Raw genomic sequence first — 144,179 nt, 5'->3', positions numbered from 1 at the left:
TACTAGGACTTGGAAAAGAGAAGCAGCAGATAGGAACAATTCTGCTGTGGCTCACGCAGCTGCTGGTGTTTCAACTTGGCATACACCCTGATGGGGACCGCTGCATCCACCTCAAGCAGTCTCTAGCATGTAATGGACATATGGTAATTGCTATTGAATGAAAAGTAACCTTGGACTACAGGCATATGAAAGACACCTTTAAAAAAAAAAAAAAGAATCCTTGACAAAACCCCCTGTGTCAGGGCCAACAGCTCAAAAAATTAACAACTAATCACTCCTTTCAGTGTGTCCTCCATCTAATTGCTTCCATGATGAGGTGAGGGTTTTTCTTTTCCTTTCAGAAATGAGCATTATGAAAGATTTCTTTTTAATTTAAAATGAAAAATTCCTCCACTCCCAGGTGACCTATCCAAGAGAAATAATAATAAGCACTCGATTGCTCAGAGAGCATCAGCTCTCACACATATTACAAGGCTGAGCGTTCATGCTCTCTTACACCCTCCCACCCTGCTTCCTTCCCACAGCGTGTCCTATCTCCAGATCCTAACTTGGCTCGGCCCAAGATGTTATTTGTTAAAATTAACTTTCAGATCAGGCTGGAGTCAGTGTACTTGGCAATGAGGAGAAGAACCAAGTCTGCAAGGGAGGGAACAGCTTCAGGAGGCAGAGAGGGAAGCTGCAGCCCCAGCAGGGGTATTCAAGGAGGGGAGTGGGCCACAGCAGTGCTACAGCAGGGCACAGCAGCAAAGCCAGTTTGTCACAGCTGCCTTCAGCACCATGCTGCCCAAGTCCCTTCGTGTGGACTAGGGAAAGGCTTTCCCTTTTATCTGCTCCCAGACCCTGAGCTGCAGTCAGGCAGAGCTGCATCCCAGATTCTGCCTTGGTGGGGGCACCCCAGTGTGACCATTTCTGTGATATACTTTATTCTAGCAGAAGTCTTCTGAAGTTCAGTCGTGGCAATGCTGAACAGCCATGCATTGCAAAATGAATGGAGTCACGCTGAAGGAAGACTGATAGACTATGGTAATAATGCAAGACCTTTTTTTTCCCCACATAAACCAAATTTCCCATGCATTTATGGAAGATTAATTTAGATTTAGAGATGGTTTGAGTGAGGTACTGGAAAAAAGACTCTAAATGCAAGGCTGGTTTCTACCTGACCTTAACTACTACATTAGCTACCATTGCTCCAGTACATTTATATATGGAAATATACACGCACTTCAGCTTAATTACCTAAGGACTCTACAAAACAAAGACTTTTAAATGTTTTAATGGCAAATTTAGTCTTTCCAAGAGCTATACAACACTGTATCATCCATTGACTAATTAACAATGTATTTGAGCAAAAAAACCCCAAACTAACTCTCAGCTACATGGACACAGTCCTGTTTGCCTTAAGTAGGTGATGCATGTAAACAAGTGCACATACAGAATAAAGTAGTAATTTGAGTTTGTTGGATTTTGTTATTCCTTTGAGACTGGTTGTTATAAGTTTAACATTAGATTTATTTTTAAGTTTATCCTCAAACTCTCTTGTAAGAAAGAAGGGGCTATAAGGGGGAAAAAAGAATCCTAAAGGAGAAAGCTTTCTGACTCCTGTGACACAAAAGGACTTGATGGCTTCTATATTTCTGAATGGGAGGTCCAGCAGACACTTCAGCTGGGACTCAAATCTCCTCTCTCTTGCTCCCCTAACTTTCCTTTGCACTCATCTACTAAAGACATCACGGACTCTCTCCTCCTCTGTTGTAGCTTGCAGAGATTGCCTTAGCTAGGATATGGCTGGTGAGGTGCACCTGGGTGATTTCAGTTGCTGGCAAGGCAGTTTGCAGGGTATCAGGCTGGCACGGCAGCCCAAGTGGGACCACAGAGTAATGTGGAATAAAAGCAGGGCTGAGAAGGGCTGCTTCGGCTCAGCAGGGTGCTGGGCATCTAGGAAGAGCACTTACACAAAAGCCAAGGGCCTGGGAAGTCTTTCATCTTTCCAAAATCAAACCCTTTTTACACAGACTCATGACAGCTGGTTATGATGAACAAATTAAAACTTATTTCAAAGTTACTCTTGGGCACAATTGTCAGGCTTTCATTCAGGAAACTCTCTAAGCAAGCTCTTAACTTTAAGCAGGTGCTTAAATCCCACTGAACACAGTAGGATTTATACACCTCTTTTAGTGCTTCCCTGGGCAGGGATGGCCCTCAGCAAGTGGTATGACACATTCCAGGAGTCCCAAAGTCCAGATGGCTTTATCTCATCCACGTTTAGCTGCCAGTGCCCAGCCAGCACTGGGATCGCATCACCACTAACTAGATTCTTATTTTAGTGCACATCCTGCTGTACTGCAGACCTGCTGCAGCACACAAATCTGAGCATGAGAGCCACCTAAGAAGGTTCACAGTCACATACTGTCACTGTGGATAGCAATGCTATTCTTTCAGGCCACAAACAGCAAATTAGAGCCATTCTTTGAAGTTCCAAGTGGGGCTTTTTTTCATTTTGGTTCTTCTGAAGGCCCTCATTGCTGTCCTGGCACACCAGACGCCCCAGCATCCAGAAGTCCTCTCCTACCACAGAAGTGGAGTGTGGAAAGGGTGCACATTTGTGGTAATCACCTTTTTTCAAGGCACAGGTGAGCCTGATCAGCAGCAAAATTAGCATACGGAGAACAGCTATTCTCACCCTAGAGCAGCAAACTGCAGAGCTGGTGGGAGGAGAAGGGAAAGAAAAAGGGGAGGCTGGTGATACCAGAAGCATTAACACTGACCCAGGCAAGACACAAAGTTGAAAAGTAGTAACAATTTTCAATGTAAACCCCTCCATGTTTCATAAACTTCCAGTCATTCTTGGTACGCAACTGGACAGCAAAGCCAAAGTTTTCATTTCTCTTCCTCTGCCAGAAAGAGGAGAATGGAAAAGGAAACAAAGGGTCACCACTAAGCTGTCTAAGGTTTTTCCTTTTGATACTGTGACTTGCTGTGGTTATTTTTTATTATTTATTTTCACTAATATAAAATATCTCCAGGAAAGCATTTGCTTTGGTTAAAACCAAAATTAACCTGATCTACTACTGAGGGAAAAAAACACAAGTGGCTTTAAGGAAGACAACACCTGTATCGGTGTGCTTATATATAAAAGAGGGCATGTGTGAGTCAAAAATGCACTGACAAACTAGCATAGGTCAGAAGGTTTGTTGGGGCAAAAATGAAAGCCAAAGGATTTTTATCAATCTTTCAGCCCATTCTTTATTAGACCTTAATGAACCAATGGGTCAAAGCAAAGGAGGGAAAAAGTGGTTCATCTAGAGAACTACCCTACCCTTTTCAGTTGACTGAAGTATCTCTTAAGCAGGAGCTAAGGTTTAAACCAACACCTGCCTCATGTAACACATAAAGACAGAAATTATTTCTTCAGAAAAAAGTATTTGTAGGACGACTTTTTCCTGAAAAAAAAAGTATTTCTAAAAGAAAATATTGCTGATACTCATAAAGTAAGTCACTGATCATGCTTGAATGAGGACAACCAGGCAAATCTGTTTTCTGCTTGAAGACCACCCTTACACATATTGTCAATTTTAGAGAACTCAGTGCTCAACCAGCTCTTGAGTTGGTTGACATTGGTGGATTCAAATGATGACACAGCTGTGTTGACCATTAGACCTGTGAGTAGTAATTGAACCATTTAACTAGATTAGCTGGAAGTTTGGATTTGACCTTTTTTGTCCCCATGGATTTTGGCTAGAAAGCTGATCACTCCCTAAGATCTCACTCTTATGCATGACTAAAGAGACAAATTCAGTTACAGCAATGCAACCTCAGTAGCATCAGGAAAGGTGAAAGGCTTTATCCCTGTGACAGAGGCTGGCATTTGAGCCACAGTGGTCAACACAACAGATTGAGCCCTGGTAATACTCAGCAACAGAGTCTGGCCCCTAAACTAGCATGTAACCCCCCTGCAAGAGCTGTATTGCAGAGAACATAATGAAAGAAATGGTGAAGATGAGCATCATGCCTTGAAGACATAAATGATCACTTGAAGGAAACTCAAACACAAAAACCCCATCCCTGTTTTCCACAGCATACTTGCCCTGCTGGAACCAAGCCAGCACAGAGTGCAGCCACACCCCTCTGTCCCAGCGCAGGCCCAGGAGAAGGAAACATGACTCAGAGCCAGAGTTTTCTCCCCTGCTCACTCCTGGCTGCAGGGGAAGTCGACTTCTCCTGTGCCTCAGTCATGGCTGGGGACAAGGAATGCCTCCCCAGCTCTTGTCCCTCTACAGGGTTTTGTGCAGCTCAGGGGCATCTTGAAGACATTTATCTGATTCTTACCTTAAATACAGACCATGGATCCAGGAAGCTCCTGTTATGGCCCTACAAAAATAAAGACAGATTTATTGTTTCATTGGTCTATGCCACATCAGAAGACAATCTTACATCCTAAAGATGAAATAGTAGATTTTAACTGAAGTATAGCAATCACCAATGAACAAAGTCCAATTCTCAGTATTTGTGTATTAAATAACATATAATACCTCAAATTAGCTTACAATCACAAACCTGCTGATTTGGGTACTGTTAGTCATGGCTGGTTCTGTAACATTACTAAAGGAACTCTGTTACCTGAAAAGCATTTTGATCTCCATCACATTCATCATTTAGCCAAGGAGAGCAGTGATCTCTCTGCCACCCTGAATAACTATGCAGTTTTCATGACAGGATGCATCCAGGAAATACCAAGTTGCCATACAATATCTGGCCTTATTACAATAATAATTATTTGTCTCTACTGCTTAAACCACTGTTGCATGAGAAAGTTAATTTTTCCAAGGCACTGGGTGGGATACCCTTCCTGGAAAACATGCTCTCAACAGGAAAGCCAAACACAGTGCTAGAGAGTTATCTTAAGTAGATTTAAATAATTAAATCCAAAATTCTCTAACCACTTGCTGTTTCAAATTTATTTCTTTAATAACAAGCTTGTTTCAGCAGCACACTGGATTAGGGCTTCATTTATTCAAAATTTAAGGTCTGTCCCACTCTGAGTGTTATTTTAAGTATTTAGGAGAATTTTTGTGCCTGTGAAAATGAAGAGATTGTTGCATTATAAATTTATTTCCTCTGCTATTGCACAGGCCATGCACTGCAGCTGTGAAAGCGCTGTAAGGGCCCCAGCAGTGTCCTTAAGTTCAACCTAGATGGGCAAGCCTTTTTATTCGCACAAAGCAGAGATGGCCTTTGCTTAGGTCTTCAGCTACAAGTGCTTCCTAACAGTGATGCTGACACAGCTTGGTCACAGCAAGGAAGAGGGGACATTTAATGGTGGCAATGGCTGTCCACTGGGGAAGCAGCCTCAACAGCCATTTTCAGGCAGGACTTCCAAGAGGGGCAGAGCCCCATGCCAGCAGCACTGCACAGAGTGGCGTCAGCAGGTCCTCCAGCAGGTGCTACCCTGTAAGGAACGGCTCAGCAGCCCTTGCCATCCACATGAGCGATTTCACAAACAAGCAAGTTTCTCATACGTTCCTCGTCACCTCCAGGCATTCATATTCTTTTAAGTACAGAAACATTAATTAGATTTTGACCACAGACCCCGGATTTGACTTACCCTGACAGGGTTTCCATTAGTGTAATCTGTAGGGGAATTCACTGTTTTAACATCTGTGCGCCTAAGGCCTATCTCACATTTACTGCTGTAGTCTGAAAAGCCTCTCTTGTACGGCTGTGTGTTTCTTCATGCTTCCAATTTCACAAAAGTCATTTCAGCACCAAACGGTAATTAGCAAAGGGATGGGCCTCGGCTGACATGAATGCAATTTATTGTTTTCCACAAGGCCCTGAACTGAGCAAACAAAGAACACAGTCTTGCTGTCTGGCATTTTATTAACTTGCATTGTGCAGCGTACCTTACTGAAGGGAGATCCCTGAGTAAATGCAGCAGCCAGTATGCAGTAACACGCATGCTTTTGAAGAATATTAATTTCAGTTCAATTAGGCAAGTTTTGTGGGACCTCAGCCTCTAAAATAGGACAGCCACTTTTATAATTATCTCCTGTATTAACTTTATCACCACCCGACTTTTTACATAAATGCAACCTTTCATCTTTAAAATGCCAACACTTCTTCAATTTTGGCAACCGTACAGCATTGCTAATTATTTGCTCATTATGTGTGGTTAACTGATGAATCATTAATAAATGAATGAATGGCTAATATATTTTTATGGTAATTGGAGATATAACTGATTGCAGACTTCCTTTGCTTCTCAAAACTGCCCTGAATGAGCAGTAGCTGCTTAATTGTTTACAGATGATATTTATGCCATTGACAAGCTCTTCCCATCGCTGTGGTTTATCAGAGGTGAGCACTCTCTGTGCCTACCGCCGTGGGCATGGAGGGGTGATGCTCTCCCTTCCCTGCAGCATCACAGCACACAGCCACACGCATGCATTTGGGATGGGCTTCCCACCAGCTCCCTGCTATGGCTGGGAGCAGGAGTACTGGAACCATCACTTTTATTGTTGGCATTCACAAGTAAGACCATAGCACGACATGGAAATGATACCTTTTTGCAAGTGTTCTCCTGCAGCCTGGGTGTCTGCAGCGAGTACCACAGACAGGGCAGAGAAACCAGGCTCCAGTGACATTTTGTTTTAACTCCATACTGTGCATTGCAGTAAATGGCTTATCTAACCTCTCGCTGCCAGTCTGCAGTTAATGAATTCAGAGATAATTGCTGGGTTGATTTCCTTATTTTTTTTTCCTTTTTCTTAATAACCTATCTTTCCATAAATCATTCTTAGGGTATACACATCCAAAACACAGCAGTTAAATCTGCTTGACAATTCAAATCAAAAAGGAAAGATAGTGAGATGGCCAAACAAGGCTCCTTTAGCTATGTACACACGTCGTGAAGATCAAGTTAAAAATGCAAAGGAGATTACCAATTCTTAATTATAATTATTTAACCAGGTGGGTAGTTTCTCTAATGAACATTTCTATGAAAACAGAATAACTAATGATGGTCTTAAAGAAGTCTCTGTCTTCCCATGTACTAATGATCACATTTATAAATATGCAGGAAGGCCCCCATGTACATTACTAATGATAAGTAATTAAGCACCAGGCGTCAAAAGCTATAGAAAAGGGTCAGGGCAACGCAAGAGAAAATTAAAAATGCAATAAAATAAGTTGTGGAGAAAGATTAGATTTCTAGCTTCTGCAGGCCTGCCTATAAAGAAAGCTTTTCCCCCCTTCAGTATAAACCAGGGCTACTGTGGGATATCAAAACAAAATCTTCTAAGCACTTTCATTAGATTTTACTCGCCTCTGTGCTTGTGCTCATATTAAAAACAAGTGAGCCACCAGCCATTTAAAACAGATGCTATATTCAGTAAAGCTCCACTTTCAATGTTTATGAGAAATCACTGTGGCTGAGATTATGACTATCACCAACCTTCTCAGAAGCATTTCAAAACTTGTGATGAAAGAAAACAGGGCTGTATTAAAATCAAAACCTGAATTTGCTACCATGTTTTCAATCCAGAGGCCTGCACATGAAATTTGTGCAAATGTGATTTGATCCCTGGTAGGATCCCTGCCAAGGAGACTCAGACCCAAGACACACAGAAGCCACTGAACCCACACCACACAAACGTTAAAGGTAGTTTCCAAATGAAAAAGAAACATCATTGTCTCTCTAAATGTAAAGCCATTAAATTAAGGTAACACCAACACACTTACCTGGGAGCTCTGAGGCCTCTGTGCTCCAGCTGCCCTCCCTCAGGCACCTTAGCTCCACAGATCCTCACCACAGCCAATCTCCCCACACCAAAACCCACTTTCCAGCTGCTGCAGTTCAGGGCTCAAAAATAAGACAGCCTGGGTCTGAACATAATAACGTGCCATCATTATTTATCACTGAAAGCACAATTAAACTTGTTTCTAAAACAGTAAAGAGTGGAGGGACAGAGAGATGGAGTGAGGAGGCCACAGACCAGCACCACCATTTGCCATGCCCCTCACAAAATGGCACCTGTGTACCTGAGGCAGCTCTGCTGTGCCACAGGGCCACAGCGTCCCGCAACACTCCGCCATGGGCAGCGACTTCACCAGATTGACCTCAAATTTAACCAATGGGTTACATTAGAACACACACAGCCCTTGCATTTAGAGATTGTGCACACCGTGGCATTAACTGTAAATAATGCTGGGGCATTTCTGCTAGTGCCTCTCCACATTTCTAGCTTTCTAGGACTTCTTTTTGAAAATAATCTCAATATTTGGCTTCCAAACTGACCTTTCCTTGCCTCACACTGGGTATTCCAGTACTGCCCATAGCCCAGCTGCAGCTCCAGCTCTCACACGAAGTTGCCCTCACCAGGCTGTGCAATGCACATGGACAAGTCAGCTTGGTTTTCACCTTATGGGCTATGCAGGACAGCCTGCTTGAGCAGGGGGTTCGAACCAGGTGATCTTAAGGTCCTTTCCAACCCTATTGAGTGATTCTATGATCTCTGAAAGAGATATCCTCCAGGAGTTCACCATCTCCTTATTCTCTTTGGGAGACAAGCATGAGGGCCAGCCTGCACCACCACAGCGCTGCTGCCACAGCTGGGGTGCTCACGGTGAGAGGATGAGTGTCTGCATTACTGCCTGAAAACAGAAGAGGGGCAGGAAAAGCTGGCATTGAATCACAGTTATCTTCAATTAAAGAAATGTTTATCTTTGAAAACACTTCTCTGTTACTGACAAGCTCAGAAAACCACCACTCCAAGCCTGTCACTAAAACCAAATGTTACATGGGAAATATTTGCCAGGATTTAAAATTAGACCTACACATTACTTACAGATGTTTCAATGAAAAACACTCAAAACTCAACCACATCGAGTAATAAACCCCACAATAGTGTATTTTTTTATACGTCGAGTTAATTTTTATTATATAAGTAGCCATACGAAGAAGCCATTGCATACTGCTTAAATTAAATGTGGAGGAATGAAATCAGCAGTATCACTTTACAGCATATGGTCCAGCAAATCAAATTATAAAGCTTTCCACATCTCATTAACTGCAATAAGTACAGTGAGATTTCTAATAAGTCACTTCTTTTTCATGTGAGAGGTGAGCAGTGACTTATTGTAAGTGTTCTCACAGGATGACCCTTGCGCTGAAATTAAGAGCTAATCTAAAATGGGAAAGGTCATTTGGTCAAGTCTGATCACAACATTTCCTCGTTATTGTTTTAGTTGGCATTGGAGCATATGCTTTCCTGGTGCACCAGCTGAAAAATGCCTTTGATAATTCCACTGACAGAGAGTAACCCACACACTGCATTTAATGAGTTTGGGCTGGATTAGCTGACAATAAAGAATACAGTATAAATGCTTTTATAGAATGATTTTTTCAGCAGGAAAACTTCATACAAGCACACTTTAACTAATTTGTTTGCATTCACCACCAAGATGTCAGTCCAAGTACTGCTTTGGTGAAAACCCCAGGCTCCCACTTAGACAGCAGCCCCCAGAATCTCAGCCTGCCCTTGGAGGGAACCTGCTCCCTGCCCACCTGTAGCTGCAGCTCCGCTTGCAGCAGGCATGCCAACAGAGAACCGCATTCAAACGCTCACTTCCTCCACAGAAAATCAACTCACTGTACAATAGATCATCACGTGGTTTTGCTTTATGTGGATTCCTTATTTAGTGGCAGATCTGGTCCAGGAACTGAGGCGTTCCTGGCTCCCTGTCCCAGGCTCAAATCTCTAACTCGAGTCCAATCTCTCTTCTGCCATCAGCCTGAAATTGTTTGCTATAGGATACACTGACCATAAAAATACAGCATCTTGCACAATGAGAGAAACATCTCAAGACAGTGGAAAAGAGAAAGCTCAGCCAGGCCAGCTGAAACACTTGGGAGGAAAATCAACAGGCTGTTTTTAGCAATTACCAAGTTGTTGGCTGATCTGACGGAGCTGGGCAGGAAATTCCATAGTTTTGGAAACCATTGACAAAAATGTTCTGGCACTTTATTCTCCATTTTGTACTTGAAGAAAACGCACTGTGCCCAAAGTGCTCAATGTGCAAAGAAAAATGGGAGAAAGCTTTGCAAACAAATATGGAGGTGCATCTTCCATGGTAGGAGACTCATTCAAAACCTTCTGATGCACCACTCTAACGACTGGGCAGGAGTGGGAATGATCGCATTCCTGCCAGGATGCTTCACTTGCTTATTAACTTTGTGGAAAATTCTGAAGGACTGTAAACCAGCCCTCAAAGGATGGATTTCCTATTTGGTCTAAAAACACTGCCTCACTTTTGTGCGGCCACTACTGAGAACTCTGAAACCAAGCTACTGTTTAGATTAATTTAATTCCCCCATAATGTTCATTAAATACTAAGTTGTTATTTTAGGGCACCTTGAGATGAGTTTGCTAGAGCTGATCTTTGAGAAAACAGTGCTTGTGTGAAAACCCCAGCATGTAGGGGATGCTCATGTCATTTCTTTCCAGCTAATTTGAGCATCCAGCGTCAAACCCATTCAGAAGTCCTGATGTCCTCAGGCCTGTGAGTGGGGACCAGCAGGTCACTGCATCCACCCCAGGCTCCAGGAGGGGGACACAAGCTCAGAGCACCTCCATCAGACGCCAGGCAGCCGTGGGCTTTGCCCTGAGCAGAGGCTAAGCCAGGGATCAGTGGCAGTGAGAAGAACAGGAGAGGGAGGATGTGCGCCATAAGGCTGCCCAGTCCCACGGCTCCACAGTGGGCACCAGCTCCACTGCCAGCTTGTGCTTCTCACATCCCCTCTGGGAACAGCCATGCCTACCCTCACCCTGCTTTCCAAAACATTCAGTGGGTTGGGGTGGCTTTATTAAGTCGTATCTGAGAACTGAGGGTGGGTAAACCGTAAGACCACAAGTTGGAGCAGTGACACACAGACTGCAGAGTGCCTGAAATAACAAGCTCCTTTCTGGCAAACATGGGCAGATTTCACATCTCACTAGAATTAACTTTTGACCTCCAGACCTCAGAGAGTCAGGGCCTCAAAAAAAAATGCAGCTTGGCACTAAATAGCTGCAGTTTTCATGTGCACAAAATTGGGTAATGCAAAAGTTTAAATTAATTTAGGCCAGAACAATGTACTTGAAAACAACCTGAGTTGTTCTGACGCAGTGAGTTAAGCTGAATGCAACAAAAAACACTGTCCCAAATAAAAGCTCTGCCTCTTCATTTGTGCAATGATTACATTGTCCACAGCACAGTCCTCCAGCACCCCCACTTACACAACACTGCTCTTAGCTGAAGAACAACTGCAGAAGGAGGACAGTATATGATGGCACAGTTGCAGGGCCTCCAGTGAAAAAGTATCTCATATAAGAAGGCATTTGTCCCTCTTCAGTGAATTCTTGTCATGCTGTTGATTGCACCTAGTTACTCCATTTATCTAACCACATATATATATTGACATTCTGGGTGTATAGGGGAAAAAAGTGGGAAAAGCCAAAGTGATGATATACTTGAACACAGCACCCTGCATCTGCTCCAGAGGGATTCATTTCCAAAACACAGGGAGCCTTTAGTGAACTTGTAGCTCCTACTTTGAGACCTTGGCCAGGCTGGTCTGTGTGAAGGTTCAGGGCATATGGCGTGGGCGTTAAGGCACCATCCAGGCTCACCAGAGCCACGATGAGCAAAGCTATCGCTTTCCAAACACCAAATGTAGGCAATTGCTATTAGCATTTCCATGCATGTTTTACTTTAAACAGTTGCTGGTTGCTCATCCTTCCCGATGCTGAAAATTACCTACATACCTAAATGCATACACTTGTTATGTGCCTGCATATATTTATTTTAAAATAGCTTATGCATTTATAACACAGGGACACAAAAGTTCTCCTATGCTTGTTCCTAGAGGGGTAATAACACAGAAATATTGAAGATGATTCAACAGTGGACGGCTCAGCAGATGTCTCCAGCATGGTGCAAGACATTAACGTCTGCTGACTCATCATCGGAGTTAATTCCTGCCTGGCTCATGTTCCCGTCATCTCAGCAGCAATTTAGTACTTGGTGAATTTTCTCTCATCAGGAGTAAATGTTATCACAGACTTGTGATTACGTGCTATTTGAAACTGGTAGAGCTAAAGCCATGTGTGATAATAAAATGTAATTGTTTACCTTTGAAGTTGATATCTACGGCCCTTGCTGCACTCTGCAGGAAATTGGGCCAGTTCAGGACTGCTCGGGCAAACGGGCTGTGCCTGACACCCCTCGCCAAAGCGTGAAAATGAGGTGGGTGCACGTGCAGCAGTTGAAACAAGCTAGCGGCACTTTTATAGACTTGTTTTCCCCTACCGTGTGAAGCTGAACACAATAAAACATTCAGTAAGGAAAAAGCTGCCCTTTATTTAATGCAATGACATTGCTAGTGTGGAGTAATGGAATTTTCTGCTGGTGGAAGGATGAGCGACGGAATACCATCTACATACCCATAAGATACCCGAGCATAGATGCAACTGTCACAGTCATGATGGAAGGTATGGGAGTGTGTCAGTGCAGGGGTGCTCAATGCCTTGAGCCCTGCCCTCAGCCAGCAGCACTGCCACCTTTGCAGGGCCCTCCCACAGTCTGTAAGTGGTACCCAAACACTTGAGGCTGTGGTTTCCTATGTGCACAACCACCATGTCCTGGGACACAGAGCAACCATCCTCACCTCTGCATACAGGCCAGGTCACCTCAGCATCCCAGCTTATGAATGCCCTGCAGTAGACAGCTTTTTTGGTACTCTAAGGGCAGTTCTTCCTCCAGCAGGCAGAAGCTGGGGTGCCATTTCACACTGACCTTAGGAAGCAAAGCCATCGGTGCCCAAACCTGGCTCTCCATCAACTGGCCTGGCCACAGGCAGCTGCAGCTTCCCTGATCTAAGAAAGAGGGAAAGGTGTAAATCAGAAATACCAGTTGAAGGGATTTAGTGTTTGTAACATGTGCTATTAACATGCTGTTAGCTTTCACAACCCATTTTCAGAGGATTATAACTATTCCTAACACAAATGGCCAGGGAGATGAGACATCTCAACGTTTTTGCCTGCTTTTCCTTATTCCGCCTTATCCTCCCAAACAATCCACATTGGAATTCATAAATAAAGACATATGCACATTTGGAGCACGTTCAGATCAATTATCCCACATCTTTTTCTGGAGCTAGGAAGAAGGTATATTGCCTAAATGCTAATGCCTATGGATCTTTAATGTGATGCTCAAGAGATAATTACTTCTCATGAACCGGAATGAGTCTGGCCAAAGAGGTTGAACACATCCAAGGTTTAGCTGATTTCAGTGCAGCTAATTCTGGTTGAGGTTTTTTTCTCCCCTGCTGGACACACTGCCAGATGTAATAGAAATAAGCCCCACTGAAACTGGCTGAGGATACGTATCATATTCTGATTGGTAACAGATTTGCAGATTATTGGAGGGGGGAGGAGATTTTACTGAAAAACAAAAGTCAGTTAAAACACCATTATGGCTGAGGCATAATCCCCCCATGAAACAAGAGCCTTTCCTACAAGGGATCCTCAGATGGTAACGTACCTCCTGCCCTGGCACAGGATCCCAGGAGGAAGCAAGAGGAAAGCATTTGCTGTAACCCTGCCCATGGCTGAAAACTCTGGCGCCAATGGGACTTCTGGAAAAAGAAGAAAAGATTAGGTTTGGATTCAACTGAAACCTAGGAGCGTCGGACCTGAGGCAGTATGCTTTGGGGTAACCTACAGGGAAAGGCAAGGTTCAAAGCCACAGTGAAGAAAAGCTGCCTCTATTACTTTACAGAGGGAGAAGCATCTTAGCCTCTTGTGCCAAGGCACAGGAAGGGAATATTCCTGGCCTGCAAAGCGACGCTGAGCCCAGCTGCCACAACCACAGCGAGTTCATTCCTGCAGCCTGCTGTGTAGCTCCTCACCATGAGGCTACCTTCCAGGGAGCTGCCCAAAACAGGGCTAGGAAGTGAGGAAAGGAGATCCCGCGCGGCCCAGCTCTGCCCTGGCTACTCCATCCTGCTGCACATGAGTCATGGATGGAGCCGGAAAGGAAATAAATGCAAACACATGGCAGTCAGAATGGCTTGCACAGAAAAGAAAACATTGGGCTGGAGCTGCTGTAGGAGTGCAGCAGAGTCAGTCCCACGTGGGATGGGCACCTCTCAGCACACAGCTCTGTGCAGCCCTCTGTGATGACACAGGGATGTATGAACATTTCCTCACTTGAAAAAGGTGTTTGCCAAGGTCAGGCTAAATACCCTGTTTCTTCATAGGTGGGTTTTAAATGTTCAATTTACATTGTTCTGTTTGACATGAGAAAGGATGGAAAAGGGAAAAAAGTGCAGTAAAGCAAAGGGAAATGACAGCAACCCTGGATACAACAGGAGTGGAGGGAGTGAGAGGGAAAAATCTAGCTGGAAAGAATACATCTGTCTACTTCTAGTATTAAGTGCAAATATACACTTAAACATAGAGTCTACAAATTCAAATCTGGAAACTGCATATATTTATCCCATGACACTTTTATTTCCCTTCCTCATACAAGGGCTGTTAAAGGGTTTTTAATTGCACTACCATAATCTCACCTTTCCATAGCACCTCCCTGCAAAGGAAGGTGGTAGCTGAGGGAGTAATTGTGGTGTAGCAGATCCCTGCTGCAGGACCTCCATTTCCTTTGCTTTGCAAGAAGGCTTTCAGCTGGGCCTGGTCTTGCTTCTCCTCAAGAAGTACCCCTGAAGCTGCTTTTGCTGAGCTTTCTGCTCTGATAGGAGTGTAAAAACACCCTTAGACCATCCCTATAATTGTTATTTTGGTGGTCTGACAGCATCTTCTCCACAAACTAAATGGAAAAGACAACCATATATTCAATAAGAGCTCTCAACATTTAATGGGACAATGGAAAGGATAAAATTACTCTCCTGGCAGACTTTCCCTACTCCCCCCAGAATGATGTGACTTCTTACAGACCATGCTGGTGCTGCAGCTTCCTAAAAGTCATAATGATTTTTCTCTAAGCACGGTCAACGTAATGATTTTTACCAGACTCCTCAGTCTGGACCTTGCGATGTGCTCTTGGGCCTTATTCCTTTTACTGTCTGGGAAGACCTTTCCATAAACAAAGAAGAGGTTCTTTTTTAACAACACAACGTGTCTCCAAAGTCAAAGAAAATAGTCAAGATTAGAGATACTTACAGAGCAGGGCCACAGCTTTTTAAATACCTGGGTGATAAAATACTTCAACCCATAATATTAGCACTTCAAAATGAAGAGGAATTCAGTAGTTCCCACAAATACTTTTCATATGTATAGCATGGATCTCAGGTTCTTATTTTATGATGAATATACACATTTCAGGTGTAAAGTTGTAACAGTACCACGGTGTGTTTTGTTAGCATGAAGTAAGATGCTCTCCTCAGCTTTTGCATACACATTCAGCCACGATTTTAAGCATTCAATTCTATACGTATGAGTCCTTAAAATTCCCTGCAATATAATTATACTGATGGGAATGCAGGAAGATAATTGCTTTTAAAGAAAAGTTTCTCTTTTGTTTCACATTCATCTTGCTTCCATAAATAGGAGACCTTGAACAGCAGCAATATGCATCCATGTGTCTCTAGCTATTTGTTTACAAAGCCAGACCTTGACAAATGTAATTTGCTCAATAAAATTAAAAAGGATGCACAATAATTCATTTAGACAAAAAGGCTTGAAAAGGAATGTCACCAGGAGCGTGCCTCATCACAGGAAGTGATCAGCTGATTCCTGAAGAACTGGCAGGTGCTCTCCTTTTGGAACGCAGCAGTGAGGTAGTCCTTCAGAGAGGAAAAAAGTGAGCTAGGAATCGGAGCAATTCTTTATTCAGGCAATAATTATACAAATTAGATCCATGAAAGCCAGAGAATGACTGTGCCTTGAACCCTGTCTGTGTGCATAGAACAATGGAGAAATTAATAATTAAATCTATTACATATGCTCATAACTCAGCACAAAAGATACTTCACTAGCTCAAACAATTCCGCATTTTCATTTGAATAAAGCTTTCACACATTTTTTTCTCATTATATATGTATTATATTTTAAATTTAACAGCTTATTTTGTTGCCTTTATGTCTTGAATTAATAAGGCCACACTTTAATGCACTAATGTTGAATTGCATTAGCATGCTTTACAATCATTACTTAGGGAGGGGAAAAAAGATCCCTGCTTTCCCAGTGGTGAAATCAATTTGCCCATAACTTCCTGTCTCTCACAGCATAGCCTGAAACTTTGTGCTGCTTTTCTTACCCAAAGACTTGTTTATATGTTCTGGCTGCAGACGGGGCAGGATCTGAAGGTTACACTTTTCTGTTCAGTTTGCACAAACAGCTCAAGAACAGACTGAAATCTTTTCAGCCAGTTAAACCAATTAGCAGCCAGATACACTGGCCTAATGCTATTTCCCTTGCAAGGGATAATTTAGCCTCGGAAACACAGATGGCTCAGTGAGTTCTGACCCAGAACTATTTCCCTTTGGCCAGGCAGGGGGATGCAGACACCCACAGGGCTGGAGAGGGGCCATGAAGGAGGGCAGGGGCTGCAGAAGCAGCCCACTCCACCCCTTCTCAGCTGGGAAGAAGGACCAGCTGTGGCATCCGAACGGCTGTGGCATCCAAACGATGAGAGTGGAGGGAAATGGAGACGGGGGAGGAAAACCATCGAGAGAGCTCAGATGTGAAGTTTCTCCCAAACCCTGCTTCCTAGACGGAGGCTGACTCCAGGCCCTTGCAGCCTGCAGCCCACGCAGGCCCTCCGAAGGCTGCCAAGTCAAATAACGCTAATTGCATTACAGATTGTGAGCAGAATTCGCTGTTCTTTTCAACTAAGCCCAAGATTTTCCACTTCCATTTTGTTTGGGGAATTCAAGTGGTGTGCATACTCCTACCACCAGCTGGGACACAGAGTGAGAAAACGGGTGGCAGACCAAAAGCAGCCCTGTAAACCTGAGAAAACAGAGAGGGGAACTAAAGGCACACCCTGGAGACTGACAGCAGTGGAAGTGCCTGCCTTGGTGGAGGCTTGCTGTCCCTTGCACAGTGCAACATCACAGGGGTGTCTGGACCCTGGCCCTGTGTGTGCTAAGGCTGCTCCCTGGGTACCACCAGGGCAAACACCCCATCTCAGGAGGCACAACCATGGCTAGCAGTGCTTCCTGTATGATTTTCAACTGTCCTGAGCATCATGGCATAGAACCCAAGCACCATTCCCCAATGACTTTTAGAGACAATTGAAAAAGGATTAAAACTTCAGTAGGAAAACCAGATGCCCTTATTTAACTTAGCAACTTTACACCATCCTATTATTTCCTCAGAAATCTATGATACAGAAATGCATGCGTGCGTCCTTGTCTCTTTTTGCTTAGTTGCATATGTCACATTCAAAATCCCTAATGCTACCCAGTCTTGAAGTTCTTGGCAATTATGAGGATGGCTCCTGTTATCTGGCAGCTCCAAGGAAAAATGAACTCCAGTTTCTGCAGCAAATAGGAATTCTGACAAACCCTCCTCCAGGAAGCCTTTAGTCCTCGTGAAAACCTCTTCAGGATTGCTAACCTCACTTCATCCACCGCAGTGTAACACACATTTCGCACTGCAGTATCCCTTTCACTCGTGTTTCAGCTGAACAGAGATGTTAATACTGTTGTGCTTATTTAAGCAGAAGGGTTATCACTGTTCTTCCATCATACAATATAATATAGCTTCAAGGTGCAATAGGAAGCCAAGAAATATGCCAAAAAGGTTGGGGAAAATAAACAATGTCAATTTTCTCCTTTAAGTATCATGATGACAAATTTAATGTGTGGCTGGTGAGATAAAATGCAGCACTTTAAATACCTAAACTAATCGATGGAGAGAACCGAGCGGGCAATCCATTTTCTGAGAAGGGCAACCTTTTAAGCTTAATTCTTCATTCATATAAATACAATGCAAGGATCGTCATGTAACTTAAAGCAGCCCTTCATGGTATTGTAATAATTAGGCTCGATTTAGCACTAGAATTAGCCACCAAAAAAGACACTTTACTTGGAATAAGGGGTCAAAGGAAAACAGCGGCCGTGTTTATCCCAGCGGGAGATCCCGCCCGTCCCTTGTTGCGAGCGCTCAGAACCGAGCAGCATCTCTGCTGCTCCCCAACCCGCCCGGTGGAGGTACCGGTAACAGGGGGAGGGGGGGGGGGGATGGCGGGGGACTGCGGGGCCCGGCGGGGAGGGGCTTGGAGGGGAGAGGCGGGGCCAGACGACGGCCCCGCGGTGCCGCTCCTTGTGCGCCATCTAGTGGCGGCTCTGGGGCTCCGCAGCGACGTGGCCCCTAACCCAGGGAGGTGATTCCTGAAACAGGAACGTGATTCCTGTCCCCGCAGCGGTTTGTGCCTCTTTCGCTGTACAGGAGCCTCTAAAGCGAATGAAACGATTCAGATGAGGCACTGCCCGCTCTCGGAAGCCAAGGGCAGAGGGCAGCATCACGGGGCGAAGGCAGCGAGTCTGTGGCCGCCGAGCTTGCCGCCTCGGCGCTGCCTCTCCGCAGCTGTCTAGAGCCTGTCAGACTGAACTTAGCAGTTAATGGTTTATCTGTCCCCAGGCTCAGCGCTGAATGCCATCAGATTAAAAGACCAGGCCCTCTGGCAACAGCTAGATCGATATAAAGCACAAATGATCTCTCTGATTAACTGTAACTGTACAATTGCCACCTCCTAAAAATGGACGCACACACACACAGGGTATCTGCAGCCTCCCTCCCTGCACACCACAGAGCATGGCACTGCCCCTGGAACCGGGCAGCCATACATAGGTCTCTGCAGAACGGGGGCTTGGTGAGGAGCAGACCCCCAGCACCACGTGCCCAAGGCTCCCTGGCAGCACAGGACCAGTTATTTGTCGGTCGAATCACTCCATACATTAGCACCAACAAAAAAGCCTTCCTGCGTGCCCTTGAGGAGGCCACTGGATCTTGCCATGCCTCATTTTTTCCCGTTAGAAAATAGAGCTAAGTACTTATTGTAACTGCATAACAGCACCATGAATATCCAGTGCTGTTTCCATTATCCTCATCGCTGACTATTCCTCCTTTTCTAACACATTACCTGATTTCTGCCCCCTGATGGGCTCACCTTCTACTCTATCACCCTTCAAGGACTGCTCAGAGAATAAACAGAATGTCTGTGATTAAACAAAGAAAGAAGGGTTTTGCAATCCTTTCCCTCCCATCACTGCCACCAGCATCACCATCTGCTGAGGTCCAGCACCCAAACAGGGACAAACACAAACTATCCGCACAATCCTGGGACAGACAGAGCCCCTGTGGTATTCATACACGCTGAATTTCACCAGGAGGAAAAGGATTAGCAGCACTGCTGGTCAAAGCAAAGGAGATAGCACCAGTTCAAAGCAGCTTTCCCGTGGCCACACAGGAAATCTGCAGTGAGATGGAGGGTATGACCAGAGGCTTGTGACCATGGCTCAGTCTGGGAGGAAGGGCTTCTGAGATATGAATATAGAGTGCGCTTAATGTCTTTCTCTGCCATAACCTAGCTGCAGTGCAGTTGCAATTGGCATAAGGGTGAATTAAAAGTGAATCTTCTCTCAGCATCTGCATTGGAGTTCTTTGCTTTTGACTCTGTTTCTCACAGAAACAGAGCATCACTGAAATCTAGTGAACTTAACTCTAAAAAGAAAACAAATTCTTCTATCTATTGCTAGAAACCACCACAAAACAGGTCTTTTGCTTTCCATGACAGTCACCTGCAGCACGCAGCCATGGAGGCTGTCTCGGGTGCAATCGGAATTGAATGTGAATCAGAAAACCGATTTCACTGGTTTTCCAAAGATAAATGAACTAGAACAGATGAGCCCTGCCTGAGGAGACCAAGAAATAAGAGCAAGCACAGGAGACATGCAAGAGCTCTGACAAGGAGGCCAAAGGTGGGGGGGGATTGCTCAGAAGTGGGGACAGTGGCAGCGTGCTCCTGGTAAAGCACACAGATGTCACATGCCCTGCACAGGAAGATCCTTGTATACCCATAGAAGTGGAAAAGCTTCTTCTGAAGGGGAAGGAAACAAAGATATATAGAAACACTCGGGTTCGTATAAAGTTTTATGAGGAGAGTTAGAGTGCACTCAGCCTGTAAAACAGCCTAACAGTAGAGGCAGGCCCCCGTGATGCACTGCCTGGGCAAAGGTACCTCGTGGTGGTGTGTAATCAGGATATGCTGCAAGTCTTGTGAGAAAGATACTGCTGTCAACAGGTGATTGAGGAGTCTTTCACAGAAGGAGCAAATGACAGACCTCACCAGGGATGAGCAAAGGGAAAGGCAGAGATGGCCATTTGCCTTGACATGTTTCTTCCACACAAGCCGAACTAATTGCACCTGTCAAAAAGGAAAAGCAACACATGGCTTTTGTTCCCTCCGATAACGATCAGATAGGGCTCTTCCTGTCTTCTCCAGCAGCCCTTCCTCCAGCATAGCATGCAGAGGAGGAAGAAAATACAGCTTTGAAGGTCAGGTAATGGCCTAATTAAAGCAGAATTCCAACTCCAACGCTGCAGACCTGCCCTTTAAAAGCGCAATGCTGGGTCAGGCTGTCAGTTGTGGTTTAGTGCACAGGTGCTGTTAGCACACCCCTAGTAATATGCTTAACGTGGGTCATTTGACATGCAGGCTCCTCAATAATAGCAGCAAGTACGAAGAGATGCATGTTAATCCTAAAGCAAGTTTCTGTCCTGTGAAGGGCACCTACCGCCAGCCCCGCTGTAGATGGGGAGAGCTTTCAGAAGCCAAGAGAGCAAGTCTTCCCTTCAAACTCCAGATCACACAGTGGATGTTCAGGGAGGGGGAGGACAGTACAATGGCCTCTGCAACCATGGCTGGGCACAGTTTAAATGTGTTTCTTGCCCAGAGTCCCAGAAAGGTCCTGTGGGCATTGCTCTCTGAAGCAGATGTGATGCCCTCAAGCTTGCTCAGGCAAATTTATGGGCCAGCAGTGTTTCTTTTGAGTGCAGGGGAAGGTAATATTCCTTTTGACAGCATTACTGCGTGGCAAGGGCACAGGTGCTCTTGAGCATGTTTTTAGTTAAGCATAGGCCTGAATGTATAGCATAAAATGAAAGGGGGTTTTGGCATGATCTCAGTCCAATATCCTCATGCTTTCACGTTGTATGCCTCGTCCATGCTGCCCCATACTGGGGCAGGGGAGGACTCTTTCTTTTTCAAAATAAAGCAAAAGTAACCCATCTTTACCCTGTCAAATGTTAGTAGAGTTTGGGCAAGAGGGATGTTAGTCTGGGAACACAGGTGGGCAGGTTCTATGTAATGCTGTTACCTATGTCACCCCAGTTCTTCTTGCCAGCTGCCCACTTCACCACAAGGCTATCTGAACTGTTCACTAGACAGGACCCAAACACCACTGCTCTCAATGGCTGCAGATGCCTAAAAGGATCAGATCACCTTCTCTGACCTTTTTCTCCCTGTTTTTTTTTAAGTGGTTGGTATAGCGGATAAACAAAGAAGGTAATCATGGCATTTCTGTCTTCCAATAACACAGAACTTCAGAAGCAGGCATAACTGCTGCACTCTAATCCCCTAATGCTGCCAGCACATACAGCTGTTCCTGTTCTGACCCTTTTCCAAATGAGTCAAAGAAGTTAGTTCCAACTCTCAGATGTTGCTGTATTTCCCATTTCAGGGCCTAGCATTCATTTTGGAGTCCCAACGAACAGCATCTTGTACCCTGATATGTCTCTTCAGCCAACAACAGCAAGTTGGAGGGACTCATGATGCCCCAGACACCCACACATGTTCTTTGACCCTTCCTGGTGCCTGAAACACGACAGGCAAGCACAGAAATTAAATTCCATATTAAGACATAAATTATTATTTTATCACATTAAAAATGCTTGAGGTTAGGACACGTTAATTTGGAGCATTAGTCATGCCAAGGTAGGAAGTTATATGCAAAGAAGATTAGCAAGGAAACATAGGAGCAGCCCTTGCAGGGCTCAAGAGGTCTCAGCTGGATTGCTGGCTCCTCCACAACGTTCTTGCATAGCTGTGGGCAATTCACCTATACCAGCATCCTTGCTGTATTTGCAGACAGTGCCCTTCCGGCTTAGGAATGCAAGAATAAACCCAGTCTTGCTGTTACCCTAATGTGAATCAGTATCAATACCCAACAGGTCAAGGACCTGTTCCTCAAACCTGTTCCTGTTTGCTGTACCCAAAGGCTGGCAGCAGCATTCTTGCTGCTGGCAGAAACGGGAATCCAGCTGGGTCATTCCCTGCCCTGAATGGGGCACCCCTGCTGAAGTGCCTGCAGGCCCACAGTGTAGCTGGGCAAGGGGTGAGCAGCCACACAGGCAGCAGGAAGGATCAGGAGGTATACTGTCTTAAGACAGATATATCCCACCTGTGTTTCAGTGCCTTACATCTGATACAGCACATCAGTACCAGACTTCTTAACAAACACATTGCAAAGGGTAAGAGGCCTCTATGCAATACTATCTGGTAACAATCAGATATTATGGCAGCCACATGCCAAAACTGCTTACCAACACAGACTTCCTTTTGATCTGCAGCACTACTGGTTTATTTGCCAATAAAAATATTTATGTGTAATAATAGTAACACAGCTCTTACACCAAGTTATCTACAAAGAACAAGCATCTATACTGCTCCCAGGTAGGAAAAGAAAGCTCTTACCTGATGGTGACACTATTCTCTAGTGGATAGATAATGATGATGACAGATGTCCAGAGACGAGTAGAAAGACGAGAAGTGCAGATGCAGGAATTCGTCTCCTCCTTCTGTGTTAGTCTACTTGCTTCACACGTGCAGGGTAAAACATCTGTGTCTGATGAGTAACTGTGGGGAAATTACTTCTCAGTTACGTTCTATGTCATCTGACAGACTAGAAAATCATCATTCCTAAAACAGGACACCAGTATTCCACAACTAACCTTGCTCCTGCCTTTCAATAGGCACGAGTTCACCCAGCAGCCAGCTTTGCCCATCACCTGCATCTTCTTCACAGAAATTTGAGACATGAACAAATGTTAATAAATCTTACTATTTGATGCCTTAATAGAGAGCTGATATATCGGCAGTTGAAGCCTAGAAACCAATCTGCAGAACCCCAAGAAACACTCCTAATCTGAATGGGGTGTTCAGAGAACAGAATCCTATAAGTTACTGAAGTAATGCAGCTGGGTTTTTGCTGCAGCTTTGGGCAGGTGAAGAATTTGGCTTTGTTTTTCATTCATATTGCTTAAACACTGTTTCCCAAAAATCTCATAAGACTCTGTTGCTGGCCTGTGTTTTATGGCAGCAACAACCCATGAAAAGCAGCTATTTATTTCCGGGGGTTCCCCCTGCCCCCACCTGATTTGGGAAGAACAGCAGTATGGGGGTTTCTATGATTTATATGGAAAGAGGAAACCACCCTGGGTAAAAAGCCTACAGTCAGCAGAAGCAGCACTTTGTCTTCAAAGCCTTAGACACAGGGATCCCAAATGATTAACGTCCCCAACTCACATTTTTCTTGCAGATGCGATTTACAGAAGAGAACACGAAGAGGAAACGACTTTTGAAAGAATATTGTTACAAATGTATTTTGATAACAAGGAACAAGAAAAAACAATTACACACTCAGATGCCAAACTGCTGATGGATATTATTGCCTTGGCACCAGAATTTGATACTCTGCTTTCCTAGAAAGTTATTGATACTTGCTCAACCTGAACAAAACAACACATGAACAAGTCACTAGATAGCCACAAATTAACATAAATAGCTACATTCACGCTCCACATTTGAAAACCTGACAAATACTGTTATCACACCACTTACTTTGCATTGCTTTTAGTTATGGAATATCACAGACACCAAGAGATTTTGGAATATCCCATACGGCTGTGATACACAGGTCCCCATTTCCTGGTCTTCTGCACTATCTTTGTAACTAGACAGTAAGACTTCCAGTTATCAATCATTATTTGAATTTGGATAAACAAAAGGAGGTTGGCATGGGGGAGAGTTTATCAATACAGCCATAGAGAAAAGCACACACTTTGGGATTTTGAACACATCTTCTTCACTCGCTTGAGAAAACACAAGAAATGGGTTGAAATCAGCACACATAAGCAGAGATAAAATAAAGAAGTTTGAGCAACCATCTCAGTATCTGTGATAAACCAGGACATCAGGCTTTCTCCCTCCTCTCAGTCACAAGGCACGTGCCTTGGATTGTCACTGTTCTTAAAGGAGAAATAAGCTTTAATATCAGGATCTTTCCTTGCAGAAAACTGCTTTGTCTTTTAAACTGTTTTCCTATGTACTCAAACAGAGTAAAACCAAAATTGGACTGCTCAACAGATGCCGAGAGACCATTTCAGATACACAAGGAAGATGGGTTCTGAAAGCATGTTCGAGTGTCTGCCTGGGCATGCTTTGCTCCCTCTGACTACTGACAAGGTTTTTGAACTTGGCTTACAAACCTGTCCGCCAATCTTTTTTGCTTTGTAATTCACTCTCCATTTATCTCAGTATGATCAAGTGATGAGAGCTATGACTATATATGTGTGGACACATGTGCACATATATAGGTAAGAGGACATTCCTGGATGGGTGAGCTGGGTAGGAGGGAGTATGGAACTAAAGTTACACATGGGCCTGCTGCAAAGCTGTAATTAATAAAACCTGTTGATTGCAGCCTGATTCTCATCTTATCGTGCACAAAGATGTAAAAAACCCAGGCCCACAAGTTATATAGCCTTGTTAGATGAAGTAACTGTCAGATAAATCAGGTATCCAAACCACTGCATGTACAGCCACTAGCATGCACAAGCTATCTCAGTACAGCATGTGACCACTACCTCTGACGTGCAGGATAGGGACCTCTATTGCCACCAGAGGCTCAAAGGTGATCCTGAGTAAACACCAACTTTGATAAACTCCATATTGAAGCATGATCTCATGTCCTACAACAATACCTGCAAGATAAGACTTGTCCTTTGGAAGGCTTCTGAAGGAATGAAGCCTATTGCACTATCTCACAGAGCCAGCTGAGAGAAGGGAGAGGCTGAACACAGATGTCACGCTCTCACACATTTTTCCATACACTTGGGGAGGGGGAAACCAAAAGCATTGACAAAGAACGTTTGCTGGGATGTGGGGGCACTGATACTTTCCTGTTTTGCTCTGTATTTAAGGGGAAAATTCCTTGTTTGTCTTAAGAAAAACAAAGTTCTGTGGAAAAACAATGTTTATAGCAATTATTCCTAGAAGTAAATCTCAGGTTTCCACCCAGCTCTCCAAAGTAGCCTTTAGTATTAACAGATGGCTGGTTGAAATCTGCCTTAGCCAGTGAACTCATTCTGAATGGACACCAAGCAAAGGCACAGAGTTTTTGCTTCTCATAACTGGAGCATAAGGTGCTTTCTCCCAGCCTTCTATCAGGTAATTACAGACTATTTTATCTTCAAGGAAGAACCTCAAATGCAGAGCAGACAAGTCAATGTAACCTGCTTTTCCAGATCTATAGCTCAGCTATAAATAGTACTGGAGCAAAGCACTGGAAGCATGGACTTGGGCTGGGGTTAGAAGCAGGAGACGTTTCATTTGTTGGTGTACAGGCCCTGCTTATAGTAGCAGTGGCCTTGATGGTTGCAATTTTGAGTTTCTTAGTTCAGTCAAGGGAAGGCACTGAAGATCCAAATCAGTCATAGCTGTTGATTGAAGGAATTACTGCAGTTTTATACAGTGAGATATTCCTTCCTACACTTTCCTCTGTGTTCTTTACACAGATATGTACATATAATTTCTTACTGTATCTGCTGTTATGTATTTGCCTGCATATTCAGTCATCACAGATTGCAGTGAGGCAGTCCTGACAGAGCCAGCCTGTAACTGCACAAGTCTCTAGCAGTTAAGCGTTCCTCTTCCCCTTGCCAAATTTCCAAGTCACGCAATGTTTTAGAAGTTATTAAATTCTAAATAAAGGAGATTAAGGATGCCAAATGCTATTCTGTGCTAAAAATGGCAATCAATATTTGTCAAGACAATAATGTCTTTAGGGCCAGAATACCACTATTCTCTAGACTAAGTTTTTTTCTTTCTTTGGTAAAGAGACAGTTCATCATATTTTCCAGTAACCGCTGCATCAAACCCAGAGCTCTGAGTTAGAGCATTTAAATTATCGTACCAAATTAGGCATGTTTCTCAAAATAGAACAGTGCTTTTCCTTATTAATATTGCATTTCTGTTTGAAAAACAATGATTTCTTAGTTGGAAAGCTCAGAGGAGTTCATCTCAATAGGAGGGTGAAAAACAGATGCATGTGTACAGCAAGGTAGGGAACCATTTGTTAAAGCATCACAGGAATGCAATACCTGCGTAAATCGAACTATAAGCACAATTCCCATGAATCACCATTTTAATCTATTTTGTTCCGAGATTTATTTCTTTTCCCAGGAAGATGATGGGTTGTTGTTCTTTGTGCAATTATTTTGACAGTCATGTTTATTATGAGAAGTTAATGTCTGTGCGCAGCAAATCTGAGAGTGGATTCGGGACCAGCCTTGTAAACGTGCAGAAATCGGGCAGAGAATGTTTATCACAGTGTTTTCCATTTTTATGAGGATGCAGTTGGTTATTATGACAAGGTGAAAGGTCTCAAAGCCTTCATTTTTAGGCCACAGGTGTTCTTTGTAGAGGGTTTTTTTTAATAAAGAGTATTATTAGTCCTTTAAATTAGCTCTTATTGAAAGTTACCACATCTGCGTTATATGGTAATGAAGCCAGGGGGAGGTCATAGCAGGGGACTTGTGCTTGAAGAAAACATCTGGACATTGCTTTGACATTCACTAGCAACTTCTTGTATTTTATTAAGAAGTAAGGAAATTATACTGAAATCAAATGCAAGATTCAAACAAGAAATAAAATGAAAATACGGGACCTGAAAAAAAAGTCTAGCTTTGAACAAAAAAAACCCTTTCCCTTCTTTCACTCCCCTCCCATGAACTCTGGTTGATGAGATTAATACCCAGTGCAAATGGCAGCACCAGTTAAAAAGCTGTTCAACCAGTATTTAACACAGATGTGTAACACTACCATCATTCTGCCTTTCCCAGGAGAAGCTACTGTCATTTAAAATTCTTTCTGTATTAGAACTTCTTCTGGCTTTTCCCCTCCTCCCTTCCCCTCACCCCCACCCCCCATTTTGTTTGCTATATCATTTTGTAAAGAGGTACAGAAACCTTAGGAAGTCCTGTACCTTTATATAGGCAATTTTTATCTCCAATCCCTCCTGGCTGATTAAAGCAGAGAAGCTTTGTTTCCTGTGCACAATTACACCTACCCCTTCCACTGATGGAAGGAAGGAAAAGTCTACTTTCAACAAAAGGGGGATTTGAAAGCCATCAAAATCCTCAGCTGGAAGCTCCTAAGTAGCTGCATGATGGTTCTTAATCAAGGCTGACAAATGAGTATTTAGGAACTATTGCATTAAGAAGCTTGGCTGGGTCAGATGACTGTCCAGCTCCATCGTACATGCAGCTAGGAATGTTTACAGGGCAATGGTTGCTGTATGCACTCCAACAGTGCAGTGTATCCCATGCTCACTGTATTTTCTTAGTTTAAGAGCTTGCTTACAAATGCAAGTGAAGTTTACTTTCTATTCAGGTTCTTACATCACATTCATCACTGTAACTGAGCATCTTCCAGTACCACCGTAAGTGGTCAGGTCATTCACTCCCTCAGGCAGGGAAGCACATATGCACCAATGCACTGGTTTAATGCCACTTTTCTATTCTTACACATCTTGAGTTTAACATAAAGAACTTCAGCACAGTGATCCTCTGAAAATCTATTACATTTCTAGACAGAAAGCCCAAAGCACATTCTACAAGCCTATAAATATATTTGGTTATAGCTATGTGAAATCATTACAGACAAGCTACCTTCCAGCTCACCCCAAAATCACAATAGCTGCAGACAAAGTTCACAGTACTGCCTAACAACATCTTCCAGGGGGAAAAAAGGAAAGCAGTTAATGTGAATGTGACATGCAAATATGAAGACAGGACACCAGACTTCTTTCCCCTTCCCATTGGGTGTTTTATTTTATAGCATTTGCATTAGGTAATCAACTGAAACACTTCAACAACAGAAAGCCAGCAGCATAGTGAGGAAAAAAATGGAGGTTATTTCTCAAACAGCTGTGACAAAATGGTTTCAAGTTGGAACAGTATTGCACAAACAAATCAGTTTATGGAGGGTGAGTGGGAGCGAGCATCTTCAACATGGATTGTGAGGAAAAAAGGCACTATTCAGCTGTGTGTGTGTGTGTGAGTGTGTGTTCAAAAAGAAACAAGTCATGATGCACAATCCATGTTTCTCAAAGTTACATTCAGTACTGCTTTAGAAATGCTCACAAACCTGTCTCTCTTTACTGAAGCTACAGAAAGCTGCTGATGTAAATATCTGACAGTACAAGTGTATGAACATTTATGCTCCAGAAAAGTCTCAGGAAGAGGACTCCTTCTATAAATACAGCTGCAAAGGTTACATAGTTGTATAGGCTTACAGTAAAGGAAGCATCCATCCAACTAAGCAGCCTTACAGTTTCCTTAAGTTTAATCTCTAGTAGTCATAAAATATGCTCTAATTCTGAAGAGCTAGATTGGCAGTGCACTTGAACCAGGCTTTTCTACTGACTGCTTAAGCAGCACAGTTCATATAGCATCATCCACACCCCTTTTTGTCATATATGTGTTCAACAACACCAGGGAAGCTCAATAAAAGATGTAAACAGAATTATAAAAGAACTAAATTTTCCCCAGTATAAAACTGAACAGTTCTGAGACCATAAATAAGCAAATGTTTATTCCTGGAAAGTAAAAAATAGCTACGTATCTTCAGGAAAACTAAGTACCCAGAAAAGGCATTTCAAGTGACCAGGGTGGGCTGCTTCTTCCTCTCCCATATTGTATAGCTATAAATTTTCATGCCTGTTTGAATACGAGGCCATGATTAGCATACCATTAATAGAGAGACTGCTTGAAAATCAACTCAGAGCAAGCAGGAATGTGCACATAGGATGTTCTGCAACCTAGCCTTGTGTCTGCCTATATATGCACTAATAAGAGTGAAGTTCTTGCTGCATGGCTGCAGAATTATTATGGGAAGGAGCTAAAACCACTGTTGCTCTCCTGTTAGCACTGCCCAGTGCTCCGGGCATGCTGTGGGTATGGCTATGCAGTTGCCAGTGCAGCTGGACCTTATGCCATTATGCTGTCATCAAGAGTTCCAACAGGGCTAAAGTTTAGCACAAAATCTGGGTGTTAATCTTGTGCAAAAGTACAGAACAGTGTAACAAAACCTACTCTAAACTATAGTGAGATGAGCATTTCAGCACCTTTCAAACAAACTTAGCCCTGCAGAAAGCCAATCTCCTGTGCAGAGACTACAGTGACTTCAGTTAAAGGATCCATATTTAGGAGGCTGCATAGTAAGTTTACTGATCATACAACCTTCAACAACAAAAATCCATGTATTGCTGCTTTTCGCTCCAAGTCATTAAGGGAAAATTCACAAGATAAATTCTGTTTATATACTGTAAAACACTTTTAATTCCAACAACTTGGATTGTTTCCATTTCCAAATAGAAGAGGAATAAAAGAGGTTATTAAAAACGTGTAAAGCTCCATCTCCTAAACTGTCATTTAGGAGATCTAAGTTTGATAGTTTTCAATTGAAATTATTCTAAAAAGTTCACAGTTGACTTAACAGTTGCTCTAGATATAAAAGTAGACAGTCTTGATTCCTTCTGTGTTCCACAGACAGTAACACTGTCAGAGCACATCTGGAATGAAACCTCCCAGTTGTAGCTAGAATTTTTGCTTGTCTCAACCCTGCCAGTTCACAGCAAAGGACAGGAAGTGATATCTGATTAAATAAAATGTGCTTTCTGACATGACCCACGAAAAATATATTGCTCATTTAAATGTAACAAAAGTTGCATTGTTCTTTTGTTTTCTATTATTGTTCTTACTGAAGACTCAGAATTAATGAAATCTAAATCCTGGAAGGAAACAGAAATTAAAGACAATTTTTTAAATGTCTTACAGAATAGAAGGGGTTTACTGAAATCAGTAGAAGGTTTGCCTATCGGTTTTCTTGTCAATGGAGAAGCATTTGTCTACATACCTATTTCATTACTTAGATGAATATTTTATGTTTTCACTTACTAAATTCTTCTGCTCTCTTAGAGGTGCTCTTCTGAATATTCTGAAGGAGACTCAAGAAGGTAAACTGATCTGAATTACTCTGAAGGAGAAAAGAGATAGTAAAAAGAAAATCTATCATAAAACTAACAGTGAATGAATAATCTTTCCTGGGATTATAAACATTGATTTCCAAAAAGTTACTGCTCTCCTATGGAAATTTTTAGATCTCCATTAGCTACTTCTCGTGTATGACTCCTCAGTTCCTTTCTTTAGCTAGGAAAAATGCCTTCATTTGTGAACTAACACATCCTATTCCCAAGCACGCTGGCATTATTAATGACATCAACAGACAAGAACTGGAACAGGAAATCTTATGCATGGTTCATGCTATATAAATGGTAAGCTATCAGAAGGAACTTCCCTGATTATTTGGGAAGAACAAAGAGGATCTATTTTTAAAAATCAAAGGGAAAGATCCAAAAAAACAAAGAAAATGCAAGATGTACCTGATAGTCTCTCCCTATCCTGTCTGTCATCGGGCTGTTGCTTTTGGCTGCAGACATTCGGTTCACAGGACATTTTCCATCTCCTTTGTTTTCATTACAAGAACAAGCTGGTTAAAGAAACTCTACTTAGTAATTTTAAACTAAGCCTTCAGCATCGTCCCTTGGGAATTTAAATCTTTACCACCGTTCCTTACTTTGTCTCCTCGGTGCCTTCCCCCATCAAACTCTGTGGAAAGCACTTCAAGAAAAGGCAGGTGTAAGATGTGTAAAAACTCAGATCTTTAAGAAAATTCAATAGGAAACAAATTCTTACAGTTCTCCGCTGCCATTTGCTCTAACGCAGTGGCCCCAAACATCTGTTCACCAATTGCAATTTACTTCATCTACCAGGTGTTTCACACTGTTAATAATGGCAACTCACAGATTTACAATAGTCACATAAGGCAGTTACATAAATACAGTTATGTCAATCAAGTTCACTGCATCTTTCCCAACCAGACTACACATGACATTTTTCTTCTTGTCTACTTACCATAATAAAAGGATGAAGACTACATTTCTGCAAAGAGAATCCCTGGACAACATTCTGGTATTGAAGTCAGAGAGGTCACTGAGGTGCATTTTAGCAATGTCCAACAGTTGTAACTCAACCACAAAGTAGATGCGATGTTTTTCACTTCACACATAACAGAACGGGTGCAAAAACCCCACTTTAAACTAGTTACTTTAAACCTTTTGGTCCAAATACATAAAATAAGCAGTATTTACAGCATTTTACTCCTTTTGTATATGTAATGCTTTAAAACACATTATAAAGCACCTTAGTAAAAATATTCTACAGATAAAAGTATCGAAGTAGTAGGAAAACCCTAACCATACCACAGCTCACTAATGGAGTCATAATATGGATTCACCAATACCTCAGTTTACAATTATTACAAAGAATCCATGGAGAAACTTAATACTGAGTTTATGATTTTTATACCACTGTGTAAGGATCAACTAGAACTGCAGACAATACTAGCTTTCTTCACAGTTTTCCCAACCTCTGCCAGTGGTGGTGGGGATAAAGAAACCAAAACCAGAACTGTTCTGATTTTTCAGCTTTTTACAATATTAATGTGGAAATTATGTTTGAACACTCATGATCAATTGTCATTTGTAAAGAAAACCACATAGATAAATATGGGCAATTGCAGCAGCATTTCTCAGCAGAACATGATTCACCATCCCAATTAATATGACGTGACATGATTCACAAAAACAAAGCACAGATGTCAACCAGTTATTAACACTATTGTATGCAACCAAATTTCCATGTTGAAAGCTGGGAAAAATTATTTCCTCTTCACAGAAGTATAAATGAACAGAAATTGCTCTGAAACTTAAAAAGAGCATCACCAGAAGCATTCTTTTGTTTGGATATATTTTCAACTAGAACTGCTGTGTATTAATTGCTCCGAATTAAAAGTGTAGATTTCTTCAGGTAAAGCATATTAACTCCCACTGAAAGTATTAGATAAAAGAAATGAAGCATTTGCTTCTGGATTACCAACATAGTTAGCCAGTATCCAATGCCCTGGAGATGATCCACAGCCCACTTTTCTCAGATTTATAAGGAAACATCTTGAAGGTCAACAAGCAATCTAGTTTCCATGGCTGAGGACTAAGATGACAATGTGACCGAAGATTCAGGTCCATCAATCTCATCGTACAGTGTTATTCTTAGTTTGATTTCGGGTATATCTTTTCATAGAAAAAGTTCTGAGCAAGAATATACAATTCTCCATCTTTTTCCCGAACTGCATGTGCTCTGACAAACTGAAACTGCTCCAGTGCAAACTCATAGAACTCATTCTCCATTTTCCAGATTTCAGACTGTTGTAGCTTGGCAATAGTTTCTTTTGTGGGAAGTTTTTTCTCAGTTGTTTTTCTAAGATGAGACTTCTTTCCTAAATGCAAAAACAAAAGCAGGAACTTCACTTTAAAATTAATGGATTAAAAGATGTTTACAGTCCTTTTACTCACAGAGTTTTATCCTCTCAGCATGCTGATAAACTGCATTAGAAGCAACAGAATTTTATCCAGAATTTATTAACGTAACATGTAGGGTTGGAAAATTGCAGTCTCTTGCACTAAATCTTAATGAATTTTGCATCAGTTCTTTCAATTCTTCCGCCTTACTTTAATAAACCCAGGGAATGAACACTTCATTTAAGGAACAAGATTACTCCACATAATGTACTTGGAGCAAGATTGGTCTTTCAAAATTAATTATTTAGATGTTAATCTGACATCAACTGTTAAGAATTTTAAAGGCTGCAGAGCAAGAGCCTTCTTACATGACACAAAGATGACCAAAATTATGGCAGCATTTTCCCTAAGAACTGCTATCTGCTGCCTTGTAATAAACTTGTTAATACTACACATCTAGACCCTACCCATCAGATCCTTTTCTCCTTCTATTTGCAGGTAGAAGCCATGCCTAAGATGGACCTTTTCCTCATCCTAAGTTTCATGGGCAGCTCCAAGAAACCAAGCTACTAGCTATATGACAAATGGCTTACTATGACCCCAGGAAGGCAACATGTACTTCGGCCTTTGTGCACAGCTGTCATGGGTTCAGCCGTGGCAGTCATTTTTCTCCTTCTTGTAGCTGGTGCAGTGCTGTGTTTTGACTTCTGGGCTGGGAACAGTTGCTGATATCGAGCATGTTTTGAGAGTGTTTTTGTTCAGGGCCTTTTCTGAGCACGTGCTCCAGCCAGGTGGAGGAGGGGGGGCCGGAAGGAAGGAGAGACAGGACACCTGACCCAGGCTAGCCAAAGAGGTATTCCATACCATAACATGTGATGCCCAGGATGCAACTGGGAGAGAGAGAGCTGGAAGGATGGAGCTCTGGAGGAAAATGGAGGAAGGAGCACGCGGTGCTCGGCCGGGCAGGGTGGGATGAGTTATGGGTCGGTGGCTGGTGGGGTGTTGTATTCTTTTCACTTATTGTTTGCTGTATCATTATTATTGTGTTATGCCTTAGCTATTAAACCGTTCTTATCTCAATCCGTGGGGGCTACATTCTTTGGATTTTCCTTCATAACTCTCCGGGAGTTGGGGGACTTGGTTTAAACCACGACAACAGCCAACAAGGTTGAGTCAAGCACAGGCTCGTGTAAGGCAAGAAGATACTTGGGCTGCCCTCAAACATTTGTATTGAGAGTCTTTAAAACATGTAGGAACATCAGCCAACTGAGAGGCAAACCTGGCAGAGATTCAAAACTATTCGTCTAAGTCTAAAGAATTCACATTAAAAAACAGGGATAATAGGATGAAAAAATCCATGGAATCCTTAAAAATTAACCATTTAAATAATGTAAATACCTGTCCGATACAGTTCTGTGGCACCCCTGAAGAACCGTGGCAAAGCTGCCTCCAATAACATGATAAAGTCTTCAAGCTCTTCAGTAACTCCTACTAGGAAGTATTCATTAATCAGATTGTATTTGGCTTGTTCCAAAGCCCATCTGCTTCCCACATTCCTAAAATGACAGAGAACAATTACAGCAAGTTCTGATGTCAGCCAACAATCCTTGGTCCCTAGATGGAGATTATTTTGTAACAGGACATTTGCATAGGAAAGGAAAGGCTCACTTCAAGTTCTAACCATTCCTAACTTCATTTCCCTATGCAGCTTCTCTCATCTGAGTTCTTACCTAGAAATTTGACTCCTGTAGTTATTTTGATTAATAACTCATTTACCAAACAAACCACTTGTGTATAGGGTTCCTGTCTCTATTAACGCAATATTTGGAGGATCTACATATTCAGTCTCCACTTTCCCATTAGCTACCAGAAATGGTTCTGGTAAGAACGTATCTTTCCCTTTTGCTTCCTAGAAGCATAACTCTGAACTAGAAAGTCACTGCACTTAATGGGGGGACTTCTGTACTGAACAACAGACAGAGATTAAACTGACATGGTTTTCCTCCTTTTATAGCTCTAGACAGGGTGAAAAGATAGGTTCAGAGTTCTTTCCTTTTCTGCTTCTTCACCTGGCCCAGGCATAGATAGGTCTGATTGACAGGCACTGAAAGAGGAGCTCTAAATGACCACGTGCTTTGCTCATGTTTGGATGAAGAGTAGCACTGACAAATAATTGCGCTTGATTTCTCTCAGAATCCTTCAAATTGTTTTGTTTTTCTTCCCCCTGTAGTTTACCTTTAGTTCAATGTTTTAAAGTCTGTGCCATTGTTATAAAACATGCTACATTGACAGACGAACACTATTTGCCTTTTTTTTGGTTTCTTCTATGTAACGTTGACTACTAGATGTCTGGTAAAGGTTTAAGAAGATAAATTTATCCTGATCCCGATTATTTTGCTATTCCCAGAAAATCTAGGAGCTTGAACAAAATATCTCCATTCAGAAAGATGGATATTGTAGCCTGACAGAAAAGAAGAATGTCAAGACTCCAAATCTACAAAAAATTATTGTCAAAATGGAAAACATCTGTTTTCCCTCCTCGCACTGCTGATACAATACACTAACATACTGCTTGTTTCAAGAGCTGCAAGACTGTTACATTAAAATGCATCTTCAAAAGAAAATACATGACGAAAGTACCTGCTGTTTCACTCTGTCCAGTCCCGCACACTTTCTCCAACTGTGTTACATATGCAGGTTTGTTAAGTTTAGCTTTTAGCACTGATATACTTGACTAACAATTTAAGCTACATTTTGTCCCTACCAGCATTCGGAGCTGTGGCCACAGAAGAAGGGAATTTGAAGCCAAAGTTTCTCTGGAGCACAGTCTGAACCTCCAGCTGCCACACATTCATCAAAGGTCTGGAACAGAGACAAAATTGAGCTGAGCTTTAAAATCTTTTATGTTTATCCCACATCTCAACCTGGCTAGAGGCTAAATGTAGTGGGGACAGAAAAATACAAGAGATGATGTGAACGAAGGAAAACCAGTACATTTCCAACTTTTGCTTTCAGGGTGTTATTAGGACTTACTCATCTCAATTAAAATAGTATTTGGACACTCTAGAGGTAGAGCTAATGAACAATTTGATCTTACCTGGTTCATTTGATACACCTTTAGAATAACCACAATAAAGGCTGAATGTCAAAACAAGCAAAACTACTCAGTAAGTGTTAACATCATTTTTTTTTCCCCTTACAAAATAAGTCACTAAAGATATAGCATCAACTGCCACTAGGATTTATGTGATACTGGAGACAGCTGGATCTTTATATGATAGAACACTGTGCATTTTGTGCTGTATATTAAACAATGCTCTATTCCATTTTAAATATGACAAATAACTGCCATTTCAGGAAGCAATTTATTTTTGGCAAATACAGCACTGCTCTATGTGGATAGACAGCTGTAGCAACAAGGAGATTCAACTGCAGCAATACAGTTACAGTAAGAACTCCATTAGCACTGGAAAGAATTGGTAAATACTTTGCCCAGTCACCATAAAGTATTCACGATATTCCCATTTATAAGCAAGGTGTAAGCCATGTATCTAGGAAAGCTTTTTAAGAAATTATTTAGTAACAAGTAAGTGACCACTTAGACAACTTTTTAGACTGTTTCTTCTGTCCAGTTTCTGTTCAAAACCACTATTAACAAATATATTTGCCTAATTATTCAGTGTTAGAACAAGGACAGCAACCTTTGCTTCTAAGGTGAAGATCCTGAGATAATCTGAAAAATATACTGATACCAGGCCAAAGCAGGGATTAACGTGTGGTGCCTAGGTCCACATTGCACTTGGAGTTTAGAATAGCTCATACATGTCACATATCACAGGTGAAAACTCAGCTTCACTAGGAAAACGAGACATTGGTATGCTTTCTTTAGCATAGCTCTCTAAGAGAAATTATACACTGATCTATCATGGGTACTTTATAACATCAACATTACTTAAGAACTAAATTTTTTAAATGCACCTCCTAACTTATGAGTGTATATACTAAGTATGAACTAGCATCTGTCAAAAGAAAGACTCCTTTGCTTATACCTGCAAGTTATTTTATAGTTAATACACAAAAGCAAGTAAGTGATTTCCTAAGTAAGATTAAACAGCACACACCTCCTTCCCCACTTCCTCTTATATACTTACCTCAGCTACTCCACCCAGAGATTTTATTGTAAGAAATATTTGTCTTTACAGACCCTGTTCTTGAAGCCAAACTTTCTGTAACTTTGAAAGCACAGGGTACAGGAATAAAATTAATGAAGAACTCTTCCATATAAATGTGGTATGGACTGGCAGGGGTTGAGGCTGTAAAGTCCATTAAGATTCCCTCCCATTTAATGAAGGAACAACTGACTTCCATTAGGAAGAAAGTTATGATCTTCTGTACTTTTAGTATGAAGAGCTCTTAGTGAATCTCCTTTAACACAGATTAGGATAGATATCAGTGTTACAGAGATTGTGATTGGGCCAATCCAGTTTTGAGCTTAAAGAATTTTATAGCTAATGTATGTAAAACTGACACCATCTATATATGTACAGTTTTCTTGGAAACACTGTGGAAAACCAGGATCCCTAAAACTTGGCACAGCAAATCAATTTCACTTCATACAAACTAGAGCTGCTTACAGGACAAGTAAAATCTGTATGGCAACAACTAAGTTTCAGACCTAAATAAAGTGGAATGATAGTGACAAAATGAAAAGAAAAAGCATCTTTAATAGAAAACCATAAAATTATTACTGCAGTGAATTGCAAACATTATAAATAGGAATGCATTTCAACTTGTTCCAGCAATTCAGAGCTTACAGTGCAGTCTACCAAGCAGTAGCATTAGGGATTTTGCCTTAATGTTTCCCAGTGACCACCTAACATGGCTGTTTGGACTCTAATTCAAAACTAAAACAATGCTATTAGTACTTAGCAAAAAGCATGAAGTTTAGGTCCTATAAACAGCTTGGACTTGGTAGCACGGTCAGCTTTCCAACTCCTTGATCTCCAGCAGCAAGGAATTCCACTGACCAAATGATGCTCTTCATGAACAGGAAGAGAGTAGGCTACAAAAGATGAGATTCTTTTTAGAAATGCCTTTATGACACCATATTACCAAATAATTTCTGTAGCCAGTGCTAAAAAGATAGATTTATTTTAAGCTTCATTTCAATTTGGTTTGCTTGAAGCTTTCCTCTCTCTACCTGTGCTGTAGAATGTCAGGACAAACTGAACAGCAGTAGCTGAAGATGGCGCCAAACCCTAAATAACAGAGGAGCAGCTAGTCATCAACTGCAAAGACAAGAGGAATGCTCTGTTCCAGTCTAAGTACACTGTTTGGATGGGGGGAGTGCACACAAAATTAGTAGTCACATTTCTTAGTTATGCTATGTATATATATTAAGCTGTATTCAGTATGATTTTTGATGAGTTATTTTCCAATGTCTCTCGGTATTCACACATTCTACGCTAAATCACTAACATTACAAAACAAAAATAATCAGTTTACTCAAATATCACCACTGACATTTTAAAGTGTTTGGCTCTGTAACGTACAAAAGCCCTTTCCATTTACTAAAAACTTCCACACTGTTCTAACTATAGTTTTAGAAACTGTATTCATATGCTGAATACCTTGCTTTTCTTCTTGATCTACAAGCAGTACAAAGCAACGTGTTCCAACAAATGTCTTGTAAACCATGACAGTGGATGTGTAAGTTCTTTCCGCAATAAATGTATTATGAAGTCTGAATCATATTGTCATTCTGACACTGTGTTAGTAAACAAGGTTTGAATATACGAACCTGAACTACTCCTGTAGCCACCTAAGTCAGCTGGAGGAAGTTTAGAAACCTATGATTAAAACTTCATAGTTTGCAAGAAGACTCTTTACACAATTCCATTGCAACATTTACTGTTTGTTTTATGGCTGTTAATTATTAAAAAATAGTAGTGAAAGATGTCTTTCAATCTTCAACAAGAAGAGATGCAGAATTCTCATACAAGAAGATAAGCTTAACTCCATACTTACAACTCCAGCTACCTGAAAATATTTACAATTGTATTTAATAACAAACTGTAATATAAAGTGAATTTATAAGGTTACACAAAATGTTACACTTAGCATACTTCATATTCCACTCTGGTCTAGTACAGACAGGAAGGGGAAAATACAACTTGCAAAGCCACCATCTCCAAGGCTGATACCAGAAATACTCAGCTTCTATCAGGACATTTTCAAATGTTTTTACGCTCATTTTGGTAAGAAACCATATATAATGAAGTGCATTTTACCTTTTTATCCCCCTGTTTTCGCCTCCGTAGCCCTGGTCTGTAATCATCTCCAAAGCGCAGGAAGTAATAATATGAAACTAATCGTTCTATAGGATCTCTTATGACATTTATGTAAATTGGTTTCTTTTTGACACCAAACCTAAAGTAAAAGAGGAAAAAAAATGCCTTTTAAATGCCAAATCAGAGCTTCCCATTTAATACTTAAAAGCCTGTTTCTACTGACCCAACTGAAATCTACATACAGAGAAGATGATGATGAGAGGAAGTTTAATGATTGCTTCCTCTTACCTTCATTATTCAGTGTGTTACATGGATGTGAAAGTCAGTGCCATTTCACCTTTCCTGGGACTGTGATTTATTTATTTTTTTAAGAGAAGCAAACAAACCTTAAACATCCTCACACAATAGATACCAAAATGTTTATACAACCGTCCTGGCTCTAGAAATGCCTTAATGAGTCTAGCAGCCACCTACGTGTTTATAATAAGCATAAGCAAGTTTGATATTGATTTCCTGCCCTCCTGAACTGTGCTATCCAATGCTGCAAGTGGTTTTCTTGGCAAGTCTCCAGTTGTCAGAGACATGATTTCTAACAGAAGGTATGCAGAGCACAGAGCCCATCCATTACCTGGGTTGCATCCATATGGCTATGCTTATTAAATAGAAGCCTAAGATACTATCTGTAACCATATTAACTTCTCTATCCGAAAATATACCATTCTTCCTTAGACATTTACCTTAAGCAACTTTTGATTTACTGTGATACAAACAGGAAGTCTGATGAAATGAGGTGATAAGCTCATAGGACAGGCGAGAAAGATTTAAACCACCAAAACAGTTTTGTGCAAATGCTACCTTTTCAATGATCTACATCCAAGGCAGCTTTTACGACACATTTCTCAGTTTTATTTTCTTTTCCATTTGAGACATCACTGTGGCAAATAAATATGGTATCCAAACACTAAAGAGGTTATATCACAATGGGAATGTGTGTCAGGTGCGGTACCATTATTGTTCAAGTGGTACTCTGTGAATTATAATACCAGATACTGCTCATGTGAGGAATCTTAAGTTGCAAAAGCTGAATAACAGAAACACAGAATAAGCAGAAGAGAAGAAGTTAAAAAAACCCCACAATTAAAAGGCATTACTGTTGCAAAAGGCCAGCAATACAGATGTGGAAATTGTTAAAGGCAACAGCAACTGGTTCTTCAGATGTTACCAGCAGAGTACCAATTCATTAGACCGTAGCAGGTAAAGGTGACATTGCTGACATCTGTCTGTATGCCAGCTCTTACTCCCCAAAATTTGCAAAACAGGAGCACGTGGATCAAAATGATTCAAAGTCCAGACTTCAAACTGCACCTCCTTCAAGTCCGCCAAAGTGCACCTGACATGCACGGGCAAACCCTTCTACAGACTCTACTGCAAGTGCTGGAGAAGGCTGGAACAAACCATTCTGATCAAGCAGCAGCCTCAACCAATAATACGTTTCTCTGTGTTAAATGAAGGTGTCAAGAGCCCTTGGAAATGTTTGTTCTGGGTTGTACATTCAAGTAGATTTGCACACAACCTTGCAAAACTCGCGTCACTTAGGATAACATAAGGTACTTCATACTATAGCTTTATTAGTAATTACAATGATTTTGTGACTGCGTTGTCAAAGAATTTTACCAGAGTTTACCAGAGAAAAAAAGGGAGTAAGTGGGGAGAGGGAGTGGATCAGAAATTGAGAGGAAAACAGATTTAAACTCATATTACTGTAATTTTTACATGGATGGGTTATGATAACCTGTCCTCAATACCGTAAGTCATTGACTGAATGTAGTACTTTAAGCTTCAGCATGTTTTAAGAGGTTCTTCAGATATCTGACTGTGGACCCAAGCCTGATATCTGTGTATAAGCAAGCACTGACTTGTTGCAAATACTTACATTTCTCAACTACAAGAATGTTCACTACAAGAACACACCTCACAGCCTGAAAAGTGTGGGCCCTGCCAAGCACAGCCAAAGTATTCAAGGTATTATTTTAATAAAGAAAACCTGACATATGAGAAAGCAAGCTATGTTGGGGGAAGGGGGCTGGGAAATAAATCATTTAGGGGAAAGGACAACAAACAGCAAGTGCAAGGATAACACAGTCCTAGCGGGAAGATGCAGATGAAAGAAATCTGTGAAATTGCTTAGCTGCTCTCTAGATGTAAAGAAATTATTTTATGTTAAATGTTGGGAGTATCTGACGATGTTTTCAGCTTTATGAAGTGAGCAATGTATAGAATCATAGAATGGTTGGGATTGGAAAGGACCTTAAGCTCATCCAGTCCTATCCCCCTGCCATGGGCAGGAATGCCCCACACTAAACCATGCCACCCAAGGCTCTGTAAAACCTGGCCTTGAAATTAAATAACATTAATTCATTCATTCCAGAAAGCTGTTACTCAGTTCAAAGGTGTATTAATGTTGCAGCATTTTAACTTTAGAAGGCAGAAAAGCAGCTAATGAAAGTTGGTACATTTTATTTTATTGAATGAGTTGCGATTAAGACTTCTTGCCTGTTACTTTCTCTAAACTTCAAGGTTTTACTTGGTGCCATTGGTATTATCCAGCTACTACTGTAGCTTGTAGCATTTTCTATTATATAATATGCTGTACTGGGAATCTCGGAAGCTCTCACTTCCCCTTCTCATTCTTTGTAATCAAAAGCTAGAATTAAAAATCTGTGCACATAAGAGAATAATTAAAAGCAATGACTAAACAAAAGAAGCTCTTACACACTAAAAATCTAATTTCATTAAATAAATCATGGAATCATAGAATAGTTAGGGTTGGAAAGGACCTTGAGATCATGTAGTTCCAACCCCCCTGCCATGGGCAGGGACGCCCCACACAAAACCATGTCACCCAAGACTTTGTTCAACCTGGCCTTGAGCACTGCCAGGAGTGGAGCATTTACCACTTCTCTGGGCACCCTGTGCCAGTGCCTCAGCACCCTCACAGGGAAGAACTTGTGCCTCAGATCTAACCTTAACTTCCCCTGTTTCAGTCTGAACCCATCATCCCTTGTACTATTGCTACAGGCCCTGATGAAGAGTCCCTCTCCAGCATCCTTGTATTCTCCCTTCAGATACTGTAAGGCTGCAAAGAGGCCTTCCCACAGCTTCTCCAAGCTGAACCAGCCCCAGCAGCCTGCCCTCCTACATAAATGTTTTAATGCACAGAAACATAACATGACTGAGGCTTGACCACCAGCAGGAGGTGAAAGTACTGGTTACTATTGGTTGTGCAGTCAAATATGCTGAGATCTGAAAATCCCACTTTCAATTTTCAGGGCATTTCTGCATGCTGCAAGTGCAAAATGAAGCACTGTCTACTAAGCATCTTAAGCAAAACTGACTTGCCAGTTCAAGAAGAGGCTTCACAAGACTGAGCTACTGAGGATCACAGCTTTAGATCCATTAGCAAAAATAAGACAAGGAAAGAAAAGCATGAAAGTGTGACTACAGATATGATCTTGAACCTCTGAAGTCACTGGGAGGATTTTTACCCCATATTCTTTTAGATTAATTTTAGAAGCAGCAGGACTTAACTCCAGAATAATTATTTCAGTGTTTTTTATGGCAAGGCAAACACATTAGGCCAAAAAATGCTTTAAGAAATAGTTTTTTGTATTTTGATACAGTATATAGGGATACTCTGATAGAGGACTACATAACTTAAGAGTCAGGTGGCATTACTTGTTATATGAAACACACTTGAGAACAAGTATCTTAAACTTCCCAGAATGGGAAGCAATCCTAAAGCACAACTGCCAGTGTTTTAGAGAAAAGCCAGGATTTTCAGTAAAACAAGCCTATAATTCACACAAGGAATACTAAACACAGCGTATAAATAGTTTTTAAATGGGGCTCGGCTACACTTTAATATGCAAAAAGACAACAGAAAACTGTGAAAATCAAACCCAAATACTGCTCAGCACAGGAATTTCAGCGTGTGAACGTTTCAAACCTCAGCTGTCACACTGTCATCAGTAGAGGGCACTAATTCCCTAGCTGCATCCAAAGCAACCACAACTACTATGCTGCTCAACAGATAAATCCAAGGGTAACATACTTGGCAAAGTCCAAGTAAGATATATGGCCATGGTAAAATCCTGGTTTCATTTCCTTCCAGGAAGTCACATTCTTCACAAATCGGACCTGTAAAAGACAGCAGAAAATGTTTCTGTAGAGCTGGAACACACTGAGTTTCCCCACACATGGTACCCTCTGGTTTATAAATCTTATCATGTATTACAAAACAAAAGTCTATTTTGAATATCAGCAAAGAATTTGTGCCACCTAAAACAGACTTTTCTTCAAGAATACAGAGGACTCTGCTTATATCATCACAATTCTACGATCAGAAAGTAAACCAAAGCAGAAGACAGCAATCAAAAAGGCAATTCAAGAAAAGCTTCCACAAAAGCATTAGCAAGACAAACATTTAATTTTTGTCAGTCCATTTTTTTCTGTCATTGGAAAAGAATGGGGAATTCCTTCAGCAAGAAGCAGAAATACACATACACCTTTGATGGAATTGTCTGAGCTGTAGTTAGTCCCTTAAATAAAGCATACCTGATTTACAACCAAGTTCTTCGACCGATTTTACTGGAACAAGAAACAAATCTCATGGTTCATTTGCTCCCCCATCTCAAAATGCAGTGCATGAGTAATCCAAAAATTGCATAAAGGTATACAGTGCAAATTAGATTTATAGCTTACCATTTTGAATTGTTACCTTAAGTCTAACATTTTAGTGAAGCTTCCATGTTAAAGCATGAAGCAGCCCTTCAGCAAGGGCTGATAACGCAGTTGCGGGCAAACTTCACAAAAAAACAGGAATAGCTTTCTACTTCAAAGAGCAAAATAAGGTACACACCCCAAACTAGAAAGGATTATCACATTAAGTGGGATACACAAACCCTGAAATAGCTTGGCTTTATTAGATGAACAGAGTATTTTAACATCAAAGCACTTAACTCAGAAAGTTATGTCAAAACTAATCAACTGGATAATAAAGAAAAGATGATAAACTTGTGCTGCCTGGCCCATCTGACAATGATAGGCCACTTGTGAAGCTGCAAATGAGAAGATAGCATTCCCTGCACATCTACAGTATCTTTTCTGTTATACAGTGACAGAGATAGCCACGAAGATACTGAGGTGAGATGAGAGTCAAAAAGGGAAAGCTGGAGAGCTCAAGTCAATGCACTAACATTCTGTAAGGTCTAATGGACTGAGAGTCCTCGAACATGATACTTATTATTTACTATCACCAACCAATTGAGGAATTTAAAAGCCAAGACTGGCCTGCTTCTGTTTCTTCAAATGTGCAAAACTCGCAGTCTAAGACTTAAGAGGTTGATAAAACTTACTTATTTCCTGAAACACTGGCTCCTGGGCTCTCAGGTAAAAGAAATGCACATTACTTTCCAGTAACAGGCAGCATTCATTTTTTCAGTGTACAAGTTTCACAGTCTGTGGCATTTCACAATTTAAACCATATACTGCACATGAAAACTGTGGCAGATCTAGCACTGCGCAATGTTACACAATTGTGTTTCATAAACTGCACTGGCTTTTCTGCCTTGTTTTGTCCATAGCACAAAATGATACGTATCTATGAGATTTTGAATTCACTTGATCTACCTTTACTGCTACTGAAACAAACCACACTTCATCAGCTGTACCTTTTAAAGATTAATGACAGGATATTTTCAGTGAAGACCCTCAGTTATGAATACTTCTATACCTGAGAAAGAAGTTGCCTAAATGCAAAGTATACATTATACTCCCTTTCATCATCTCCAACCCCCAAAGCGTCACAGCGTTTAATAGACTAGGCACAGGGAAATGTTAAGTGAAAGTCCCAAGGGTCTCAGATACTTGTGCCACCATCTGGCACCAAACCTTAGATCTTCCAGTAATGGTTAAAAAAAATCCTTTATTGTCTTTGTCATATAACATTGTTGTCTGCTAAGTGAAAGCATTTTTTATGAACACAGGATTGGTGTTACAGCCTTTTATTAACTTCAACACCAGACAAGCTAAGAGGCAGCTAGGAAAGCTTTATAAGGCACCTGTGACATTTTCATCTGCCTTAAGAAGGACCAACCCCACATTGTGTTCTGAGAATACCAGTTTTTAACACCTATAAACACCCTGCAGGAAAGAGATTCCCCCCAACCCTGTTCGCAGCATTTCAACAATCAGAATTGTTCCAGGTCACAGGTAGCCTAGTAAGTCTGGATTCACACATTTTAGGGCAGAGATAAATATTGCTTGCTGCTTCATACTGTTAAATATGATCAGTTTTACCTTTCTTTTCAGGGTTTAACAGATAGTGGAGCTTTCAAGAGACTGAGCAAGCTTCTCCATATGAACCCAACTGAATAAAATGTGAGGTTATTTTAAAAGTGCAGATAGACGTGAATGGAATTCCTGGGAAGTTGTTTCATGGTGCTTTTATATAATCAGCTCCAATCAGCTGAGCTTCATTGAATTAAAAAGCCAGATCAAACATACTCTGGGGGCATAAGATGTCCTGAAAGGTAAGTTAAATACATTCAGTTTCTAGGACGATAAGAATTTATAACAAGTCCCAGTGAGCCAAAAGGGAAAATGTAAAATCAACCAGCATACTTGGTCTGAGCAAAAAAATCCCTGGGAAATGTGTATGTGCAGACCAACATGACGCAGGAAGCCTCCATCTCTGCTCGCTGCTTCCATCAGTCCCTCTTCTCTATGGTCTGAACAGAACATCCGCACACTCTGCCACCAAAAGGTGGTATGGTCATTACCCTGTGGCTTGGTATCACACAGATTTTGGATACCCAAAAGGCCCCAGCTTTTCATGTCATTATATTCTAGTTTTGTTTGTCAACTGCTGAATAACTGACTCAAAATTACGAATAACTGGGGGATGAATACCACCAGCACAGCCTGGTGAGGACACATGAGGATTTTCCACTCAAGTATGACTTAAGACCAACTGACACAGTGTCCTCATTAAAAGAAATCTCAGTTCAGGTTTCAAGACCAAGCATAATGGGATGACTGAATGGAAATCCCTCTGCAGGAAGGCACTGGTAGCTTAGTTATCCAAACTGTCAAATAAGACAGTTAATAAGACTGTCAAATAAGACTGCTCTAAATCAGAAGTTTAGGAACATTGGAAACAGGCTAGCGGCACACCTTTGTATGCATGCCATAAGAAACCACAAGCAAGCTAAAGGCAAAGGCATCTGAGAAGCAATATTGTAAGATAGTGAAAAGACAGAGTTCACCAGTTCAGCTGTGGTGCAGCCAGGCATAAACATGTTCCAGCCTTGCATGAACAGTTCTTTCTCAACTGAAAGTACTGAAACATGGAAGGGTCACAAGGAGGCTCAGGGGGTGCAAGAAAGGCTGAATAGATTAGGCTTTAAACTCCCTATTTTCACAATTTGTGTCAAAGTTCACGGGTATGGAGCACATGGATGGTGGAAACCCCTTGAAACCTTGGAGGCTGAACTAGATAATCTTTCAAGGTCCCTTCCAACCCAAACCATTGTGTGATTCTGTAACTGGCCCAAGTACAGCAGTGGACAATAGTGCTCACTAGGCCACCTAACTGTGTTCAGGAGCACATGAGAGTACTTCTAACAGTCACTCCAACCTTTTCCTCGTTCCACCTCAGACAGTCATTGTTGGAAGTGGAACTGAAATCAGTACAAGTGCACTATCCTCTGAGAGGTCACTGCTTTAGAATACATTTGGAAGCAAGATTATACATTTTGAGGTGCTCCTTTGACAAAAATGGAGAGAGAAACTGGAGGAGAAAAAAGAATGAGGAACAGAAAATAGCAAGCTGATAACTGTACCATGGCTTTTCTATGTTCACAATAGCAGTACAGAGAATGTGTTCTTACATCCCCTTTTCTAACACTGTATCATAGATTTACGCTGGAAGACAGAACAGTAATTTCATTTTACATGTTTTAGATGACAGTCTCATCACGTAACAACAAAGCTGAAGTTTGTGTGGCTGGTATGCCACCCTGTGAGCCATAATACAGGCATCCTTATGGCCACAAAAAGCACCAGTACTGAAACATGCAAGAAATAAATAAAGTCCCAGAAAAACCTACTCTGATTTAATGAAAGCCCAGTGTTTTTGTTGCAGACCACACAGGTCAAAATGCAACATGGGCAACATGGCACTTAGGTTACTGCAAAGAAAAGGCCCAGCCTGCGGAAAGAGGGGCAGTTCCCAGGATCCTGCTGTCAGAGAAGCTGCAAAAGAAAGGAGGGCTTGCTGGGACAAGTTCCATCTGAAACTAAAATGGATGTGTTAGGGACTCTGACTGGATTATCTCAAATCAGATACGGATTGTATTTGGAGTGGCTTTTAAACAGGCTTTTTTTTTTTTGCAGATTGCAGTCAACAAGTAAACGTTTCACCTATGGACAGAGAGCTTAAAAACTGTTACAGATTTAGAGCAGTTTGGAACGAGAACAGCACAAGTACTGCACAATGGAGGGCTCACTGTTACACAAATCTCTGTCAGGCCCAATGCAATCTTCACCTTGCTTAGGGAGATTTGCTTTAACAAACAGTATCACTGATCAAACAACTTTGTCTCTATATGTCTATGTATTTTACTACTGGTGCATATACAGCTAATGCACTCAAGTGAGCTATACTGATGAAGGCGGCATGTACTTCAAGCAAATCCAAGCCCACAAAGAATAAACCTCACCAGCTACTTGTCATCTCCAGAATTCTGCTTTATCACTTATAATGGCAAGTTGCTATCTCGATATACTATAGATAAACAAATATTCTTGTTTGAACAACTATGAAATATGTAAAGGTTTTCATTGGCAGCATTTCCCAGTTAATGGCTACCAAAGAAGAGGAGTAACAATTCCCTAATTAAACAACATAACTTACCACCTTGGACAATGGCATGGTATCAAATGAAGGTAGAACTGTCAATATTGTATACATGGTCAGCACTGATAGATTTTCGTCTTTTAATAGGTAGTATTATAATATTCCCTCTTATATTAGAGGGAAAATGAGGAAGAGAGTTTCTGTTAGGCAAAACTAAGCCAGTAAAGAACAAATGTATACCACCAATGACTCACTTTCCCAGTCTTCAGGGCAGACCCCCACATTTCAAAGAGACACCTTGACAGCAACAGAACTTGTGCTTGGAAATGCAGCTCTAAGTGTGACTGACTTGAGTATGATTTTTAACTAACAGATACAGGCTTGATAAATCTCCTTTTGAAAACTCACTCTGCTGTTAATGCACAAGCCTTTCTTGTTCTACACAGCAGACAAGACTATGGGGCTGGCTATCAGGTTGACTCTTGGTAATCTCAGTAACCACGTATGACTGTATCACCTTCATGTTTAGGAAAAGATTTCACACCATCAAAAACTCAACAATAACACAACCCCACTATCAAAAAAGAGGTTCTGTCTCAAGTACATTCAGTATCCCCTGCACATAGATCCTACCTCAACCTTTTTCCAACACAGAGAACTAAAATTGGAAGGTTTGTTACCATCTGCTTCCTCTTGCACTGCTCCAGCAGCTGTGCTGATCTGCTTCTGCCTGTAGGCATGCACTTAAAGGAGCTGGAAGCCTCAGTGCTGATGTGCTGCAATGCAGAACAGCTCCTGCCTCTGCTGCATATCAACTTAAGATCATCGGCATACAACCAGCTGCATATTCCTGAGTGTGGAAACCTTTGTTTTACAGACAGGGCTGATGACATAGTGATGTGTCAGACCTCTGACCTGAGTTCCCTGAATGTGTACTCACCATGAGCAAACCCAGACTACTTACACAAAAAGACCCTCCTCCCCCAGCATACCCCGCCCCAAGAAAAACAGAGCACTGATCCTTCATCGTCTTTTTTAATACTCATCATCTGATGCAGTGGTAGCCATGGTCATTTCTAGCCTGGGACTACACTGATACTAATGAGAGATTTAAGCGAATGCAAAGTGCCCCATCCTTTAGAGTTTAAGTTATTTACAATCACTTCCTTATACCTGTGAGACATGACCAGACCTAGTATCAAAGACGGAAACATAGCCCTGACAGCAGGGCACAGTGCCTGCACTACTCATAGAGGAAACCACATAGGACTGCATTCACTGCAGGTGGAGATGACAGGCAAATACTATTACACAGCCAAAAGGCAGACATTTGACAATACAATAAACTTTTACAGCTGTAACAACAAAGGTCATTTCTGCCCTAGCTGTGCTCCTTTTGGCTTTGTTTTCAGCTGATCAACAGATACTTACCTCCTCCAGTAGCCCAGCAAAAACCTAAACTTATTATTTAATGAATAACATTAATTCTTTACAAAGAAAACTTAAATGCATTAGAATTCACTTATATTGGAAAATGTGACATAAAAGCCAGTTCCAGATAAGTTTGCAATAGGAAAACATTTTCTGTACTTCCCCCCTGTTTAACAAAGACCTCCCTCCCAGATGCAGCAGCTTACCTGATCTTGCAGAGACATAACAGGATTATTTTTGGTTGTATTGATATGTAGAACATGATATTTGTTCTTCGCACAAAGATCATAGGCAATATTTGTGAAGGAAGTGCTGGCAGTCTTAGGTACTCGGTTGTAAATAATCACCACATCATCTTCTTCATCCAATCCCACATCTTGTCGGGGGCCATCTACTGTATGACGTTGTTCTATTTCTCTGACTTCATGTCTTGCAATAGCTCTTTCTGTTAAAGGATGGCAAATACAACATTTCAATGTAAATATCACCAGTTTTGAAGTTCAAAGCATTGAATGCAAATAACCTGGTGAAAAGCAGTAACTCCTCAGCAATAAAGGAAACGCTGTCATTATATCACACATCTGAAGCAAAACTTGATCTATATATGAATGATACAAGGTGAGTTAGACTAACGCAGAACACATAGACTAGAAAACAGTATCCTTAGGGAACACATACCATATTCTATGACTCACACTAATGTTACTGAAAGCCATCGTCTCTAACGAAGAATGCCTATAATGCACTATCAAAATTGTGACGTACCCAAAATGTCCAAAATAATTTCTATAAAACACCTATTAAAAATGATAATAGAAGGAATAATTCAAGCAATTTGCTGAAATCAGGAGAAATAACAACACTACAGATTTAGTCAGCTAACTGTTTAAAGGCACCAGTATCCAGCTGAAACCACTGTTTTGGTATTTCAACTGATACAAGCCCGAAGTGTAAAGCATTACAATAAATGTGTTTGCAAAAATTCAATTAGATTTATTAATTTCAAGTTTGACAAGAACAGAAGCAAGAGGTGCTTACAAATCAGTTAACATCAAGGTGAACAGCGATCTCTGAGTACTGAAATACATCAAATACATCAAAAAGAAAGAACCATGGAAAAGCAAGCTATGAACAAGTCATTTTGGCAAGGTGAGTACACTGCAAATAAACCATTCTTCCTTTTATACAAAGGGCAATACCCTAAGTAATTGAGCTCTGCTTCAAGTGCTAAAAGCCTATTTGGAAAATAAAACCCACAGTATTACAGCATTTTGGGGTTTTTTTTGCTGCTGCTGAATATCAGTTTCTTTGTGCTGATCCAGACATAGCTTTATTCTGTCCTGGGTAAGTATGCACTTTAACACAATTTGTAATACAGATGTCAAAGCATCTTTTCTGATTCATTTATTGTGATACTGCCTTCAATAATGTATTCAAAGAAATCTGTGTTGGCTAACAGTGCAAGCTGAAGTCAGTACCACAAGAGTAACCTGTAATTCTCTGTATCATGTTCTTACACAGGGTACAGCTCTTTCTGGATGACAAGCTTTTAACAGCAGCAACTCTTGGCCTTTATTTCCCCTGCTTTCTGTAACCCAGCTCCTTCTATTCTTTCACCACACCTCTTTAATTATAACGTAAAATCGCTCTTAAAGCAGAATCATTAAGCTGTGAACATCACTAGCCTGTAGTTCCACAAAAATTGTCTTCAGCCACAAACTTCCATCTGTCTGAAATGCTTCAAAGCTTAAACTCACTCACTCTCTCATATGCTCGTATCTCACACCCCATAACTAAGTTACATCAGTATGAAAATGTTTGTAGAAAATTCTTATTGAGTATATCTCAATTTTCCACATGACATCTGTTGCTCCCCACTACATCAATCACAGTTTTTGCTCTTTCTTTTCCCGTTTGCTACCTCTCCCATCACTGCTGGCAAACGTCCTATTTTGGAAAGAGATGAGGCAACAGACTCAGGTTTCATCTATGTGAAGACAGTTACAACAAGAAAGGACAAGCAACTCTCCCCTTCCTGCCAGTAAGCGATTAGAGCAAGCATTTGGTAGGGGACATAGTTAGCCACATGGCTGCCCAGGGCTACATGGATATGGAATACCACCTTGAAAGGCTAAAATGAAACAAATTAAATTTGTATTTTCTACACCAGAGCAGTAGTAGATCTCAGCTAGATTTGAATAATTGCACAGAACTCCAGGGTTGATGAAGCTGGCTGGTGTGGAAAGAAGCCTCCCCTTTTCTGTGAGAAGTAAACATTTGTGACAAACAGGCATGACTTGCAGGAGAAGTGAAGTGTTCCTCTAATGAGGTATTTGAAACCACGATGATTCAAGAATTAGTGTGGTAAGTGCACTTTAAAGGCTATACATAAGATATAAAAGATGCATAATTAGATGCAATTAGCAGAAAGGCTATGGCATACAATCACCTGCAACTTTGTGGGAGGGGAAAGCAAAAACCCAAGCAAGGAGGAGAACCTTCCCAAGTGTGAAGTACACAGACAGTTCTATTATCGAAGACAAGGAGGCTTTCAATTTTAAATTAAAACGAAAACTAATCCTTATGATAAAGAACTGAAATCACTGCAAAAGTTAGAAACCAAAAGCTGAGATAATGTGCACAATGTAAATTGCTGAAAAGCAAGGGAAGCTAAAGCTAGTGAGAAGCAAAGTCAATGTGTCTAACCTGACTTATAACATTGCTTATATGTTTTTAGAAGTACGGCAGAAAATGCAATGCATGCTTTAATGACGCTACATGTGGAAGATACAGAGGAAGATGATGCTAACTATTTATTAAATATATTTTGTTTACCAAAAGTCTCCTGATTAACTTTGATTAGGAGAACTTGTCTATATAAGGTTGGAACAGCTTCACTGAAATAAATAACCACTTTAGGTAATATCTTTCCTATCAGAGATCCCGTGGATAAAATTAAGTCCTACAGTCTTATTGCTTTCATTGCACTCGATTTAAACTTGATTTTGTAAGGAAAACATCTAGGCAAAATGAACAGGAGCCAAATGTCTAAACAGGGTTAAGAGAGTCTGCACCAAGTTTGATACTAATTAACTCCATTGATTTAAAAAGATAAGCAACACTTAAGCAAGTGGTACTTTGACTACCAGGCAGATTTTCATAGTAATATAATACAGGGTAATTTTTAGGCATAAAATATTCTGTCTCCCACTTTTTTATTCCTGCCTGATTAGGTTCACTGTAACAAATAATCCAATTACTATACAGTTGGGGAAAATGCTGTTCTGTCATCTGCAGTTGTCCTGCATGCCAACTTCCATCAACTGCGAGAACAGTTTACACACAGGCAGTACCAGATATGATCAGCGTAATAAAGGTTGCTACATTGGTTATTTACCAGCAGATGAATTACTTGCAGAAAGCCTTTAGTTGGCAGAAGTAGCTGTTTATAAGCTGCAGAAGCAGTTTGTTTCCTCAGCTATTTGTCTATGTATTCTTTGAAATCCTCCTTTATCACATTTGTGTAACTGACAGCATCTTATATTTCTTGAGCCATCCTCTTGTAGCAATAAACCAGCAAATACCATTGCTAGCAACAAGTTGATTTGCCAGTCAGATGCTACCAGAGAAAAAACATCTAATCTGCAACTTTTCTCCTTCAGCACAAGCACTGACAACCCACACAATCTGTATGACAACACTGAGTACAGAAAACTGCACAATTATTTATCAAGACTGCTGCCCTTTCAAGTCAAAACTGTTTGTCAACAGTTTTTAAAGTTATTAATTGGAGAGAAACAGAGAGACCAAGTTTGATTGACTCTTCATCAAGGACTGGAGTAATCGGACAAGGGGTAATGGGTTCAGACTTAAACAGGGGAGATTAAGGTTGGATATAAGGAAGTTCTTCCCTGTGAGGGTGCTGAGGTGCTGGCACAGGGTGCCCAGAGAAGGTTTGGCTGCCCCATCCCTGGCAGTGCTCAAGGCCAGGCTGGACAGGGCTTGGAGCAACCTGCTTTAGCGTGAGGTGTTCCTGCCCATGGCAGGGATTGGAACTGGATGATCTTAATGTCCTTTCCAACCCAAACCAGTCTGGGATTCTATGACTGCTTGGCCCTACTTTGTTAGAATCTCGGCTAATAAAAATCACCTGTGAAAATGCACCAGACCCATACATACCTATAAAAATACTTAAAAACTGATTGAGAATCTTTTCCTTTTAGTGTCAGATCTTGGTTCAGAACTGAGTAAGTTGCTCCAGTATCTATAAGAAATTCACTTCTTTTTCTGTGGCCCCTAGCTTGATTTTAACCAGTGGATACGCTAGGGTATATTCCCCAGGTCCCCGTCAATCTAATTTCAATTCAGTGGTCAACTGAATTTGTTGTTTTCCTTGTGGACATTCCCATTTCCAGTGTCCAAACCCTTTGCAGTTTGTACATTGATCCTGACTAAGGGGAGCTCTCCTATAACCCCCCTAACCCTGCATCTAGGTGGAGCTATCCCCCGTGGCTCCTCGCGTCAGAATAAAGAATACCTGCTTGTCAACTTAAAACTTTGTTGGCGAGTTTGTTTCTGGAGTTTTCTCTGAATCAAAACTCAACTAAACAGTATTTACATAATTATAGAAACAAATCACTGTGTTTATAAGCAGTCTACATTCCTTGCACATTCAAAGAGATGAATGTCTTAGGTAAAACAAGTTTATTAGCATTTACTTCAAATCCAAGTGTTTACTACATACAAAATATTATCTTCCCAAAGAAAAGAGAGTGGCATGGATTTTAACAACTTAAAGGTTAAAAAACCCAAATCATTCAAATTCCTTACATTTTCCACAAGACTGCAAGAACCTCCTGGGGTTTTTTTAACAAGAAAATCTATCAAAACTAGAAACTCTTCTTTCCCCTATAGCTTAGCAATTACCACTCTTGATGAAGGACACATTTTGAGCCTCACTAGCTGTCAAAGTCAACTTAACCGAGTATGTGGAAGAATCATTCAGAGCATACAGCTCTACTTCCCCAAGCTACGCTCTTTGTCCTCTATTTTCTTCTGTATGTATCTATGGATATTATTCAGGCTCTCTCCACAATGTGTCTTATTTGCCTGCCATGCTTCCTTCTGAAACCTCCCACTCAGACAAGCAAAGGCTCAGTCCTAAAGTATTTTTTACCTCATAACCTTCAAGTGTTGCCCAACAGAAGAAAAGATAGAGATTCAAACTTCACTCATGCTGACCTGATGCAAAGGAACTGGACAGCTACAATGGATGGCACCATCCCTGAGCAAACAGTTGCTATGTACCTATAAGAGTCGATGACACTTCAACCCAATAAGCAGGTTTCTTCCAGTTGGGAATAACATTGAAAGCCAGCTGACTTGGTGTCTCAGCTTTCTTTCCACTGTGCTCCCAGGCCAATTAGGCAAGCAGCTGGTAGCCTGAGGCACTGAGCAGCTCTCAAGCTGTTTCCCTGCCCAAAAGCTGCATTAAACACATGACTGGCCTAAATACTGAACCCAAGCAGGACCAAAAACCTACTCACTATTGACTCCTTTCTCCTCTGATGAAGAATGAAAACTAAACAGCAGCTTAAAATTGAGCCATAATTACGTAGCAAAGTTAATGTCCCAGTTCATTTTGGAATTACATACACCCACCATACACACATAGCCTTCATCCTTCACTGAAACGCTGCCTCCTCTGGGAGCTGTTTAGCAGCATACTACTTATAAACCAGCACAGTGCTGATGTATGTGGGTATCAACACTTTGGGGATGCAGAGGAGGAAAGAATCAATGGTGCTATGACAATTTATGGCCATGGAGGATTTATGTCACTATACCCAATTAAAACTGCAGGAAAAATATAGCTCAAATTAATAAAAAACACCTGAAGATAAATTTGTCCAAGGCATCAGTATTAACATACCAACTCTTTCAAAGACCTTTAAGAATAACAACTCTATCCTACTCTAGATGCTAACAGCAGAACCATTACGTCGGTTCTTTAGCAGCTTCATGACTTTAAAAAACCAACACGTATTCTGGGCAAGCTTTTGGTTTCTCCTACTTTTTTTCCCCCTCAGTAAAAATACTCCATGAAGCTTGATGTCTCTTTATTGCTAATGAACGAACATTTATTACTCTCAAAGGCAATTCTGGGTGAGCCACTAGGGCGGGTGGGGAGGTCAGTAAAGCACAGCAAACCCTACCTTCCTGCTCCAGTAATTGAAGTGCTCTTAAAACCAGTCCAGAGGACTCCGGATTCCCTCAAGTGTGACTCCTTACTGTTATCTCTAAGTGACCATCCTTAAAATTTCCATTCAATATTATTTTTGCCATTAGCATATGTAAATAACACATATTAAAATCAACATTAAGAAACAAGGAAAGCAAAACGCTGGCTATTTGATAGAAATACAAACTGCCAATCTTGCACCATCTCTGTTTATCAGAGCCGAGTGATTTTCTGCTGGTAAAGCAAACACGATTTGAATGTGAAACAACATAACACAGGCGCCTTTACCCCCATCGTACCAAATTGTTATTAAGATAGATAACAAAAGGATTGCTAAGAAACAAAACTGCAATTTCAATTCAGTTCTTTCAGTGAAACCTGATGCCGGTGAGAACACTGGTACTCAAGCAGCAGGCAACTGCCTCCAGACAGAGGTGAGATGGTCCCATTGCGTTCCTGCCCCACACGCACACACACCACTGCCAATCATTTAACATCTTCAGATACTCTGCTTAACAGACACCATCCCGGGAACCACACTTGTGGAAATCACTGCTAATGCCATACGCAACAGCCAGAAGCTGCTCTAGTTGAAAAGAATAACTCTGACATTTTGCTTTCTTCTTAGATATTTTTTGGCACAGCTCAGAACAAATTACCTACTTAAAAATATCTTAACCCTTAAGATATTTTAACTATTTGCATTTCAGACAAAAGAGACTGTTGGTCTCCCTTGCAAATCCAGCTATCTTAAAGCAACTTATCAAAGATCCATTAAAACCTTTAAGGTTTGTCTTTAAAAAGTCCTCAAATTCCAGGACAGCCTGAGCATACACAAGCTCTAACCTACAAGTGAAAATCATGGACATAGCACATACAAGGCAGGAAACAGAGCACAAATCATGCCAGAAGAGGTTTTTTAAGTCAGTTCAAAATCCCTATTATCTTCCTTCCCCTTCTTAAGAATTCAATTGTTTTAGTGTCAAGAGATTCAGTAACTAACTGTAGAAATTTAAATCCAGCTTGTTTTTTTCCCCCAGTAAGGCATTAAAAGATACAGGTATAAAAAATTCTCTGTAATAAGGCCCAGCAGTTCAGTGAACAAATAAAGTCACCAACATTGCCACAACATTTTCTTTACTAGTTTTGACTGGTTAATAGTCAGACTGGAAGCAAAAAGAGCAGTCCAAACAGAGGAGGATTGTATTCAAACGCCAAGCTTTAAACTCCAACAAATGCATACTGGAATTAGTATGCATCCAAATTCAAAGACCAGCAAGGAGGCACCTCCAGCTAGGTACTGAGATCCTTAACTAAAATCTAATGCAGTACCTACCTAAACATTAGAAGTAGTGATGCTAAAAAACCTGCTATATATAGTCTCACAAGCACGATACCTGCAGTTTAATTTCAAGATAGCATTTTTGCCAGGGCTTCATTTTGAACACATAGTAGGCAGAAGCATATTGATTAGTGTGCAGTATTGTTAAGGATGTGATATTAAACTAAAGTTCACCCAACAGTGAAATCACTGTCCCACATATACATCCAAGCTGTTTTTAACATCAGAGCTTCCATTTCTCATTTTCCTGCAAATTTATTAGTTGATCACCTGCATTTTGTAGGAAAGAGAGTATTTAAAGATTAAGCTCTGACCAATGTTTGTTTATTACAGTTAACATACAGCCTTCCACATTTTTTCTTTCAGCATTCTGTTGGGCGGAATACTTTAATGAAAAACTATGCTAAGTTGTGGCCCTTTTTTGATACAAGACCAGACATACCACACATGTACTATGAAGTCAATCTGTATTTTAGTTTTCGAATACATACAACAAGTAAGGGTCTACATCTCAAGTTGTCCCAGGAAGAGCAAAGCTAAACAAAACCCCATGAGAAGTCACAGATCACATGAATCAAGTGGTTTGGCTTCAAAAGGACCTTAAGATCATCCAGTTCCAACCCTCCTGCCATGGGTAGGGATGCCTCATGCTAGAACATGTTGCTCAAGGCTCTGTCCAACCTGGCCTTGAACACTGCCAGGGATGGGGCAGCCACAGCTTCCCTGGGCACGCTCACAGGGAAGAGCTTCTGCCTTAGGTCTAACCTGAACTTGCCCTGTTTCAGTGTGAACCCATCACCCCTTCTCCTGTCACTACAGTCCCTGATGAAGAGTCTCTCTCCAGCATCCTTGTAGCCCCATTCAGACACTGGAAGCTGCTCTGAGGTCTCCATGCAGCTTCTCTTCTCCAGGCTGAACAGCCCCAATGTTCTCAGCCTGTCTTCATACAAGAGCTGCTCCAGTCCCTGATCATCATTGTGGCCTCCTCTGGACTTGCTTCAACAGCTCCATGTCCTTTTTATGTTGAGGGCACCAGATTGCATTTATAGATTTAAGCTTAGCTCCTCTAACAAGCATGGTTACTCCCCGAAAAAAAAAAAAAGAAATGACTTATTGCAGGTATTTTTGTACAATAACATCCAATAAAGCAGGGAAAAAAAAAAAAAGGAGGTTTCATTCCACCAACTACAAAACCTTCAAAAATTTGTAGGCAGTTGAAAAGGTGCACACTAAAACCATATCTTCAGCTGTAACCATAGTGTTACTACTATGATTCCCGAGTATTGCAAATGATACTAATTACAAAGTTACATAGAAACTTATATGTAAGAAACATTTAGGCAACACAGTGTAGCAGTGAGATTTAAAAATAACCACAAGACAAACAGCTCCATAAACTCTCCAAATTGAGGCTGAATTGTCATCTTGACACAAGTGCTGAATTCAAGTTAATTCATTAGCACGAGAGCTAACGCAATAGACACCATTCAATGGCTTTTTCCTCCCAGTCACTTGCAATTTCAGGTTTCTTTAGCACAAGGAAACTTGAATAACAGACAGCTGTAAAGAGAAGGATCACACAAGGAAAAGGTTTATGGCTTTTTAAAACCCCAAAAACTGTCAGTAAACTGTTATGAAGCGCTGTGACTACAGTAACAGCAATGAAAAATACTTGGAAATCAGGGACTTATTCTCCAAACAATGAACTACAGCTGAGGATGTAACAGCAGGTCTTGCTCTTATTTATAGTGCCTTAATATCGTAATGTAGGTATTCAGTGTTAGCAGGAAAAGTTAATGGAACTGTTTTCTACAGGGATACAGTTGTCACAAGCATTCCACTATACAAATGTGCATGTCACTCCTTCAAGCAAAATCCAATTCAAATAATGAAGGAAAGCAAGATCAATATAGATCATCTGACTCCATTTAGTAAGGTAGCCTGGAGACTGTTTTGTTATTTTATACAACTTTTCTCCAGACATACAATTATTTACTTTTCCTAAAAGGGTACTGGTTAGTATAAAAGCAAAAAGGATCCCAAACTGTCTGTTAACATCATTGAAAGACCTCTATGTACAGACAATGCTGTAGTGCAGTAAGTCACCATCACATTCAGTAAAACTAAGTGGCAAGTTCTACTGTTATTTCCAACACCTTACGCTTACACCCTTCCTTGTTTCCGTATTTCTTGGTTAAACTGACCTCATCTTGAAACAAACTATTTCCAACTGGTCTAGGAGCCAAATAAAAATAAGGAGAAAGCAAACAGCATTGCCTTCTGGTCAGAACAGCAGCTGATGTGGTTAATGTAGAAGATCTAAATGTTTTCTTGGGAATCTCAGGACATTAGAGAACCACGAACAACCTTATGATAACTTTACGTAGTACTGACAGCATGATATTTACTTAATTAACATTGGCTGTGTACAGACTAAGCATTTACAGTGATAAACATGATTTCCAACCTTAATGTAGTTCTAGGAGTTTGTGTAAAGTCATTGGAAAGAAACAGAGATGTCTGCATGCTGAATGAGCTCCACTGCTGGTATAACAGAATTCATTTTAATTACATTTCTTAAATACTGACTAGACAAGCTCTTGATTCTATTTTTCTGTTTTCTCTGTGAAAACCATTTATCTTGCTCTTAGCTTCATTTTAAGAACTTCAATTGCCTTCTGTACTTTGCTTATTTCATGAACAAATCAAAAGTATGTCTTTTTTTTTTTTTCCCCCAGAAAGCTTTTTTTTCTTAGTGAATTGTTAATCAAGAAATCTGGTAGCTCACTAAATCTCAACATACATTACAAAATACTGCTTTATTGTTTCATTCCAATCTTAGGTTTGCAGCCTAAAGACCTCATCTGAGACAGAGATGAGAAAGATAAGCATGAATAAATACAAGCTCTAACAACACACACATCGCCCAAAAATCACATTTCAGGAATCTCAAAACCATTTTAAGTAAATGAAAGTACCAGAAACAGCCTTTTTTATTATTATTATTAAATGCTAGAAATACTGTAAACACTAAATTAATTAGGTTTTAAACTACTCTGGTAAACTCTTCTTTCTACATCCTACACCTCTTCACACCTGGGTTTAACATATACCCATGTTGAACTAGGAAAACAAACACACTCAAGTATCTACCTGGCTCTGAATAAAATCATCACCTGCTGTAAAGGTAGCCCTTCCCCTCAGACTTCCAGAGGATGAAAAGGAGCAGTCGCCCAGTGGACTTCTGGAGTCAACAGAGGCAATATTACAAAGGAAAGCTTTCCAGTCCTCACAACATGTGTCCTCCCCAGCCCTACCCTGTAAGCTTAGTTGGGCTCTCATGAGAGAAACCCAGATGAAATCCCAGGATTAGTTTGAAATCACACATTAGAAAACACTTGTGACAAAACTAGCCAGTTTATGCAAACCTTCAATGTCCATCTCCATGCTGAGAACCAGTGGCAGTCCTACTCAGTTCAAATAGAGTTGCATACCAACAGCACTATTACAAACCTCTTTGCAGCAGATATTGATTAACAAAATCAAAATTATACAAGCAGAAGCTTTATCTAGTTTTATGTCAGTGTGAGATGGAGCTCCTTGTTCCTGGTAAAAACAGAAACAGTCCAGGATTGGTGAGGTGTGCAAGAAAGTGGCTTTGCACAAAGAACTTCCCACTTCCAGCTGCTTGCTAAAAGCCTCTGGCTGTTAATCATTATTTAGATTGGATTCAGCTTTTTAATTAAAAATAATACAATAAAAATTAAAAATAATTCTTTTCCTACATGCATGAGAAATGTTTTGTTCTTTCCCCAAGTCAGCTCTTTGTTGAACAAGGAGGACTCCATGACAAAATTTGACCAGAACAAACAAAACAAGCAATTCCCTCACTGCATCTCAGGTAGCTGTTGCAAAAAGGTAAAACCCATTCTAACCACTTGGTCAGGCCTTTGGTCTGTAAGGAATACAATAGGTTTGTATTCATCAGTCTCTAACAATGCTTCCTGACTAAACAAGACCACAATTCTTCATTCTCAGGAGGTACACCACCACTGACCTTTGTAAAAGTCAGAACTTCAGGAAGTTATTCTGGATAATGCAATGCCAGTGAAATTAACTCCAAAAGAGTTCCTACAGTAAGACCAGAATAAAAAGGAATCAAGGTTCTCTTTCAGTATTTCAAATTAATTGAAATATTCACTTTATGAAAGCCCCTGGACATAGACAGTTAATTTAGCTTTGCGTATAATTTTTCTGGCAGTCGATGTAGAATTGCACAGGATATAAAATACTGACTGGTCTTGGAAAAGAAAAACCCAACCACCCAAACCAACTACCAGGAACACTCCCATATTTGCTCAGATTATCTTATAGAGATATTAAGACTTTAAATTGTCTGATTTTATTTTATACAAGCAAAATAATCTGCTTCCAACAATAGTCAATAGCCTAAAATCTAGCATTAACCCATTTCTAATACATCTGAAACCTGTAGAGCTCTGTAAAGGAATAATCCTTTTTGTGCCATTCAGAGAGAAAGTGCTTGGAATTGTCAAAACCAAGCCACTTCAGAGATTTCAATTTGATTGTAAAGAATATAATACACGGCCAGCACTGATAGGAGTAGCAATGCTAAAACCATGTTTTGAAACAAAGACTTGTTGAAACTTCATGGCCTGTGTTTCCAAACATAGAAGATGCCTGACGCTGGGAAGTAAGAGCTCTTGCCGAAGATGAAGGTATTGGTATTATACAGCCCATAAGCAACTGTACAGCTGTAACATTTCCTTTCAGTACCAGCATTAAAGCTACTGAGGACATCTAAAACAAGCTTTGACTCTCTGTTCTCCATATCTCCATATATGAACCCCAAATTTCCTGAGTTGCTTTAAGTCTTCAGGGACCACAGATGGTTTCCATACATCTATTTTAAATTTGCCTTGCTGTTGCATTAAGTCACCATCCTCAAATTCCATTAGCCTCAATTACTATTTTTGTGCCTATGGATAGTAAGGTTGAAAAGTTCATTTTTATGTTAACAAGTTCTAACCATGTAAGGATATATGTATATTTTAATATCTGTTGGCAACTCAAATAAAGCATATATGGAAAACCACACTCAAGTCTTCCTTTTTGCTATATGAAGTGGAAGTTGCTTCTTTGAGATATTCAAATCCAAGCAATTACTTGGGAAGGGGACACACATGACACTATTAGATTCTGCGGGAGGACATACTAATTGGTACAGGTTTTTTGTAAGAAATAGTTTATTTGTCTGGGATACTTCAAAGCAAAAAACACCACTGGTGAATTCTGTTTCCAGGGAGAAGATATAATACCTTCCAGAAACATGGCACACACTGAAGTTATTCTTCAGACTGAGTGAGCAGAGGAAAACATGAAAAAGACTTATTGCTATGAGACAGACTGCCTAGAAACATGTTACATAAGGAAATACAATACAAATATATAATATAAATATAAAATATATAAAATACAAATTGATTTTAACTCATGATCCTCTGCAAACTTAGTTGCAGTGATTAGACAGGGAACCACCCATGTACTAACAGAGGTCCAAAGACATTGTATTGTGGCAAGAATAATTCAGACATAAGTTTGGAAGAAAAGAGGGAAGAAAAGCCAAGAGGCAATAGCCCTTTATAGTACCATGTGGTTCAAGGGAAGCTCCAGGATAAGTAATAATGAGAAGGTGCATACTCCCACACTTAATATCCACAGTCACCACCCTAGATACACCCCAACAAGAATTCATGCTAAGTTTTAAGGTTATTATCAGCTCTTTGTGCCCTTTTCACTGGACATTTCTTAAAGGAAACAAAAATGTCCCTTCTCAAAAGGCTATACAAAGGAATCAAGCAGCTGTGTAGGGGAAAAAGAATGAAAGCTCCCATAAAAAGAGTTCAGTAAATTGGTACTTGGAAATACATAATACACAAACTTACCAAGTTTGGTAACAAATAATTTAGCAGTACAATGTTCCCATTACAGAATAGCATCTGCATGCTGGTCTCCTTGAATTGCATTATCTCATGCCTTCTGAACTATTTTGGGTTTTTGACACATCTTCTCCCTCTATATCTTTCAGATAGCTATAGCCTCTCCTCACACACTCTTGGCACCTTGCTAATAATAATCATACACCTCTGCTCACAGTTTCCCATAAATCACTGAGGTTTGTAATGACCTGCTCAGATAGAGCAAGAATCACATTTCCACTGCTTGCTTGGCAGGCTAGTATTAATGCACTTCTCCCAAATCCTGACACCAACAAACCCTTTCTAAAGACATACATAAAAGCCATGTTGCTTCTGCACATTTTCAAGTGCAATGTCACTTGGCCTTTTGATTCAACACACAATTTATCCTTCAAAAGGAGGAAACACTTTGGCTGTGTGTAAGTTGTAAACACATACCTCCCTTGCTCATACTAAAATCACTTCTGAAGACTTCTTACTTTAATGCTCCCAGATAAAAGTAACTTCTCTTAGTTTCTGAACAGCCTCCACAAAATATTTTCACACCTCTTTTGACACCTAGTTCATACCATGCCATCTTCTTCTCAGGAAGAAGAGGATATCATGGGCTGAAATCAATTTGCAGGATCAGAACTGACTCAGGGTAAAAATTCTCACTATGTTTCAAACATCACCATACCAATGAGAAAATGGGTCACGTTTCATCAAAAGACAGTCCTGTATTGAAATTGTTATAGATCCAGACTTCACATCTTGGTATGCTACTAGCCCATGGCCAACTAAGAAGAGAACTCTCGAGCAGGATACAGAGCTGTACGTCAATATATATGGCTATCTATTTCATTCAGCAAAATTATGTTACCTTTAAAAGAGGTTATTCTGTCCAAGTGGCCACCCTTGTACGTTCCCAAATGTGGACAAATTAGCCTAATGATAATTGGGATACTGTTAAAACAGTAGCCATTTCTTCCAGAGGCTACAGAAAAGGCCTCCCTCTCTAGTCAATGTTACAAGCCTGCAAATTCAACAGGTAGCAGAAATTTCACTTGCCTTTACATGTGCCACGTAAGCCATTTTAATTGTAACTGAAATGCAGAATAACTGGAACTTACTAGCTTTTGTATGCCCCATAAACTGTTTTTAACCTGCTCTCCAGCTGAGCTAAAATTGCAGCAATCTATTAACTTCTAGAAATTATATACACCAATGTACATAGCAAGATTTATTTCAAAATATAACTTATTTCCAGGCCAAAAAAACCTGAGCTGCCACAGCTCTGGTTTACTTCCATGCCTTACAACTGCTCAGAGAGAGGGAAAAAAGTTGGGTTAAGTGTTGTGGGGTTTGGTTTTGGTTTTAAATCATGGCTCTCAACATCTTCGAAGCAAAGCAGTTTCATGCTGCTTCTGTCCAAGGAGGCAAACATGACTTTGCATCAGAACACAACAGACATCTCCCTTACATCAGAGGAAAGCTGTCGCAAGCCGCTGTGATGTGCCTGGCAATGGGGTAACTGACAGCAGTTTAATGGCGCTGTCTAGCCCAGCAGAGCCGTGGGAGTCAGACTCGCTGTCTCTGCACATCTGTTGTGGATATATGCAGTTGAGAATAATCTCTGCTTTCAGCCCAGATACTAACTCATTCAGTAGATTCATCAAAAAAGCAGCTGAATGCAATGGCTTTCATTTGACAAAATGATAGATCCATACACCCTTACGACCACATATCCATGAATAGTTCCCACTTCTGAACTTCAAATGGATTATTCCCTCCTCATCTGCAAAGGGTCACCCTGTGCAAAGCCTGCAGCCACAGGAAATAAACTGCAGGAAAATAGCTTGTCCATAGAGAACATTTTTGAATTGATTAAAATTGAGCTGCAAACCCTACACAAAAATTCATGTTCAGGCCATTAAAACATCCACAACAAACTGTCCTGGTGAAAGGAAATCCAACATGGATCCAAAACACATTTCCTTTGGGGCAGCCAGAACCCTTGGTAAGAATTATTTCAGCTATTCCAAAGCTCTCCCACTCATGGGCACTTGCAGCCCAGTTTGGAAGCCACAGACTGCAACCTGGCCCATCCACCACACAATACAGTTGTCCCTAAGTTAGTCCTAAAGTGGTAAATCTTTAAATGATTTTTATGTTAATTTTATTGTTCAGATTATAATTAAAAGGGAAAGATGAGAACTCCTAGACAGTAAAGATATTGAAAGGCAACTTGATTGCAAAGGTTACAAAGAAAAACAGTAATTTACTATTTATCACGTTGGGTTGGAAAGGACCTTAAATGACATCTTGTCCCATCCCCCTTCAGTAACTTACAGTCACACAAGAATCAAGACTGACACATGATGAAGAGCATGAATAACAGAGGTAAGCTGTTTCATTTGCTGCCTTGTTTTCCCACCATATGGATACACCTGGTTCCCATTACCAAGCCTTTCTTCCCAGCTGTGAAGTATGGAAACTTTCATTTGAGAACAAATGCTGACATACATCTTTGAAGAAGCTAGTGTGTTTTAACAGTTTTATCAATTACTCTTAATACCTGAGGAAATGACCTGAGTTATCAGAATTAAAGTGGTACCTGTTACCATCAGTGCTCTTCAATTTACTCCTCACTATCTGGGAAACACTGCAGAGATCACTGAAGTTAGCTATTAAGAACCATTTCAGCAACAGTTTTCTCTTCCTGCTGCCTTTTTCTTTCCCTCTTATTTTACCATGGCGTACAACTATTCAAACCCTTCTTTTAAAGTATGTTGGCACTGGAAAAGTGAGGCACTATCTTAGCTAATTAGTGGGAATTTTTGCATGGAGGAAGCTGGCTTTAAAATTAGTTACTTTGGTTCAGAATTAAATGAAGCATTCATTAGAAAAATAATTAGTATGTACAACAATCATTTGAAAGCCTATCTCCTGCTATAGGACATTTCTATCGGGCAGCAATCTGGACTGCATTATAGAACACTATTATACACGAACAGATGGAAATCATAAAATGATATTTAGCTACAGATTTTCTATCAGAAACTTATATAAAAAAAGAAGGGGGAAAATATGCTCAACATTTTCCATTAGCCAACATCAAAATGCCTATGACAGAGCAACCTATTTTAATGCATATTCTTTTAAGTCCCTTGCATATAAGATAGGCATAAGTAAGATGATGTTTTCACCCTTAAGCACACAACACAAGATAAAACCTAACCAACTGTCCACCAAAGAACACACAAGAAAATGCATTTCAGTTACAGTTAAAGACTTCTTAGGTTTGAATTCTTACTTTTGGCTGAACATCACTAGAAGTCAATGAAGCTCCACAGAGCTTCACAGATTTGTCACAAAAGCTGATCATGACCCAGAAACATATTAAACTTACTCATTATAAGCTGTAATGAGCTGTCTTGGCTAAAATAGTAAATGCATTGTTTATTTCATTCAGATACGAAAGTTACTTGGGTAGCAAAGATCAACATGCATAACATCAACTTCGTATGAAAATAAACTGTTCCCTTAGTTTAAGGGCAAACCATTATCAGTTGTTGCAATCAATACAACTAGTTTGAAATACAGCCTTGTCTTTAATTACACTTACTCAGAACCTATTGCTTCATTGGCAGGACTTCAGAAAAAAGCAAATCTTAGTGCTATTAAAGCACAGTACAGAGATCATTATAGAAAGGTTATAGTAAAAATAGTGTCAGAATAACAGTTGATGAACATGCCATTCAAGAGGAATGTGGGGGTAAGGGAGATAAGATACAGATGCGAAGGGTGAGGCACTCCTTTAAGTACTTAGCATACCTTACTAAATAGATTGTATTCAGTTTACTGTTCAATCTGTATCAGTGATCAGAGCTGTATTTCACAATGCTACCTGAAAACAAATCTCCCAAATATTATTTCATCAAGACCTCAGGACACATTAAGTACTACTGGAATGTTTCCTTTCAGATTTTAAGGCAACAGCAGCCTAAATGTTTAGGCTGTACATAGACTGAATTTGCTGTTCTCTTCCTCGACTCACCTATGACAGATTTTTATCTATTTTTTCCATGCATTCAGCTTCTTTCATATTATTACTCTTTCTGCACAAATGCAATGCAAGCAAAGGAACATGAAGACTTCTCTCTTTCTCAGTGGTCTTAAATACAAACCAACCTTCAAGATCACTGATGGCCTCCAAAAGGAGTTACGTAACATGAGGCCTTACTATTAATTTCTCCAAGCTAAACAACAGTTAGGGCTTCAAGCACACCCAAACTAATATTCTTAATTCCTCAATCAGTGTGATGAATTCAGGAGGTCAAATTATATTATACATAGAGAGGACGAAAAGGAACTGGAAAGAAAAAGTGATGTACACATTGGTTATCAATTATAATATGATGTATTATTCCACACCTCTATTAAAAAGCAAACTTTGTACCCAGAATTTACACCGAGACACATACAGTTGTATATAAGTTCAAAAAGTCTAGGTTATTTTAGTGAGAACTGGGAACACAGTCTATGTACAAAATAAACCTGGCAGCTCACAGCTATCTCAAACTTACCCTTGGGAAGGGCATCAAAGTCCTGCAATATATGTCTGGACACAGTTAGTAAGCCTAGTAATTCATAATTAACAATATTCTCCCTTTATTTTACATTATGAAGCTGAATAACAGCTCTGCTGCTAATCCAAACCAGAGAGAAGGAGTCTTAGGCTTTATTAAAAATCACCAATAAAACACAAACGTAGTTCTAGCAAGTTAAGTTAAAGAAAAAACAGCCAGAAACCCACTAAACAACCTGGAAAAACATCTGAGAGCACAAAAATATACCTCTGTAGAGTACAACAAAAGAATACATTTCTTTACAATGGAGGTAAAGAAACAGTGCTACTTCCATAAAAAAAAAATAACCCAAAACAAACCCAAAACCAAAAAGCCGTTTCAGAAGCTTTTAAAGTTTTTCAGGTAGCTTTTAATAGACTTGAATTTGAGCCTGAATTGAACAGAGGTTCTCATCTTCCAACCATCAGGCTTATGAAATCAATTGTCTCAGCCTTTTTTCCATGCTTGCTTTATCAAAGAATGAACACAAATGCTTATTTACAAGGCCTCAGGAATTTGAGGAGGAACAGGCATTCGGTTTTCTCTGTACAGAAGAATGAGAGTCTTCATCTACCTTTTTAAATGTAAGGCAGTTGAGATAACATTAGGTCTTGTCTTAATGGATTTTGTTTTAGTATCTTCCAACTCAGAGTTAATAGAACATGACATGCAAAAGGCTTGTGAAGCAGGCTGAAAACACTGAGGACATCACTTTAGCTCCCCTTAAACTCCCTCCAAGCACAAACTTCTGCTCTATAGAATGTACCCATTTCTATAAAAATAAGCAAGACTTTTCTTTGCCCATTTATTAGAGAATGAAAAAAGAACCAAGAACACAGAACCACTGATCTGTTCAGAGAAAGTATACTGGCATTCAGCAATATATCAAAGTCAGGAAACAAAGGATTTTTCAATACACTTGGTATTTGTGCTTGCAGACCAAAGTAAACAAGTTTTTTGGTTGCAGACCCATAAACTAAACGGGAGGAATATATCATCCAACTCCTTTCTTCTTCTCAAAGCTCTGCCAATGAAAAGACAAGAGCATTTACTTCATCTGGCAGAAAAAAAAAAATCTAGTACTCAATTATACTGCCTCCTAATAGAAACCCCCAAAAAGCAACCAAAAACCACCATACAAAATGATTCACTGCCACCAACATCAAAACCTGCTTCCCAGTACACAGTTATACTAAGTACTTTGTAATAAAGTCCATTGTTGTGAGTTTTGTGCTACAATTGCCCTATTTGTGCTGGGTTTGCAGTCACTAATGTCTTCTCAAACACACCTTGGCCCCCCATCACTGGCCTCATTTTAAGCACCAAGCTTCCTGCTCTTCAAATTCCAGTGGCAAATCTCCACAGCATTCCCTAAATCTCCTGCTTCTTATTGAGCTTCTTATTGAGCACACTGAAACTCCTACTCTTCTGTCTTAAGTACTCCCAAATGTTAACAAGCCCGCATCCAAGTTGCTGTTGCCTAGTTTCCATTCATAATTAAAAGCAAAGCAGTCGCAATAAAGAAGCTGAACACTTACGGACAGAAACACTGTTCTTCTCATCTAAGAATACTCACACTTTACTGATGCAGAAGCAGTCCCCAGATTAAGATAATGGCAGTTGCAAGATAGCTCCCACAGGACAAACACACCTACAGAAAATCAACAAAAATTATGCTTTTCTGTGGTTAAAAGAAGAGTTTTGGTCTACTTCACATGTTGCAAATTCTATCCCATACCAAAACATTTGCTTCCATAACTGTAATTTTAAATGTTTCGTATCTTTGGGAATACAAAGATGCTTCCTGGAAAGATTTCACGTCACTCCAAAGAAGCTGTGAACACCAGACAAACAAAAATCACTTGGAAATATTTATTCTTAAGCCCATAAGAGCTTAACTTATAAAGAACCGGATAATCACTACACTGTGACAAATTAAAATATTTGGGTTTTTTTCAATTGTTTTTGTTTTATGCTCCATGCTATATTATTCGAGATTGATCTCCTAATCCATGTTAGGCATGTGCATTTTTATGCCTATATTTTGCTTAAAAGTGGGAGAATAGAGAATGCAAAATTCTTCTACAGAATAAAACACTGATATAACAAGCATACCACTGCTGCTAATACAGACTCCCCAACAGGAACTGTAGTGATAAGACAAGGGGTGATGGGTTCAAACTGAAACAGGGAGATTCAGGTTAGAGCTAAGGAAGTTTTTCCTGTGAGGGTGGTGAGGTGCTGGCAGAGGGTGCCCAGAGAACTGGTAACTGCTCCATCCCTGGCAGTGTTCAAGGCCAGGTGGGCCAGAGCCTTGGGCAACATGGTTTACTGTGAGGCATCCCCATGGCAGGGGAGTTGGAACTGGATGATCTTAAGGTCCTCTCAAAGCTAAACCATTCCATGATTCTATGACACAGACTAGACACTTTAAACAGGTGTGTTAATCATGGTTTCACTCTTCAACTATTCTATAAAATGAAACCAATCCTGGAAAGCCAAAAAATACAAAAATGTCAAATGAAAAGTATTTTTCAAGTCCCAGACATGTAACATTCTGCTGCTCATACTAGTGGTCCACAGTTGTGCAGCACAGACATAGAATACTTACGCAAATGAAACCTATGCTAAGGGATCAATATCTTCACTCTTAAAGTGCAGAGACCCAGTGGGATAGCTAATGACACCAAAATCTGAACTTCCTCTGAGTGGGAAAAAATTTGCCAGTAAAAAAACTAAAGAGTGCTCATGTATATTTGAAAGAATCAGCTAAAGACACCAGACTTCTGATTTCAAAGTGAAAGCACTCACTCTTCCTTCTCTCACAAGGAGAGCCCATTGTCAATACTTATTTTGGAAGCAACTATTGCACATCACCTTGTAATGCTCTTTCCAGCACTGAATGAATTTAAAAAACATTCAGACCCTTCAAAGGTTTGCAATAGTGAAATGCTAACTCATATCCTTTCACAAGGAACCTGGATTAGCAAAACACTGCAGCTCTTTCTTAAAATCTTCACATTATACACCATCATATTCTTATTATATAGCTTCAGCTATGTACAAACTTTGTAAAACAATGATTACAAAGAAAAGTGTCAAACTCTCCATAAATCAAGAGCAGTAACACTCTTTACAAGGCTGGTCACTGAACTTGTGCTTCCTTACCAGAGCATCCGCTTCTATCAAAGTATTTGTAGCAGAGGTGATAGCAGGTGTCATGTCTGGCTTTCCTAAAATTCCAGGTGTGAGCGCAATACCTGTCAGCTCCTTTGGACTCTGAACTGTGGTACACAAGAGCTCAGATAGATACAATAAAGGCCTGGAAGTACCAATCCATACCAATTATGAGGAGGAGCCACGTATCAGCTCCTCCTCAGCCCTACCTCTCATCTTACCTCTTACTACACACCTCTCTCCCTCCGTGCCTTAAGTGGGTATGGTAAGCCATAAACAAAAGACATAACTTTTCATGAAAACACAACGAAGAGCTGAAGCAAACTGAGGACAGATGTACTTTTTCAACAGCTGCATTGAAATACAGTGTAATTCATCTACCAGGACCAAAGAACAAGTCTCAGTTTGATCCTCTTCTGATTTTTGCCTCATCTGGGAAGCAATGCTCGAGGTGAAGAAGTTCTGAGAGAAAAGCTATTTTGTCAAAACTGCCTGGCACTACAGAAAGGTCACAGCCATTTGGACTAAAACCAAAAGATCTGAGATGGCAAAAGCCAGATCACTATATACTTTGCATGAAATTTGAGGTTTCCTCAGCAAATCCAGGGACTCTAATCAAACAATTCACAAGAGTAAAGTCCCCATATATAGATTGATATTAGCAAGAGAAAGTAAATAATCATTATTTTGCTATTACCAGTATTAGTTCAACTTTTTCTTGCTGCTGTCCTACAACTGTACACATAGGCATGCTATTTTCTAAGTCACATGAGCTTACTGCAGAGTAAAAGGTGCAGCCCAAAGCTCTATGATAACAGATGATTTATCTCAGTGAGATGCTGATAGAAAACAGTGGTTTCTACCTGTGAGAACCAAGATCAGGGGCAGAATTGCCCCACACATTCTGCACTAATTTTTTATGACAACCAAACACTGGGACACAGCTGGACTACTACGTTTACTGATACCTGGTTCTAGTCATATTGGAACTCCAGTGAATGTCAAAACAGGCCCAGAAGAACCATTATGGCCACAATTAGTGCTACCAGATGAAAGATGCTGTCACAGAAGCACTAACAACCTAAGTTTGTGCTTCAAATGACTTGCTAAACACCATTCAGGAATCCAGCAGATTCTTATTGCACTATTGATCATTTCCCTTATAATCTCATTCTTATAATATCCCTGAAAGTACCCATGTTCCTATGGTCTTGCTCTGTTTGCCACTGAAAAATTATAAAAAGCACATTTTAGCTGTTTCTGAAAGAGAGGATGTGCATATATAGAGCGGTGAATAGTATGCTTTGCTCTTTTTCAAACAAACAACAGTACTGCAGAAAGCAAAGTAGCAAAGTGGTCATTTCTGGTTTGTTTTCTAATTGGTGGTTTGGGCCTGTTTTGTTTGGTTGGTTTGGTTTTGGATTTTTTCATTTCTTTTTCCCTATATCATCCTTTGTGTTTTTCACCTTTCCGTTTTGCTTCCCTGTGCACTGCCACATCATCTTCTGGCCAAAGGATTTCCTTTCACAGTGGGAGCCAACACACATTTCACTTACTTCAAAATCTCCCTCCAGCAGAAGGTTCTTTTCCCCAGCATGGTTTAGTGGTGACATTGACAGTCCTGGGGTAATGGTTGGATTTGATGATCTGAAAGGTCTTTTCCAAGTTAGTTGATTCTGTGATTCTATGATTCTCATTACATGCTAAATGCTAACTTTTTGGTTGTCAATTTAAGAAAACAATGACAAACATGACTCTCTTAGAATAGGAAGTAAAAAAAGAAAAAACCCACAAAAACTAACACACATTCCCTAAAGAAACCAAAAAAATACCACACCACAAAAAAACCCCCAAACCAATCAAAAACCAAATGGACAATTACACAGTCAATCCAGATTGCCTGGAACTGCCACTTTCCTTTTGAATTAAAGTATCACAAATTATTTTCTTATCCTTCATCATGGTTAAATAAAACCCACTATTACCAGGAACAGAAGAAGCAAACAAATGAGAACAGGCAATATTTTTCTAAAAGCAACTATTTCTCACTTTCTCTGTATTTCTCTTTAAGGTGATTAGATTTCTACAGTAATATTAGAGAAAGGAGAAAAAGAAAAGAAGAAGATGACAACTGCTTCCTTTGGGCTCTGAGACAAGTATCTTGGAAGATGTTTATAAGCACTTTTTACTTCTCTGGTTCCAAAGATGAAGTGGTACCAAACTACCAGAAAAGAATTATCACTCCATGAATAGCTAAAAATGGAAAGTGATCACCTAAATTAAAAAGGTTGAGAAAGATGAGGGAAAGTTCAGATAGGATTTATGTCTTGAGAGCAAGCAATAGGAATGAGTTATAAAATATCGATCTATAAAACATCTTAAAAGAACATTTAATATAGAACTTGCAGAAGGGAGAGTTCAGATCAGTTTTCACTGTGACAGCAATTTGTAGTTTAAACTATTTGTTAAATTTGTTAGAGACATGCACACACTAAAAATTAAATTTAAGTCTTGCCCTTTTCCAAATGCTAAGAAAAAGTGCTTGATTAACATTATGTAAATGTATTCCTCTTTCCATCATGACCAAGCAGAAAATGTTCATTAAGATGCAAACACAATATGCTGAGAATGTGTCAGTCCAATTCTTTTGAAAGTTATTCATTAGGATAGGCAGGCACTATATTAACACAAATTTCTATGACAATAAATACACATAGATCTGAAGCTTAATGCGGGTTGGAACAATGGGAACATTTGCATTTCCAGACCGACTTTTAATATACTGCTACATAAAGTTTCACAACTGGTGATGGTCTGATTTCCATTTTGTGACACAACATCTGAGACAGAATTTGTTGGCTCTTCCGCAGGACTGCTGTTACTTTAATCAAAAATTTGTAAGTATTTTGAGAAAAACTGCTGCGTATTTACCATTTTTACATAATAAATGCTAAAACTACTACTGGTACAGTTCATTTTAGTCTGATGCTACTACAGCTACAGTTCGTTTTAGCCTGATGCTTACACTGCACTGAAAAGTAGAAATTAAAATCAGCAATTAAGCTCATAAAAGATGAAACAGACAATGTGCTTTTTCACAGATTTAAATGAACATGAGAAGAAGATACTAAATGCCAGTCATGGAACTGGCAAAGTAACAGCAAAATTAATACAGATCCTGACTTGAAATTTTCTCTTGTAAAAATCTTCACAAGTGTGATCAGAGAAGCCATTTACCACGTCAAAGCATTCTACACATATGCTTTTAAGAGCAGCTCCACAAGGATGGCACTATGTTTTCATACTTGGCCAAGCCTCATGTTGACTTACTGTACTGAAGTGATTCTTTCCCTTCTCCTTCCTCCAGCTACCCACCCAGATTCCACAGCCAGAAGAGTAGTCAGAGGGAATGTACCTGGCAAGAACTTCACTCCTTGCAAACTAATTCCCATCTAAGTTTCTTATAGCTCGCAGTGCTTGACTGCCCAACCCTGTTCCTAAAAACATCTCTCCAAATCTACAGTGGTTGTTTTCCCCCCAGTTTGGAGTACCACAAATGGCTAGAATGTTGCAGTGGAGCTGCTCTTTCCCCGCTGGAATCTGCTCTTGTTTCTTCTCTTTCACTTCTGCTGAGAAGGAAAAAACCCACCACAGTGTAATTACCAAATTTAGAAATGAGTGCAACTATTTACTAAATGAATATTGGCCTCAAAGCTTAAATTCTTAGCAAGGAGAGTGTTTCTAATGTTGAACAGGGACTGTTTCACAGAAGTAGTGAGAAAGAATAACACAGCTGATGCCAAGAAAACTTAATTGCATTTATCTATAGCTGTTTGATTCCAAGCTGATATACTCCTAAAATGAAGGATCTTTGGTATAAAAGATTTTTAAAATTACAGAGAAAAAAATAAATATTTCTTAGAAGAACCTAACTAGTATAATACAATGGTCCTTATCTTGATCACTGTGGCTAGAGCATTTTAGTGCAGGGTGGTGCTTTCTTTTATCTTAGGAGTTTCTGGAAGGACCACAATGGACACATCTGCCATGAAACATGCATGTCCCCAGAATTTATGGATTTAATCTCCCACAACTCCTTTGAGACTGGAAGAAGTAACTTTCCATTTTATAAACAAGGATGCATAGCACAAAGAAGCCATTTGTGCATGCGCACACATGCCCCTTGGAATTGAAAGCTTGGCTGCAACAGCCCTGGGCTCAGACCTTAACCATGGTATCAGTTTGACTTGTCACAATTCTCTGTATCCCTGAATGTCCAAAACAGCACCTGGTATTTCAAGAAGGGTGTCCTGAAATCTTATTCATGTCTCTGAAGAAAAACTGCTGCACACCAGAATACGCATTTTATTTTCTACTTCTTCACCTGAATGTTTTGTCAAATAGCTAGATAAGGTTTATTAACTGCAGCATCACCTAATGGCCTATTTTGCTACTAATGCAGTTCTCTAATATGCATAAAATAACCTGTTTGGACAGTTGACACTGAAGTAGCTGGATTAAAAGGGTATATTATGCCAGGTTTGAATCTTGCATACTGCAGAGTCAAGACAGCAATGAGGCTGACATTCAGTGCAGATAATTCAGTTACATTATTGCATGAAGTGCAGTATCTTATCAAAATCAGTTAAGTCACTGGTGTCCTTTGATGATGACAATAGACATCAAACACTATCAGAAACAAAAGCTTACTTTTCCCTACTCATTTCTCTGGTGCCCTTCAAATTACACAGAATTATATACTTGAGAAAAAAAAAAACAACAAGTGAGCAAGTGTTCAGTCCCTGAAGTGTCAGGTCTGACAAGCAGTGACACCTTCTAAATAAATTAGAGTTTTAGAGAATTATGCTTAGTTAAACTTAACTATACTAATTAGGCCCCTTGAGAGAAAAAGGATATCTGGCTTTCTAGAAAGTTTATTAGCATGGGACCAAGTACCTGTATAAAGAGACAGAATGATTGCTGTGTACCTGCTAGTGAAGGGTTAGCAGGGGGGGAACACAAAAAAGAAGTGATGAAATCAGTGTCTCTATCAAGTGCATGGTTCATTCAATCAAATTTATCATTTCAGTTATCAGACTTATCTTACCTAGACATCTTGAAGTTTTCCCTGAGAATAAGGCCCAAGAGGTAAGTGATACAGTAGTACACTGCAATTAGATGCTTATCCATTGATTATTTGAGTATTTGTCCTTGCATTTTAGTTCCACCAACAGTTTCCATGTGGACAGAGTATTAGACTAAATAAAATACACAGTTGAGACTGTGTAGCAGATTCATTCAAAATATGTGTTCCTCAAACAGAAATAGTTATTGTGTAATGATTTTTGAAGAGATTAATAGTTAGGGAGAAATGAGTAGGAAAATGGCATATTTCTCTGTGATGGTAAATATGAACACAACATTTATTTAGCTTGTTAAAAAAAAGGGGAGCTTTATTTCCCTAAATTAAGTCCTTGTGAAGTAAAAGTCATGCCAAAATTGAGGAGAATGTCAGCAGCACTAGCCTCAAAAATAGATGCAGTGGTACATAAGATCCCGGCTATATACCACACCTTGTTCTGTGGATGGCAGCTAGTTTTGCAGAAGTAGGTTTGCTGGCCTTTGTAAACACCCCACTTGTTAGACTGAGCTCATTACTGTTTTGGTTTTCCACTTTGATACTCAAATGTTCAAAATGATCTTAAAACTACCTCAACCACTTCTTCATGTTTTTGGGGATGAAAACAACTCTTTGCATCTTGCAGTTTTCACAACTGGTATCTGTCCTTTCCAGCACATATACATTTTGATTCTTTTTCTTGGAGATAAACTCAGATTCTAACCATTAAGCATTACATTCATTAAAAACAAGCAAACTTACATTCACCTTTCACAGAATTAATAACTGAATTAAGAACTTTAATAGAAGTTTTAGAACATCCCGAATACTGACCACAGTTTATCATCAATCAGTAGGTTTCACTTGCTGGCTAGAATAAGAAACCATCAATCCATAATCTAATCTATCCAACGAATTATACAACATGAAGTAATCAGAGTTTTAGAAAATGAAATCATAGAAGCTTAAGGTACCTGAAATACACGCTCTCTCTCAAACTACATATTTTATCATTCAAGATACTCTAAACTCTAGTGACAGAACTCCCACTTCTCCTGATCCCAGCTTCCACATGTACTTCAGTGCTGGAAGAGCTTTATACATCTTACAGCATCCTTGACGTGCTCTAACAACTCGATAATCTAAATCACTGTTTTGAAACTACATGCCCTCAAAATGGATTTTTTTTCTCCTAATATGCTAATATTTAGAGGAATGTAGAAGCTTATGACAGGTTTCCCGATTTTCAGGGTTTTCTACAATCCTGATAAGAAACATTTACAAGTAGGGATCAACAGTCCCACAGAAACCTAATCAATGAGATCACGAACTATAATATACCTACCTGAGAACTGCCTTCTCTACCTGGCAGTCTGCACATAATTACCCATTTACTGTTTAAAACAAACACAGCCTTACTGTAATGGATGCCATCAATCAGCATGCAGCCTCTCTCTATGGAAAACAGTCCCAGTTGGATTCTAAATATTATAGAGACATTATTTACATTAATAATTTTATTAAGGATTTAATGGTATTTATAATGCAGTATATAACAAACCAGTACAACTAATACAGCTGGAAATACCACTATAAACTGTACTAAATTTTTCTGGCAGCAAAAAGAAGTTCAGCTCGTAAAGTCAATATAAAGACCAGGCCTCAATTCATCACTATTCTCATGAGAAAATATTGTTATGACTAGTTTGCTGTACATTTTAAAGTAACAGAAGATACCTCAAGGGAAACAGGAAGCATTTTACTGCAGCCCTATTGATGCACTGAAAGGCCTGTCAATGTATTCCAGAATGTCATTAAAATCTACAATAAAACAAAAGGTCTCTCATCTCCATTTGTGCAAGAAAAATAGCCACCTAATTTAACTTTATAATTCAAAACTCTCATAAGGATTGAAGTGTTACTCCATACCAAATATGATCTGAGTGCTCTTATTCATCTCTTCTTCCCTCACGTGAATGGAAACAAGGGTAAATATTTGCATTTATATTCTATAATACATTTTAAGAACTTTAATTTGTTGCACTTGTCCTGAGCAAATCAATTGTGAATATGTCAGCAGGAAAAGCTGACTTTCTAACTCTTAAATTGAAAGGAAATGTAGAAATTATATAAATCACAGAGAAACATGAGAGAAAGCTGCAATAGAAGTCAGGGGTAATAGGCTACTCATCTATCTGCAAGAAATATCCAGAGTATCTGTTTCATAAATATGTGCAAACCCAAGCACTTAGTCACTGACCAAGCAGTTCTCTACAAGGAATTTCCTGTTCACCACTGCAATAAAACAATAGTTACAGCCAGAAACTGGAGTTGTTTCTCTCTTCCTTATTTTCCATTATGTTATTTGTTTGTTTGTCTGGCTTTTTTAAAGAGATAATTTCAATGATTTCTTTAAAGAGTTGTTTTGTTTCCCTTGTATCATATTGTTTTTTATCAAGAGATGCATCAGAGATGTTCCCGCATGTCCTGGTTTTGGCTGGGATAGAGTTAATTTTCTTCTTAGGAGTGCTGTACTTTGGATTTAGCACGAGAATAATATTGGTGACACACTGATGTTCTAGTTATTGCTTACCCTAAGTCACGGACTTCTCAGTCTCTCATGCTCTGCCAGTGAGGAGAGGAACAGGAAGCTGGGAGGGAACAAAGGCAGGAGAGGTGGCTCAACCTAGCCAAAAGAATATCCCATACCATAGACCATCATGCCCAGTATAGAAACTGGAAGCTGCTGATCGCTGCTCAGGTTGGGCTGGTACAGTGCATCTCTTTGGTTGGTTGGTTGATTGGGTTTTCTGGGGAGGGGAAGAGAAAGTTTGCTTATTTTTGGTTTATTCCTCTCTCTATATATTTCATATTGTTATTATTATTTTACTTTATTTCCATTATAAAACTGTTCTTTTCCCAACCCATAGGTTTTATCTTTTTCCCTATTGTCCTCCCCATCCCACCAGCAGTGCAAGGGGACTGAGTAATGGACTGTGTGATAACTTAGTTGCCAGCTGGGCTTAGACCCCAACACTGCGTTGCAAGATGGGATGGGGGACTGATTAGAAAACACCTTCCCTGGAGAGTGAGGGAATGGGTTTGTAAGTATGATATTAAGAACAATAGTAAAGTAATATCTAACAGAAATGCAGAGAAATAAGTAAAAAATCTAACAAGGGAGGTAAAGTGTCCTGAGGTCAGGGACATTTCAATTACTTTTATATTAAAGATTAAGATGAAAACTAAAACATTGGCCCACAAATGTAAATACTATTTGCATTAGGCTATGTCAAGAATTTTTTCCTTCTTGTAACCAAATGTTGAGGCCATTTTTTGCTGTCATGACACTAAATCAGATGAAAAGAGTAACATCTGACTGCAAGCACAGAAGAAAACCTGAGTTAAGTAAAGTATGCATTAGAACATCATCAGGATCACTAGCACCAGTAATGAATAAGAAAATACATTTACTATCTAGATGAGCATACAGCACTCAGCAGCATCCTTTTACAGGTCAATGGGTTTCCTATAAAGCTAGTGCTGAGAAATATTTCTAAAGTACCTTCTCAAATACGCTTGTCTAAGTCTGTATGTCCAACTGCACAAGTAAGTTCTCACGCCATAAATAAAGCAGACTATTTGGCAAGCTATTTATTTATTTCCTCAGACACTGCTTATACCGTTGCATTTCCTTTTAAAGTGCTGTATTTGTAAAGGTGTTTCAGGTTATGTATGTTAGGAAGTATTATAGAAAGAACCAATAGTTAACCTGGCTGTTTTCTTCTTCCATGTCAGCCACAGTATTCTTAGGCCTTATGAAGTTTCAAAGCCTGAAAAAAGACTGATGTTTGGTTTGAGGGGTGTGATATAAAGACTGCATAAAGAATCCACAAGTATAATTTTCAGCAGCTGCAAATTCCACATACAATCCCTATACTCTTCTATTTTTACTCCTGTAAACCAGAAATCTTATTTATTAGTAAGTGCAGAATGTCAAATACTTTCAGAAGCTTAGAAATAGTCTTATTCTAATCATAGGTAACTGCAAGAGACACTACCAGTTGCATGATGCAAAACACAAGAACTGAGGAAAATCTGTTCAAGCCAGGAAAATGTCAGATGGAAAGAGTAAGCAAGGAGGCTAAAAAATTACTAATCCACATAGACAGCTCAGATCAATGTAGCAAGATGAGGAAGCAGTAAGACTCTCATGAAAACCAGAATGGTCTTAATTGAGCAGAATGTCCGTATATATATATCAATATATGCTCCATAAAGTCATTTTTTGGTATATGAAATGTCAGATAATCAAATACTATGCAGTTGCAAGAGTAAACTTGTAAATAATGCAAAATACAGAGCATACTAAGTTAGCAAGCCCAACTGCAAGCAGTTTCACTTGGAAATGCTGATTAGAGCAGAATGTCAGGCACAAAGAAAATGTGTGCTATAGTAATCAAGTATAAAGATGACAAAGATGGATGCCTGCAGTTTTGTTCAAATCCTCAAAGAAAAGCTGCAATCACTTGGCCAGCTGGAGACAAATATATTTCCTGGCTACCCAGGCTATCCAAAGAACAAGCAGTAAATCTCTTGCAACTCAGACTGCAGTTCACCTTCACAACTGAAGCCCTTATGCCTTCAAATCAAATTGCATTTAGAAATCCAGCTAATTTCTAAATCCACTGCACCTTCTGCCCCAAAAACAATCATTGTCTTAAGGAAAACTAAACTGCATATCAGCTAGCTTTCTGGCTCCCTCTCTTGATACTGGAAAAACAAAGACTGCTCCACAAACAGGTGGAGAAGTAAGCATTAGCAAAACATCTCTACTGACTTCCCAAGGAACAGTTACCATGGAAGATGCAGATGTCTGTATGCAGCAATTTCAGAACTGTTTCAGGATAGGAGCAGTTTTGCTGTTAATAACTGTCCTTTAAATGGTAGGTGTGGATCTTGGCTTCATGGACTTACAGGCCTTGGGGAGGGCTAGCTCCTGTACCCACACACAGTGAACGTTAAAGACTCATCAGGCTATGGGGCTTCTTAGCAAGGTCAGGTTCCCTGCTCCTGGCAGGGTGTGGGTTCCTGAAAATACCTGCTTTGGGAATTGCAAGGATACATTATTGATGAATCTTGGAACTTTGACTGCTCCAAATTTCTTATAAATCAGCTCTCTAGATATTTCTGATCATGGCATATGGGCTGTTTGAGGTGTTGAGTTTTTTCTTCCAACTGAACTTCTCATTAAAACAATGTTACAGGCAGAAAAGTCTACATCCTCAATTGAAGTACTGTAAACCCATTTATTATGGACACTTTGTTTTTCCTTTCTATTACAGTATCGTATCTATTAGTAGATACATAGTAGTTCACTGTAAATTGAACAGGAGAAAGCTCAGCAGGCTGGGTAGTAGGTTGGTTAATGCAGAATACATTATTATGAAGTATTACAAACTTCTGTTGATGATATTGATTACAAGCTAAAATACAAACCATCAATGTGCCATGTTGTGGTTTAAGCCCAGCTGGTAACTCGGAACCATGCAGTTGCTCACCTACTGCCCTCCTTCCCCCCTCCCCCCCCCCCCCCTTCTTCCCCCTGATCCCGGAGGGATGGGAAGGAAAAAGGAAAGAGTGTAACTCAGGGACTGAGATAATAACAGTCCAGTAACTAAGGTACAACACAAACCACTGCTGCTACCACCAATAATAATAATGATAAGGGAAATAACAAGGGAAGAGAATACAGCTGCTCATGAGGATCAATGTTCACAGATATGTAAAGGGTGGGTGTCAGGATGATGGAGCTAGGCTTTTTCAGTGATATCCAGTGACAGGACAAGGGGCAATGGGTGTAAACTGGAGCATAGGAGGTTCCATCAGGAAGAACTTCTTTACTGTGAGAGTGACAGAGCACTGGAACAGGTTGCCCAGGGGGGTTGTGGAGTCTCCTACATTGGAGATATTCAAGGCCCACCTGGACAAGTTCCTGTGTGATGTACTCTAGGTTACCCTGCTCTTGCAGGGGGGTTGGACTAGATGATCTTTTGAGGTCTCTTCCAACCCTTGGGATTCTGTGATTCTGTGTGATTCTGTGAGTCTAGAGCTGCAATCTTCCACCTTTTATGATGTCTTCATTCCAGTGACTTCCAACATGACAACTTAAGACAAAGGAAAATTAGAAACAAGTATCAATCCTTGTTACTTCTCTGTCCCCATTACCTGCCATTCTTTACTCCTCATCAAAGCTCTTATACAATGGGATAAAACACACTTTCAACCATGGTTTCATTAATGGTTTAATTGTACACAGTGCAAAGAGGGAATCTAATCTTACAGAGCACAAATACTTAAGTTATTTTAAGGGATAGTTTTTCATCTTCCTGCTATCCCTACTGTGATACCAACTTTGTAACTTCCTGTTCCAATGTCTGGCAGCAATACTTCAGAAGCTAGCTTCACTCTATGTCAAAGTGTCTATTTCCAGAGAAATAAGAGAGGCACACAGAAAAAGAACCCCCACCAATATTCAGATATTTAAGCAATATACACATTCCCCACTGCCCTGTCTTTATGCCTCCCAGCTCCACTTCTGCTACATGACAATCCAAGTCTCTGATTTAGTTTACCACTGTAGCCCACAATGATTATACAGAATTTGGAACAAGCAGCAAGAGGAGGAGGAGTGGGGTATGTCTAAGTCAGCAGTGCTGCCAGAAATAATGCATGTCAAAGTACATCCCTAAGACATCTAGAACATTGAGGAATGAATAAATAATATGTCTGGATTCTAGCCTGCCTTTCAGAAAAGCAACATTCTACTCAAAGCCTCTTTGCCCTCAGTGTAATATTAAATACAACTTATGGGATACCTGAAAACATAATATAAGGACAGCTCAGATGTCTTAAAAGAGATAAGATAAACAATAAACCACAACAAGCCAAAACCCCACAATATTTCCAGCAAGATCCTCTACATTTCAGTGTAATGTGACTCAGCTTTCAGGAACAAGCCTTACCAAAAACTAACAACTATTTCATGACATAAGTGGAAAACATTTTGATGGAAAAGTAAGCTATTTTAAGTTGTGTATTGCAAGATATTTGTGGCATTAGTTCCTAAAATTAGAAATTCTAAACCAGTAGTGTATAGCTAAAGCAATTTTGCAAGCTACACTTACTTATCCTAATAGGAAAAAAAGCTCTGCTCAATGTTCCAGAAAGGAAGGAAAGCCCAGTTAGACAGCACATTCACCAACAATATGCCCCAGGAGTTTAATTTTTGGCCCTCCACACGTAAGTGAGGTAAGTGAGATAAATATCTAATCCTGTACTGGTTGAAGATACTGCTAATAGCTCAGTTTTCCAGTTCAACAAGACAATTAAGCACATGAGTGAATATTTCCACTCACTTTCATAGGACTAGTCACATTTAAAATGATTTGTTATAAGAAATCTTAGGCTCCTGGGGCTTTCTTCTTCATTTATTTAGGGGGCACTTTTTTTTCCTCATTCTTTTATGATGGAGATATTCACATACCCTGTGCATCAAAGAAGGTTCACAGTAACACCAAAAATGTTTTAAGACATCTCTGTGAATACACTGTATGATAGTTAAATAATCTGCGTGTAAAATCAGTATCATTTTGTCCCAACCAACAAAACCATCAATCTGCTGTCATAAATACTGCTTATGTAAAGAGCAAGGGCAAACTTCACAAGCCTAAAGCTCAGAAGTGCTTTGCCTTTGCCTATTAAACATGTAGGTCAGCAACTACTGACTCACTTAAATCAAAACTGATCTAGACATGAGAAATCGTGTAACTTAACTCCTACCTACTGAAGGAAGTCATCAAGTTATATCTCACAATTCTACTGTCCAAGCACTTATTTCCTGAGGAATTTCTTAGGGTTGTTTTCCTCAGATCACAGACTGATGTTGACCTAAAAACCCTGTACCTTCCAATTCTTGACTGCTGGCCCCTACCACTTCCTTTCCTCTGGAAAAATCACTTTTAAGAATAAGGTTAGCCTTTATCATCTGTTTAAGCTACTAGTCTAAAGCAGACAAGAAAGTATGCATGTAATCCTTTTCTCTCCTCAGCAAAACATTGAGGGCAGCTATCTCCAGCTGAGAAGCAGCAGTCTCATCTGTAAGCACAGCTGGATCCAGAGAAAGACCTTTGTCCCAGGCTTGAGGCATCTTCTCCATTAGCTACAAAAGCACCCAAGACTGGTTTTATAGCGCAAAAAGTCCTGGCTGGGAGTATGTCAAAGTGCATGAAGAGAAGCAATGCATGTCCTTGCTTAAAGACTGCATCTTTTCACTAGTCATCCATTCCTCCTGAGCACCACTATTGATCATGAGTATTTAGCCACTACCTTTCCCAAGGAAGAGCTCACAATTCATTCCCCTTTTACTAAATCAGAGCTACAAAGCCATGACTGCTGTCGTGGTTTAAACTAAATCTGCACAGTTCCCCAACTCCCGGAGAGTTAGGAAGGAGAATCCAAAGAAGGTAGCCCCCACGGATTGAGATAAGAACTGTTTAATTGCTAAGGCACAACACAAAACCCCTACTGCTATTTACTACTACAAATAATAATGATACAGCAAACAACAAGTGAAAAGAATACAACACCCCATCAGCCACCGACCCATAACTCACTCCACCCTGCCCAGCCGAGCACCGCGTGCTCCCTCCTCCATTTTTCTCCAGAGCCCTACCCCTCCAGCTTTCTCCTTCCCAGTATGCATCCTGGGCATCACGTGCTATGGTATGGAATACCTCATTGCCTAGCCTGGGTCAGGTGTCCTGTCTCTCCTTCCTCCCGGACTCCTCTCCTCCACCTGGCTGGAAAAAACCTTGAACAAAAACACCCTCAAAACATGCTCAAACCATGACAACTGCCTTGTGATTTATTACATATTCCAGTAGCCTTTTTATTTTACTTCAATGGCAGGGCTTCTCAGTGATACCTACACACATATACAAAACCCTGGACTCTTACCCTGTGTGAAAACACTGGAAATTTAAAAGAGCAATACAATTTAAAGTAAGCAGCATCTGGTTAATTTATATGCATAAAGCCCTTGGAGGACCACATACCTATATACACTTCCTATTGCTTCCTTTCCTCCACCTCCACATCCTTACACCCCACTGAAACAGAAAAAACACTTTAACAGCAGAGTTTTAGGTCTTTTGACTTGTTGCCCACTTCAGAACATCTACCCATTTCAGTAACCACAACAAGAATATATGGCCTATCCTATGCAACCCACCATGAACACCTAAATATAGTACGGTGTGCATGAAACATTACAGTCATGTTGCTTACGACTGAGTCATGACATGAAGTTAAGAAAATTACAAGCTTTCAACTAGGCTTACAAAATATTTGTAACTAGGCTTTCCAATATTTAAGCTATTTTCTTGTATTTACTCTGTATTAAATAGGAAATTGTTTCTTCTTTCACACTCTAAAAGTAACTTCCAGATCTCAAGCTCCCTTTCTTTTGTCACCTTTTTTGCTTACAAAGGCTCACTACATCCCTAGCTACTACAAGGGAATGTTTGTTACAAATGTTGAATAACGAAACTAATACTAATGGAAAAAAGTTCTAAACTAAGAAACTGTTTTCCGTATTATTCTGGTTTAAATATGAACTATATAGAATCTAGACACTTAAGCCATGAGAAACATATCTGACCTCCATGAAAAGACCCCCGCAATTCAAAATGGTCATTAAGAAAATACTTCCTGAATTTGACTAAGTTAAAAGACATTTCTTACTATTTGTAAAGTAAAAAAGCCACCCAAAACTAACTGAACAAGCCACAGTAAGCAAAAACCTCTTTCATATTCACCTGAACTCCTATTTACTAAATTGCATCAAGGGAGAAAATATAACCACAGTGAACTGATTATGCAATTATGGTGTGATTATGTTGCGTTTTCCCTCTCAGTACAATTTGGTAAACATATGTTTATACAAATTTTAGGCAATATTCCACAGGTGATGCAGGTTTTTAATATCTTTAGTAGAAGTATCACCAAAAAAACAGGAGTCATGAGTGAAGACAGGCTGAGCAAGTTGGAGCTGTTCAGCCTGGAGAAGCTGATGGAGACCTCAGAGCAGCTTCCAGTGTCTGAAGAGGGCTACAAGGATCCTGGAGAGGGACTATTCATCAGGGACTGTAGTGATAGGAGAAGGGGTGATGGGTTCACACTGAAACAGGGGAAGTTCAGGATGGATCTAAGGCAGAAGCTCTTCCCTGTGAGGGTGCTGAGGCGCTGCCACAGGGTGCCCAGAGAAGCTGTGGCTGCCCCATCCTTGGCAGTGTTCAAGGCCAGGTTGGACAGGGCTTGGAGCAACCTGCTCTAGTGGAAGGTGTCCCTGCCCATGGCAGGGGGTTGGAACTGGATGAGCTTCAAGGTCCTTTCCAACCCAAACTATTCTAGGATCCTATCATTACATCTTAGTAAAGTCGTGTTTGTTTTAACTTATGTGTACAGTATATATCTTAAAAAGACAAAATTCACAAGTCTGCTGAAAACCTGTGTGTATGTGGTTTTCTGTTTGTTTTTGGTTTTTGTTTTATTTTGATTTGTTTTTTTTTACTAATAATACACAAAATTGTTTTACTTAACAAGTCTGTCAAGTCTGCCAAGTCTGCAGTCAGACTTAAATGCCTATTCTCCTCATCTCTTTCCTTCTAAAAGCATGTTATTTGTAATATCTTAAAACAGAAGTCAGAGAGATCTATGACACAAAGTCACTCGCCATGGAATTGGATGAAATACATTCCTTTAAAAGATGTGAAAAGCACACTTCAAATTTTCAACCTCTGTTCTTAAAAGAAAGGGGAAAATAACCCAGCCGTGATTTTTCAGGATAACTGGTTTGCACTATCTCCCTTTCCAAATACCATTACTCAATATTTGCTCTTTGCTCACAAATCTTTCTTTACTAATTAAAACCACTTTCTGCACCAGTTGGGGAACACTTAAAACACTGTTCAGATGAACTGTGACCATTATCACACCCTTCTCCTGTTTCACCCTTGGACAACCCTTATCTGAACTAATACAACATAATAGCAGAGCTATGAAGCATTAACTTCTTTATAAAGGAGATCAAGTCACAGCACAGTGTATTCTTAAGTGATCCTAACATAACACATACAGCAATTAGTTACAATGGTTTAACTAGGAGTCTCAGTCTTTGCCCAGAAAGTTGGAAGTTTCATTTAATGCCCTCCAGTAGGATAGAAGCCCACACAGGCTACGGGTACACAGACAATTTAGTGTATTATTTACATGGTGATCAACATTAAAAAAACAACCCACAAAGCATAAAGCTGACCTTGATTAATGCAGACCATTATTAGAAACCTCACAACTAGTCACTGCATTAAATATTTCATTATTCAAGCTTAGCTAGAGGAAGCCCCATGCTAATCTTGCCAAGATCAAATTGCTATTAAAAACCAGCATTAGCCCATAAAGGTATCACAAGATATTTCAAAGCATCTGTCCCAGGCAGACTTCCAAATTCCACAATACAACTGGCAAATTTATACCAATTATGCTAGACAATAACAAAGCAGTTCACACATGTCTGTACTAAGAATTCAATTTAACAAAAACAAAGAGTACATCCATATATTTTTTCCCACCAGTTAGCCTCAACACGTAGCATTCACTTGTTTAAACCTGTGTTTTAGTAGTTTATTCTTCAATGTTTTGCTTTCCAAGTGATGAATCACACTATTACCACATTTCTGCTCAAGACTGAAGCTTGATGGACATCATTGGAAGAACTCTTGTAAAGTCCTACACCATAAAAAAAAATTCTATTCCTAGTAGTAAACTACCAAACATTGTGATCCCACTGTACAATGTGCTGGTCAGCAGAACTATGGCAATACCAGCAACGTGCTGTGTAAATATCAGTTCTAAATAAAGCTAAAGTTGCTATTGCTCAGCTAACCAGCAAATCTGTGTGTATTACAGTTCAAAACTATAGAAGAGGAAGCTTTTGTATTCTACTTATCTTTCAGTTCATAATGCGTAAGACAAGTTTGGAATTGCAGACATCATGCTCTTTTAAACCACTAATGAGAAAAACTACAGCTTGATTTTAAATATTTTGGCCAGACTTCACTAATGCTGATTAGAAAGATACGGATTCTGAATTGTAAAATGATTCCTCCTGTGTTTAGTAACAACCTAAATGAGGATCTGAGAGGTTTAGGAGCCATTCTCATTTACATTCTCCTGCAGGCAAAACTAGCTCTTTAGGAAATGCCTGAAAGCAAATGTAATTGAACACTGGGCTTGTTAAACAGTTGTATTTCCATAATTAAAAACCAAAACAAAATAACAGGAACATATAGAAGCCTTAATGGTACAAAGAGCAGGGGATACATGAAGAAAACCTGATGCACCAAAGAAGCAGTTTGTTAAGAAAGACCTCAGTAAAGGGAAAATGCTGCATGTACAGAACTTCGGGGATAGAAGGTTCAACCCAATACAGGGACTGAAGCCCATCTACTCTTTCAGTACTCAAATAAAATGTAGCAGTCTGTCAATGGCAATTACTTCTCCCTCATCAACACTTCTCACTTGTGAATTAGGCTGGGTAAAACAGGATTTGTCTCTTGCTAATCAATGTTTAACCACTTTAACAGAGACACTTGAATTCTATGTTTAAAGATTACTTTCAGGGGAAGTTTATCAATTATATATACTTGCTAAAACAAAAGATCAGAAGCTGTTCCCAAAAGACTTCTGATCTACAAAATGAAGCTTGGGAAATCAGTCACGAATAGCACATTTTGAAATGTGGCAAAATGAGTTTTTGACATTAAATGAAAACAAAGAACAGAAAGAAGTTATGCTCTTCTATATGAGTATCTGCAGAATTGTGACAGATGAAGGAGCCTGCTGTGTTGCTCAGGAAGTCTGCAACTTTGCTGTGATGTGGTCTTACATACTTCATAGAAAAAGTGGAATATCACCTGGGCTTGGAGGTAAAGAAAAACAGAAAGGAAAGGTCATATATGCCAGTGTACTGGTTCTGAAAAGAGCATTGAGGAGTTTTGGTTCAGTGACATCCCTGTTCAGTCTGTGTGATACATCTGTAACACTCCAGGAGCTAGAAGAAAAATATTTCATTTGGGTGGCACTTCTACAAATGCCATCTACAAACTCAATTTCCAAACCTGATGCATGAGCCAAGACTTCAAGGGCAGAAGTTAAAACGTGCTGAGGTTTTTCAAGTAATAACACAAAAATTACCAGTAAAACCATTGGTCAGGAAATACAGCTCCGTTTCTAGGTATGTCCCCCAAAATCCATGTCACTTAAAAAGCCAACTTAAAACTTTGATTGCAATCTGTATTTGTAGTATGTTCAATCAAGAAGGGGCCCTTTCTAACACAAAGGAGAACGGGAGTATCCAGCATTATCCACAAACCCTTTCCAAACTGCAGAAAGCAGGAGAGAATCTGTTGCTGGACATTTGCCAATACTTCAAATTATTTTCCCATTATTTATTAACAGACCTTTATTTATAGATTCATACTGCGTTTGAAGACTTCTGACCAGTCAATCTAGTCAGACATTTCATTTCACATGCCCATACCCTGACTGTGAAGTTTTTCTCTACCCTCACCCCAGTCCCCTCAAATAAGTACTTAGTGGCAAAATTGCCCAAATGTAGCTGAGCACCCAATCCAAAGCACAATGAGCACATACTGTGCTGTTCCTTCAGCCAAGAGACTCTGCTTCTGCTTTAGCCCAGAGGTCATGTCAAGCCTTGAGGACTACCAATGTAAACGGGTCCAGGAGCTGGCGCAAAGCCCCTTCTACCATCTCTGCCAAGGAGCACTCCTTCTGGCAGATAGGAAGGTCAGGCCCATGAAGCAGAGACTCATTTAAACCACGGCAGCAAAACCCATCTGGGAATATGAATCAGAGCTCCTTTATGAAGGAGGGGCACCAGATTTCTGAACACTTAGTTTCCATTTACTGTGCTAACACTGACTGCCAACCATCACCAGCTCACTTCTCACAGGGATTTATAATATCACATTTGGAAAGGCTAACTCCAATCACCAGGGGATTACATTTTCTTGAATTAGTATGCCAGAAATACAATGATTAACACGATTACTGCCACCAAGATACGTTAATATAAAGGAGCCAGAGTAGAAAAAAATGGAACAGAAAAGGTTTGAATTCTTCAAATCAAAGTGATGTCACTCATGATCAGACACTCCCTGATTGCCTAAGCACCCTTTTCAAATCAGATTTCCATACCTCACTTGCCCTTGGTCATCGTGCTTGAAGTAAGTGTGGTTAAAGCCCTTGCCAAAATCTTCATTCGTGAAGCCAAGCCATCAATGTCAATCAGTTACAGTAAGGGAGTTATTGAAAGGTCAATTGCATTTTTAAGAGTTCTCATTAATTAAAGTGGTTACTTCTTAACTGGGAAAGAAACTTATTTCATCACTTTTTAAGCAATAGCACGTTTGTTCACTAGAATTAAAACATCTACATTACTCAATTTATCATTTTAAACTAAAGATGTTTAGATAAAATTGAAGACTAGCCAAAAAAATTACTTGAAATACTTGCTTCAGTTGAGTAAAACAAAGCTTCTCTGCTGGGTAGCCTGGATGAAGGAAAATGACTTGCAAACAGATTTGGTTAATCCACCCTTGATTTATCCCTATGTCTGGGTACCCAAAACTGGGTATATAGTAACTAATCTCATAAAATTTCTGTTCCGGTATCAATCTAAGATCCTAATTAAATTGAAGTTAAGCACAATAAATACAGCAATGCAATCCTACAGTTACACAAGACTGGCGATACTTAGGGTATTGATTCATTCACTTCACTATCTTGACTAATTGTGGGTGGCCAAGATTCAATTTTCCTGTTTTGTGAAGACATGAGCAATTAGCATCAGAGGGAAGAGAAACTAAATTTCCACCTGACATGACTGAAATACAGTGGGGCTGTGGCCGAAAAGTCGAATAGCCTGATTTTTCCTCTAATCTAGATCAGAAAGTCTCTGCACAGACAGAATCCAGTTATGGGTATTCATATAAACAACCCAGACTACCAAAACCTGCAGATCAAAGCCCTCATCATTCCCCGCCCTGAAAATTAAAGATAGAATTGCTCCTGTCATCTATTTCAAACTCCTCTTGGCCAAGGTGGTATTATTTCTTAGTTTGCTATTCCCATCAGCAACATGTCAGACATATCAATAAGATATCATAAAAACACTCTACTCCCACCAGTGTGGTTTGTAGGCAGTAGCTGGGAACAAGTGACACTCTAAGTTACAAGTGGATACAAACATAAATAGCACCTCCCTGGAGATCTATATGTGGACCCTAAAGCATCCTAGGAATCAGGTTCCCAGACTCTGAACTTTAGCTGTGCATGGCTGCTGTCTTTATGAAAGGAACTCTTTGGTTCAGATACAGTTGTCATGGGAACAGCAACTTTGATTTTTAGATCTTCAGTATACGTGATATTTCAGCCATATGTTGTGTGCATTTAAGTTCTCTACATATTCGTCCTCTTTAAAATGAAGGGAAGTAAGAGAAACTGAATGATTCCAGCAGTAAAGTAAATGCACACAAGGTACTTCTCAAGACGAAGAATATGTTTGCAATCCAGAATAATTACGAACTTAACCTACTATGAGCATACTTGATCTGTGTTTTTTTCCTCTGTCCCAAACAGGTCCATTTGTGACAACGCAGCACTTGAAAAATTAAGTCTCTATTTTTCCAATAAAGTCATGAGATGGGCTTAATCTTGCATCTTAACACAGCAAACTGATTATTGCACAGTACTCCTGCAATAACAGTGTCTGAGAGAGGTTCCAATACCAATCACACAAGAGGTGCTGCTGGGGAGAAAACAAGCTCTCCGATACCCTGATTGGTTTCTCTGTATTCCCAAAGCAGGACCAGCACAGTACTTTACAGCACCTTAGGAAGCACAGTAATAAGTCTGCTGCTACAGTAGACATCATATACACATATGCTCCTCTACAAAAATACCCCAATATCCAGTGACAGAAAAGACTGAGGTACAGTCTTGATTCCAGAAACACAAAACCCAAAGACAGCAAAATACTGCTTAGCTTTTAAAAAAGCAATGCAACTGTTCACACGCTTGTCATTACAACCATGACTGCTTGTGTTTCCATATTTTCAGCTTTAAAAAAAATGAACAGAACTATTATAGCTGCTCTATTCTTTCATCATCCAAAAATCTGGATAAGCAACCAGAGAGACAAAGATTGCCTGATCTTCTATCACTCAGGGTGCTCAACGCAGAGTCCCAACCTCAGCCTGAGCAAAGAGCACACATACAGCTAACTCACAACTTGCTACATGAAACACAAATCCTACTCTCTCAATATGTATATCTGAACTTTAAAGGGATGCCCTTGTTTTATTTTGCACATTTTCATTAATGAGGCTCAGTTCTAATTAAAACTATATAAATAAACCAGACCCAAAGGACTCTGGTCTTTTGAACTCAAATGCTATTAGGAAGCATTCAGCATATTCCTAAATGAAAGCTTTTTCACTCTGGATTTCTTCCTCCCCACTCCTGGGGATAAGTAAGCAAATGGATCAATCAATGGTGAAGGAAAGGACAAGACAGCAGGTACTTTGCCATGGGAACTACTCTTAAAATTCAAAATAAATCACTTTCTGCTATTAAAATATAAATGCAGTGTAAAGCAGCTGCTACAATGAATGACTTGTTCTCAATGTAGAGCTACTACCAAAAGGGTTTCCAACCTCTGATGTGTGACAATATCAGCTATGGTACAGAAATACAAGCTACAATATCAGCTATGGAACAGAAATATAAGCTACCTCCAGCTCAAGCACATCACAAGCAGAAATGAGAACACTGAGGCAGGAAAGTTAACTGTTGCCCTCCTCTCAAGCAGAAGAAATTACATTTTCAATGTTTAAGGTAGTCAAACAGCAGAAGTACCACTTGTCAATTATGAAATCCAAAAAGCCTAACTACTTTCTCAAGGAAAAACTGGGGGAACTTTTTCTTAAGAAAATGCAATCAAAAAACCACCTGAGAGATAAAAGTGTGAGCTTCTTTCTCTTTCACTGTACTATTACAAGTAATAAAGAAGAAACATGTTATCTTAAGACCTGTTATTTATTCCACCAACACACTACTCAACGTTATCCATCACTTATCCTTAAAAATGTGTCCTATCATGTTTCATACTGCTGTAACACTGAAAATTATGCAGTGTTTCAAATAAATACTCAACTCACACACATTTAAACACTCTCCAAATGCTACTCAGACCTTTAAAATTAAGATCTGGTTCTCTGGTTTGCTTTCTTCTATAAAGAAATACTATTGAATCCGTAAGTGTCATGTGGTCAAAACTGAAACCAGCTCAGAAATAAATGCAGCGTGCTGGCACAAATATGCATACAAGCTCAACTATCATGATATTGGACTGGAACTAGAAACCTCACATTAAAAATATTCACAGTATTTGACAGATGGTAGATGACAGGTTTTTTCTATCAGTACAATAAATCAGTAAATACTGCAAGGATCAGCTCTTTAAAGCTGTTGGGGAAGTTTTAGCTACACTTTCATCTCCATCCTATAAAAGCTCTCTATTTTGATTTACAAACTAAGTCACTAGTATCTAGCAAATAAATGGAAACTGACTATTTGTTGGTGTTTTTAGTTTGGAGATAATACAATAAATTCTCTGCTTTCCATCTCATAGAATGCTACTGTTATCTGAGGTCTATCTACTATTTCAATTCAGTAAAAATTGAGGTATGTCAGAGCATGGCATGTGGTTAACACAACCAGCCACTTCTACCATAATCTGCAGGCTTTGGAATGCTGCCATTTAACCACACACGCTAACAGCATCCTCAGATGGGTCAGGAGGGCAGAAGAGATGAAAAACAAGAGTGCATGGCAGGGAGGAGGCTGCTGCTGAAACACTGCAGAATATTTTTGTCCACATTTTAAAGTGCTTGGTGGAAAGCTAAAGAGGGTGCAGAAGTGCCATAAAAATGACTCAAGGATCAGAAAGCTACCTTAGAATGACAGGCTTAGGGAATTCAGGGCAGTTAGTTTTTAAGAGAGATTGAGAAGTGAGATGATTACAGGATGCAAGTACTTTCATAGGGAAAAGAACTGCACAGTGGTAGATAGGGAGCGAATATAGAGAACATTATAACAAGATTCAGTAGCTGTAACATGATACCAGCAATGTTCAGATTTTAAGAAATTAAGGCCTTATTTCAAAATAATGAAAGGTTCCAAAGGTTATTCATAAATGAGCAAAGAAAATGCTCAATTTCTTAATGATAGCTTCAAAGTAAGATTAGGTCCCCTCCTGGAAGAAATTTTGCTACGTACCACTTGAAATTTAAGTGACTAGTGACAAACAAAGGAAAGTAAGTCTTCAAGTCACCTTCTGGAGAGGCAACAGCTACAAATCTACACAATACTGAAGAACTGTCAGGCAAGCCCTTGCATGAAAAGGATAAATAGGAGGCATTAAGGAACACATGGCATTTAAGGAAGGTGGCCTGGTGCATACATTACCTAGCAGGCTTGACTGTTTAAGACCAAAGCTCCAATGTCCTGTTTCTGGTAAAAGCCAATAGATGACTGGAGAAGGCATAAAAACAGGTCAAGCACGTGGTCATGTCTACCTGATGTATTTACCATTGTTCACCTACTTGCAAGTTGGTAGAATAATGTATCTTCAGATCAGTGATTTCTCCACCCCTAGTTTGTCTGAGCATTTCAATAATCATGATATGCTGTGCCATTGTGTTCTACAGTTTAACAGCTTGTTTCAGTATTTTGAAGCTATCAACCAATAGTTTACTTTTGATCATTTCCTACACTTCCATAATAAGCATTCCTTGCTCACTATTTCCATGCTACTCATGATTTTACAGGCTCCTACCTTTCATTTCCTAACATGTTTTCCCAAGTCAGATGAGCCTTGGTCTACTTAATCTTTCCTTATATGGGAGATGCTTTGTTTCTTTCATTATCGTCACCATTCGTATATCTTTTCCAACTCTGCTATAATCTTTTCCAAGATGAAGGGCAAGAAATGGCAACACAGCAGAACTGCTGTATCCAATGGAAAAAAGTATCCTCATGTGGTTCTTGACTTGTTCTTAACAGCTTTCAGAATGCTCCATCTATTTCTGACCATTGCTGAGAACTGATCTGAACTTTTCATAGAGCTAACTTCTGTAATTCTAAGAACTCCTTCCTCATTAAGGTCAGATGACTCAGAATCTGTAAACGTGGGATTGTTCTTCTCCAAATACATTTAGATATGCCAATGCTGAGTTTCACCTGCAATTACTCAGTCAGCTGGTATGGAGAGATTTTTCCCCTGAAAAGTCCACTGTTATCAAGCTGTCATCCCACAATGCACCACAACTCCTAAAACACAAAAGCACATACCCCAAGTTCAAACCATGAATTAATGCTCAGTAAAAAATACAAATAACAATTCTCATCATAATCCTCAAAAGACCAAGATTTTTTTTCAGCTGAGAACACAGAAAGGCTTTAGAAAACATTACAAACCTCTTTCAGCTACTATTCAGCTCTCTAAAGCATTAGACAGAGCAGAAATCAGATGGAAAGGAGGAGATACCTGCAGAGGTCACACCATGTGGTTGTTTCTTAAAAGCCCACACAGGCTCCGTCAGTCCAGGACTTAAACTGCACTATTCTAAAACACATTAACACAGTTTACAAGCAATAAAGCTTTTATTTATTTATTTTAAAATCAGACTTGTTCAGCATTTAAGTTTAGACATACATATGCATACACCCTTAAATAAAATGCAAGAGAATTCCCTGGGTGCTACTGCATCCATGTAACTATATTAGAAGCTTAAGAAATCTGATTGCAGGAGGACATGACAAATTAATCAATTTTACTATTGATACCAACCTTACCATGTGGCTTTATTAAAGACTGGCAAGACAATCAGGTTTTTTAGCACTGAAACCTTACCTTCAAAACCTTTTACTGTTTAATATGCAATGCAAGGAGATCATACAGTTCCAGACAGTGTCAAGGTAACACTCTCCTCCTTCAGTTAAAATGCTGTGAAACCATACAATAACCATTTCTCGTGTGATGAACATGAGAACAGCCCAACGGCAACAGGGAAGGAAAGGAATATCAAATTCACTGTCTAGCTCCTATTTCATTTCAGTAATTCTGTATGCCTAACATGCCTTTATAATTTCTGTGCAACAATACATCTGCTCAGTGTTTTATGTTCTCTTGGTAACACCACTTCCTGCAAGAGTTTGTATTACACAAGAGTACATCATCCTGAATTCATTTTGTTCCCAACCAGTAGTGACATTATTAACCAACTATTTTCCTGTGCACTGGAGAAGAACAAACACTTTGGATATTTAAAGTTTTCAAAACTTCAGACTGTATGTTTAATAATGGGCTTGTTTGCTTGTTTCAATTGAGGCCCATTTTCCTGGCATAAATTTCACTACAATAGGACTCAAAAACATGGTTCATGCAGACATGTCTACAGTTAAAATTATCTTTTGATTTAATGTTAAATTTATATTGCATGGTTTCCAAAATAGAAAAATCTGTTCAGAGACTGTAGATTGAATAGGCTCAGTTTCAGTTACTTCAACCTGCTGGGTTTACTCCCCAAATCCAAGCTTGCACATTGACATCATTCAGTTGTCTATCCTCACCCTGCAGATTGTTATGTCTAAAAATACAGTAATGCTGTTATTGCTTATACACTGCCATAAGCTTAAGATATTATTTGTTACTCTCAAATTTACATAATTCCTCTTTCTTTCAACTGAGAGATTACTAACATATTCCCATGTTCTGAAGCAACAGGCTTATGACAGTGGAGGTAAGAGACCATGTGAGGCTGGAAAGCACCAAAATTCTACTGCTCTTCTGACCTTCTGTACTTCCTTTGTTTCTAGAACCAGACCTCAGAAAACAACACCACAAGCCTTCATGTATGTTTGCTTATGAATTTTCACCTATTTTTTTTCCAGACAGAAGAAAAACCTCTCATTAATGGTAAGTCCCATACTTCTTTAAACTTAGCACATTATTAAAGCAACAGCAAGGCCTTGCATCAACAGCTAACATAGCTATCAAGGGGAATGATTACTATGCAACAGCCTTTAAATTCATCATCTGGCAAAGGGGGTCAGAGAGAAGGAGTCCTTTGTCCTTTGTTCCTAGGAAGAATGTAAGTTTTCTTGTATTTATCACTGAGAAATCTAAATTTGCACATCAGCCAGTCTGCAGTAAAAGGAGCACCAGGGCCAACAAGAACAAACAGAAATTGGTATTCATGCAGGGGTTACTCAACACCTCTTTTCTCCCATGACTTTACTCTGGAGCAAGCTGGTGGTATGCTTCCATGAAGCATGACTAAGAAATCACATCTGCAGAGCTCTGCTATCCATTCATACAGATGTCAGTGAACTTTTCCATTTGCAGTTCCTCATAAGGGAGTTTTAGAGAAGTCCCTCTCTGACTGTTCCACAAATTCAAGTAACAGAAATACTGCAGCAAGTGTTCCACTGAAACAGTAGGGCCATATATTGTCATTAGACAAGGAGAACTGCTAAAATATGACCAAGTTCAGTTCTGTGGCTTCAGATCAATATAGCAAGTCTTCAAGGAAGGAATAAGACTCCTTGAAAGACTACATTTTTTCTTTGCAGACAAGAGGAAAAATATAAGGTGAAAAAAAGAAATCAATACCTAAGAGGTTGTTTTCCAGAATGTTATGAAACATTATAATCTTACAAGCAATTTTACATGTCTTTTTTTTTACCAGCATCATTTACAGTATGCTGCTCTCCTTAGCTGATTTTATTTAACTTACTGCTGAGTAAGTGGTATTCAAGCTGCTCACAGGAAGAAACCATGGAAGTGTCAAAGCACGTTAAATTCTTGAAATAGCCAGTGAGTTCCTAAGGCTGACAGACTCCTGCTTGTATTATGCTTATGATTCTGTTCCTGAAATATTTGTTCATATACATGTATATATATAAAACATAGGAAAGTCTTCAAGAGCAGGATTTTATCATGAGGTACTGCACAGAAATTATACTACCCCTGAAACCATCATCAATCTTCTAAACATACACTCTTCTCCTCTAAAATGTTAGTTTAATGAGCTTAATTCCAATTAATCTAAAAAGTCACTATCCTTATAAGACTTTTATTTCAATGCCTACTGAACATAGTTCATGAACAGACTGATGCTTAAATCTCATCATAAATGCAGCACTTCAGAAACACACAACTAAAGTGTGGGGCAGAAGAAATATGCTTAGAGAAGCCAAGTTTGTATCTTCAAAAGAGACCAATGTAGCTTGAGTAAATGTACTGTCTCATTCAAACCTAATTCATGCAGCTTTAAAGAGGATAAGAGAGACTAGCAGTTCCTATTGGTATCCTTGTGTCACCTGACAAGAGATTTTCTACCCATAGCAGTATTTCTTTGATTTGTATGGAGAAATACCCAGTTTAAACATAAATATAAAAACAAACGGTGGCTTTTTGTATATATACAAGTTTGTAATGTTACATACCTGCAATATGCCCTCGAAGGACATGGATCAAACAGGCAGGCTGTATAATTCCTGTACTAGGTGCTCCCTATGGATATTTCTAAAATTACTTTCCATTTGACACATGAAGACTGTCATTTATTTCCCCCCCTCATATAAACCTATCAGCTATATCTTTGGGACTCCACAGATAGAGGGAGCAGAGGCAGAAATGTTATGAATGTTTCCACGCTTGATGGCCTATAATGGCCCACATCATTAGTATTAACCTTAACTAACCTAACAGTACTAACACTGTGTCTTGTATTGATATGAATCATCACAAGACTCTACAGCCCAAACCTTCCCACTGTTTCAAGTACAGACTCTTTAAAAGATGTGGAAAAATTACTTTGCCCGGCAGACTCTGTTTTATTTGATTGTTACTCCATGTTACAAGGCTGCACTTTATAGTCTGTAAAAGTTGTTCTGTTCAGTCAGTGGTTCACAAACTAACCCATAAAATGGCAAACTCTCCATAAGAAATAGTCTTCATTCTAACATCATAGCCAAGGCTCACAGAGCATAAAAGGGAGAATTTCCACAAACCTTGCAAACAAGGAAAGCCACATGCTTTCTGTTGACCCAGTGGTTCTTAGAGCACTCAAGGCAGAAGATCTGAAATTTTCATTAGAGAATACCACTCCAGAACTTGACATTAATAAATGTTCTTCTTGGATGTTCACTTTCAAAAATGACAAAACACTCCCACCACCACCCACACACACCCTTGAAAACACCACCAATCCCAATAGTCACTTCTACACCAAAACAAAGATTAGCTCTTTAACAACCAGTCATGAAAGACAATGTCACTGCATAGTTTTATTCCAACTATTCTAAAACAAAAAAAATCCCAGTCACAAGACCGCCACCAGAACTCTGAATGCGTGTGTGCATCCACCACAACAAATTCTCATGTACAAGTTGCACTGAAATTTTCTGGTCAAAGCAATCCCCGTATTAAAGAAAATAAATCTAAAGTACTCTAAATTCACCTGAAATAAGCCTGCAGTTAAACACACAAACAACCTCGAAATCAAATCTAGAATGCTAAGCATCTACTTAAGGCTTTAACTACTAGCCTACACATTATAGTGTCTGATTCGAGTTTGGAAACACAACTACTTGGTGATGCCTACTGGAAGTTACAATCACAGAGTGATTAATAAGTACTAAAGTGCAGTTCAGGAAGTTTGATTTAGATCACACTCTTTGTTAAAATAGAGGAACCGAAGCCTAAGTAATTTTTACATTTATAAGATCATCAGTACTGCTGTCAAGGCAGCAGAGTACAATGAAACAACAGCACTAACATGTGTAATTATTGCAGTAAGCTCAGACATAGTTTGGAAAAGCGCCAACTGTTCCTTGTTTTCTAAAGAACTTGTTGGAGAAAAACAGCCACCATTATCCAAAAATACTTTTGGCAACTAATCCCTATGTTGTTTGACATAAGCTAACAGCTCTTGAATGAGACGTCTCCTAAAATCTCTGCAGTTGGAAATAACAAAAGTGCCATAATTTCCATGGAATGTTGGGATATTTTTAGCTAACTTTGACCTTGCACTTAGATCAAACAGGAAGCAGTGATAAATTGAAGGAAATAATTATCCTCCAATCATCAAGTTCTTTCTGTCTACAAACTGCTTTCAAGGATTCTTGCTCTGAAACCAAACCAAATACTCCAGACCTGTAAGAGGGTCTTTCTGGGACAAAACCAAGACACATATACAACCCACTGGCATACACATTACATCCCCATACTCTGTCTTGTACAGCATGCAGTGGCTTAAATTCTTGTCACCACAAAATGTATATTAAACACCAGAGGAAAATAATGAAGGGTGCCACTAAATTACACAAGACAGTAAGTTTAGTCAGGTTCAAAATCACTGTATTTCCAATCCTTAAATATCACAGGGTTTTTAGCTCCTCAAATTTTTTGTAACAAAGGTTCTGAACAACTGAAAAAGAACAATCCCTTTGTACCATTTTATGACTGTGCTTGGTTAAGGCTTATCAGTTGGTGAAGCTTTAAACTACCTGCTAGTTCTGCCTGATATATATCTTGTGAGGTCTAGACATTTTTCTATAGAGAAGTCAAATATTGCCAATTTATGTCACTATTTAATTGTGGAACCCGATACAGCAAAGGTTGAAGGATTAATAGAATTTGCAGAAAGTTCATAGATATGCAATCCCATCAAGGGTAGAAAACTCATCCAAATCAATTCCTGGATATCTGAGAGGATTTTTAGACAGGTTTCTCCTGCATACTAGTTCTCTCTAGAGTGCCATCTCATGTTTACATTTACATGCACATACCTTATATTAAGTAAAAGAGATACAGAAACAGTCATCGCATTTCACATTCCTGCTGCTATATGAACACTTGACAGATTTTGTTGCTTGTATCATGTTGTCAGACATTTAGCATTTTTTTCCAGACCTAAAAAGCCCATTACGTAAGCACTATCTTTATTTACATATTGGTTTAAGATGACATAAGAATGAGAGGAAGCAAATCCAAAAAAGTACCCTGTTTTACAACATGAATTCTTGAAAACTGGTGTTTCAATCTCAGTTTAACATTTAAAACCTTTTCTGCTTGTCTCCAACAAAACAAATATTTCGTATGGAAATTTTATAGCACCAGTTTAAGAAATTTAAGTTTATTACACCCCGTTGCTTATCACAAAACAATATGTGCTTTTAACTGCATCCTTGACACAAGTTTTCACCATTCAAAGAGTGCACACATTTAAAACTCACAAATCATCACCATTAATGCCCTGGAAAATATAAAAATCATCATGCGGTTTCTATGGGCTTTTTTCTATGGCTTAGAACAATTAAAAAATAAAGAAAATACTTCTTTCAGTATCTTCATTCCTCCTTCACATGTTTTGATTTTTCTTTAAACTTGATATGTGAATAATTTAGCATCTGTTTCTCTTTCCTAATTCTCGTATTAAGACTGTCTTGTCATCTGCACTATAAGTAGGCACAATCACACATAAGTAGGAACATAAAAATCATCAGAAACAATGCTTTGGGTTGCTCAGTGACCACAAATGTTTAGAAAACTGCTCCCACAAACATGTTAGCAAGACCATGTTTTACAGAGTATGGTTTGGAAAGCACAGACAGGAAAACCAAGAGGATATATTTAAATGTTTTGCTATTTGATTTACCCTTTCTTTCTGCTAAACCATCACCTCAGCTTTAAGTTGGTCTTTCATATCAGAAAGGAGAAGATGGCATAACTGCATTACAGAGGGCAAATAATAAAGCAATAGGAACAGAAACAAGTACATTTTCAGACTTTTAAACAAGAGTGAAGCAAGCCTTGAAAATAAGAGTATTCCCCAACACTCTCTGCCTTTGTGTTGGGATCAAAGACTGGACAGCTCACATATGAAAGTCGCACAGATCCTCACATACACATCCTTTCTACTCCTCATTTACCCTCTTAAAAAGTTCATCTTTAATGGTCTCCTCTAAACTTGACCACACGTTTACAAGACAAATTTGCCTTTAGGTCAAATGCATTTAACATGCCTCATGAATAACTAAGAAGCCTGACAAACATCCTCGACCAATTTTTTCTGGGTTAGTTGAAGGGGTGGCTGTCCTTTCCTGTCCAGAAACAAACATATGCCACCTCTGCAGCTCAAAGCCCAAAGCATTAAACTAAACTGAAATTAAGAGTGCTTTAACTTCATGCTCCATGCTCTGATCTCTGCTGGTAGAGAAGCATTTTATGCTCCCACTGCTGACTTTGACAGCTCATCCATCAGGTCTTGTGTCTTCTCAAGCCCTCTTATGCGCCTCCATGACTGACAGCAATTTTACTTCATTAACCTCTCCAAAATCTCTCCTCAAATTTCAAAACTTTGGAATAAGTGTTACTCCAACTGAATTCCATGGAAAAGTTTTTACATAACCCTAACTGCTTTGGCCATTGAATACTTTCAAAGATAAAATTCAAGTCTGTACCAGACACAACAGGTTATGAACACTGCTGTGTTTAAATGTAGGCTTACACAGGTATTTCAGGCCATTCAGCCTTTGCTTTTGGCTCATAAACCATGCCTGTGAGGCACTTCAAGGACTAGAATAAATACTACTAGCCTATTAGAAAGTAAGGCATTCTGGTACTCCTCATAGCAGAAAATGCCTAGACACTACATAGACATTGAGCAGACTATAAACCTTAACCTACAAGGATAAATCAAGGAGTATGGTACAATTTTTCTTGTGGGTTCTTTCGTTGGTTGGTTTTGGTTTTTTTTTTTACAGCTTGATCAAGCACGAACATGACGTACACTCCAGCTGAAGATGACTTTAAACCTTAAACAGGTCATGCTAAAACATGTAAGCTACTACAAATTTTGTCTTCACTCAAAACAACAGCAGCTGCACAAGCAGCGTGTTAGGATTAACAACTTAGAGAGCAAAGGGAAGGAAGTCTAGAAGTACTTAAAAAACATAAAATTCCTTTTAATAATAGCACGAAGACAGTACAGATATAGAACATTCAGATTCTTATTGAATTATCATACTCTTAAAGGTCATTTTGTAGACAAAAACATTCTCCAAAAAGCAAATATACATTTACTCTTGAAATGCTACCAGAGCAGCATGGAGTCCAGAAACACACTCAGTCCAATCCCACTTTACATACTTTGAAATCATCAAATTGGACAGCAAGATCTAATTGCTTCATCATGAGACAGCAAGCTATTTATTAGGTACTTATCTTCAAAAGTATACCTTATTGGCTGCATCACCAAAGTTAATACAAAGTAGTTAATTTGCCTAAAGACCTATTAAAATACACTAAATTATTCTCAGATAAGCAGGAGGGCTTTGCAAACTTCTTTTGCTTGGCTTATTTTTATTTTTTCAATAAATAAATAGGGGCAAATTATAAGGCATCAAAAAGACATTCAATATTCCTAAAGGCAGTAACTTGCTTACGGGAAAGCATTTAAGTGCTATGGTCATCTCAGCACAGAGGATAATGTATCAATAATAGTATACAAGTATAGGTATTTTACCAGAAAAATATCTTTTCTCACTTGCAAGTGCACACACTGCTGAAGGCTTAATGATAAATGAGACAATGAAAAATCTTGGCTCCAAAGCTGTCAGCGGGAGTGCAGCTGAAATAAGACTCTACCAATAAAACACTTCATTCTGCACCAGGATACAAAAAAAAATGACGTTATGGCTTTGTTTCAAAAACCATGGATGCTCCTACAGGGTATGTTGTGTACCATGTACAAAGCCACATCTTCAGAAAGTGGTCATAAACATGTGACCGAGTTTTTGTCAAGAGACAAGGTGGACTGCTTTTGTCCTTCAGCATGGGAATAAAACCTTGTAAGATCCTAGGGTTCCCACAGACGATGGAATTATTTTTTGCAAAAATCACTCCCCGTTTTCTGAAGGAATCAAAAAGTTCAAATTAGATCCTCCAAGAAGTTATTTTCTCCTCAATATACATCTGTCATTCAAATGCTAAGGAAGTCAAAATCTTAAGACTGCTTTGTTTTGTTCTGGAGACACTTTTTGGTCTCTTTTATGTGTCAGAATAAGATTCTATCACTTTCACATCCTATTTTTTTATTTCATTCCCTTTTACTCTAAATATGTAAATCCTTCTCAGAATTACAGAAAACCTTTGCTCAGAATGAATGATCAAAATCAACTCCAAGATAACACAATCAAGTGCTGATTAATGCTTTCTGTATTAAAACCCATTGCAAATGCCATGTTTTGCAAAAAGAGACTTCTACTACTGCAATACTGTCGTCAAAACCCCTCAATGTAAAGATTCAATGTAAAGAAATGCAAGTATTCCAAATACAGATATGCAATTTATGCAACTGCTCTGAATATGCTCAACAATATATCCAGAACAGAAGGTACTGGAAATACTGAAAATGTAAAGATATACAGGGGAAAGATTCAGGAGAGAAGAAAATGAAGGTCGATTTCCCTCTCCACTTTGCAGTAAGTGAGAGGAACAAGCATAATTTCTCTTCAGTTGCTCTCATATCTCTAAGTTCCTTCCTGCTAACAACAGCCTTTTTGCACCTTTTTCCAAGTGAAGGGAAATGAAATGCCATTGCCTTTCGATCTGTTGTCCAAGAAAGATCAGTCCTATACTACAACATTGGAACACACAGCAAATTAGCGTAATAAATACATATATAAGATTTATATTTATTACAATATACATTATAAATTTATATACTGCTCACTCTCCCTGTCTATGTATTTTTAGATATATATATATATATTAAAAAAACCCTGTAAGAATAAAATAAGATCTTTGGAGAGAAGAAGTAAATGAGGAAGATATGCATTTTAATTTAGGGAACCTAGATCCCATCCCCACACTCTTTACAGTTTTACAGCAATTACGCACAAGGTTTGCATAAACACTTCAAAATCATCAAAAGCTGTTTTATCAAAACAGCACTTATGTTTTACATATGTTTCAACATAAATTAGTATTCAGAATTAAACAGCAAGTTGATTAAAAAAGTATAAGGATGTCAGCTGTCATTTTAAACTAACTGGATAGAGGAATAGAGTGGACGTAAAGGAAGGCAGAAAAAGACTGGGCCAAATGTGATAGATAGCTTCTTTCCAAATACTTCTTGTAATTTAATTATCTTATTAAGTCTTTGACTGCCTTAGACTCTCCTTGCTGCTCATGATGAATTTTATCACTAACAGAAAGTTTGAATTATAATTATTATAGCAGTAATGCTATTGGAAACATGACATCGTGAAGATACTGCAAAGTAAGGACAATAATAATACACTGAATACTAGAGACAATAAAAAGACATGTAGATGTAGTTGGACTTCCTACAGACACACATGCAAACAATATGTTTATGGTAAAAATGGGCTCTTTAATTTATAGCCGTAAAACCTAAACTACAGTAATGAATTAATTACTTGGGAACATACAGACACTCAAAATGAATCCAGACCCTGACGCTCAAGGGCACATCCTGCAGTAACACCGATGTCCAGAAAGTCAGCATATTCCTGACACAAATCCTCACATACATGTGCAACATGAATTCATCCACAAGTACTGAGAATTTACAGCTTTAGTGAAGGGCCTGGGCATAGCAACTCTAACTAGCACTAGCAGTAATTTTAATACAGGCAATTACTGATAGGAATGCCAAATGGAGGGACTTTAGTTCTCCAAACTTAAAAGATGAAGTAGAGAGCAGCTGGGGGATGAATAAAGAACCACTGTCCCAATTCCAGTAAGTAAACAGGTTGGCTTTTCTCTTCTAAGCAAATGAAGACTCATCTGAATACTGCCTTTCTACAGATGCTACTGAGCTTTGAACACAACAGCTTCATGGGGACACAAGTTTTTAGGGGAGTGAGCAAATCCAACAAACTGATGGGCTTGAGCATCACACAAAGCTAAGGTTTGACTAAGATACTGCCTGCCCCCTGTCTATATAGCAAGTAGGACAGATTTCAGTTAAGAGTCTGTACATACTTATGAAAGACTGCAACCAGCTGGCCAAATTTCAGATACCTCTCTCAACACTGGACTTCTTTCACTTAGTCTTTCATAGGACCATAGAATCGTTTGAGTTGGAAAGGGCCCTAAGATCATCTAGTTCCAACCCCCCCCCCCCGCCATCTTTTATTACTGGTTGAAAAAATAATGCAAATACACATAATAGTTCAGCAATTTTTCTGCAGCATGGCACTTTCACTATGCTTTCTAGGCTACTATTTCAGAAATATAAACAGATAAATAGCACCACATTTCAAGCAAAGCACTACAACTATCCTAATACTGTTTTGACAATGTTTAAATACACTTGAGACAAGTGACAAAAACTACAGATTGCACACAGTTACACAAAAAGGCTGTCTTTTGACCCAATTAAGTGATAATATGTGGAGGACTCCACAAGCAGAAGCCATCTATTTCCTAAAGAGGAGCAAGAATTTGAGGGAAGGCATTTGTCATTAGAAGACAAGACAAGTCTGGCCAGAATAAGCCTAACAGTGACTCATGGTTGCCAGTCAGTGATTATGGAAATTACTTCTTCATGAACCATTCAAATGTCCCTAACTTTAACAGCCAGGGGCAATACAAAGCTGTGCAAAAAAAAAAAAACCCAGAATCCAGCTGGAAACATGTCAGTTTTCTGAAATAAGGAAGGAAAAAAATCCTATGATCTATTTCACTTCAAAGGTACATGATAAACTGGAAAGCAATGGTTTAACCTGTTATGCTAACTCCAAAGTTTAAGTAGCTTAGCAAGGGCTGTTTGGGGTTTGGTTGTGTTATTTTTTAAATATATATACATTTTACATGCATTTATGCACATACTTGTACATGTATAAAATGCACAACCAATCAATTTTAATTTAGTGGAGTATTTGGGGTCTCCAGTTTTGTTAGGTTTTACTTTCACCATGCCTAGAAGTAGAAAAGAGACAAGAAAAACAAAGGGAGCATTGGCATGGCATTATGCCATCATGTCACTGGTTTAGTTGCTTTATCACAGTAAATAAAGGCATTAAAAGTAGCTTTTTCTGATTCCCAGAAGTGATGTCACTTTTCCTTTTATAGTGCCAAACACATTACTGAAATCTGCCAGGTATTTCATTATTGAAATAACCTAATCTCCATTCCTATATAGAAAAACAGTGACGTGGAAGAACAGGACCTAGAACACCTTTAAACACTTTCTCCTGAGGTTCTCAGCCTTGAATTAATTTCCTGCCTCACAATCACCATTACCAAATCTGAAATGTTGCATTAATTCACAAAGAAGAAGAACACGGCACTTGCATTTCTTTGGCAGTCCAACAAGCCTTTTCTGTCCTAAAGAGCTGATTGTAACTGTGGCTTTTTTCCAGCATTTCCCTGAAAGATGGCACCTTAAGCCATTGTTACAGCCTCTGCGTTAAAAGCAAATGCATACAGATATGTACTGGTCCAAACCTGACCTTTTGCTATGGAGAATCTAGACAGATGCAGTGCCTTACCTGGCAATTACCTCATCCACTACTGCCCATGGCTGCAGGCACTGGAGACCTACACTTTATCTGATTTCTCAACTCATTTTCATCTCTCAGAACTGCCCTCGAAACATCTCTAACAAAAACCAGACCCTTGCCAGGTAACTGTTCAGAACAGCATCTGTGATTAGAAACAAGGGGCTCTCATCACATCACTAATTTTCAACCCTATTTCACTAAAAGCATGAGACCTGCAAACTAGGTACAACAACACTAATATTACTTCTATGTAGCCTTCCAGAAGATAAAAGAAATTCTAACAAGCTGTGCCTTTTAATTCGACTGTTAGAAACTGATGTTGGAGTGCCAGCGGAAAGGAGTGAGATCAAGCCTCAGAGCCCATTAGCAAGTCTGAACTGCTTGGTATATGCTTGGGAACATACACAGCTCTGTACTAGTCAAAGTTCGAACATTAGCAGTTTCATGTAAAACGCAACAGCAGCAGCTGCAACACTTATTCCAAAAAAAGTTATAAATAAATACAAAAATCAACATAATACATAAGATAAAATTCATACACTTCCTCTATATCACAGTTTTCAATGGGAAATACAAGTGTAGTATGGAAGTCATTTCAAATATATTCTGAAAGTGTCTGGCATGACTGGGGCATGGTGAAAGGGAACGGGGAACTAAATGAAAAAGTGTGATAGAACCAGCATAGCAAAGTGGAAGAACATTTAACTGGCTGGAGACATACTGAGGAAGCAACATTAAAGCTCATTTCAGGAAAGCCAGTACACAAGAAAACAGGTTCTGAAAGAATGCCTCGGGCTACACAGCAGAAAATAATAACTACTGGGCAACAGAGCTAATTTTAAAAGAAATGCTAGTAAATTATTTGCATAGCTGTGTGCAGACAGAACTGCCAATGCTTACAAACTAATCTTTATACATGAAGTTCCAATATAAATAATATACTAAGGAACCATGCATGTCATATTACAGGGACAATTTAAGAAGTTTTCTGAGGGGTTTGCCAAATACATGCAACTGGCAGGAGATTTTTATTCCTTTTCTAAATGGAAGAAACATAAGATGTCTATTATTTCAACATTTCAAAACAGTACAAACTCTTGTATTTCTAGAAAGCAGAAGATTTTTAATCACTGGAAAATTGATTCATTTAACTTTAAAGGAACAGTGGTTTGTTAGGTACCTGCACAGTGCTTAGGAAAATACTACCCCAGCAAGGGCCAAACGTGCTAGAAAACTACCTAAAAAAAAATGCAGGATTCAAGGTGCTAAATTAATAGATATGAGCTAAAAGTTCGTTTATCACTTAGCAGAAGAAATGATCCTACATTACACCTAACCAGTGTTTCTGAAGCAATCATATGAAACAGTAATAAAGTTGCTCAATCCTTCCTCCCCCTGTTACATATATTACATTATTCAGACATGGATTATTTTCAAAATCCAATATCTAGGTATCACTAAAAAGCTAGAAAGTAGCAGTATTGCTTCACTTCCACCCCACCAAAGAACAATCCTTCCCCATCTACTAACCTCACCTTCTCTGATCAGTCCTGCAGACTCTTCCTTGAATGAGGCAGTCTTCCCCCATCTCCCTGCTTAAATTTGAAGTCTCTCTAGCACTTGCTATTGTAGAATCAAATCAATTTCACATCAAAGCTAGAACACATGCAAACTTCCCTCTTCTCTTCCTTCTCCCCACCAACAAAATTTTGGAGAGGGAAGAGAAGAGAGGGATGGATTACTTCCAGCTGGATCAGTGTTCTCAGCCAGCTCACCACTAATGGCAATGCAGGAGATGGCATGGTACAAATTTAATGCTAGACCCATTTAAACCAGAAGCAGAGCTGCATCTACTAGGCTTCCAAAAACCAAAGGGGACGGTCAGACATTACATTCCAGGAATATAATGTGTTCCAGGAACGACAGTGCAAACCTCAACATTTGCGTTTCACATGCAATATTCTCTATTAGGGTTGTGCATTCCTAGAGGTAATAAGCAAGTACAGTAAGCTTAAATAAAAACGTTAAAAGTTTTCACTGGCAGCTAGGGACATCTTAGCCTAGAGATGATGCCAACTTAGCTGCCCTTACATGCAACCTTGAAAATAATATGAAAGATTAATAGCTGTATGTAAAAATATCCCAAAAAAGTACTTGGAACTGGATTCCAATTAAGCTCCGCTTGTGATCTCACCACTCAAACTATCTGTAAAGAGCTCAAGAAGTCCAAAAGTGGAAAAGAAGTTACAATGAATATTTATTATTATTTTTTAATTAGGAAGTTATCTTTCATATGATGGAGAAACTCAAAGGTTTACAAATACCTGTTACAAATTACACTAGGATCATAATAAGCTCATCACCAAGGAAAAAAGCAGCATCACTATTTGTGATGGTCATTTGCTTCTGTCTCCTGTACCTCTCTACTTAAAAAAAGATAAAAGGTTTGCCAGGATTATTGAGTTTTATTAATAAAGTCTTTGAGGAACAAAGAGGTTCCCATTCATTCTTTCACTCAGAAACATGATCCGATTTCATGTTACAGGCAACATATTTCAGGATGCTGAAACTAAAATTAACCCCACCCAACAGTATCAGAAGTTGTTCATATGTTCAATAAGAGATTGCATAAACCCCTTTCTATCAGAAAGTATGGCTGAATATTAGAGAACTGCTGATAAGACTGCAGAATTATTTACTATCAAATCTGAAGACATTCAGCATTCCTAGTCAGTGCCTAATTCTTACAATTACTTTCCAATATGACAGTTTATCATGGGATATATATCAGTGCAAACACATAATATAACTCAAAACCCAGTACCCAAACAATATGCAATGTGACTACTAACATAAAGCATCTACTGAAACACAACTGAATGACCAAAAGAAAAACAGTGTTGTTATCAAATCACAGTATCACTGCCTCTTCACACACAGTCACCCCGTTCTTCTGGGGGGCAAGGAGAAAGATTGGAATACAACTGCATTAGGCCAACTAATTACTTTGATTCAGAGAATAACATTCTCCATGTTACACCTCGGCAGAAATGTCACCAGCCATTGATGGTAAAAAAACTTCCTGTGATGAACCCTTAACATTTTCTAGTCATAAAATATAGACCAAACACATAAAAATAGAGACATTCAGACAGCTAGAAGCTTTTTAACAATGCATACTTTAACACTAAAAAAACAGAACCCGAGTTCAAATCTGTTGCAGAAAGCCCTTTTTCCCCTCCTTACATGAATTTTAGAGAATCGCTGGTAAGTTGCCCACTAAGCAAATCTTTTAATAAACTTTACAGTAGTTTTCCCTTGTCCTTAACAAATAAAATCAGCAGAACACAGTAATTAGATTCTTGTCCCAAAGCAGTATGAGCTGTGTATTTTAATCCTCTAAATATGTGACTTAATCATGCCCATTGCATATATATTAAGGAGGAAGAGGAAGTTTTACCAGCAAAATCCTTTATTCTCACAGGCATTACGTTAATCTTTTCATGCCAGGAGGCAGATTTCCCTAAGGTAACGCTGTCAGCAACAGAGGCACTGAAGCCACAGGTACCAACCAGTTTAAAACAGATGGATACAAAATTCCACTGAACCCTGAGTACTATGTTAACATCTGCTTGAATTATCTTCCAATTTCATTCATTTTCTTCTTTAATTTTTTTGTTTATAGTAGAGACCCCAAAACTATGCCTTGATTATAAGCAATACAAACTTTCAGTTGAAGAATACAGAGTGAGAGCATCCCATAACTCACGCAGTCAGCGCCTGCCATTTGAAGGGTCCTAATCTCTAATATCCAGTTCAGAGACAGCAAACTGTAAAAGAAATGCTGAGAAGTAAAATCATACAGCTGAACATTAAATTATGCTGACATGGCCCTGTTAGAAGCCCACTGTTAAAACCTCCCATGTCACTCAGACCACTTCCAGTTTTAACATCAGTACGAACACAACATGTGCACTCTCCTTCCTACAAACTTGAAGTGTTCGTAGTCTAAATATCTAAGTAAAGTCAAATAATACTAAAAAAAAACGTTTGTAAACCAGTCTCTGCACTTGCATACACCAGAAATCTCAGTGCTCTCCTTTTACAACTCCCAAGCACCACAGGTTAGGTTCAGAATGGTATTTTTTCACATCCCTGACACGCTTTATTAAGTAAAACCAAATCCATACAAGTTCTGTGGCCTTATGCATACCAGACAAAGTAGTAAGGTGTTACTTAACAAGCAGATGTTACTCTAAAAAGGCCTTCTTACGGCAGGAAAAGCCACAGAAATCTAACACAAGAGTTTTCAAGTCCGCCGTTATTCTGTTTAACTACAGCTCAGTGACAGTCTACGAGATCACTAACTACACTCACAGTACATAGCATCTCACATTCAAACAGAGTAAAACAAATTACCCATTAGCCATTAAGAACTGCTTTTAACTTCTTTTTCCGCTTTACCCTGTGCTTTCTTTTCGAATGCCGAATATTAGAGAAACGTTTGGAGCAGAAATTAAACGTGAAGAAGATGCTAATTCGCTGCAGCAGAGCTAGACTCACTATGGGCACCACTACTGCTGCTCTTCCCTCTTCCCAGGCGCCTGTCAGAGGGCACTCGCAGGCCAGCTGCTGCTCCTGATCGCTCTGAGCACCCCAGCTTTTTCAGGAAAACCCGTTTAGATACACTACAGAAATATTTACCTTCCCTGCACCGAACTCTCCCAGGTCCCATGATCTCGCAAAACACACACACAAACGAACTCAAAGGCCAAGCCTGCCGCGGGCAGCCCCTTCTGCAGATTCCCCAGAGCGTATCGATTAGCTCCTTTATCATTCCGGGCGTGCAGGCAGCACAAGGAGCCACACGGGAGAAGCGGCCAGGACCGGTGGCCGGCGGCACATCGCGGGGGGTGAGGGCCATGAGAGGATGAAGAGGGGTATGAGGAGGATGAGCCGCCCTCCGCGCTCCCCCGCGCCTTGCCCCGGCCCCCGGCCCGCCCCAGGCCGACGCTCGCTCACCCACCCAGCTTGCCGCGGGACTCCTCCAGCTTCTGGATCTGGTTCTCCAGGAAGAGCACGGCCACCCCGAACACGAGCACCGCCAGAAGCTGCAACTTGGGCGGCAGCATAATCCTGAGCAGCCCCATGAGCAGCAGCAGCAGCCGCCGCCGCCGCCGCCGCAGCGCCGCCCGACCGGGATCACGACATAACGCGGGGCCCGGCCGCGGAGGCCGGCGGGAGCCGCTAGCACAAGAACGGCGCGAGCGAGGGGAGGCGAAAGGAGCGCTGCTGAGGGGAGGAACGGGGCCAGCCACCGCCTATCACATCGCCCCGCAGGCAGGCGGACAGACAGACGACTGAAGGACCGACGGACGGACGGACTGACTGCCCGGTCCCCGAGCCCGTGGCCAGCCGCCACCAGCGACCCTCCCCCGCCTGCCTGCGCTGCTCAGCAACCGAACGCCCCACCACACGCTCGCTGCCGCCGCTTCCCGCCGCCGGGACCCGCCCCCGCGCCCTCCGCCATTGGGGGGTGCTATCACCACCCCGCCCTCTCCAGATACGGGATTGGCAGAGCTCAGGCGACGCCCGCCCACAACGCGCTGACTCCTCAGCGGTCCCCACTAAGCCCTGAGCTGCCGGGTTGAGGCGATGTCCCGCCTACATGCGACCCTTCGTGATTGGGAGGCACTTCTTGAAGTCCCGACCATTAGCCCACGGTCATTGGGTAGAGGCACCGCGGCACTCGCAAAGGCATAATACTATTGGTCATGCCTCCTATCAGTCTCTGGGGTTTGGGGCTTAGGTACCAGTTGGCAGCACCTCTCCGGAATGAGAAAGGGCCTGTTTTAGGGGTGTTTCTGCAATGTCTGACTAAGGCTGGGGCACGGCATCGCCTCTAGGCTCGCTGTGAAGGGCTCCTCTGACCACACTAAATCAGTTCTGCTCTAGGCTTTCTACTGGTATTCTGGTTTAGCTGCCTCTGAATGTGGTGCCAGGAGCAGGCTATGGTCTCCCGCATCAGGCAGCGTGTAGGGCATCCCCAGTGGATGAGGTCCTTCTGCAGCCTCCCGGTGACGCTAGCAGGAACGATCTGACACTAAGATGGCGGCGGTCGTGGAGAAAACGGCCCTAGGGCGATGCTGGTTCTGGCTGCTGGTGGGGCTGCAGGCGGTGAGAGGCCGTTCCGTTCTATTCGTGCTCGGGGCCTGAGTGTGCTTCCAGACAGAGTCAGGGTGTAACAGGGGGCTGGCGCGGAAGTGAGACGTGTCCCGTAGCGGAAGGCGGAGGCAGCAGGCCTTGCTCTGCCCATCCCATCCCTGAGGCGTTGTCTTGTGCTGCGTCTGTCTCCTGCCTCCGTGGCTGCTCCTTGTGTTCTGTTTGGCAGCGGTTGTGCTCTACTGCTGCTTCTTCTCTTTTGCTGTCACTGCTTAGCAGTCCTCCAGACGGCGAAAGACTCATTTTTAAGCCTGAACCGTCGCCTCGGCCCCGGTTTGCTCTGTTAGCTTGGGAAACGGCGAGAGGTGTCGGTGCTGCAGCGATTCGCAGCATAATTCAACAGGCTCCCTCTCTCGTTTTTTATGGGATGTGTATGTTGGTATGAATTCCATGAACTGGGTTTTCCTTAGCAGTAAAGAATAGTTTTGGAAAGTGAAAGTAGGTGGAGTGTGGTTTCTACCTGAAGGTTGTCCTGTGCAGGCTGTCCCTTGATGTTTCCCTGACAGATCAGCTCTGTTTTAGGGTACCCGATGCCCTTAAAGTTCTGACCCACCTCAGTTCCAGGGACATGAGGTTATACAAGACACCAGTGAACAAGAATTAAGGTGCCGCTTTGGCAGTGTTTGGCATCCTCATTAGATTTTTCTGTACTACTGCTGTGGTGTTAGATTCTTTGTGGCCAGTATCCCTCAGAAAGGCTAAATAACAGATTATTCCAGTAAGATAGGGTCCCAATTTTGTTTATAGAAAAAAAATTCTGTACTTACAGAATTATAGAAATTAAATTAGTAACGTCCTGTAGGAAGAAGAAAAAAATAGAATTTTCTTTATAATATACTTCTCTGCTCATGGTTTAACTGAGGTGCCTAATATGTTTTATTCCTAATCCATTATGTTTCCTATCTGTCGCATCACATGTTTTTTCTTTGGCAGTGTGTTGGCCACTTCAGGGAGGAAATGGGGCTTGTCTCTACCTTACTCAAATATGCTGTAAATATTAAATGATGGGTGAATGCGAAGAGAAGTCTGATTTGCTGAAGGACAAGCTTAGGTTTTTCTTCTGTTTTTTCTGTTTGGTCCAGCACAGTTCTTCTGTTGGTCTGATAACATCCAGTTCTGTTTGCTTGTATTGTCTTACTCTTTTCTGAGCACAGATTTGCCTGCTGATTGTTTTGTTACCAGTTTAGATGTGAGTTTTGTCTAAGGTCTTTCAACCAGACTGAGAAGCATCTCAGGGGAAACTGTCTCCTTTTCCCCCTTTCTTAATTTCCTCTCTCACACCTCCCAACTCCACCCAAGCATATAGCTGGAAGAAAAGGGTTTAAGCCAAATCCTTTTGTAGGGGAATGGGAAAACAAAACTCAAATATCGTTTAAGTGCTGGGATAGTTGGTAAAATGGTTGTTGCTGCTCAGAAAAGGAACCAGTGTTTTACATATAATTGAGTTACCTATTTTAATGTATTACTGGTAAATCAGAATTGCCGGGTTTTATCTACACTTCCATTTTTAGTACACAATTTTCCTGTAACGTTAATGCAAACATGAAATTAAAATTCTACTTGGATGCCTTGTTGAGCAGTTTGTTCCATTTCATGACTCCCTAGTTGTGCTTTTTCTGCTTATTTTCCAAGTGTGTTTTTGGTGATATGAAATTTGCTCTAATTGCTTTGAAAGTGCAGACTTTAGAGAGCTGTAGCCATGTGCATTTCAGCTGTTTAATTATATTTGGGTTTTTCTTAATTTGGAGCTAGCAGTAGGAAAACAATAGAGTTGTCAGAAGTGTATGTAAATGAATTCTGGCAGGTTTGATGCCTTGAAATATATGTATAATGAGTTTCTAGAATTCACTATTAGTTAAAGGCCATTCTTCAAAGTAAGTTGTTTTGTACTTATGAGCAGGCCGTTAGGTGTTGTAGAAGTCACAGAAGAACTTTGTTCATCCTAATTACCAAAGCATTTTAAACCTTCCTTTTCTAAACGACTAATTTAATACTAAAGTATAACATTGTATTGATTTTCAGATAAATGCCTATGGAGCACAGTTGTCATCAGAAGCTTGCAGAGAGCTGGGCTTCTCCAGTAATTTGCTCTGCAGTTCTTGCAACCTTCTTGGACAGTTCAATCTGAATCAGTTGGATCCGTTCTGCAGGCAGTGCTGCCAAGAAGAAGCTCAGTTGGAAACTAGAAAGGTAGGTTTTGGAACAAATCCTTTGTGGAATAATTTAACACAATTTGTTATGTCTGTGAAGCTTTTCATTTTAAAAATATATGACAGTCTGGATTATAATCTCAAGAGGAGTCCAGATTTGTAGACTTGCCATACTGCTCTAAAATAACATCACTGTATGAGTAGGAAAATTTTTGGTTCTGTGACAGCCCTTCTCTAGTGTGAAGTGGTTCATGGGAGCTATGTCCATCTTCTTTAGATTGAAAGATATATGGGATTTGAAGGGGGGGGAAGACCATAGACTGGTGTTCTTGATAACGGCTATTGCTTGGTCATTGACCCTAGTGTAATGGCCAGGATAATTCAGTTCAGTCCCAAGGAACAAAGCTGTATGTCAGCTTCTGAAGTGACACAAGCCTGACAGAAGCAGGAGTGCTCAACTCCATTCTGCAGTGGTGAGAACAGCTAGGCTCTAACAGCTAGAAATACTGGGAGTGATTTTGCTCCGAGCCCATGCTGTGTTTCAGTCAATCAGGCTAATGCAAAACCTTTCCTTTACCTGTAGTAAATAAATATCTATCCGCCTTAAGGTAGATCAAGAAAGAAGAATTTTTACAGAACTCTTGAAAAGAATACATGCTTTCAAATATGTTGTAATTTAAGATTATTCCAGAATACATTGAAGACCAGTCAAATATCAGGAAAACAGAGATCTCAGGAAGAAGAGATGCTGAAATTAAATAATTGACAACATGAAATGAATGAGGAAATCTAATAGGTTTCTCCCATCAATTAATTCAACATAATATTTGATAACGTCTGCCTACAATTTTGAACATAATCACTGATTAGTGTTAGATGAAATATATTAAATATCAAGAATTAAGTGTTTGAGGCTTGCAGAGAATTAATAATCAGTGCATTAATATTAAGAGACTCTTAAGGTAAGAGGCAAGACTGTAAACTGTGCTGTTTCATATATTGACAAAAGAATGCTTGCAGTAATATTTCAGTACAGTCTTTATGGGATTTGGTATCTATGACTTTTCCTTTGCTAGATATATGAATCTTGGAAAGAAAAGCTGGCCTCTGGAAAATGCTCCAGTATGTATGTACATATGTATATGTTTACATACATGCATAAGCTGAAAAGTTTCAGAATAAAATCTAATGAAATATAATAAAAGGCAATTAAAAACCAGGGAAGGGTCTCCGGCTGTGCTGTGGGTATGCACCACAGCTTGTGACAGTTCTGGTGGCAGCAGCAAGGCTTCTTGTCCTTGTGTGAGGAGTGGATGCTTTTATTTGTTCAGGTGATATTCTTACAGTTTTACCTCAGTGTGCATAAGATGTAGCACAAGACTTTGTGGAGCAGGATAATTTCTATTGTCATTTGTTGGGAAAATAAACTAGAGGAATTGTGTTGCATTTCTGGCACGTAACTTGAAGGGAAAAAGAAAATCTTTTTTATGTTATCAGTAATTCACTCAAGGGTATAACTTAGTTTGTATTGTAAACATTACATTCATGAAAGTTGGATCAAACAACAAATCTAACTTGAAAGATACTGATACTGATGATCCTCAATCAGAACAAGGTTTCATTGTGTGGGTAATCACACTTTTTGTGTAAGACTAATCAAATGCCATTTTGTGGCATATTTTTAATCTCGGAACTTTTCTGTTTTAGTCATGCTGAATGCAGTAGAACAAATAGTATGGGGCTGGATGGGGTCTCAAGGTTGATAAATCCCTTCACAATGAACCAGAATTTGTTGCATATTCATAGGAACTAAGAGACTTGTATAAGCTTTGGGATTTTTAGTCTCTCTGTGTTGGCCTACCCAGTTTCATTTTCTGCTTGTGCTTTTCAGTAAGTGTGAGCAATCTGCTGCTATAGCACAGTTCCATGTGCATCTTGATCATTACTTTATCTGCTCTTATTTCTGTGACATTTTTGAAGATATTTAATACAAATGATACTTGAGATTAGAAGCCAGCATGTTAAGTATCAGCTTGAGTTCTAGGAGTGATTGTGGTACTGTTTTCATGCATTTTCACATCTTGGCTTGAATGCCAGCTTTCCATACTGTGCGTGTGAGTAGAAATAGTGGACTGTTCTAACATGATGGTTATACGGTTGAGTGCTAAATTATAGCATCGTTTCTAGTTTTCTTTTGAATGCTGCTTCAGAAGGGATTTGCTGATCAGGATTGGGTTTGGTTATTTAAGCTTGTACTGAGTAACTGTCCTTGAAGTCTACCCAGTAGAAAACTGGTGTTGGGAGAAATGACCACAAATATTATCTTACCAGATTGTATTCAGAATCTTCACATCTGGGATTGACTTGTGTTTTAACATTGTGCTGGTTGTAGGTTGTCTGCAGTTGAGCTTAAGATTTTACTCCTGCATCAAAATTACAAATAGTACTACATATAGTAGGTTCTTGCTAAAGTAGTATTCTCATGCTATGCATGCAGAATAGAAAAACTGAATGCCGTCTTTTGCTATTTTTTTCCCTTTCCCTAGGGTTTTTTTTCAGGTTACCATAGCAATCATATTGCTAATGAAAATGGGATAGTTGGGAATGAATGGATGTTAAGTCTTAAAAGTTGGTTGTTAAGGATTGTTTTTTTTCCTACCTTCTTGCTTAAGGAATTTTTTTAGTCTTCCTTTTAAAACCTGCATTTAGTTGTAAGATGTCTGACTTGCTGATCATAAGCCTTAGATGTTGCTGAGATTCAGAGCAGTGGTGCTGTGGGTTTTGCTAATACTGTGACTACGTGCTGGAACATCCTCAAAGTACAGGGATCTTTTTTCTGTCTTTCTGAACCATGATTCCAGTGAACCTGGCTTGTTCCTTATGTGAGTAGGTATTTGTTCCTGTTATGTGACACAGAATGTTGGTAGTCTGTGCTACAGACAGACTTGCTAACTGTTAGAATTCCAGGACAGTTTTCAGGATTGTAAGTTAATTCTCACTGTACATGGAAAGTGTTAGAAATAGAAAAAGCAAGAGTTAGTTTATAGCATGACTTGCCATAAACTATGAGTTTGAAATGAGAATTTAAAATATCATTTCTACTTTTCACAGATGAACTGTGAAATATGCCCAGTCCTAAAAATACCCTGTGCCATAGCATCAGTGCAACCTCAAATGAGATGTTTACAGATTTCAGCTGTTTCACACCTTTGACAGATGTCTATTAATCCTCATCTTGTTACTGGTCCAGTGTTCTGTGAACTGATATTGTGGAAAATGGCTGTGAGGTGCTCTTGTTACCCAGGATTTGTCTTGCTCTAAACTTCTGCTGATGCCAGGCCAGTGGACATTTCAATTGCTTGAGAATTTTACTGTGAGTAAAATGGAAGAATAATTTTGGTTAGTTGCTCCACTTCTAGAGATTTTGTATTCACTTTCAGACTAATTTGGAAGCTGGCTTAAACAGTATTGCTTCAGACAGCTGCAAGTTTTAAGCCTCAGTCTGTCAGATGCAGAGTACTGCTGGTGTGTAAAATGTAGAAGGATGAAATGGAGGTGAAGCTAACTGTGCATGAAATTGTAGTAGCAGGAGAGATTGTCCATATTTTGCAGTAGCTGAAAATAGCTGCACTCCATCTGCAGCTTCACTTGTGCTGCATGATCATTTCAGACACTGCTATAAGCATATTCCATTAATTGTATATTGTAATCTTTGATTTTGTATTGTAATCTTAGATTTATCACAACAATATATGTGTGTCAAAATGCAAATTGATTTTAAGAATGAACTCTGTGGTGAAATTTGCAAGACATTAAATGGCACAGTTGCAGTGTGCAGGATTGCTACAACCCTTAAAGGTCATCAATATTTCTAAACGAAGCTGCAAAATACATTTTGCTCACTAAGATGTGTAAAACTTCAGCATTTTAAATTTCTATTGTCAAGTGTTTGTCATGTTCTAATGTTAGGATCTTTGGTGAACTAGATAATGGGACATTAGGTGTAAGCAAAAGATGGCCAGGAAATTTGAGACATAAAAATGGATAGTTTAGATGACACATTGTCATGGGTAACATCATATGTGTCTATCATACGCTATTTCTAAATGGCTTTGTTTTTTAGTAGAGTCATAAACTAACATGATGATACAGAAGTCTCTATGCGTACTTTTAAAGTTCCATAGAGATGAGCAGTAACTGCTGCGCTGTACAAATTTAGGCAAGAACATTTAAGGTCCTGAAATTTTTAGCAACTTGTGCACACACTCAGGGTTATCAAAATCAGGGAAGCTGTCAAAGCATGGTTTAATAATGTATTGGAATACCTGGACTCTGCACTGCTCAGATAATGAGAACTTTAGGATTATCTTTCAGCAAACTTGTACTAGATATGAGAATATAACTAGAATATTTCAGAAACCTGAAATGGATTCTTGTGCTGTGAGAGCCTTCCAACTTAATGTTCTTCCTGCAGCAGTAAATGTAAAAGCTTCCTTTCATTTCAATATGAAAGTAGTGTGAAATACTCACTTGAAGTAAATGCGGGCAGCTTCAACTTCGGCTATCACTGCTTTACATTCAGATCCCAATTCTACATCTTACCCAAACCTACAATGATTGTCAGTATTTGGCTGCTGTTTGAAAGTTAATGAAAGTCTATGGACATAACCCCATTAGCTGTAGACAAACCAAATGGATGAGATATAGAAAACAGTGGTATTTAGCGACCTTTAAGTATTATGCTTTCTCAACATTTTGAAAAATGCTGAAAACAGAGAACAAACTGTCGAGAAAATCCCAAGAATGCATCCTAAAACACTTCGGAAAATGGGGGGAAAAAGTCAAAGCACAGCAGAAGATCTTCACCTACAGTTTTACTATGGATTTCCACTGTTGGGTAAGCATGTCTTCATTAATAGACATGTGGCAGCTGGGCACTGGTTGCAGACTTATTCCCTAGTTGTTACATTGAAACTGGTAGCTATACTTAACCAGGTACTTTGCCTTATCTGCAGGAAGGTCAAACCCTGTTTTCACTGCATCAGCCTAATATCCTTTTCCTTGCAAGTTGTCAGTAGTTGAAATTGTGGGAAGTCACTTCAGGACATGAATGATGCAGCCTTTTTCTACACTGCAAAACCATAGACCTTCTAGTCTGTTGAAAATGAACCCTTTCTTCCACACCAGCTACCTGTGCCTGCGTAGTATCACACAATTTACCAGAGGGTTTCGTGGGTGAAACATACAGAGATGAGGGACTATACACAAAAGAAAAGAGAATTATGCCTACCTAGCCCATGTAAAGGTAGCTGCTAATGTTCAGCTTGGCCTATTCTGAGGATGACTCAAGTTCACTGAAAGATAAAAAATATGCCTATACAAATTCAGTTTTCTGTAGAGTACCTTATTTGTTACTCACAGCAAAACAGTCACTCAGGCCTTAAAACATTACAGGGTAGGAGGTGAGCATGTATGCAGAAACTGTTCCTCAGAATGAGTTTTGATCCTAATGGATAGGATTTATATTCTCTATGATGTAGTTTTACCATAACTTAAAAGCAGTAATTTGTGTGGAATTAGTGTTAGACCCCTCCTGGAAATGAACTGAATATTTAGTGTAGTATTACTAATAAACATGTCACTGCAATTATGCCTGTGTGCTATTTTCAGTAATAAAATATGGCAAGCTCTCTTAAAACCCTACAGAACTTTTCTGTGTCCTCTTAGGAACTGCAAGGAGGAATAAGGTGACATTCTTGTTCAGGCTTTTTAAAACTAAATAGTTTACAAAACTCACAACAGTTCCTGCAACCAGAATAACTTGAAATGCTTTTGATGCTTTAGGCTGCTCTTGTGTGACCCAGTTTCGTTTTATTTTTCAGTTCTGGGGGTTTTTTTATCTTTCCATTTCACTAATTAAAGTGCTACACTCAGAAATTCCTGTTGGCTGCTTGCTTGTTCTGCCAGAGGCTCTTCATATGAATAGCGCCAATGAAGCAGTCTCATATCTTGGTTTTTAATTTGATGGATAAAAATAGATGACTGCTTAGAATTCATTGACATCTCAGTGGTGTAACGTCAGTGTAAGTCATACCAAGACTTGAATAAATTAATTAGAATTATTGTAGCTATTTCTCAAAAAAACCCAAACCAAAACCATCTTTTCCTGCCCTTTGATGTGTTCTACAAAATCCTTTGCTCTGTAAAAATCAAATTGTGCTTTTGCCCAGCTGTACTCCTTATATCTAACGTGCTACATAAAGTGGTTCATGTTCGTTGTTTTTACCAAGTGTGACTTTTAAAAATAGCATAATTCAATGTCAGCGTATTTGAAGAATCAGAACTCTCTAAGGCTAATATGTTAAATGATCACACTTCAAGTTTGCTTTTAACTAAAAAGCATCTGATAAAGTTCACAGTGGAATAATGTTATGGGAACTGTTAAGTGTAAATATATAAATATTAAAATATATAAATTTTATATATATTTATATATAAAATAAATATATAAATATATTTATAATTAAATATATAAATATAAAAATGTGCCAAAGTGCATTTCCTTCTCAAGAACTTTACCAGGTATGCTCTTTCCCTTCCTTCTTACATGCTGTTATCGGCAATTAAATTGAGTGTTGACAAACAGTTGTCTTAGATAAGGAAGGTGCAGCTTGCTAGTAACTCCTTAAGGGAAAGATTTACCATCTCTTGTTTGGATCACATTCAGGAATGGTTCATCTCTGTCAGATAAACTTAAGATAAAATACATTATCTGCCTTATAGCAGGGCAAGCCTTACTTATGGAAGACCTCTTTCTAGTCTTATCTGTTAAAAAGAAAAGGCTAGGGAAATTATAAATGTGAATTTGCTAAATGTGAGTTAAAGGTGTTGATGTGCATCTGTGCTGGGGAGTGGAATATGTTTAGCTGTTCTAAGTCTGACCTCCTTCATCTGGATGAAACACTGACATTTCACTCTATGCTTGTTGAAACAACTTCCAAAAGTATGAAGTCTCCACATTACTTAAATATCCAAGGTCAAACAAATAGTTGATGACTTCTGTTCTTACAGTTTTTTTTGCAACTCTTCTGTTTTCTTCTTTAATAAAAGCACACACTCTTGAGAATAAGAAAGATATTCAGGGTTTCTACCTGTAGAGGTAAGTAGATGGTTAGATAGCAGTTAATGGGACAATATATTCCAAAATGGGAACTTACACTGTTTGTACTTTTAAGCTCACATAATTCTGTTCACTAAGTCCAAGTGAGAGCCTGTACGTAGGAGCCCTTTTTCTGCCACCCTTCTCTGTTCTGCTCTGTCCTCCGCTTTTGCTCAAATAAACTGGGCATTCACAGTACCTAATCCCTGCTGCAACTGCAGAGATTTGAAGTTGGTTGCTCAGCTTTTGTGTTTTCTCTCTTGCCCTTGTGCCAGGTCTCTTGCTCACATAAGCCTACACCAAATTATTTCAGAGAGCAAAGTTAACAAAAACCAGTTTGCCAGGAGAGGAAGTTGTTGGATTTAAAGAGCAAAGATTTTTATATAATACTGCAAGGAGGAGATAAAAAATAAAACACTTAGATGGATGACACATTTTCTGTATGCTGAAGATTGTACATAACCTAGTTGTGCGCTACTGTGACATACAGAATAAAGAAGTTGAATCTCCTGCTCAAAGCAGAGCTCAAAGATCTGAGGGTCTCCAAGGATACAGATTCCACAACCTTTCTTAGTAAATTATTTCAGTTTTCAAACACCCTCGTTGTGATTTTCCTTCCCCCTTCTATTCAGTTGGAATTTTCTTCCCTGCAGACAAATGAGAGCTCTGATTTTGCTTCAGCTTTGTTCACAGGAATTTGCCTGTAATACATAGCACTAACCACGGGAATAGCAGTAATTCACATAACTGTTTTTTGGCTGTTTGACTCTCTGTTTCCAAACTCTTATTTAGAGTTAGGCATCTCCCTTCACAGGATAATGAGCTGTGAATAGGAATAGGTTCTTTGTTGCTAAATTTACTGATGACATCAGTTATGAATGGTATGTGTGTGTGTAGCAATGATTTACTGGCTTTCCACATGACAGAGCGGTAATTCATAATGTTCCTGGCAGTGTGGCTTTCTGACTGCTCTGTGTTAACCCACAGATTCTTGCTCATTTTGTGTTTCCAGGGAAGGGGAAGACCGGAGTGATTCTGAAGACTTGTAACTGTCCATACAAACACCCTGCATTCTCTCCTTGCATTTATCTCTGCGTGTATTCCTTTATTGTAACTAATCCAGCTTTCTATTAAAAGTAACAAATTGATAGTCACAGGAGTTTAGGAAAGAGCAGAAAAGATTTGCACCAGAATTTCTCAGAAGAACAAATACCAGTTATTAACTTGCTTTGATTTGTGGTTGGGTTTTGATTTGTGGAACACATTAAATATGAGATTGCATGGCTTTAAAGCAAGGGATCAGGCACCCTATTTGAAAACAATATCAGTTTGCACATACCAAGATACTTTGACTGAGAAGAATAATATCATCTGTATTTTTCCTGACTTTCCTTTGAAGTAAAACAACAGCATGAGTTGATAGGGGATGAGGAGGTCTCTTTGGGAGATCTGCTTATATAGGAATATGAAATCAAAATTGTAATGAATTTCACAAAACCAAATATCATTTGCACTGGGAAGAGATTAGTTGTTGGTAAATATTTAGTGGAAGATTGTCCTGTACTGAGACGAGTCAATTTCAGTTTTATCAACAGTCATAAATTGCTTTGTACTGCATGTTCTCAGAGCCTAACTTTAGTTTTTAAACAGTTTGATATTAGGAGAGGAAAATATGCAGTATCGGAGAGAATCCAGATACCACAAGATAGCTATTTACCATTGCATGGTTGTACCTTAACAGCCTCTTCCCTTGCATGTTTTAAGACATGATGGTGCTAGAATTTCATTCAGCTAATTGCAAGCAGGGGTACAAATCCAGTTAGAATGACACTTTGTAACCTGTGCAGGGTCTGGCTTAGTATTTAAAGAAATCAGTATGCAAAGTATAGGTGCTATAGATGTAAAATTAGGTATAATTAATTGTATTTTACAAAACCTTTTTTGGTCACCTTGACCTAACATCATTTTATTATGATCAAGGAACAATCTCTGCTCAGGACCATTTTTTTTTAATTTTTTTTTCTGTTCAGTTTGATCTGAATTCCTGTTCAGTTGTAAATACTAACAGTTACATAGCAGGAATGTAATCTTCCTTCTGGAGTTTTCACCATGAGTAATTGTGATAACAATACTGTATCTATTTAGAAATGAACTTTGTCTTGCATAAATTACTTCCATTCCCTTCCCAATAACAAGTTAAATACTTTCTTTCACTTAAGTTCAGGTTCATTGTTTTTAATTGCTGGAACAATTATTTTTACAATACACATCTTTATCTAACCCTGCTCTTAGGTTAATGGTGGTTAATTCTGTTATCATTGCCACTTCATCACTAAAGCACCCATGACAGTATGGTTCTCCTCCTCTCAGTTGTGAAGAGCCATCTTCATTACATCAGTGTGAACTCCTACAAGATGTCCAGGTGCTTATAGTAAGCTTTGGATTGAACTTTAACTTGAGTTGAGGAATTTTGGTCACCACAGCCTTAGAAAACATACCATTAGAATGTTATAAACAAAGCTAACTTATTTTTATAGCTGCAGACATGAATCAGCCTGCCCATCATAACAGCACTTGTTTGCCACATTAAAGTGGACACTAGTAATAGTTTAGAGTCTTTATTTCATTACTTGTAGTACTAAACTCGCTTCCACCAGCACTACAACAAGTGAAGCATTATCTTAAAATGAACTTCAGAGTTAAGCATTCTGTAATGAACTGACCAGACATGTCTGTGTGCCTCCACACTGAGCGATACATGTCATCCTTAGGAATACTTGAAACACAGTAACTGCCTTCACAAGGAACTTCCGAGGACATCTGCTCCGGACATGATGAGATGGTAGTAGCACTAGATATTAACAAGTCTGCTTTTGTTGTGGGCTAACCGATGCAAATAAACCTGTGTTTCTTGCAAAAGACACCTTTGTTTAGAGTTATAAATGAAGCCAATTGATTTTTCAGGGTTTTTTTTTTTGGGGGGGGGGGGTGGGGTTGGGCTGTTTTTCCTTGTCTGGCCATCTAGAGAGCAGCTGTTTGTGCCAGCATGAATCTGAACTTCTTTGTACCAGCACAGTTGGGCTTCAGTTATGGTAGAGGCATAAGCTCAAAATATAGACATCAAGAAATTAGCTGTTTTCTTTGATAAACTTCTATCAGATACTGGCTGGGAGTTACAAACTGGACGTAGTTTGTAATTACAAGATGTCTTGGCATGTTTTAGATTACCAGAGTGATCTTGTTCCATGGAAATGCTTGTTAGAAAGGAAGAAATAAGCTATAAAGAATTATTTGCAGTAATAAGGATTGAAACAAATGCTCATTTTACCCCGTCCTAGATTGGGGTATACTTAGTTCTTTAGTTGTTTAATTCTTTATACTAACTGGATGGAAAAATGCAGGTAACTGTCAGTATCAGAGAACCAGTATAAATGTTCAGTGTGTGAGTGAGTGTGTGAGCTATTATCTAAATCTATCCTGGATTGCTGATAGAAACGTTGATAATTGTTTGTTAAAGAATACTGAATAGATATAAGGTAATTGAAATTTGTAATCTCCCTATTCCACATTTCCCCTATCTCTGTCATTTTTCTCATGTTTTAATTCCAGTGGAACTTTACTTGTTCAAGCAAGTATCTGAGCTACTTATTAGTGCCTTTTTTAATTAAAATCATTCTTTGGATGGTGCAAAAAAGGTTTAAAAGAAATGCTGTATTCTTGATCTTTTGCGTGTTGTTTCATCATAGCAGTCCTGGGGTTGAACAGTCCAATCTAGTTTTTAACTTAAATCTACTATTTAGCTGAAAATGTAAATGCAGTGAAGCAAATTGCTGAGGTGCTGTTCTGGACAGGCAATGCAATGAAACGTTTTTTGTCCTGTTTCCTGTGGAAGCAATGATTTCTGATGACTTCATGTCAGGAAATAAGTTATTTTTCAAATAACTGCAAATTGTTGGGGATTTTTTAATGTTCTGATTCATATGTTCTTATGTTCTGATTCATAGTATTTAGGCAAATACTGAGTTGTACCAGTATTCAAAAGACTCATGTTCTGAAGTGAAGGGATATTCTTGGCTGTCCATAATGCCCACAAAGAGTTAATTTGTCTTTGAGATTGCAGTGGTATTGTCTGTGGTTTGCTTTCATGACTCGTCTCTCGTGTTTCAGGAGGGTTAGTACGGATTAAATTTCACAGTGAAAGCTTTTTTTTTCATTACATGTATTCACAGTTCATATTTTAAGTGAAATGTGAATTTACTTCATTGCAGTCAGGTTGTATTTTTTCTATGTCCCAGCTTGTACGTTTGTTACACAAACACTGATAATGAAAGCAGAGGTCTTCAATGCTTACAGAAGGTAATGAATTGAATTGCAAATTTTTACCTGAAGCTTCTTCTGTCAGCTACACTACAAATGGTGCGTTTTCAGGGTTAGAAGGCCGTGACTTGGTAGCAAGTATTGACAACTAGGTGTAAGATTACGATGCCTAACTTCACAGTATCTTGCACAGCTGACAGAAGTGACTGACATCCATGTACAAGCATCAAAGTTAGCCCAGGTAAGGCCTAGTAATGTGATGTCTTTCTGCAATCACAGTTAACTACTAATAGTAAGTCCAAATGAGAAGCCTTGAAGTCACTGCCTTATCTTTATTATAAACAGTATTTCACTGTCCAAGGCTGGTTTAAAACAGACTGAAGTTTCACTTAATGAGATTTTCTTAGCATCTTTGGGGAGGAAAAAATAAAAGTTTTCCTATTACTAGTCCATAATTCCCATTGTAACAGCTCTGATTGCATTATTTTTTAATGAAGGTTTGCTTCCAGCAACTGCATATCTCAAATGATGTTTTTTTTCCTGGTTTTACATACTTAACATGGCAAAAGAAAACTGTCATGTATTTTGAATGAACAGTCGCTAGTTGCGTAAGTCAGAGACAATTCAATTTAGGATCCTACTTGTTATCATCTACACAATAGTGTATTGTCTCCTCAAAGAAAAACAATTCAATAGATAAAACACATCACAAGTAATTTAGATTATTTTTTTCTGTCCTTAACAGCTTCTTGGTTTTTATTACAGCTTTATGCAGGAGCTGTCCTAGAGGTATGTGGATGAAAACTGGGAAGGTTCCCCCAAGTCCAGGGTAAGTAAAGCCACTAATGTTCTTTCACATGTGAAATACTGTCACAGCTGAATGACAAAATGTGCTTTTAAGTACTACTACAAGTAGTCATAAATTTCATATATCAGGAAAGTTGCATTGACCTGAGACTCATGGAACTGGTCTCAAATAATTGATAGATGAAATCATATTGTGCACTATGGAATTACTTTCTTTTCACAGTTCCTGCAGTATAATTGTTTTGTCAGTGGATAATGACAGTCAATTAAAGTGAATGGAAGACAGTAGTGAAAGGAAAATCAGAACCATCAGTGAGTGGTGGGAGGAAGCTGCAGGGGAAAAAAACATCTGTGAGAAGTTTAAAATGCAATTTTCTTATAAATGGAGGAAGAGCTTAGATGATAGCAGTACTTTGGCTTCTTTAATGAAGATCCTAATGCTGTACCTTGACCATAGAGAAGAAAAACTAACTTAACTTTTGACATAAAATTGCACAAACAGCATTGTCTCCAGTATTAATACCTCCCTGCTTGAAGGCTGACTGACAAACAAGTAAAAGAAGGACTTTAGGGCAGATTACAACTCAGGGAAATTCACAAATCACAGAATGGTCTGGGTTGGAAAGGACCTTAAGGTCATCTAGTTCCAACCCCCCTGCCACTAGGCCCTCTCCTGCCACCTCTACCCACACACAGTTTAGTTAATTGACTGCAAGGCCATGGCAAAGCTATTTTCTCTTTCCCAGTTCAGGGGTGTGAGGAGATTAGCTTTGCTAGCACAGGAGTCCACGTGATAATCAGTAATGCCTCAGTAAAACTATTGTTTTATTTAAGTTCATTTTGGGTGCAAAATGGTCAAGTTTGTGGTATGGTCAATCCTTTGTGTCTTTTTTATGTGCAAATTGTGACATTCTGCACAAATTTATTTTTCTAGTTTTTTGGTTTTTTTTTTTTACTTTCCAGCTGTTTGTGTCTAATAATTCAGGGCCAAATTAAACAAATTATTTTTTTTGAGATACGCAAAGTAATACTGTTTGCTTTCTGTTCATTGAAAGTAACTCAGAACAGCTATGTATAGATAATCTTAGGTGTACTTTACTCTTCGTTTTCTGTATTACTATTACATCACTGCAGTTACTTTACATAAATTTAGTCTTTCTTATTTGGGAGTTTTAAAGATCAGTTGTTTATGCTGCATTGAGTTGCTCAAAGTACCGTGCTACTACTTCATCAGATGTCTTTTGAAAGCTTGTAATAACCTACATGCTTCCTATTGCCAATTCCATGTGTGAAACACTTCAATGCATCACAAAAAGACTCTCAGTGTAGATCTCTCAATACAGATCACCCTTTATACTAGTTTTGAAACATTCCTCCTTACTCCTGACTTACTCCTTTCTGCTGCTGCTCTTGCCACACTAACAATTCTTTGGCCTGATCACATAATGGGTGATTTTAGTGTAATGCTGAGGGACAGTCATCTTCATCAGACAAGTACCATGCTGCTTTTCAATGCATAATCAGCATTTTAAATGAGACTCACCTATAATATGCAGCTGTGTATCTGTTCACAGCATCAAGAGGTTCGAAGAAGCTAAAGGGTTGTTTACTCAAAAAAATAGCATGAACTGGAGAAGGATATGTCCAGTGTAAAAAGGATGAATCCCCATGGACATACACAGACCTCGTAAGTGCTACAGCAGTGGAATAAATCTAAACTAAAAGCACAGATTTTTAAACACCAGAAAGAACAGAAGTTTGATTAAGTGGACTTTTCCATTACTGGCAGATGCTTAGTCACATTAGATTCTTATTAGAAGACATGCTGTAGCTGAAAAATTGTGCAGTAAAGATCTATTGTGGACCTTGTGCTGAAGATCTGACTAGTTCAGACTTGTGCTTTTCTGCCATTAAAATCTGAAGCTGATAAAATAGAGACAGGGTTTTGTTAATCTCCTCCAGACCTTTCTAATTTGGGGCATTATAATCATTCCGATGCATGTAGAGACAGACAAGCTTAACACTTGTCTGTGTGCATAGTTGTTTGAAAACTAATGTGAGATTTTACTGCTATTGTATATCGGCTCTCAAGTATTAAGAGTTTAATTTTTTCTCAGCTTAGATTTGTGTATTTTCAGTTACAGATCAAGCAGGAGATCTTTGCTTCTAAAACAGGAATCTAAATAATGTAAATATTCCTGAATGTAGATATCCTTGGTAGGCTGGATCATGCCCTTAATCTATAACAGTAGATAGTCAGCTCTGTTTACGAAGAAGTTAGGCCTAGCATATAGATCTGCAGCTCTGCATGGAGAGATGTGGTATCATCTCCATTTGGGGTCAGGAAGTTTTCTTTCTGGTGTATCCTACTGTGCCTCAGAGAGAATAGTGCAGCGTGTGCACGTGCACAGGCTTGCTCTGTGTCTGGGCCAAAGTGATGCTTACATTCCCTAGTCATCTGCACTAAGGACTCCAGGCTTTAATTACAACAAACTTGTTTTCACAGACTTTCCCAAAACAGAGATGTCATATATATCAAATCAAAGGGACATTATAAGAATAGCCGTGAGTTTCTCCATTCTGCTGTGTTCAAGGGCAGAGGATGCTCTTGGATCTTCAAAAGCACTGTTTGTGGTACTACTTTTCTTTGCAAAACAGTTTTGGTGCGGGTCAGGCTTTTAAAATACCCACGTACACTCTGACCTTTTAGTTGCAGTTGATTGCATGGCAATCAAGTGTACTCTGTACGCTCTCCTCAGGATGGCCTTCAAACAGAAGGCATATGCTTTGGTATTGCACATGCTATGTAAGAGCACAGGGTGAAGTGATTTCCTTAACATCATGTGAAAGGACAGTCACAGAGCTGGCAGTAGAACAGCTCTGACTTCTAGTCTGGCGTTTAATTCTCTGGAACATAGTGGCATGGCACCAAGTGAGCTTTGACTTCATCTTACAGGAGTCAAAGTGGAGAATGCCTTCGCCGCTCACCCATGAGCTAGAAAAAGCCTATGAGTAACCCAGGAGTTAGAGAAATGCTTGTTTCTCTGCTCTGTGTAATTTCTACAGGTGCTACAGGGAGAGGAAAACAAAGAGCTCAGATTTTAGCATAAAACATCAAACTATTCAATAATGGGTACAGAAGGGAAACTGTTGGGTCGGTGCTGAAGGTGAAGCATGTGCACCCCATCACATGATAAGCAACCAGCCACATGTCCCAAAATGCACACTGTAGCTACATCTGACTTCCTAACCCCATTGGTTTCATTCAGCTTAGGATGTGATTTTGTGCAAAGGAAAAATAACCCGTAGTGTTTGATGGGCTAATCTGTACTTTTAAAGCATGTCTGCATGTTAGTTTCTCACTTCAGCTGTCAAAGGTTAGGATATACAAATGAAGTTATTTGTATAGAGAGAGTTTCTCTTTGTTGCATTGCAAATTCAAGTGACTAATGTAGAAAGTGGCTATGACCAGCATTAGAAATAAATATGCCATTAACAGAGATGGAATGCTGTCTAAAACTCCAGTGAAAATGTTGTTAAATGCTTCAGCTTGTGGAAGATTTGGATGTCTGACATTGATATAAGTGTGTAATAGTTACTTTTAAAGTGACAAAAAGCAATACTGCTGCCTTCCACCTCATTCTGTTCCCATTTCATGTGAGCTTGTCCAACACTGAAGCCAGAGAACAGCCACACACATCCACATGAGCCTTCATCTGTCACTCAAGTAACAAATCCTCACACCACTTACAAGCTGTAACTCGAGGTAACCCCCAAAGACTATTCTTTAATACAATTACATTCCACAGTTCAGATTTGCCTCTGAAACTTTATCCATTTCACTATGCTCTCTTGCCATTTAACTTCTGCAATTCAAGTTATCCACTGTACTGACTACTTCTTACAACCTCCTTTTCATACAGAGCCCTAGAGGCCGAGTGCAGCTTTAGGCTGAAATTGAAAAGGAAAATGTGAAAAAATTCCCCATGAAACAGTTCAAGGTGCTGTGGACTTTAAAATGAATAAGGAATATCTGCCATTTTTGTGCACTTTTCCACTGTTGGTGACAGCCGAGACAACTAACAGGTCACGAGGACAAGGGAAACACTGAAAATTATGTCTCTGAGTCTGAATTGAACTGCATGATGTGAGCAAGAACTGGTTATTTAGTGCTATTTGAAATTGTTATCCAAACACAGCTTACAGGATGACATTAATATACAGATCTGTAGAAGGAATGGAAACAAGCCTTATTTTCTTCAGGAGTCAGGTATATCTGGCAGCTTACGGGTTGTTGGTATATTCTGACTGGTTTATACTGTGTAGTGGTTGATGCAGCCAGCAGAGGATACGATTTTGATCTGTCCTGGGACCACAGTGGGAGGGAGGAGAAAATAAATGCCACTCAGTATATACATAGTGAGAAAGTGTTAGGTAACTCTACAGTGATATAGGTACAAAGGTGCCAGGAGACAGCCTGACCATCACTGAGGGACTACATGTTGTGAGACAGTATGAAACGTTAGTTCTGAGTTACACTCATCTCCATGCACCAGCTGGATACACTGCAGTTTGTGAAAGTCATCATCTAACCTTGAAAAAGCAGCTTTAACATGCAGGTGGCACCTCTGGAAGAGTCAGTCTGTACTGACAAGGATGTCATATCCCCCATCCTTGGGGGATAGGAACATCCTGAATCTATTTAATGTCAGTACAGATACTAAATGCAGCTTTTAGCATAACCTGAATGTAAAAAAGGAGGAATGAAGGCTATAATTTTCTACATAAATTATAAATACTTGTGGAATTCAGACATTCATCAGGCTAAAATGTCTGGAAGTAGGGGATTATGCTTACACTTTGTCCTGGAATAATTCGTACCATCTAAGTTAACATTAAAACAAGGCCTGGGTTGTGCTGTGAAGGATTATTCAGCAGCAGCTCACCTCAGACCTGAACTCTCCATGTAGCTACATGACAGAGTCCATCTTAAAGCTGATTGCCTTTGGGAGAGGCAAGAGGAGATACCAGCTTCTTGTTTTCTTGCTGTTTTCAACATGTAACCTCAGAGATCTCTGCAAGATAAGACTTGTTTGCAAGAAAGACACATCTACCCCTGGTTCCCTCTGTGCTCCTTTCACCTGCAGTGCTGCAGCCTGTGTGAGCATGCTGATGGGATGTGTGTCATATTCAGCCTCCCTCACAAAGCTTCTCTTCAGCCTGATTTTGGTCACTCTAACAAACACTCTTCCTCACATTTGCATATCACAGCAGCATACAGGTCAGTCTGCTGCAGCCTGGCAGTGGTATCTGCAGGTAAGTTGATTTACAGTTGCACTAGCAGATACAAAGCTTGTTTGGAATACTAGCAAAACCAGGGCATGCCTTAGGTGTGATAGGTTGAATATTATTTTGTGAAGATTTTAAGAATTTTAACACTAAAGTATCTTCTAAAAAATCATTCCAAAATAAATGATTCAGGGAATACTGCCTTGAATGTAATTGTACTTTATGCAAGTGGAGAAGAGCTTGATCATCTTTCTTTTCTTCCAACCATAGCTTTTGTCAGGAGTGATAAGCCAAAACTCTTCAGGGGACTGCAAATCAAGGTGAGTAGTAACCCAGCTTTTTCATTTGGGTTGTTAGGAAGAATTAAGTTTGATGGAGACAGTCCTGCTGTGGATTGTTCCTTATTTGCTGATCAAGCAGTCCCTTAGCACAGGACATACATGGGCATTGCCAGTATAAATCTTTACAAGTTCCTGCTGCTGATACTAACCAGTTTATTGTTCAGTAACTGCTTGGTACCAATCTGTGTTGTTGTTTGTTTCTTTTTAATCCAAGGGAAAAAAAAAATGGTACCCATTGGCAAAAGAAAGTGAGGAGCACCTGCGTTCTGTCCTTACTCTCTGGATATTTTGGATTTATTCAAGCTTATTCTGCCAAAGCTTCCTTTCTTCCCATTCTGTTCTCCCCTCATTTTCTGGTGAAGCTGGAGCTGCCATTTCCATACATTGAGTGATTCTTAGATTTCTCTCCTCCCTCTCAGAATTTCCTTGCTGTGTTCTTATGATGCTATTTTTTCTTTATAGTCTTCAAACATCCAGCTTTATAGAAATGCATATGCTGAATGGCGTTTATTATAACCTGCATCTATGAAAAAGCCGCATAAAATGCACTACCTTAAGCTAAAACAATCCTTTGGTTTCAAGATCTGGTGTAAAACTTCACCTTCCTCTTAAAATCCTGTGTGAACTTCCTGCATACTTCACAGACACACAGCTTGATTCTCACCTCTTGGGCTCCCATCTCCATTCACCAGTTGGCACCATCTGGAGCCACTTCATAGCTGTGCATGGCTGCAATAAGTGATTTGTCTTCAGAGCAGCAGATTCCATCTCAAACAGATTTTCTCTGTCTCATGCATTCATGTCTCTGTGTCCTCCAGTTTTTTTCCTTCTGCATGTCTGACTGTTTCACTTTTATTTTAAGCTTTGTAGCTGTATTGAACACCAAAGCAGTCTCAAGTGCAGTTGATGTAGAGCACTGCCAGAAAAAAAATGAGTGCAAATGGATCTGTATTTATTGTACAATACTCCTGGAAAATGGATTAGAGATGCCACCAGCTTGGTCAAGTAAAATCAACTAGGTTCTAGGTTAGCTGAGCAGGGTAAGGTACAATAATCCTGGGGAAAGCTTTCCATAAACTTAAATGGTTAGAGCCTTCAGATACTGTGAAGTTTTGATTTGCATCACATAGTTTGTGACTTAGTGAGTCTTCGGAAGCATTAAAGTATTATGTTCCCAGCAAAGCCTCATAGGCACAGATACAACGCAGCAGGAAAGAATGGGATTGCATTAGAAATTGATAGAAGTAACTTGGAGCTGTGAAAGTGACTAGAAATTTCTAAAAAGCTAAGAAGGCCACTGATCATGGGAGAAAAATAATCCAGGTGCTTCATTCAGAAATCCAGCTTCAGTAACTTAAACCAGCTGAAGCAGAAAATGGTCTTTCAAAGCTAGGCTTATGGCATTGCCCCCCTGCATGTGCATTAGCTTGTGCAGTGGGCCAAGGACAAGAAGCAGATGTTACTCAAACATACACACACACCCTTGACACCCTCTCACCCCTTTGACTTACTCCTCCACATTCCTCTCTCTGACATTAAATGCAAGTGAAAAGTCTAAACTGAAGCTGGTTTCTGCCTGTTTTACATAAGGCAAATAACTCTGTTCTGGATCTCAGACACATACTGCCCTTTATGTGTTTTAATTGCTTGTGAAGTGAGGCCTCTTTGTCTCTTACGGTTCCTTCTTTTCTCCCACCCTCATAGAATCATAGAATAGTTAGGGTTGGAAAGGACCTCAAGATCATCTAGTTCCAACCCCCCTGCCATGGGCAGGGGCACCTCACACTAAACCATATCACCCAAGGCTTCATCCAACCTGGTCTTGAACACCGCCAGGGATGGAGCATTCACAGCCTCCCTGGGCAACCCATTCCAGTACCTCACCACCCTCACAGGAAAGAATTTCTTCCTTATATCCAGTCTAAACCCCTGCTGTTTAAGTTTCAACCCGTTACCCCTTGTCCTATCACTACAGTCCCTAATGAATAGTCCCTCCCCAGCATCCCTGTAGGCCCCCTTCAGATCCTGGAAGGCTGCTATGAGGTCTCCATGCAGCCTTCTCTTCTCCAGGCTGAACGGCCCCAACTTTCTCAGCCTCTCTTCATACGGGAGGTGCTCCAGTCTGCTGATCATCCTCGTGGCCCTCCTCTGGACTTGTTCTAACAGTTCCATGTCCTTTTTATGTTGAGGACACCAGAACTGAACACAATACTCCAAGTGACGTCTCACGAGAGCAGAGTAGAGGGGCAGGATCACCTCCTTTGACCTGCTGGTCACGCTCCTATTGATGCAGCCCAGGATACGGTTGGCTTTCTGGGCTGTGAGTGCACACTGCTGGCCCATGTTCATTTTCTCATCGATCAACACCCCCAAGTCCTTCTCCGCAGCGCTGCACTGAATTTCCTTTTTGTCCAACCTCTAGCTGTGCCTGGGATTGCTCTGACCCAGGTGTAGGACCTTGCACTTGGCATGGTTAAACTTCATGAGGCTGGCATCAGCCCACCTCACAAGTGTGTCAAGGTCCCTCTGAATGGCATTCCATCCCTCTAGTGTATCAACAGAACCACACAGCTTGGTGTCATCGGCAAACTTGCTGAGGGCACACTCAATTCCATTGTCCATGTCAGCAACAAAGATATTAAACAAGACCGGTCCCAACACAGATTCCTGAGGGACACCACTCGTTACTGGTCTCCAGCCGGATATTGAACCGTTGACCACAACTCTTTGAGTGCGCCCATCCAGCCAGTTCTTTATCCACTGAGTGGTCCACCTATCAAATTGATGACACTCCAATTTAGAGACAAGGATGTCATGTGGGACAGTGTCGAACACTTTGCACAAGTCCAGGTAGATGACATCAACTGCTCCACCCCTGTCCATCACTGTTGTAGCCCCGTCATAGAAGGACACCAAATTGGTCAGGCAGGATTTCCCCCTAGTGAAGCCATGCTGGCTGTCACCAAGCACATTTCTCTTTTTCATGGGCCCCAGCATGCCTTCCAGGAGAATCTGCTCCCAGGTTTTGCCAGGCACAGAGGTGAGACTGACTGGTCTGTAATTCCCCGGGTCATCCATTTTCCCCTTCTTGAAAATGGGGGTTATATTTCCCTTTTTCCAGTCATCAGGAACTTCACTTGACTGCCATGATTTTTCAAATATGATGGCCAGTGGCTTTGCAACTTCATTTGTTAGCTCCTTCAGGACCCGCGGATGGATTTCATCAGGTCCCATGGACTTGTGTACATTCAGGTTCTTAAGATGGTCTCGATCAAACCAGATCCTCTCGTACAGTGGGCCCAAGGTCTAGATTTTCACAGTCCCTGCATCCACCTTCCAAGACTTGGGTGCTGCAGTCAGAGCCTTTGCCAGTGAAGACCGAGGCAAAGAAGCCATTCAGAACCTCAGCCTTCTCCAAGTCCTGTGTAGCCAGTTATCCTGAAAGCTTCCAGAGGGGGCCTACATTGTCCTTAGTCTGTTTTTTAGCCGCTACATACCTATAAAATCCCTTCCTATTATCTTTTACATCCCTTGCCACGTTTAGCTCCAATTGGGCCTTAGCTTTCCTAACTTGGTCCCTAACTACCCTGACAACATCCCTGTATTCATCCCAGGCCACCTGTCCTTGTTTCCACCTTTTATAAGCCTCTTTTTTCTTGTGAATTTTTCTCAGCAGCTCCTTATCCATCCAAGGGGGTCTCCTGGCCCTCCTGCTGCACTTCCTTCTGGTCGGGATGCAACACTCCTGAGCTTGTAGCAGGTGATCCTTAAATATTAACCAAGAGTCTTGGGCCCCCCTGCCCTCTAGGGCTATATCACATGGAACCTTGCTAAGCAGGTTCCTGACGAGCCCAAAGTCTGATCTCTTGAAGTCCAGGGCAGTGAGCTTACTGCACACTCTTCTCACTGTCCTGAGGACCTCGAATTCGACCATCTGGTGATCACTGCATCCAAGACTTCCCTGGAGAGTCACATTTCCAACGAGCCCTTCCCTGTTGGTGAGCACGAGGTCAAGCAGGGCACCTCTCCTCGTCGGCTCCTCTATTGCTTGCAGAAGGAAGTTGTCTTTCACACAAGTGAGAAACCTCCTGGATTGTTTGTGCTGGGCTGTACCGTCACCCCAACAGATGTCAGGGTGGTTGAAGTCCCCCATGAGAACAAGGGCCTGTGAGTGTGAGGCTTTTCCTATTTGTCTGTAGAGTTCTTCATCCACAGGTTCCTCTTGATCAGGTGGTCTGTAACATATCCCCACAGTAATGTGTCCCATCACCGATTTCCCCTTAACCCTGACCCACAAACTTTCTGTTAGCTGATCACCTGTCCCCAGACAGAGTTCCATACCATCTAGCCTATCTCTAACATAAAGGGCAACTCCCCTTCCCCTCCTACCGGGCCTGTCTTTTCTAAAAAGCCTATAACCTTCCATTCCAACACTCCAGTCAAAGGAGCCATCCCACCATGTTTCAGTGATGCCTATTATATCATAGCCCCGTAGATGTGCCCACATCTCTAATTCCTCTTGTTTATTCCCCATACTACGGGCATTTGTATAGAGGCATCTGATCCGAGCTCCAAATGAAGCTGGCTCAGTGGCTGGAGCGGCTAGAATATTACTACATTGCTCAGAGTATTTATTGTAGGTGCTGGCAACTGACTGGGTGTGTTGGGATGGAATGATGTTCCCCTCCCCCAACACAACTAGTTTAAAGCATCCTTGACAAGTCTGGCAAGCCTCCCAGCAAAGCCACTCTTCCCTTTCTTTATCAGAGCAGTTCCACCAGCCCCCAGTAGGCCTGGCCTACAAATGTGGGCCCCATGTCCAAGACACCCAAACCCTTGATTATGACACCACCCTTTTAACCATTTATTAACCTGTCCAATCCTCCTTGCCTTTGGAAGGTCCTCCCCTGTGTCTTGGAGAATTGTCGAAAAGACTATCTGAGCTCCAGAACCCCTGACCACCTCTCCCAGAGCTCTGTAGTCCTTCTTTATACTCCTCAGGCTACTACTGTCTATATCCCTAGCACCCACATGTATCACTAGAAGTGGGTAATAGTCCGTGGGACTTACTAGAGCAGGCAGCCTCTCTGCAACATCCCTGATCCGTGCCCCAGGTAGGCAACACACCTCCCTTGCGACTGGGTCAGGCCAACAGATGAGCGCTTCTGTCCCTTTTAAGGCAGAGTCCCCTACAGCAGTTCCTGGTGGCACCAGTAGAGATCTTCTGTACCAGTGCACCAGCCGACTGTTTCTGATGCAAGTGCATTTCCTCATCAGCCCCCTGCAGGACAGCAAAGCGGTTCTGGGTGGGTACAGCAGATTTAGGAGGAAGCCCCTTGCTTTTAATTGCTCTCTTCCTCCTTTTGTTGTTTTTTTTTGTTACTAATTCCCAGCTTCCCTGATCAACAGCCTCCTTCTTTCCTCCATGAGTTAGAGGGGAAGCTTGAGGCCCCTGTGCTGTTTGGGCCTGGAGCAAGCAGTCCTGCTTCCTCTCAGCTTCCCTGACATCTTGCAGCTTACTGACAGCATCCCGTAGCTCAGCCACCCGCTGGAGGAGGACCTCCATCAGGGAGCAGCGAGCGCAGCCCTGCCCATTCTGCACCTTTCCCTCACCAGACCAGTGCAGGCACTCTCTACACTCCAAGCTCTGCACTGCAACCTCCCCACTTACCACTCTGTCTGGGTGCCTACACTGGCCGCCGTCAGGGCAGCCAAGGCAGAGCTCCCAGACTGGACCCTGATCATACGGCGAGTGCTCACCATCCCGCTCACCTGCCCGCACAAACTGCCTCGACCCGCTCTGTTTGCCCGCTCTGTTGGCCGCGCTCCTGCTCGCCGCGCTCCCTGGGTAGATTTGTAACCACTCACAGTTGGTGCCCCTCCTCCTGTCTCCGCCCCTGGTGAGTCACCTCCTCGCGGGAGCTGAGCTCTTTGCAAGTCCTGTCGAGGACTTGAGGCTCCCTCCTCAGTGGCTCTTGTCGCTCTGTGGTGAGGCTTCTAGACGCTGATCTCCCCCGGCTCTGCTCCGGTGCCACAGGCATCCTTTCTTAAGCCACCCCCCTCAGCCACCCTCATTCCTTGGGATTAGGCAAAAAAGCCATAGCTGGAAACCCTGGCCAGCTGCTGCCAGTGGAGTGTACAGCCTTCAGCATCTTTCCATCTTTAAAGCCTCTATCTCATGTCTCCCCTTTTACTGGTTCTTCCTTTGCATATGCACATGCACACCAGTTCTAGCTTTGAACATCTGCCTTCTCCTTTGAATCTGCACAGTAGGTGAAAAAATAATGGAGGAGAAAAGGAGAAAACAAACTAAAAGACTCATCTCCTAAGCTTAATTTCTGAATCTGATTCTTACAGATCTGTTTTCCTCAAGAAAAGTAGAATCCATTGTTGTTAAACCCTAGGAAGGAAATGCATAAAATCAGAACAAAAGAGGGGGCACTGGAATACTTGTATTTTTTGTCAGGAGCAACCAAGCTTGTCTGTTCGGGTTTATTGAAGAATTCTATGCTTTGAAAAGCCAAAGCTGAGGTTGATTGCTTAGCACAAAGTGTATTGCCAAAGTTTACCCAGAATACTCTGATGTAATTTAGTGCTCTGTTCTTAAGTGTTCATGATGTCACTCTTTGGACTTGTTACTGTTCTTGCTTTGAGCTATTTTTACTTAATTTAAATCAGTCTGGGGGGGAGTGTTAATCCAGCCTAAGGTAACTGACTCTTATTTTTTCCCTTGGAGTATGTGCGTGGTTCTGACCCTGTACTGAAGCTGCTCGATGACAGTGGGAACATTGCAGAAGAACTGAGCATCCTCAAGTGGAATACGGATAGCGTGGAAGAATTCCTAAGTGAAAAATTAGAGCGTCTATAAATCACTGCTTTCAGTCCCCTTCCCTTTTCCTGCTTTGTCATGGTAATCATCTCAGATTAAATGTGCTACCACTGAAAACACATTCCAGCTTTATATTCACTTTAAAATATCTGTTGAGCTGTGCTAAACATCTTGTAATTAAGAGGGGAGGCTTCAGCACCCATCTGACAAGTTGACAAACATAATAGCTTGTCCTCATGTATTTCAGCTCTTAATGCATTTATCACAAGCAAAATGTTTTGTTTCAAAGTTAATTATGCAATTATCAGTTTGTTATAATTGGACCTGTTCTTCCAAATGCTTTTAAAACTGAATACCTTCAAGAAACTGAAATGATTACCATGCTTTTTGTCTGCTGCTGTTTGTAAGAAAGTCAGAACCAAATGCCATGTACTATCTTCCAAAGAAACTTAACTGCTAATCCCCTCTTCTTTGAACTGTCCTTTCTCTAGAAGCACTGTTTACAGCAAGTATCTAATTCAGAGGGTCTGTAGCTTATGGAGGAACTCATGCTCTAGTACTGTGAAACACTTAGTAAGTACACTTTAGTGAAGACTACATAGAAAACCTCTGAGGTGTATGGAAGTCCGATGTCAGGTGTGCTTTACATGAAGTGTTTTGCTTCAGAAAACATGAGGTGCAAGTCTTAAGTACCTTTTCTTCTAACTTCTGCAAGTTATTGGAAGTCTGTTTATCAAATGAATTTATAAACTGTCCTTTTAAAATTTAGATGAACATGGAATATAAACAGTTCTATACAGCAATGAGTCAAATCCATTATGACTTGTCTGGTTTTTATCTGCGTAGAATGAATAAATATGATAAGCAAGAATGCAGGGGTTGTTTTGTGAAGTCGAATTAGTAGATGAGTCTTCCCTTTAACTACTTCATGCATCCCAGTTTTGGGTAGGATGGGTGTTACACTATGGCCTGAACTTGTGCTCAGTTTTGGGTTTTCTTATGTATAATTTTATACCTCAGAAATGTTCTCTACAGTTTACAGATTTTATTCCCAGCTTTTGAGAAAAAATCATCAGCTTCACAGCAGAACAGTAAAGTTGGGAATGAGACCACACTCAATTATCAGAAGTAATACACTAAGGTGATTCTTTAGGCATAGCCTTTGGTGCTGTTACTCCTGAAATACTCATAAACTCTTAGAAGCTGCATACACCTCACAGGATGTTGTCCTCCTCATTACTCTGTGCCTTTCACTCCTACTCTAACGCATGCTGCACCTTTCCCTCATGACTCAGTGTGGGACAGCTAGCACAGTGGTCACCACTGCCTGTAGAGAAATATGAACAGTACACAAGAAGCACAAATCTTCACAGCCTGTGCTAACTTATCAGACAAACATGTATTTGTTCTCAGGACATGTGATATATTGGTCAGTAGATGAGCTACAACCAAAACAAGTGGCACAAAATACAACCCAATATTTTGGTTTTAAAAATATGCTGCCATCCACTGGTCTTTTAATATACTGACTCTATTCCATACTTTTCATTGCTGTGTTTGCCCAGAGGGGATTTCAGTTTCTGTGTTGATGATTTATCATGCTGTTTTAGCAGAGTATTTTAACCTTGTCCTTCTCTCCAGACTTAGGTCCTCATTACTACCCAATGGAGATGTGTTTGCTTCATTTGGTATTTACCAGGTGTTTCTCTCTGCTTCTCTCCATTTCCTTCCTCCTCCTCATTAACATGATGGTCAGTGGGTTTCTGACCTTCAACCTCCCTTTCCTTTCTGTGTCTTCCCACTTCCCTACACAAGCTTGCTCTTCCAACACCAGGTCCTTCACTCCCGCTCTTGCTTGTCTTCCACTGATGCATGGACTCGCTCTTGTACCAGGAGCTAACCATGCCATAGTAAAGGAGGATGACAAGCCAAAGAACTTCTCCAGCACAACTGGGGTTAATGACTGCAGTCCCAGTACTGTTTCCACAGCCTCCTACCATTCCCAGTACTGGTTCTCACTTTCCTCAAGGAGAGTGGAAATGCTCTTTCCTCCCAGGCTCCTGATTTGCCAATTCCTATTCCACATACTCATCTTGCCTTGTAAGACAAATAGTTATTCCTTTATCTTAAAAGGTGCATCCCTGTATTTCCCTATATAACATGTCAGTTGACTGGTCTTTCACAACTCTGTGTCTGAGCTGCTAAGCCCAGAACCTACTTTGTCTGTGAGCCTGTATGAAAAGCTAAATTATCTGTGCTTTTTGACCCGCTGCCTCTTCTTAAAGTGTCAAATTCACACTGCCCTTGCGTTGTTCTTTCTCATTCTATCCCTTAGATAACACTGAGGTTCTTGGCTCTGTAGACATGTGCTAGGAACATTTAACATCCTGGCAAACATGAGCTGGGCTTTGTGCTAAAAGAGGTGGTTGGGGAATCATTTCTTTTAGAAATTCCCAAGTCTCTATTTATCAGTGTGGTTTTTCCCCTCCCGTCTGCAGCTGTGAAAATTTATCGAGCTCAAAAGGTTATTTTGGCTTGTGGCAATTAACTACACAAAATACAAGGTTTAAAGCTCCCATTTCAAAAGGAAGTGATTCATTTTTTACTTATAGCCACGATAAGCACCCAGTACTTGATGAAAGGCATTCACTCAGATTTATGTAAGAATTATTTAGTCTTATATAATTCTCTTGTTGTGCCAAATCTTGCGAGAGTTAATGGAAGGAAGAATAAAAGCAGCAAGCATGCATGACTGATTTAAAACATCAAGTGTCCATCTATCCTCCTGTCATTTTAGAAGGGAAAAAAGGCCACTCAGCTGGTAGGAGGGAGGATGAACACTTTAAAAAAAAACGAAGAACAAAAAGTGTTGTACATTCCATTTTGTACATAGATATGATATGTAGATGAATTTGAAACACAGTATACAGCCCACTTGGAAAGGTTTCCAGGGTACCTGCTTAGTCTTAGATTCCTCCAATGTGAACCAGAGCAAAACTACTGTAGTAGGCAAAAAGCTGTCTCAGAGCTAAGGGAAACCTTCAGGTAGACATTAAAATCATGGAAAGAAAGCAAGTTTTCAACTCTGTTTTATTTTCTTACAACATAGAACAAGAACAGACTGCCAGCTTAATGAAGAGTGCACACATGAAAAGCATGGGTTCAGAAACCTGGGCTCCTACTGAGAAATGTCACTTTTCTCTTTGACCCTGAACTTTCAACCAGGGAGATGAGACCCTCTGCCTTTGCCCCAAAAGAAATTAAATCAAAACCAATGGCCTAGCATGGAAGCTGAATTCTTACAGCTGCATTAGACCTTCTCTTACATCCCACCCAGGCAAATCGGCTCAAATCTGACGAGTTTCAAGAGTGCAT

The 144,179-nt window shown here is 39.9% G+C and overlaps 2 protein-coding genes across 3 annotated transcripts; one reads left to right on the top strand and one right to left on the bottom strand.

Annotated features, from left to right (window-relative positions):
• Positions 1-28,143: 28,143 nt before the first annotated feature.
• On the bottom strand, positions 28,144-112,950 carry HS2ST1 (heparan sulfate 2-O-sulfotransferase 1). Of its 2 annotated transcripts, XR_004080219.2 has the most exons (8): positions 112,717-112,950; positions 49,603-49,841; positions 43,160-43,245; positions 39,049-39,187; positions 35,523-35,620; positions 34,157-34,314; positions 30,785-32,736; positions 28,144-30,378 (listed from the first exon to the last, which is right to left on the bottom strand). XR_004080219.2 is itself a non-coding variant. In XM_005146531.4 (7 exons), exons 1-7 carry the CDS (start codon positions 112,838-112,840, stop codon positions 32,510-32,512), a joined length of 1,071 nt encoding a protein of 356 aa, XP_005146588.1. In that variant the 5' UTR covers positions 112,841-112,950; the 3' UTR covers positions 28,144-32,509. The 2 variants fall into 2 exon arrangements, 1 of the variants encoding a protein (XP_005146588.1); XM_005146531.4 differs by having other exon boundaries at positions 28,144-32,736.
• Positions 112,951-113,726: 776 nt separating this feature from the next.
• SELENOF (selenoprotein F) lies at positions 113,727-141,679 on the top strand. The gene is made up of 5 exons (XM_005146532.3): positions 113,727-113,867; positions 115,935-116,102; positions 128,304-128,367; positions 133,905-133,954; positions 140,712-141,679. Exons 1-5 carry the CDS (start codon positions 113,799-113,801, stop codon positions 140,841-140,843), a joined length of 483 nt encoding a protein of 160 aa, XP_005146589.2. The 5' UTR covers positions 113,727-113,798; the 3' UTR covers positions 140,844-141,679.
• The last annotated feature ends 2,500 nt before the right edge of the window (positions 141,680-144,179 follow it).

Source organism: Melopsittacus undulatus, chromosome 6, assembly GCF_012275295.1.
Source record: "Melopsittacus undulatus isolate bMelUnd1 chromosome 6, bMelUnd1.mat.Z, whole genome shotgun sequence".
Lineage (NCBI taxonomy): Eukaryota > Metazoa > Chordata > Aves > Psittaciformes > Psittaculidae > Melopsittacus > Melopsittacus undulatus.
The sequence above is the reverse complement of the archived record's forward strand: the minus strand, read 5'-3'. Positions and strand labels throughout refer to the sequence as shown.

What these genes read in the sequence shown, in the direction of transcription:
- HS2ST1 (XM_005146531.4), bottom strand. Translation starts at nt 112,840, where the DNA reads ATGGGGCTGCTCAGGATTATGCTGCCGCCCAAGTTGCAGCTTCTGGCG. An exon ending in TCTTACTTGGACTTTGCCAA is followed by an intron (nt 39,188 to 43,159) that starts GTATGTTACCCT and finishes CTTTTACTTTAG; the next exon opens with GTTTGGTGTCAAAAAGAAAC. An exon ending in CACAGAACTGTATCGGACAG is followed by an intron (nt 32,737 to 34,156) that starts GTATTTACATTA and finishes TTTTGCATTTAG; the next exon opens with GAAAGAAGTCTCATCTTAGA.